The sequence below is a fragment of the Sorghum bicolor genome, chromosome 3 (genome assembly GCF_000003195.3).
Source record: "Sorghum bicolor cultivar BTx623 chromosome 3, Sorghum_bicolor_NCBIv3, whole genome shotgun sequence".
Taxonomy (NCBI): Eukaryota; Viridiplantae; Streptophyta; class Magnoliopsida; order Poales; family Poaceae; genus Sorghum; species Sorghum bicolor.
The window spans coordinates 12,557,902-12,699,327 of record NC_012872.2 but is presented as its reverse complement, the minus strand read 5'-3'; the positions used below and the strand labels follow the sequence as shown (position 1 = coordinate 12,699,327).

The 141,426-nt window shown below is 44.3% G+C and overlaps 11 protein-coding genes across 15 annotated transcripts; 7 read left to right on the top strand and 4 right to left on the bottom strand.

The window, feature by feature from the left end:
• Window positions 2,358–6,070, top strand: LOC8078120 (cyclin-B1-3). Its single transcript, XM_002457628.2, has 7 exons — window positions 2,358–2,564; window positions 3,656–4,122; window positions 4,210–4,338; window positions 4,471–4,722; window positions 4,823–4,981; window positions 5,075–5,253; window positions 5,647–6,070. The coding sequence occupies exons 1-7, from the start codon at window positions 2,498–2,500 to the stop codon at window positions 5,783–5,785; spliced, it is 1,392 nt and encodes a 463-aa protein (XP_002457673.1). The 5' UTR covers window positions 2,358–2,497; the 3' UTR covers window positions 5,786–6,070.
• LOC8054678 (protein LNK3) lies at window positions 23,195–25,453 on the top strand. Of its 4 annotated transcripts, XM_021456036.1 has the most exons (7): window positions 23,202–23,353; window positions 23,441–23,507; window positions 23,706–23,983; window positions 24,094–24,367; window positions 24,504–24,611; window positions 24,737–24,900; window positions 24,978–25,453. In XM_021456036.1, the coding sequence occupies exons 3-7, from the start codon at window positions 23,706–23,708 to the stop codon at window positions 25,168–25,170; spliced, it is 1,017 nt and encodes a 338-aa protein (XP_021311711.1). In that variant the 5' UTR covers window positions 23,202–23,353; window positions 23,441–23,507; the 3' UTR covers window positions 25,171–25,453. The 4 variants fall into 4 exon arrangements, with proteins under 4 accessions (XP_021311712.1, XP_002457672.1, XP_021311711.1 ...); XM_021456037.1 differs by lacking the exon at window positions 23,441–23,507 and having other exon boundaries at window positions 23,195–23,353; XM_002457627.2 differs by lacking the exon at window positions 23,441–23,507 and having other exon boundaries at window positions 23,198–23,353; window positions 24,737–24,891.
• LOC8078119 (F-box protein At2g32560) lies at window positions 28,408–32,068 on the bottom strand. Its single transcript, XM_002455425.2, has 5 exons — window positions 30,520–32,068; window positions 30,126–30,205; window positions 29,813–29,991; window positions 29,584–29,658; window positions 28,408–28,938 (listed from the first exon to the last, which is right to left on the bottom strand). Exons 1-5 carry the CDS (start codon window positions 31,222–31,224, stop codon window positions 28,751–28,753), a joined length of 1,227 nt encoding a protein of 408 aa, XP_002455470.2. The 5' UTR covers window positions 31,225–32,068; the 3' UTR covers window positions 28,408–28,750.
• Window positions 69,804–70,511, bottom strand: LOC110433626 (formin-like protein 5). Its single transcript, XM_021456122.1, has one exon. It carries the CDS (start codon window positions 70,509–70,511, stop codon window positions 69,804–69,806), a length of 708 nt encoding a protein of 235 aa, XP_021311797.1.
• LOC8078117 (eukaryotic translation initiation factor 6-2) lies at window positions 73,293–75,208 on the top strand. The gene is made up of 6 exons (XM_002457625.2): window positions 73,293–73,454; window positions 73,543–73,642; window positions 73,771–73,901; window positions 74,208–74,338; window positions 74,545–74,655; window positions 74,760–75,208. Exons 1-6 carry the CDS (start codon window positions 73,445–73,447, stop codon window positions 75,048–75,050), a joined length of 774 nt encoding a protein of 257 aa, XP_002457670.1. The 5' UTR covers window positions 73,293–73,444; the 3' UTR covers window positions 75,051–75,208.
• On the bottom strand, window positions 75,601–79,733 carry LOC110433902 (pentatricopeptide repeat-containing protein At1g80270, mitochondrial-like). The gene is made up of 3 exons (XM_021456952.1): window positions 79,444–79,733; window positions 78,216–78,771; window positions 75,601–77,103 (listed from the first exon to the last, which is right to left on the bottom strand). The coding sequence occupies exons 1-3, from the start codon at window positions 79,476–79,478 to the stop codon at window positions 75,853–75,855; spliced, it is 1,842 nt and encodes a 613-aa protein (XP_021312627.1). The 5' UTR covers window positions 79,479–79,733; the 3' UTR covers window positions 75,601–75,852.
• On the top strand, window positions 83,094–95,446 carry LOC8078116. The gene is made up of 5 exons (XM_002457624.2): window positions 83,094–83,339; window positions 83,493–83,576; window positions 86,860–87,452; window positions 89,901–90,076; window positions 94,546–95,446. The coding sequence occupies exons 2-5, from the start codon at window positions 83,555–83,557 to the stop codon at window positions 95,027–95,029; spliced, it is 1,275 nt and encodes a 424-aa protein (XP_002457669.1). The 5' UTR covers window positions 83,094–83,339; window positions 83,493–83,554; the 3' UTR covers window positions 95,030–95,446.
• On the top strand, window positions 100,578–104,974 carry LOC8054677 (leucine-rich repeat protein 1). The gene is made up of 6 exons (XM_021456731.1): window positions 100,578–100,930; window positions 102,087–102,158; window positions 103,408–103,551; window positions 103,672–103,743; window positions 103,835–103,906; window positions 104,507–104,974. The coding sequence occupies exons 1-6, from the start codon at window positions 100,710–100,712 to the stop codon at window positions 104,574–104,576; spliced, it is 651 nt and encodes a 216-aa protein (XP_021312406.1). The 5' UTR covers window positions 100,578–100,709; the 3' UTR covers window positions 104,577–104,974.
• On the bottom strand, window positions 105,040–109,096 carry LOC8078115 (probable anion transporter 1, chloroplastic). Its single transcript, XM_002455424.2, has 10 exons — window positions 108,469–109,096; window positions 107,830–107,937; window positions 107,597–107,752; window positions 107,012–107,227; window positions 106,688–106,897; window positions 106,470–106,607; window positions 106,135–106,236; window positions 105,942–106,007; window positions 105,680–105,764; window positions 105,040–105,599 (listed from the first exon to the last, which is right to left on the bottom strand). Exons 1-10 carry the CDS (start codon window positions 108,826–108,828, stop codon window positions 105,502–105,504), a joined length of 1,539 nt encoding a protein of 512 aa, XP_002455469.1. The 5' UTR covers window positions 108,829–109,096; the 3' UTR covers window positions 105,040–105,501.
• Window positions 118,950–125,778, top strand: LOC8078114 (protein ZINC INDUCED FACILITATOR-LIKE 1). Of its 2 annotated transcripts, none has more exons than XM_002457622.2 (17): window positions 118,950–119,246; window positions 121,480–121,520; window positions 121,644–121,704; window positions 121,910–122,012; window positions 122,100–122,202; window positions 122,284–122,337; window positions 122,444–122,506; window positions 123,110–123,159; window positions 123,250–123,325; window positions 123,489–123,653; window positions 123,811–123,898; window positions 124,194–124,279; window positions 124,556–124,663; window positions 124,799–124,843; window positions 124,932–125,020; window positions 125,128–125,171; window positions 125,287–125,778. In XM_002457622.2, exons 1-17 carry the CDS (start codon window positions 119,060–119,062, stop codon window positions 125,388–125,390), a joined length of 1,467 nt encoding a protein of 488 aa, XP_002457667.1. In that variant the 5' UTR covers window positions 118,950–119,059; the 3' UTR covers window positions 125,391–125,778. The 2 variants fall into 2 exon arrangements, with proteins under 2 accessions (XP_002457667.1, XP_021313232.1); XM_021457557.1 differs by lacking the exon at window positions 118,950–119,246 and adding an exon at window positions 120,698–120,874.
• LOC110433625 lies at window positions 131,766–132,215 on the top strand. Its single transcript, XM_021456121.1, has one exon. The coding sequence runs from the start codon at window positions 131,766–131,768 to the stop codon at window positions 132,213–132,215; it is 450 nt and encodes a 149-aa protein (XP_021311796.1).

Here is a 141,426-nt window from a genome sequence, read left to right as displayed (position 1 = left end):
CTGCTCTACGACGCCGCCAGCATCGCCAACGCCAGCCACGGGCTAGTGGGGCCGCCGCTGCCGCTCCTCGGCGACGACGACGACGACGATGGCTTCGAGTTCGCCACGAAGACGGCCCACAGCGTCGGCGGCGCGGCGCTGCGCGCGTGCGCCAGCGACGTGTCGGCGGCGGCGTTCGCGGACGAGCTGTTCCGCGCGGGCGCGCTGCTCCCGCTCAGCCTGCCCCCGCGGCTGCAGCGGCCGGCCTACTCCGCGGGGGCCTCGGCCGCGACGTCGCCCACGGCCACGTCGTCCGCGGCCAGCGCCAGCTTCAGGAGCAGCAGGAAGCACAGGGGGTTCGACCCGTTCGCGGCGGCGCTCGAGAAGGTGCGCAGGGACGGCGCGGGCGCGCCAGTGGCAGTGAGGCGCGCGAGGTCGCTCTCTCCGCTGCGCGGCGCCACCGCCGGTGCCGCGGTCACCGGCACCGCACACGCGAAGAACAGCGGCGGCGGCGGCGACTCGCGCGCCGCGGCGAGGCGGGCGAGGAAAGGGAAGGGCCGCGGCGTCAGGCACCTGCTGTGCAGGTTCTTGATGGCGAGCGCCGCCGCGGCGCCCAAGGCCCTGTGGCCGCGTAGGAAAGACGGCGGCGTGGCTTACCGTCCAGGTCTGCTCGTCTGCCTCGGATATGGCGTGTGACTCTGAGTGAGATGGGAGCCCGCGTTCGTCTCCGCCATGCTTGTGCTCCACATGCCAATGGTCTGATGGTATGGAGGCTGGAAATCTCTCCGCCCACCTTATTACAGTTACTAGGGCTGTGAAAATTGTTCCTGCAGATCATAAAAATATACTGTATTTGGATGCTTTGAATTCGATGTCATACTCTAAATTTCGTAGCTGTAGTTGACAGCAACTTTGGGCCAGTACAAGGTGTCAACCAGTATGCATGCTGTAAAATTATATACTCCATCAAAAAGGTTAAGTCTTCATAATATTTGCAAATTAAAGCCAACATTTGGAACGTGAGTGACTAACCAATAACACAGTTCATTGCTGGATTGAGAGTAGCTCGATTGGTCAAGTTTTTATGTGGCTAAAATGTCGATCAGGATCGAATCTCCAACTCTCCATATGTGTACATATTGTGGCCAAATATTCTTCTGATAATGGACGTAAGCGACGTAACTGTCAAGAACAAAGCATGTGGTCAGTATCAAAATCCAATGCCCTATGTTGCATCTGGCTCTCTGGAACAAAATGGGAGACGACTCTGTCTTGATTTTCTGAGATGGGATGATCCCGTATTTTCATTTGCTTGAAACAACAGTCATTCTTGTCCTATGTTTGATTTGAGGGATGACAAAAGGAGATGATGGATGTCGATTTTTTTTTATCCATCAGCCACATGTGGGTCTGTTAATCGCCTTGTTCTTCAGCACTACTTTAGGTGTACTTTTCAGCAAAGTAAATCAGTATCAGCATAAGCCAAAATTCAGCGAAAATATATTGTTCACATGGTTTTTTTAAGGTAGTCAACACACACATATTAAGCAAATAATTACAAGATTTCTATAAGATTTTCTTGCAAATAACTATTTGTCCCTTCTCATCCCTAGTCTAAACATCATTGAAAACAGGATTGACGTGGTTGGTCTCATGAAGATTTCAGATGATCTCTAACATTTGTTATTTGCGCATTCTCTCTTTGGGTTCTTGTGTTCAATCCAAAATGTTTTCAAATGTTCTAATTTTTGCGTCTGTTTTTGTACCAACACATTATTTATTTTTATTTATCATGTTTAGAGCAACTCGAACAGATATGCTATCCATGATATCTAGACTATTTTTATATTTTCAAAGCAAAAAACTAAAGTCCAACAGGTGTGATAACTGGTTTGCTAAAATAGCAAGTTTGCTATTCCTAAACTTTCGCTTGTCATATATAACATGTCGTCCTCACTAACTATCATATACAAAGGCTGTTGTAGAACTCTATGCTTTAAATGAGTTTTTTATTATATATAATGGCTAAATCTTGTAGTTTAGAATATAATTTTACCTAATCTCTTGGAGATGCTCTTACATTGGTTCTACATTCCAAAAAGTTCCATAACAATTGGTTAGGAGAGATCGAAGGGGCGGGGGAGAGTTGGAGAGAGAGGATGATTTTGCTGGCACAGATAGCACAAATATCACAGCACTTGCATATCCGGGTCACCCACCGTTTTAACCGTGTTCGACTTTTCCTCTTCTCCACCCAAACGGCTAAAAAAATTCGGAGCAGCAAATCCAGGCCGTCGATCATGGATCCGAGCGCCATCCCGGCACCAGTTTCCATTAATAAAATTCCGACCGTTGGAGAAATCCCTCCAAGCCCAACACCTACAAAGCCACCGCCGCCTCCCGCTTCCTTCTCCGCCATACCTCGTGCCCGACGAGCCCTAGGGACCGCGAGAGAAGGATTCGAAGGGAGATTCAAGGGGGTTTGCGGATTCGCTCCTCGTGAACGGCGGCGGCGGCCATGGCGTCCAAGAAGCAGGCGGGGCCGGGATTCGCGGTTCCCGCTCAGGAACCGAAGAACGGCGGCGGTGAGTTTCCTCCCTGGCGCATTCTCCATCTCGTTTGATTGATTCTTGTTCTGGTTCCGGTGATTCGGGGGGATTAGAGTAGAAGGATGTGGATTCGGATGCTGCCGCGCTCGTAGTGTTCTCGGATGTCCTCGTGCGCGCTCGTTGATTGGCTGGCGCGTCGCAGTAATGGTCGGTTTCTTTCTTGGTCGGGCTTTGCATAGTAGATCGATCGACGATTCATGAATTCCCGGTCGATCATGTCTTCGCATAATGGCATCGCGGCGCTGGTGTCTAGTTCTTCGTGTATGGGTTCAGTTGGGGATCATGTTCTTCTGTCGCCGTAAAGGGAGCGCCTTTCTGGAAACGAAAAAGTTCGTTGGCTTTTGGTCTGATGGATTCGGCTTCTTGATCTGCAATTAGAAGTCCTGTTTTGGTCTCTGCGTTGGACGGTCTCTTGGGATTTTCCGTGTGGATTGTTCGTGAATTGACAGTTTGACAGTGGGTATGGCCAATGTTCTTTCTTGGCTGCCGTAAGGCCGTGACGGGTCATCGATCGGTTTGATTACACCTTTGTGCTGTTCTTACTTGCGGGTCTCTGATTCCATATCACGTAGAGCAGGCTGGGTATCGTTGCGATTCTTGTCCTGTTTGCTGAATAACGATTGCAGATTTTTATTTTTTTTCAACAATTCGGTTTATGTGCGCGTCTATACCAAATCGTCCCTTGTGAGCTTATTAATTTTGGTCTGTATATGCATGATTATACCAAATTTCCCCTTGTGATTGCGATTCTTGTTCTTATTGAATTTCTCTGTCATTAGTGTAATGAAGAAATCCATGATCTTGATGTGAACATGCATAATGACTGCAGGATCTTAACTGCTGGTGTCCATAAAGCTGTGGTGAATCGTTAATAAATGGGAATATGTTTCTTTCTCTCTTTATTCTGCAAGATTTTATATGGTGTACCTTCAGATTGCCGTTCCTATGTAGCACTCATAGAGTCATAGTAATGGTTAAACCTTGCTTTGTCCTTCACGTGATTTTGGTACTAAGATTCTCTCTGCTAATGCACTTATGTTCGTCTTCTAAAAATTCAATTTGATCAGATGCGGCCAGACTCGTCAGGAAGCCAATGGCTACATTTCCACAGCAAGCGGCGGCAAGAGGCCGTAGGGCACTTGTCGACGTTGGCAATCTTATGAATGGCCGGCCTTCTCTTGTGAACCGACAGAAGCAAGCGGTTGCAGCAACAGCAAACAGCCATAAAGCAGTCGACGTTGGCAGCAAGAAGCCACTGGTTCCTCAGGCAGCAGCAAGAAGCCGGCGATCACTTGCCGATATTAAGAATCCTAGGATCAATGACCGTGCTGCTCCTGCAAATCGTCAGAGGCCACTGGCTGCTGTGTCTAAAAGGAATGGGAAAGCAGTAATGCTGAAGGAATGCAAGGTGAAGCCTGAAGTCATTGTGATTAGTCCAGATACCGAGAAGGAGAAGAAAGCCAAAACCTCAGGGGGCCCGAGAGTCTGTAGGAGGGTACCAACACTTTTTGGTAATTTGACAAAATGCAGCAGGGTATGAACACAAGCAAAATTCTAAGGTTAAGACTGTCTCTTTCTTTTCAGTCTAAGAATGCTTGTGTACCCTTTTGTCTGTACACAGGCTTCTGATGGGGTTGTCAGCAGCCCGAAGAAGACAGATCCATATGACATTGATACACCTGATTCTTGCAATGAGCTGGCAGTGGTTGAATATGTTGAGGACATCTACAGATTCTACAAGAGCACTGAGGTGAGATCAATTCTTTTATGATAAAAATGTGAAGCCACAGTTTTTTTTTATCTTGATGCATTGCTGATTCAAAGGATTGTTGAATTGACCATTTCTGACCATTGTTGATATGTGGCGTTGTTGCTTGTCCAGGGCACCTGCCTGCCCCTCAGCAGCTACATGAGCTCGCAGACTGAAATCAGCGAGAGAATGAGAGCTATCCTTATCGACTGGATTATCGAGGTACAGTACAGGCTTATTCTAATGCCAGAGACACTTTACTTGACCGTCTACATCATCGATCAGTACTTGTCCATGGAGAGTGTTCCAAGAAAGGAGCTACAGCTCGTCGGCATAAGTGCCGTGCTGATAGCAAGCAAGTATGAAGAGACATGGGCTCCACTGGTAGGCTTCCCCAGAATATTGCTGATGTTGTTTCTATGTGGTTCTAACCATGCTAGTCCATTCTTCGATTAGCTTACCCAAAACAACAATGTTATTGCAGGTCAAGGATTTGCTGTGCATTTGTGACAATGCCTTTACCAGAGACCAGGTTCTGACCAAGGAAAAAGCCATCCTGGACAGGCTCCATTGGAACTTGACGGTTCCAACAATGTACATGTTCATTGTTCGGTATCTGAAAGCCGCAATGGGCGACAAAAAGGTATAGCTATCCACTCATAGTAGTGTATTTTACCACCACATATTTTAGATATTGACATGAAATCTGCCATTTTCTTCCATACTTTTGGTGCAGCTTGAGAACATGGCATTCTTCTACTCTGAGCTGGCATTGGTCCAGTACACGATGCTGGTTTACCCTCCATCAGTGACCGCAGCTGCTGCCGTCTATGCTGCCAGGTGTACCCTTGGAATGAATCCACTGTGGACTGATATTCTGGAGCATCACACTGGCTTAAGTGAGCCACAGTTACTGTACGTCCTTGATCACTATATCTTGCCTTTGAAATCCGATTCTAATCCGAAACATTGATAATGTTTACTAAGTTAGTTTCATGCATATTATCTGGAGTCTTTAAAATAAAATGTGATTTTGACATGCTATTGCAACCAATTCCATTTCTGTGAAGTATTAAGTATTTAACTGAATGATCATGCTAAAAAAACATCCTGATTATGTGGACCGCCATCCGTCATTTCATATTCTGTGAACACTGAAACTCTATGAAGTGCATCTTTACTGTAGTAGGCCAGCAAAGTCTATGTATAGCATTAGCATTAGCAGAACACAACAATGTAAATTACTTTTCGCTTCTTTGGCTCATGACTAGTAGTAACTTAACTTGTTGGGGGATGATGTAACTGCAGGGATTGCGCTAGGCGGCTGATCAACTTCCATGCCCTGGCTCCGGAAAGCAAGCAGAAGGCGGTGTACAAGAAATACTCCAGCCCCAAGCTCGGGGCCGTCGCGCTTCAATACCCTGACAAGAAGCTGTTGCCAGTTTGAGCTGGGGTGCAGAGGCTCGCTCGCTGCTGCTCTTTTGTTTTTTCTTTTCCCTTGTCGTCGTCTCTTGGGAAAACGACTATGGATGCCTGCTGTATCATCGCTTCGATGGTACCATTTGTTTGGGTCGTGTGCTCTTTGCTTTGCTACTGAAGCGGAGCGTGTGTTTGGTCAGTGTGGTACTTGAATCGTCGGCAAATATTAAATGATTATCAGTCGGTTTGGTTAATCATGTGATGTTTGTTGAAAGGTTCTTGTGGAAATGTGATGTGAAGCAGCTTTGCACTTTGACCTTGTGGCCTGTGAGCAATGTACCCCCGGTTGTTTACGTGACCAACGTTGTGAGTTGTGACAGGCCGGCTGCCGTGGCATGGTCGTCAGCGGCCTACTTGCCTCACCGGCGCCTGAGCTCCGACACCAACATCGGCTGCGCTTGTGACAGCACTGTTTGTGATGCAGCAGCAGCAGCAAAGTCTTCAGGTCTACACTACCAGTTGGAATTTTGGAAAGAAGGAAGTAGGCAGCTAGCAGCGGCAGGTGCCGCCCGGCCGAGCATCCGGCCCACCCATTTTTCCCACGGGGTAGAATTTCAGAAAGAAGTATAACATGTTCATAGATGTTTTTCATCCATCTCCATATTAATTGTTTTTTGCACCTTTTTCTGCACTAACAAAGCATTAGAGTTATAGTGGATATTATTTTCAGTAATTTATTATATAAATGGTTAAGAAAATATTTTTCATGATTTTTTAAGATAAATATTTATCGCTACATGTATACTTGATTATGATTATGGCACAGCATGCGTGTTTACATGTGTACTCAACTTTTGATATAAGTGGGTAATTTAGAAACGTACATTCGTGTAATTTGTTATTATTTTTCTTTCGTAATATCATGTATTGCTAAATTAGATGTAGATTTGAGGGAATGCTCTAGTTTCCCAGATTGGCATAGATGTAAATTTAAGAGGTTACTTAGATTAATTAGATGCAAAGAGGGAGTTATTTTAGATTGTGTTTTATAATGGCATAAATGTGTAATTTAGATTGAAGAGTACTTTATGTTGTTTTCATCATGGTGGATGTGACTAATTATAATCGATGCTTATTATCAATTATGATAATTTCTTAAATTTATATTTTCTCTAGCGTGTGGAGGCTCCATTGAGAACCTCCGACTAGTAATATTTTATCATAATGTGTGCATGTTTACTAGATAAATATTGTTGCACACATAGCATTATGATTTAAATTTATCAGTGGTAGAAATGCATGAGCTAGAAACATCTATAACATACTTAATGGTTATTGAATTACTTTATGTAATAGCTTATATTAGTAGTTATGTTTAGATTTGAGAGATATTCTAGTTAATTTTTATGACAAAATATGTTGATAATTCACAAATTAAATTGATCACTTTATATTATCTTTTATATTGGCAGACATATTGTTGGGTACCATAAAAAGGGATACCCAAATCAGAGCAATAAAAATCACAAAAGACGAAGCAAACCATACACGATTCCCAGGGCTCAGGCGCGAGCACCGGCTCGCCCGACCCCCCTTGGCCTCGGGCGCAATTTCCGCCTCGCCCGACCCCCCTTTGGCCTCGGGCGCAAGTTCCGCCTCGCCCGACCCCTCTAGGGGTCGGGCGCCAACGCCGCTTCACCCGAGCCCCCGGAACAAGGCTTCCAGCGCACGACGTCCGTACCCACGAAGTGACAGGCGCAGTGACCCCTGTACCACAGCAGGGCATGGAGGCGACTATTCCAACCACCCCGGCCACTGTAGCCTTACCTCTTTCACTATGCAACCTTACCTCTTTTACTGTGATGTACCGCCTCACAGTAAAAAGAGGAATGGGAGACATTAACCAGCGTCACTATTAGCTGTCTTTTCCTACTATTACAGGACAGGCTGCAGTGTCACCGATCCGACCCCCACGACTCCAACAGGGCTCGGTAACCCCTCACAGGAGCAGCCATGCTGTCAGCCATGCCTCAAGGACGGGATGGGCAAGCTTCTACAGGGTCGGACTGTGGCTTCACCACTCAGCAGAGGAGATCACCAATCGCGCATGTAAAACCCTGTGTCCCCCTTGAGACTATAAAAGAGGAGCGAGGGCTCACAACAAAGACATGGCCATACACACAACGCACAATCAAGGCAATCATCACATTCCACTCCCAGCGAGTTTTCACACAGAGTAGTTAGCAGCGCTCTGTCCACCACACAAAGCCGAGACATGGGACATAGCCCTCTCTCGCAACCCACTTGTACACCCCTACCACAAGCACCTTTGGGTTCAAGGCAATACAGACCCCCGATCTCACACTGGATGTAGGGCATCCTTAGCCCGAACCAGTATAAATCCTCTGTGTTTCACTTGCATCACCATCCGGGCTAGGGAGACACGCATACTTATACTCGTTTGTGTCTAGACAACGAGTCTAGACGCCGATAGTTGGCGCGCCAGGTAGGGGCCTTTTGCGTGGTACTCGTCTTTCCCTACTGGGGAAAGCCCGGATGGCAGATGGATTCCACCCACTTTGCCTCGGCACGATCATGACGTTTGGGAGTTTGGAGTTCATGTCGTCTAGCTCCGGCTATGACATGGTCCTCCTCCCACCACGTGGTGATGTCGAGCCTCGCCCTGAGCCGATCCCGCCGCAGCCAATGCATGGGAGGCGCTCGGGGCACCATGCGGGGGTGCCCGGCAGGGGCGTCAGAGGTCTAGGATCTCTGACCCTACCACCGAGGCAAGGGTCCGTCCGGCCCTCCCCCCGCATATTCCTCACCAGATCGCCCATTCTTCTGGCCCGACAGGTGCTAGAGGAAGGGCCCGTGGAGCATCAAGCTCCACTCCACGGACCAACAGGGGATCGTTGCGACCTTCTGTTTCGTCCCGGTCAAAGAGCAAAGCACGGCTCCCGCCCCCTCCTCAGAAGAGGGACCAGGGGGCCTCGATTTCTCATCACCCTCCACCCACAGATGGAGGAAAGACAGCGATGCCTCCCGAGCTCCCTTTTGGGCTCAAGAGCACAGCCGCCACTTACGCCTCTTCCGCGAGCACTTCACTGAGTGCATACGCGGATCTCCCAGGACACCACCTGAGGTCTACCCTGGATCTTATCGCGACACCTCCCGTTTCGTCGTACCCTGAGGATTCCACCTCAGGCGACGATGAATGGGCTGGCGCTGACTTTTCCGGTTGTGGCGACCCGGAAACTTTCATGCGCTTTCTGGAGGCCAGTAACTAGTGCCTCGGCTACTCCGACTCCGACGGCGGCGGCTACGATCCATCACGAGAGTGTTTCAACCTCGAGGTCGGAGGAGCGCCCCCAACGCTCAAGGGGGTGTAGGACCCTCTAGGTAGGGGAACGCCACTCCACCTCCCAACACAACTCCCGGGACCCATCCTGGATCACGCGGGGCAGCATCGGCCCCCGCAAGAGGATAGCGCCCTGACCTCGAGCAGCTCAACGAGCTGGAAGCCAAGCTCGAAGAAGAGCGCGTACGCCTCCGCCAACTCTACGAGACCCTGGTCCAAGACCAGTCCACCCGCGGGGACGGGGGCGAGGCTAGACGCCGCGCTCGGGACGTCAACCGCCGCATCATCGAAGACGAAGGGGATGACAACCTCCCAGTCTTCAGCACAGCCAGCCAGAACGTGATGGCTACCGCGCTCCTCCTCAGAGCGATGCTCGAGCCATCGACTCCCGAGGGGAGAAGGGTGCGCCAGGGGCTACGTGGCCTCCTGGAGCAAGCTGTGGTGCAGAACGCAGAAAGTTCTGCGTCGCAGTCCCGCGGAACGAGACGCCAGGGGGACCGACCCCCTCCTAACAAGGCACCAACGGTGCAGGGTCCGCCGCCCCCTAACCCGCAAGGGGGCAACAAGGCCCCATCTGTCCATGAGCGTGTAGGGACCAACGTGGACGCACGGGCCACCCTGGAGGCTAGATGACATGATAGGGGCGAGGCCGAGTCTCGACGCTATCGACCGCGCCGAGGCGGGAGGTATGACCCCGACCACGACTGCAGCACGTCGCCGGAGCCTCCGGGCCCCCGCGTCTTCAGCGAGGCCATCCGTAGGGCCAAATTCCCGGCACGATTCCGACAGCCCGCCAACCTCACCAAGTACTCAGGGGAAACCAACCCTGAGCTCTGGCTGGCGGATTACCGCCTAGCATGCCAGCTAGGCGAAGCGGACAATGACCTGCTCATCATCCGCAACCTGCCACTCCACCTGGCCGATATGGCCAGAGCGTGGCTTGAGCACCTCCCTGAGCGCATGATCCATGATTGGGCCGACCTAGTCAAGATCTTCGTCGGGAACTTCCAGGGCACATATGTGCGTCCTGGAAACTTCTGGGACCTCAAGAGTTGCCGACAGAAGCCTGATGAGTCCCTCCGAGACTTCATCAGGCGATTCTCCAAGCAGTGCACCGAGCTCCCCAACATCACAGACTCCGACGTCATCGGGGCCTTCATCGCCGGTAGCACCTGCAAGGAGCTGGTACACGAGCTCGGTCGCAAGACCCCCACGAGCACCAGCCAGTTGCTCGACATCGCTACCAACTTTGCCTCAGGCGAAGAGGCGGTTGGTGCCATTTTCTCCGACGGCACGGCCAAGGGGAAACAGAAGGCCAAGGCCACCGAGGCCTCAGGCTCTCGCGACCCAAAAAAGAAGAAGAAGGGTCGCAAGGGGAAGCAGGGTCAGTCGGACGACAACGTGGTCGCCGCGGCAGATCGCAAGAACCCCAAGCGGGCTCCTGCTGGCCCCGCTCTCTTCGATGAAATGTTGAAGAAGCCATGCCACTATCATAGGGGCCCAACCAAGCACACCCTCGTGGAGCGCACCGTCCTACGCCGGTACTACACCGACATCATAATCAAGGAGGGCGCTGAGGAACCCCCAAGGACGACGAGCCTCAGGGAGAAGGCTTCCCCAAGGTCAAGAATTGCCTCTTGATCTTTGGGGGAGGTGCGGCTCGCCTCACCGCGAGTCAGAGGAAGTGCGAACTCTGAGAAGTTTGCGCAGTCAGCACAGCCGCGCCCTCGTACCTCAAGTGGTCTGAGAGCGCGATCACGTTCGACCGACAGGATCACCCGGAATGGATCCCCAATCCCAGGAGTTATCCTTTGATCGTCGACCCCATCATCGCCGAGACACGTCTCACCAAGGTGTTGATGGACGGAGGCAGCGGCCTCAACATTCTTTACGTCGAGACTTTGGCCCTCATGGGGATCAACAAGTCTCGGTTGAGGAATGATACATCGCCATTCCACGGAGTGGTGCCGGGACATCGCGCCCATCCCCTCGGGCAGATCGATCTGCCCGTCTGCTTCGGGACCCCCACAACTTCAGACGGGAGGTCCTCACATTCGACGTGGTCGGGTTCCCAAGAACCTACCACGCAATCCTAGGACGACCATGCTAAGCCAAGTTCATGGCCGTCCCCAACTACACCTACCTCAAGCTCAAGATGCTAGGACCGAACGACATCATCACCGTCAGCACGACAAGCCAGCACGCCTACCAGTGCGACGTCGAGTGCATCGAGCAGGCCGAGGCTTTGGCTGAGTCTCTGTCTATCCTCACCGGCCTTGGCGATGATGACCAGGACATCCCCGACCCCAAACGCCACGCAGGGAGTTTTGAGCCAGCGGAGGAGACCAAGCTCGTCTTCCTCGACCCCGGGACCTCTGATGGCAGGGCGTTGAGGATCAGCTCAAGCCTCGACCCCAAATAGGAAGCAGTGCTCGTCGGTTTTCTCCACGCAAATGCTGACATATTTGCATGGAGTCCCTCAGACATGCCAGGCATACCGAGGGAAGTCGCCGAGCACTCCTTGGACATCTGAGCCGGCTCCAAGCCTGTGAAGTAGCGCCTACGCCAATTCGACGAGGAGAAGCGCCGGGCCATCGGGGAGGAGATCCACAAGTTGCTGGCGGTCGGATTCATCAAGGAGGTATTCCATCCTGAGTGGTTAGCTAACCCTGTACTAGTCAAAAAGAAAAATGGGAAGTGGAGGATGTGTGTAGACTATACTAGTTTAAATAAAGCATGTCCTAAGAATCCCTTTCCACTACCTCGTATCGACCAGATAGTTGACTCCACCGCGGGATGTGAAATTTTATCCTTTCTTGATGCTTATTCCGGTTACCACCAAATCAAGATGAAAGAGTCCGACCAGCTCACGACTTCTTTCATCACCCCTTTCAGGATGTTTTGCTACGTAACCATGCCTTTCGGCCTTAAGAACGCGGGGGCTACATACCAGCGATGTATGCTCCAGGTCTTCGGGGACCTCATATGCAAAACGGTAGAGGCTTACGTAGACGACATCGTCGTCAAATCCAGGAAGGCAAGCGGCCTTGTGGCCGACCTGGATGAAACATTCCGATGCCTCAGGGCTAAAGGGATCAGACTGAACCCCAAAAAATGCGTTTTCGAGGTCCCCCGAGGCATGCTCCTCGGGTTCATTGTGTCTGAACGAGGGATCGAGGCCAACCCTGAAAAGGTCTCGGCCATCGCAAACATGGACCCAATACGTAACCTAAAGGGAGTACAGAGAGTCATGGGGTGCTTGGCTTCCCTCAGTCGTTTCATCTCCCGTCTCGGGGAGAAAGGACTACCTCTGTATAGGTTCCTTCGAAAATCAGATCACTTTTCCTAGACCCCCGAGGCCCAGGAAGCCCTTGACAAGCTCAAGGCTCTGCTCACTAAGCCTCCCATTTTGGTACCCCCTGTCGAGGGGGAACCATTGCTCCTCTACGTTGCAGCCACCGATCAGGTGGCCAGCGCAGCAATCGTGGTCGAAAGGAAGGAAGAAGGGCACGCCCAACCGGTCCAAAGACCGGTGTACTTCGTCAGTGAGGTACTATCCGACACAAAGACCTGATACCCCCAAATCCAAAAACTACTCTACGCGGTAGTCCTGGCCCGACGCAAGCTCCGCCATTACTTTGAGTCTCATCGGGTCTCGGTAGTGTCATCTTTCCCTCTGGGGGAAGTGATTCAGAACCGAGAGGCTAATGGTAGAATTGCTAAGTGGGCTATAGAGCTTATGGGTGACGGGATCACCTATGAGCCTCGGAAAGCTATAAAATCCCAAGTTCTAGCGAATTTTGTGGCTGAGTGGACGGGAACCCAACTCCCTCCACCCCAGATCCAGCACGAGTGCTGGACCTTGTACTTCGACGGGTCCTTGATGAAAACTAGGGCCGGCGCTGGCCTCGTCTTCATCTCCCCCTCGGGATAAGGATGCGATATGCAATCCGACTCCACTTCCCCGCCTCAAACAATGCGACGAAGTATGAGGCCCTTGTCAATGGTCTCCATATCGCGATCGAGCTTGGGATCAAGCGGCTTGACATCCGAGATGACTCTAGACTCATCATTGACCAAGTCATGAAAGAGTCCAGCTGCCACGACCCCAAGATGGACGCATACTGTAAAACAGTCTGGCGCCTCGAGGAAAAATTCGACGGCCTCGAGCTTAACCACGTGTTAAGGAAATACAATGAGGCCGCCGATGCGCTCGCCAAAATGGTATCCGAGCGGACCACAGTCCCCCCGGATGTCTTCGTCAGCGACCTCTACAAGCCTTCCGTCGACTACAAAGACGACGGGGGCCCGGATCAACCCCCAGGCGACTCAAGCCCCGACACCAAGGTCTCCACGGCTCAGGAGCAGGAGGCCATGGACATCGAGTCCGAACCCCCTGCACCGGACGACTCGCCAGACTGGCGCTACCCCTTGCTGCAACGCCTCGTCGACGGCACTCTACCCTCAGACCAGGCTGAGGCACGGCGTGTGGCACGTCGCGCCAAGACTTTCCTCCTTCTTGACAGGGAGATGTACAAGCGCAGCCCCTCGGGCATTCTTATGCGCTGCATCCCCCGCCAGGAGGGAATCAAGCTTCTGGAGAACATACACTCGAGGCCTGGTGGCCATCACGCCGCGCCTCGGACGCTGGTAGGAAACGCCTTCTGACAAGGCTTCTACTGGCCCACCGCCATGGCCGATGCCACGGAGATCGTGCGGACCTGTGAAGGATGCTAGTTCTACGCTCGGCAGATTCATCTCCCCGCTCAGGCTCTGCAGACGATCCCCATCACCTGGCCCTTTGCTGTCTGGGGCCTCGACCTCGTCGGGCCTCTGCAAAAGGCGCCTGAGGGCTTCACCCACTTGATTGTCGCAATCGACAAGTTTTCCAAGTGGATTGAGGTCCGACCCGTCACCAGGATCAAGGCCGAACAAGCAGTGCTGTTCTTCACGGATATCATCCATCGATTTAGAGTCCCCAATACCATAATCACTGACAACGGCACACAGTTCACCGGGCGGAAGTTTCTAGAATTCTGCGACAGGCACCACATATGTGTGGACTGGGCAGCAGTCGCTCACCCAAAGACCAATGGTCAGGTGGAACGTGCCAATGGCATGATCCTCCAGGGTCTGAAGCCCAGAATCTTCAACCGGTTGAACAAGTTCGGAAAAAGGTGGCTCAAAGTGTTGCCGGCCGTGATCTGGAGTCTGAGGACTTTCCGAAGCCGAGCCACAGGCTTCACCCCGTTCTTCATGGTCTATGGGTCGGAAGCCGTCCTCCCAACAGATCTAGAGTACGGGTCTCCAAGGGTACAAGCCTACGATGAAAATAGCTGCAAGATGTTCCAAGAGGATACGCTGGACGAGCTGGACGAAGCCAGAGATGTAGCCCTTCTACACTCCGCCAAGTACCAGCAGACCCTCCGCCGATACCACGCGCGACGAGTCCGAGGCCGAGCCTTTCAAATCGGTGGCTTGGTGCTAAGGCTCAGGCAAAACAACAAGGGTCGTCACAAGCTCACGCCCCTGGGAAGGACCCTTTGTCATCACCAAAGTTCTCCGACCCGGCACTTATAAGCTCGCCAACGAGGAAGGGGAGGTCTTCAAGAACGCGTGGAACATAGAACAACTACGTCGCTTTTACCCCTAGAATTTTGTAAAGATATCCATTTGTTCATCACCTCACAAGAATAAATGAAAATTTAAATGGTTGTTTTCTTTTTTGCAAGTAAGCCTTGGATCTGCCCTGCAGAATCCGAGCCTCCCTCGGGGGCTACACGGGGGGAACCCCCTGTGGCAACTCTAAAATTTTCTTCCCTTCTTTTTTCGTGCAAGTCAAAGCACCCTGACCCAAGGTCTTTCTCTCATTTCCTAAAGGGATTTAAGAGGCTGCAAAATCCATCCCCTAAACCTTAGCAAGGTGTGAGCTCGAGGAAAATTCCACGCCCATGGGCAAGCACGACCTCTGCTCACTCCCTAGGATCGAGGGACGGATCCGGACTTCTAAAAATTACTAAGGAAGAGGATTGGACTTAGGCTCGGACGCTCTGACTAGCGCAGACCCTAAGTAGCTCACCAGACCCCGCGCTGCCGAGGTCCGGTCGGCATAGGGAAAAAGAAACAACAAGAAATATAAAGGAAATCTTAAAGGGAACAATCATAAAAACATTCATATTCAACAATCAACGTTTTATACAGAAAACAAGGCCCACTAGCCTTTGATGTTTACAAAAAGCAAAAAGAGAAAAATCTAACTAAAGGGCTTTATTGCCCTGCTTGCCTAGGTCCCTGCGCGCCGAGGGGGGAAGCTCCACCTCAGCGTCGAAGAAGGTGGCCAGGGCATCTCCCGAGGCGTCCACAATGTCTTCAAGCCTCTGCAACTCCTCCTAGGCCTCCACCTCATCATCAGGGAGGACATAGCCCTCACTAACCACCGGCAAATCAATACCGACGTAGTGAGAGCTCACCACCGCTAGGACCTTCTTCACCCCGGCGTGGAGTGCCTCCCTCATCCTCTCCCCGGCCCGGGAGTAGAGAGCTTCAATTCGACTCCGCAGCGACGACCCTGACACGCTCGCCGACACCCTGAGCCCCTCGCACGCCGAGGTGACCACAGCTTCCAGATCCGAGCGGTCCATGACCTCAGTGTCAAGGGACTTCTGCAAGGCGACGGCGGCAGAGGCTACGTCAGCCACCTTCTTCTCTAACTCTGTCGAAAAACAGAACGAAAAGAACATAAAGGTCAGGAAAGCCAATCCAAATATAAAAAGAACTAAGGTAAAAGATTCATTCCTTACCCTCAGCTCGCTTCTCATTCTCCGCCGAGCTCCGGTGCCAACGGACCACCTCGTTCTGAGCCGCGGAGAGATCGGCCTGGGCTTGGTTCAGGGCAAGGTCCTTCTCGGCGACCAGAGCTTCTAGCCGAGCAACCTCGCCCCTATACCCCTCAGCGGCCGCCCTTTGCTCTTGGGACTCCTGCGTAAGGTTGCTAACCCTATTCTCTAGGGGAGCAACATTTTCTCGGGCCTCCCGAGCCTCAGTCTCGAGGGCCGTGCACTTCTGCGGAAGCTTGGCAAAGATCTCGCATTCTTTCGCGAGTTCCCCCTCGGCCGCCTCCCGCGCAGCCTTCTCGTCATCACAGGCCACCCAGGCGTCCCGCTCCTCACGGAGGAACGTCGACTTCTCCAGGGAAGCGGCTTGGAGCGCTTGCGAATTCAAATATTAAACAAAGAATTAGCCCAAAAACGCAAAACACCTCACCGACAAAGGGACAGAGATCATACCTAGGCGAGCTTGAACATATCGCGGCTCACGAGCTCGGACGCTCGGTTGAGCGCCTCGACGCTCGCGCGCCCACATTCCTCAAGACCCCGCCAGAGATAGGCCTCTAACGGGTCGTCCAACATGAACCTGGCCCTCCCCTCTGGGTCGTCAGGGTTGGGCCAGATCACGGGATTCTGGCCCCAGGCCATTCTCCCTCCCCCCTCCCTTCTAGGAGCCTCGAGTCGGGCCGGCCCCTTCCCGTGGGGCCTCCTAGGGGCCACCACAAGTGTCGCCTCGGCTCGGCCCTCCTCGACCTGGTGGTCATGCCCCCCTTGGCTAGCATCCCCCGCAGGGGGAATAGCCCCGAGGGCCAGGACCGTCCCTTCTGACTATTGGGGCCTCGGCGCCCCCACCTCTTTCACCGGGGGATCCGGTGTCTTCCGCCTAGTCTCCTGCCCCCCTTTATTGTGGGGGAGCTCCCCCTCTTTGCGACTCAGGGGGGTGGCGACTTGGGCCTCGCCGATCTAGGGGTCGACTGTGCCCCCCTCTTCACGGCCTTCAGGGGAGCCAACTCCACTGAAGCCGCCTTGTGCTTTCGGCTGAAGACGAGATAGCGCAAGTCAGAAGAAAGAGAAAAACAAAAAATCAAAAGAAATACCAAAATACTAAAACACACCTTGCTCGGGGGGCAGCCTTCTTCTGGGAGCTTGGAACTCCCTAGGGGCCTCCCGAAGCGCCAGGGGTCGTTGGCTGGACCCCAGTCTCCCCAGCGGTTGGCGCAGGGACTTCGATGGTGGTCTCGGCCCGCGGCGTCTCAACCGAGCCGCCTGCCTCCGCCCCGGACACTGGACGGGGCTCAGTTGGGCCCTCCGACGCCACCGGTTGTGGGGGCACCTCGGATCTGCCCCCTGACGCCCTTTCCCCCTCCTGGGGCCTCGGGAGGACAGAGCCTTCCCGAGGAGCGCCGTCCTCTTCGTCATCCACAATTATATTGGGGCGGTCCGCCCACCCCCCGGTGCTTGGGACCCCTCGGGAGCCTCCGACCCCCCTTGGGCCTTCGACCCATCCGGGATCTCGATCCCCCCGCCGACAGGGGGGATCACGTTGCCCTCTTCCACCTCGAGCTCGTCGAGCCAATGCGCGTTGTCTCCCCGCCCTCTATCTCCGAGACCGAAGTCTCAGGAGAGTCGGGAGGAGGGAGCCCCGCCTTCTCGGCCTCGCGGCGGTTCTTGGCGGAGAGCTCGCGGCGCTGAGCCTTCCTCGCGCTCTTCGCCTTCTGTGCCTCCTTGTCCTTGTTTTGTTCCTCGTTCCGGGCCCGATTCTTGGCCCGGAGCTCCTTGTCCTCTGGGACTGGGGGAAGGGAGTCCTTGACAATCCCCATCCTCTACAAACGAGCAACAATCAGGGCTAAGATGGGAAGGAAAAGCAACAACCGCTAAATCAAAAACAAAAAACGGCATCTTACCAGAGAAATGTAGCCCTTTTCAGGGCGCATTGGCACCACCCGGGAGTTCTTCAGGTCCGGGTGCGTGGTCTTGGAGACCCGGGCGATTATGTCCGACGCCGACACCGGTTCCTCCAGCATCCTCGTCCCGACCCAGGGGACATCCTAGGTCATCTCGAACATGAATGCCCGCCGCTGCGCCAAGAGGAGCAAGCTCCTCTTGTGGAACGCCGTCGCTACCATGGCCACGGTGACCCTGGTGTCATGCCGCTTCTCGAGCCCCGCAAGAAGAGGGGCGAGCCTCTTCTGCTCTTCCACAGGGGCACCCCACGCCCAATTCTGGGGGCACTCAGTCACCATCTTCCCGGTGTACTCCGAGAGCAGCCCGCCGTCGTTTCGGAGGTAGAACCATCTGCTCTACCATCCCCGGTTCGACGAGGGCATGGCGCTCCAGATGTACTGGTGGGATCGCGCCTGGCGGAGCTACAGCGTGCAACCGCCGACCCGCAGGGGAATCTTCTCCCCTCCCTCGTAGCGGGCGGACATATCTGCCTTGAAAAGGTGAAGCCAGAGGTTCCAGTGGGGAGGAACCCCCAGGAACCCCTCGCACACCGTGGCAAAGACGGCCGCCTGCATCACCGAGTTGGGGTTGAGGTTGTGCAGCTCCACCTCATAATAATGCAGGATCGCCCGGATAAGACGGCTGACCGGAGTTCCGAACCCCCGGTCCAAGAACAACAAGAAGCAAACCACATAGCCTGGAGGCGGGTTTGGCTCCCTGTCGTTCACCGGGGGAGCGATCCACTCTGGCAACCCGACATCCGTGATGGGGCGGAGGATCCCAGCCTTCACGCGCGCGTCCAGCGCGGTCCTGGTCACGTTGCTAGGGGGCCACGCGTCGTCTCCGGCCATGGCTACGAGCGGAGTAGAGTGCTTGCGGGGCGGAGTGGAGAAGACGGCGGCAAGGAGAAGAGGAGGCAAGGGCTTTTTTGCGCGAGAGCAGGAGGAAAGAAACCAATGCCCCCGCGGCTGCTTTTATAGAAGGAGCAGGCCGCGGCCACACCTCTCGCACAGAAGATCCGTGGGGAAAAGAGCAACCGTTGCCTGCTCTCTCACCAGGTGAAAAATTCAAAACGCCCACTTCCCCCCGATTCTCACGCCCGCCGCACGCACGCGCATTAATTTCGCAGGCGAAACGTCGCGTCCGGTCAGGGCACAACGGCACGTCCGTTTCAACTCCCCACACGCGGTGCCTCAAAAGGAGCGCCCTGAAAAGATATGTTAGGGCGGTTCCTTCTAGGGCAAGCGGCGCTCGACCCCCTGCTGACCAAAGTCGCAGGGCGGTCTCCGTCAGGCGCAGATTCCGTCTCGCCCGACCACTTGCTGACTCCGAGCAAAAATTGCAAGGCGGTCTCCGTCGGGCGCAAATTCCTTCTCGCCCGACCCCCTGTTAACCCCGAGCAAAAATTGCAAGGCAGTTTCCGTCGGGCGCAGATTCCGTCTCGCCCGACCCCGATACTATAATCAAATCTAAAAACCTTTCGAGATAAAAATCCCCAGGCCACGGCCACCTACGTTCCATAGGTTGCGAGACTGACCTGCAAAGCGGATTCAAACAGTCGCCTCAGGATGACCGAGCGAGGGAAGACTGAAGATGAGCACAATAGAGGCCGTGGTCCGAGCCCCTCAGGGGATCGGCGCATCTTTGCGAGTCGTATTCGAGACCCATGCGGGTGTCACACGAGTGGGATCCCATCGAGGGAGGCACCGAGCCCTCGGAACCTAGCGAACGGTTCCGACATCCACCGTGACTGCCCTCGGGTATTTTGAGATGTGCCCATAAGGCCACTAGCCGACCCCTAGCGAATGGGACTCGAACATCCACTTGGATTTACCCGCTTGCAGCTCCCGGGGAACGCCGATACTTGCCCATCGAGGGTAGTACGGCGCTACCCACCCCTCCTCCAAGCGAAAGGATGAATGAGGGATGTAACTACAAGACGAAGAACAACCTGATCGACCCTTGTGGGGAAAGGGCTCGGGGGCTTCCTCGCACGATGGAAACAGGCACTACATGTAAAGAACACGCAACCTATCCCTCAAATACTCCCGACTACAACACTCAGGGGTAAAAGCCTTTGAAGGAATAACACCATTCCTCCAAAAGGCTCGGGGGCTACACCCGGCGGGTGCGCTCGCGCGCACCCTCCGGAGAAAATAAAAAGACACCAAGTTAAACAAAACGGTCCCTTGAAAGAGAACCTTCGAAAGGGTGCCTTCACCCCTTCAAAGGCTCGGGGGCTACTGTTGGGTACCATAAAAAGGGATACCCAACTCAGAGCAATAAAAATCGCAAAAGACAAAGCAAACCATACACGATTGCCAGGGCTCAGGCGTGAGCACCGGCTCGCCCGACCCCCCTTGGCCTCGGGCGCAAGTTCCGCCTCGCCCGACCCCTTGGCCTCAGGCGCAAGCCATGGCTCGCTCGACCCCCCTTTGGCCTCGGGCGCAAGTTTCGCCTCGCCCGACCCCTCTAGGGGTCGGGCGCCAACGCCGCTTCGCCCGAGCCCCCGGAACAAGGCTTCCAGCGCACGACGTCCGTACCCACGAAGTGACAGGCGCAGTGACCCCTGTACCACAGCAGGGCATGGAGGCGACTATTCCAACCACCCCGGCCACTGTAGCCTTACCTCTTTCACTATGCAACCTTACCTCTTTTACTGTGATGTACCGCCTCACAGTAAAAGAGGAATGGGAGAGATTAACCAGCGTCACTATTAGCTGTCTTTTCCTACTATTACATGACAGGCTGCAGTGTCACCGATCCGACCCCCACGACTCCAACAGGGCTCGGTAACCCCTCACAGGAGCAGCCATGCTGTCAGCCATGCCTCAAGGACGGGATGGGCAAGCTTCTACAGGGTCGGACTGTGGCTTCACCACTCAGCAGAGGAGATCACCAATCACGCATGTAAAACCCTGTGTCCCCCTTGAGCCTATAAAAGGGGAGTCAGGGCTCACAACCAAGACATGGCCATACACACAGCACACAATCAAGGCAATCATCACATTCCACTCCCAGCGAGTTTTCACGTAGAGTAGTTAGCAGCGCTCTGTCCACCACACAAAGCCGAGACTTGGGACTTAGCCCTCTCTCGCAACCCGCTTGTACACCCCTACCACAAGCACCTTTGGGTGCAAGGCAATACAGACCCGCGATCTCACACTGGACGTAGGACATCCTTTAGCCCGAACCAGTATAAATCCTCTGTGTTTCACTTGCATCACCATCCGGGCTAGGGAGACACGCATAATTATACTCGTTTGTGTCTAGACGACGAGTCTAGACGCCGACACATATGTTATTTAAATGCAAACTTAGGTTGCATTATCTTGCATAATAACATAAGTGGAAAAGATAGGTGAAAATTGAGGGATTATTCCAAATTATGTTTCACAATGATAAAAGTGGGTAGTTTCCATGCAAATTTAGTAGTTGTTTAAATTATCTTCTATAAAGCAGAGGTGGGCAAATATATATTTATGGGTTTATTTTCATAATGGCTAAATTTTTATAAAACTAAATACATTGAATGGCTATTATTGATGATGAAGATCATAGAGATTAAAGGCTAGAAGTTCTGATTATTATGAGAATTTCTATAATTTATCTTTTACTTGTACTGGTCCAGTGGTGTAGGCTTCTCTTGAAGAACTCCTGGTACACAAGAAACTTCACTATAGTGTCATTATTCACTTTTAATGGACGATGATGTAATGGCCATTGGTTTCCTAACACTATCATGCACGAGGCACTTCTTTGCATGCGATTTAGGGTCGTATTCTATATATATTGTTTTAAGCTTTATTCAACCTTGTAGCATTTCTCATATGTTTGGAGTCGGCTTTGAGGGTTTAGATGAGATTTAAAACATCTAGTGGCGGCATCTAACTCTTGGTCACTTTGGTGTTTGAAAAGAAACTGTCTTTTTCTCATTTTATACGTGGTACATTCGATTAACCACTAGGTCTACACATGGGTTATCCTCTCAAAGCTTAGTTTGTTGGTTTCTGTTGCAGAAACATTGTCTCTTCTAGGCACATGAGTAGAGATCTAGTCTTTGAATTGATAGTCATTAGAATGACATACTGTTTGTTTTTGTTTTTGTTTTGTTCTGTTTAGGCCGTGTGCATTTATTTATAGCATGATTGAAAGCTTGTACGGGTTTGGGCCTAACTTGTTTGGTTGACTGCTCTAATCTTCTCAGCTAGGCCAACAAGAACATCAAAGCACCTTCAACGAGGCTCTAGAGAAACATAAGTTGAGGGCGTTTCTCATAAGCAAGTATGACAACCAGCGTTATCTTAAATTTTAAATAGTTGTTCATTTATTATTTTGCCATTATTTGATCTAAATGGACAAAATAATTGTTTAAACATGATAAATGATCAAATATATAAAGGGGCTAAACCACCATATCAAAGCATTGCTTATGCTTGGTTGTTCATTCTAGGACATAAATCATCTTGTCTTATAATTGTGTGATTGTGTGCGAGGAGGCCTGGCTTATTTAATACAAGAAACAAATATATTTACTTTTTTATACTTTTGTTCTAGGTATGCTAACTCCATAAGGGCTTTCACAACTGCACCGTCGATTTTGCTACTGAGCTAGCGTGGGAGAGAATAAGGGGAAAAAAAAGCAAAAAGACTCTACATAGTACGAGCGAGGATGGACCTATGGGTGCAAACACATGGTTTTTGGAGCTATGCGACAACTAGCGAGAAAGTATTTTGTGCCCATCTCTCCTTCGCTTATGACTTACGTACATGTTACCGATCACTATGTCAACTCTGATATATAATATCAACTCCGATGTAATAATTTTGCGTCATCAAAAATCCATTAAAAAAAAACTGGACTGCTCTTTCTTAACGACACAGACACCGTCGCCATCCGGCAAAAAAAAAAAAAAAAAAAAAACCGTCTGGTTACTTCCGTCCGACCAGCAAGAGAACGTGGGACAGCTGCCGGTTGCGGGGCCCGGCACGGCCCCGCTGGGCCATGCGTTTTCCCGGGGGAAAAGATAAAGATATGGGCCATGTCGACGTGGCGACGCAGCAGCCGAGATTTAGATAACGCTGGAAACCCCGGGCTGGGGCCCGGGGCCGCCGCAGCCACACGAATCCCTTCCTCAGCGCCACACCACACAACTCCGGCTGTTGGCTGCTGGCTCAAAGTCACGCGCAGCTCGCCCCCGGCGACCTCGTGGGGCCCGCGGAGGGTCGATGGCAGGTGGGCCCGCGGCGCTTCCTGGGCCCACGTATTGGCGATGTGGGGTAGAGTGGTTAATAAGTACTCCAGTCCAGGCAGCAGAGGAGGGACGCATCGCACCTTCGTCTCCATTGCCACTCCCTGCTTCTCTCTCTCTTTTCCTCCTCTTGCTCCACCGGGTGGCCACCCACAGCAGTTTACAAGCAGCAGCAGAGGAAGAAGAGGAACAAGAAGGTTTCGGCTGCCTGTGTACGTTTTAACCAAGAAGATCCAGTTCCTCTTTCGTATGTTTGCGGCTCCATGAATTTCGATTTATTTTTTTTTTCTGTCTACTAGTCTGTTCTTGCCGTGATTGGAATTCTCTCTTCTTCTTCATGCCTTGTTGATCCTGCAAAGACGGCAGGTTATCTCGCTTGCTGTAAAGATTACCTATTGTTTGGTTTGGTTTGGTTTGGTTGTTCTGAATTTCTGATGATCTGATCCCCAATCAAGATTCAGGAGCCAAATAATAACTTGAGTTTTAGCTTATGATGCAAAGTTTTCTGTGGACATGTATGTAGTCTGATTGATCCTAACATGCGCACCTCTCTACCTGGTTCAGATGAGCATCATGGCGTGGTACCCGTTGCCGCAGAGCGGAGGCACACCGTCGGCGCCTGGCGACGAGTTCTTCGACGACCAGCTCAGCGCCGCCGGCTGGCCGCTCTGGAGCTTCGGCTCATCAGCTGACGACGATCATCATGACAGTCACGGCGCTGGCGGCGCGGCGCGTGCAGAGAAGCACGGCAACGACGACGCGGCGGGGAGTTCTGTCGAACACACCGAGGGCCTCCCGGTGCCGCGCCAGCAGCGCACGCAACCAACAGACGACATCTTCATGTATGGTCGACGCCATGCTACTTTCCGAGTGGAAAATTCTGCCATTGCTGTTTCTGTGCTTGCCGTTAGAAACTTCCCCTGATCCCTCGCGTGCTCTGACGGCTTTGCAGGAGCCAGTTCTCGGACGAGGAGATGAGGAGGATGGACGCGCCGTTCGAGGCGCTGGACATGTTCCCGGGCTCCATGCACCAGCTGCTGTCCTACGAGAACATGCTCAGCGGGGTGCTCACCGGCGGCTCATCGGAGGACGGCCAGCAGGCGGACGCCACGCTCGGGGTGGACACCATGGACACCTGCGGCTTCCCTCTCTTCAGCCACGACCTGACGCAGAACGCGCCGCCGGAGCTAGTCCCCGATCTTGTCACGCCTAAGGATCATCATCAGGTAGACAATACAGGCCGGCGACGTGTGATCGATGCTCACTGTCACGACACCACCTTGTTTTGCACTGACGACCAGTCTAGCACAGGCAGGTAATACTGATGATCTGATGAGCTCTGAATGTTTGTTTCCATTCCAGGATGGGGCGAGCTTTGTGACCAAAAGGAGCAGAGCCGTCGTCGCCGATGAAGGGAGCGTGTTCTTGGAAGCGATGGTGCTCCAGGAGCTCGAGGACGTGGTGTTCCAGGTACCTTAATTCACCTCACCAGATCCAACTGCAGTAGTTCAGAAAAAAAAAATGTGGCTGTTTGTGTTTGTGTTTGTTACGGTGAATAACGTGTATGTTTGTTTGATCTCTGACTGAAACTGAAGCTGACGAAGAGGACGCGGGTGTGCTTCCGGGACGCCTTCTTCAGGCTGGCTGAGAGTTCGAGAGCCAAGTGCAGCGCCGCAACCGCAAACGGGACGACGCCTTCTTCTCAAACTGGTGCCCAGCAAGCAGCAGATCAGGGCAATGCGTCGTCCAGGTACGTGACGTACGTTTCTGCCGTCCATGTCCATGCGTGCTTCTTCTTCTTTCTTTTTCCCCCTCTGAAACTCTGTTTGTCTTCAGGATGTCAACGCCATGCTGCCCGGAACGGGAGACGAACGCCATCGACAGGACGGTGGCGGACCTCACCATGAAGCTGCCGCGTTCCGTTCCTCTTGATGAGGTCCGCCGCTGCCCCGACGACGACGACTCAGCGGCGGAGGCGCAGTCCGCAACCACCTCCACCTGGACGACGACGACGACGGCGGCGGCGTAGAAGTAGAAGGGGACTGATGTGAGGATGATCCATCTTTTTGCCACCTATAGCGTGATTTAAGATTCGGCCATGGATTTGCTTGGCGCAGAGATGTACATACTTGCGTACTGCTATTGCATCTTCTTCCTCTTTTTTTTTTTTAACGAGCTTGCGAGCAGATGATGCAGAGAACTGGCTGTTTGTTGTTTATGCGTTTGTACTTCGTATACTGAAGTCACTATCTGATGCAACTGAACTAGTGGCACCATTTACGTTTATATAGTGGTATTTGGAACACTGGCAATTCGTGCGTTTGGAATGCTCTGTTGTGTTACTTTCATCTTGGTTTTCTGCTCCTGGAGGAATTGTCTGACTGAACTGTATGAAGCAGCCTGAAATCAGGCAGAAACAGAGGAACACCGAAGGCAAAAGAAGACTTTTGATGGTATCATAATCTACTTCTGGTGGCACATTTGGAAGGAACAGAATACAAGAACTTTTCAACAGAAGTCCAAACGACATATCCCAGACCTTGGCAATGCATTCGAACCTCTCTACAGAGTTTCAAAAAAAAAAAAAAAAAAAAAAAAAAAACTCTCTACAGTGGAGTAGTTTTTTTTTCCTCTGTCGCCTTTTGTGCTCAGTTGTTCCTTTGTCAAAGCCAATGGTGTTCTTGGTTGTCGTTTTTTCTTTCATCTAGGAGTTGTTAGGGGTTTGCTGTCATGTTTTGGTATTTCTTTTGACCCCGGTTGAGGCTGGAGTTGTTTTTTTTTCTTGTTCTGTGCTTTTTTGCTTTCCTCGTCTAATAAAAGTTGTGACAAATCTTTTGCTGTCCTTTAAAAAAATCAAGAACAGGAAATAACTTCATCTTCTCTTATATATAACAAAATAAAGGGGACTGAATTTATATATATAACACATGCTAATCTGAATTCTTGATCACATTAGGGTGATCATAGGAAATATCACACAATAGGCGAAGTAATATAGTAAAAGTCAGCAAGCTATGCTCGCTCGCTTAGGCCCTGTTTAGATTGGAGATGAAAATTTTTTAGGTGTCACATCGGATGTGTCGGAAGAATGTCGGGAGGGGTTTTTAGAAACTAATAAAAAACAAATTACATAGTTCATCAGGAAATTACAAGACAAATCTATTAAGCATAATTAATCTATCATTAGCACATGTGAGTTACTGTAGCACTTAAGGCTAATCATGGAGTAACTAGGCTTAAAAGATTCGTCTTGTACTCCCTCCGTACCTAGATTAGATGACGCTTTGGGCTCCTTCCGTGCTTTCGCAAAGAATGACGTCGTAGCGTCGGAACCTTAGCAGCCAAGTTCCCGGAACATAGGGTACGTGGTACGGGAACGTGGTACGCGGTACGACATTCTCATAAACTATGGAACGTAGGGGGTATATAGCTTCGTCTCGTTCCTTTAAGTTGCGGAACGCGTTCCACTTTCTAAAGGAACGTGTTTGGGACGTAGTGGTTGGCTCAGATAGTTTTACGTGTTGTTTTGAATCAAATGAGTTCGATTCCTAGCGTGATATAGTTTACTATTGTATTTTTGTTTCTTTTAGGGCTGTCCAACTCTAACCTTAAGGCTCATTGCAGGTCTAGGCCAATGAGTCAATCACCATCTAGATTTTTCGCCGACCGCTCACGGACGGGCATGGATTTTTTGCCGACCGCTGACGGACGGACACGTCGCAGTATACACACACCACGAAGTTCCATAGTCGCTTGGGACTGACGTTCCTATGATTGCTCCTATATATGATTCGTGTTCCACCGTATTTAGGAACGATGTTCCATGATGTTCCCGTTCCACGTTTCGGGACAAAGTTTCCGGAACGGAGAACGTGCCCATGTTCCCGTACCCCGGCTGCTAAGGTCGGAACGCGTCCGATGGACTGGACTGTCCTTCCCTTCCCATCGCGGCCGGGCGTCTCCCAGTCTTCCACCCGCAAGAATCAAGCTAAACCCCCATCCTCGCCCACTAATACCTCAAAACTAGCCCCGGTAACAAGTAGAGCAGAGAACGTTTCATGTCTAGAATACACCCGCGTCGCTATTTAATAAGGGCAAAACCAGAAGATTAGCCCCTAATTAATGACTCATTGGTAAGCACAATTATGTCGTAAACGTCATGTATTTCTAGTATGGAGGGAGTAATTAGTTTATTTTTTTATGTACATTTAATGTTTCATGCATGTGTCCAAAGATTTGATGGGATGGACGAAAAAATTTTGGGTGGGGAAGACCTTATTTCACCGACAGTGTATAACAAAAAAAAAATAGCATCGATTTTGAACACACTGAAAGAAAACTAAGAAAGAATAAATAGGTTTAGAGAAAGACATACTGTATGGTGCTAGTGCAGTGACCTATTTGGCTATTTGTTTACTGCTTTCTTGATTGCATGCTGCTTGTGGGCACTGAATCGGCCATAAAAGTCATTGTCGGGAGACACCTTGGGATTGGGATTCCTGCCGATGCTTTCACAAAAGTGAAGCCATGCAACTTGAATCCTGTTTAAGAGATAAGATTATTACTTTTCTGACATTGATGCACATCCCCTCAAGAGACAGAAGGAATTCCTTTTTATCCCTTTCAATGGACAGCGTTCCTTGTCTAGGGTGTTCCCAACGGCTAGCTGATTGGACATGAGCATATGGGTGTAGTATATATTAAAAAATAAAATATATAAAATAATCTTTATATTTATCTCTCATCTTTACAAAAAAAATAGCAAATCTCACCTCCACACTTAAGCTGACAGTTTTTTTAGTGGACTTAAGCTGACAGCTAGTCCACTGCAGACGCTCTTATGGGCTAGATGTGTCTACCAGCCCAGCGGGTTAGTCGTGGGCCCATAAGGCACTCTGGCATTCTGCCATTTCAATTTTTGTTTTTCTGTTTGCAATCAGGCCTGTTATGGCTGCACTCCACATGCTAATCAAGTCCATAAGGCAATTATAAATGGAGCTCCACGGAAATTAAACCTATCCTACAACCAGCTTCGGGTATTTCTGAATACCGCTGCCCCTTGCTGCTACCCATGCTCAAAACAGAAGCAGAAATTAGAGCACAATTCCCTCAAAATTGCTCCCATTCAAACTACTCTGTATCACACACGATTGCCGCCGCTGCAAAATAAATAAAACCCTGTGCTGCTTGAAGATTGAAGAAGAGAAATGGTCCAAGCTGTTCCACGAAATTCAAGCGTTGTTACGCCGAAACGACAACTGAGAGAGACACTGCACCAATTTGTCGTGAATTTGAGCTAGAAAAAAAATGTAATTTACATTTGATCTTTCTGCCCTACAGCTACAACAGCAGGCACAAGACGCAGACTGCTTAGTAGTTACAGGCTTACAGTTACAGTCCCATGAAACAGTCTGCGCCCGGTAATGCCTGACAATAAGTTTACACCCTTGTCCAGCTACAGGATTTGTTGCCACCTTGTGTTCTAATCCGTGTACAACAGCGCAGCAGAGGAATTGGCCGTGGACAGAGCACAAAGCAATGGTCAATGGAAGGCATGTCAATTGAGCAATCGATCAATCCCAATGTGAGAAGTAATATATGTGTTCTTGCTACTCCAGGATGTCTGTTGGCCACAGCTGCCTCCACTTGGAGATGTCATCCTTGCTGCGGAGCTTCCTGACACCGCCGTAGAACCCGTCGCCCTCATTGCCCTCTTCCCTGTGTTCCTTCCGATTTACCAACGCTTGCCTCCATCTTGAGCCTGGCGTGTACTGATTGAACTCCAGCACGACGGTATCTGAAGCATAAACAACAGCTGGGGTTAATTTGAGGCATCAGATAAATTTACTAAGGGTCATCTCAAGTGATATTCCATTCATGACAAATGCACCGTAACTGGACATTTGAGTTCAACTGCATTTAAAATGACACAAATATTTTGGATTCATTTAAAAGGGATGGACTGACGAAAGATTTAATATCTCATCAAAGATTGTGATTCCTTAACTAAAATATTCTACATGAGTCTAACACCAGATATTCTTCAGACTTCAGAACTAGTGATGCTGACCTCTGGATAGATAAATTATAAATAAATAAATGAAAGTTTAGTGCCTAAATAGATGGTTCCATCACAGAACTGAATATGTCCATACATGGTAAGAGCCAGCTGCTTCCATAACCATAGTTAAAAATGGCAGTTTAGTTTATTAATAGGATACACATTAGTGTGCAACACCCTTATAGCACAATTAAGGTCAAACATATGCTACATATCTTAATGCTTAGAAAAATGAGTCTGAGGCAATTATGTTGCCTTATAATAATGCTCTTTAGACTCTGCGGGCATGTTCATGACTATTAAAAGCAGATGTGCATACAACAACTTCTGTGATTATTAGTCAATTCAATAAGTAGCTATTTTGCTTAAAGATATTCTCACCACTAAGATGACACCGACAAAAGTGTTCATTTCCATCACATGACTCCAAGTGCCCAACAACCCCATACCACCAGCCTGCCAAACATAGAAGTGCATGAATGAACACACTATCCACTGATAAAATACTCCTCGCCGCTATCAGATAAGATTAGCATATGCCATACGGCAGTGTTTAATGATTCCACTGGCACAGCCTAAAGCTAGCATTGTTGGGTGCTCGGGAACATACCATATGGGAATTCTTTGTTCCTTCTCCACTGAATCTCAATATGATCACCAGGCCGGAGTTCATGTAGGCAGTCAGAGGTGTGGAGATCATGCGCAAGAGTGTCAACAGGTGGTGCCCTGATCCTGTCCCAATGGACACCATCCTCCAAGACCACAGTTCGTCGACCGTGTGGCGGATACCTGGCACATAAACAATTTTTAGAATAAGCAAAGCAATTTGAAGAAACAGGTTTTTAGCTTGTAAAGATCACAATCAGAACATGCCCACATCTTTTCTTGTCCACCAAAGGAAAAACCAGAAAAGTTATTCTTACCTTGCACGGAATGTGTCAGTGTGAAAATCATAACTGAGCTCTGCATCATAGCAAGACATCATGAACCCAACATGCCCATGCTGCAAAACAGATAGGAAACCTCAGGATTGCTTCAATAAAAATAACCCTAAATGTTTGAAACTAACAGAGAACACAAATGTAAGCAAGCTGCAATCCTAGTATTTGACCAAAATAAGGTGTATTGCAAGCCTGTCCAGGAATGAGCACAGCTGGAGCAGAGAAGCAAATATACTACTAAACCAAATTGGGATGTAAAATATTTCCGGTAATCCAACACTAAAAGGTCAGTAATTAGCACTAGTGAGGACGAACAAAGAGTGCTGATTAGCAAGCTTTGCAATGATGGAACTGACAAGACATGAGATGGTGGTACCTCGCGGTTGTAGACCTGAGCCGGGAACCAGAACTTGCCGCTCTCCATGGACAGGTACCACGACATGATGGAATCATCCAGCACGGGGGCGGACGACTTGCCACCGTCGGGCCTGGGCCGCATCCAGGACACCACCGGGCAAACGCAGGAGAGCGCCGCGAGCCACCTCCGGCGCTTGCCGCCGCCGCCGCCGCCCGAGACCGCGCCGGACTCGCTGGCGGACGCCACGTGCGTCCTCCATTCGTCCCTGGCGGCGCGGCCCAGGACACGGCCCCACTTGCTGGTCATGTGGCGCTCCCAGAGGTGGTCGCTGCGGCAGCGCTCGCGCATGGAGCGGCAGACGGCGGCCATGCTCCGCAGCTCCGCCGGCTGCAGCCTCTCGAGAATGCAATCGATGGCCAGCTCCGGCAGGTCGAGCACCGACGGCTCGCCGCCAGCGGCGGCGCCGGCCGCCTCCTCCGCATTCTCCACCGTGACCGCGGCCCGCTTCCTCTTGAAGGACGGCATGAGCGGCATGGTCTCTGTGTTGGCCGCGTGGGACGCGGCCGCGACGCCGCCCAGCAGGCGGAGGCCTGCCAGGAGTCCGAGGAGGGAGAGCAGGAGCTGCTGGCACAGGGAGGCGAGGAACAGTCTCATGTCACGCGCGCATGGCCTGGACACGAAGAGCAGGCAGGCGACGGCGAAGGCGGCGAGCAGGGCAAGCATCAGCACCCGCTGGCGGAGGGTGGACCGCGCGGTGCCGCCGCTGCCGGAGCGCCCGCTGGCCGCTGCTCCGTCCGTATATGGATAAAGAACAGCAAGCGAGGCGAGGCCAGGCAGGAGCAGTGGAGCTGCTGTATGTTGCTACGACCAAGACCGCATCAAGAGCTCGCTCGCCTTTTTATGCGCCTTCTTTCTCCGGCCGATCGGAGAGGAGCCGTGCGGGTGACGCGATGGAACCCACTTTGCGACGGAAAAGCGCAGCGAGAGGAGGTTAAAAAAACACAGACACACACACAGGCACAAGCACAATAAAATTAGGTCGGATTCGATCGAATCGAAGCCCGGGGATCGGGGGGGACGAAGGACACTTGTTGCCGAGCCAGTTGTTCGTGGATTGATTCGAGCTCAGCGGGGCAAATTGAGCTCAAATTTGAGCTGGAATGAATCTTGCCTCTTGGAGCTTGGAAACCGCAGGAGGTGGCGGCCGAGATGGGATCTCCCGGAGCTGGAAAACAAAAACGGGCGTACTGGAGCGAGCGAGCGAAAGATCAAGGAATGATCCTAGCAAGAATGGTGGGGACGACCAAAAAAAAAAGGAAGAATGGGGGGGTGGGATCTTGGAAGGAGATAAGAGAGAGGGAAAGAGTTGGTGAGAAGAGGGAGAGCGTGGTGAGTGAGCTGGGGAAAGGGTAGGGCCGCGCGGCGTGCAAGCAGCCCCACGCAGCTTCCCCGCGAGCTCACCGGTGCCTCGCTCCTCCTCCCTCTCTCCCTGTCCCTCCCCTCTCCTCTCTCGCTTCCAAGAAGGACTGGTGCAGGGAGGAGGAAGAAGATGGAATGGAATAGGAAAATTTGCAAGTGGCGGAGAAGGATATTTATGGGGGGCGGAAATTGAAGCCCGTGTGGTGGTTCTTCGTCTTGCCGCTGTCCTTGTTTGTAGCAGCTTTGGATCCATGCCGCTAGTTTTAGCTCTCTTTTTTTTTTGAATTTTTTTTTTTGGGGGGGTAGTGGATTTAGGAGCCGTCGAGCGCCAATAATTGGGAACCATGCGTCCGCTCGCGCGCGTTTTGGACCAATCATGCAGGGTTGGGCTGGGTGGCGCGTCCAACGGATTCGTGGCCAAATTTAGGAGAGAAATATATATATATATAGTCCTACTCCTATATGTGTGTGTGTGTGAGAAACAATTTTAGAAACAGGTAATAATAACTCTAGAAAGCTTGCTTTTCCACTCGCTTTGCTCCCATGTGCAGTAGACCACCGGAAACCAGTATGGTAGGAATGCGGCATGGTGGCATGATCCGTGACGGATGGTGGCATGTTTGTCACGGCATACCGCTCCAGCTCCTTGCTATATTGTGCGGAGGAGATAGAATCTATATGAAGATAAAAATTAGTTTTGTTAGAACTTATTTCATTTTAAGAGAAGAGATAAAAACAACATTTTATTATTATGTATAGCGCATAAAAGAGTTATTGCTGAAATCACTCGGGCCCATGGGTAAGAGAAGAAACCGACAGCTTTCTAAATTTCACTTTCTAAATTATTATTTGAAGAGTCATTCGTTTAAAAATCGTTTGTTATATATTTTTACTCTCTAGCAGTTCTTCTATATCTCGAGTGTACTCTAGAGAATCATTCACGTCTTCTATATTTGGCTAGCGAAAAACCTGAAATAGAAGATGACTATATTTGGATAACCATTTAGAAAAAGATGTTGGAGTGTAGTTTTTTTTATCAAAATCTCTATTTCTAGTATTTATGAAGAATATAGAGTCTTTTGGAGTTGCTCTCATCTTATGTTCTAAAACGTGGATGAATCGCATACCCTATTTAAATGGACTTTTTTCTGAAAGTGTAATACTTATCTATGATAAGAAGCATAGCTTGTCTTTTATTGCTTTTATTTAAAGAACAAAAGGAGGGCAAACCTCCTACTCATATAGGAGTATTTAATAAAATATAGTTAGTCCTCCTATTCTAAAAAACCAATGCAATAATTGTTTCATTGAGTCAAATGATATCAAGTTTGACCAAATACTCCCTCTGTATAGGATTTAGAAGTCATTTAGGACAACGATATGGTCTCTAAAACACAATTTTGACCTTTTATTTTTATAAAAATATTTAAGAAAAAATGATATATGTATACTTTTTATGAAAGTGTTTTTCAAGACAAATCTATTCATGTAATTTTCACATTTGCAAACTCGACAATTTAAAAGTTATTAATAATTTTATATTTCTAATGTTTGATCCAAACTTGTCCAAAACGACTTCTAAATCTTATACGGAGGGAGTATATACATAAATATATTAATATTTATAATGAATATTAAATATATAACTACATAAATCATGGATTATCTTTATAATATACATATTTGAAGATACTATTTTGTTTAAATATAGGCAAATTTGAATTTTCTTAACTCTTTAGGAAGCGATATTTTCATTCTATTTAGGATAGAGGGAGTTTTTATAAAGGGACAAGAAAAAAAATATGGAAAAAGAACAGGCTAATGTCTGAAATGCGAGGGCTCTGGGTAGCCAATAATAAGAGGAAAAATAATTGACGAACAACTTGGTATTACGCCATGAATGCTCAACTTTTTACAATTTGGCTTTTTTTTTTGAAGAAAGTTCACAATTGGACCTCTGAAAAACTTAAATGCAGAAATGGACCCAGAGGGTCGACGCCATGCATCATGGCGTCGAGGTATCACGTCTCGACGCCATGGATCACGGCGCCGAGGTCCTGGCTGCGCCCAACGTAGATTCTGACGTGGCAGTGGCAAAAAAACATCGGCGCCACAGATCATGGCGCCGAGCTCGGCGCCACGGATCTCGGCGCCGAGCTAAGGTAAAAACGCTCCCGGCTGCCTCCTCCGCGTTGCTCACGCAGCGCCCGCGCCGCCACCGCGCCCCGCCGCTGCCCCGGCGGCCACCGCGCGCCCCGCCGCTGCTCCGGCCGCCACCGCGCGCCATGCCGCTGCCCCGGCCCGGCGCGCCCGGCCGCGGCTGCCCCCGTCCGCCACCGCCGGTGCCCCGGCCCTCCCAGCGGCTGCCCCCGGCCCTCCCGGCGGCTGCCCCCGGCCGGCCCGCCGCTGTCTTCGGTCGGTCAGGTATTTTTTTTTTCTTTTCCTAGTACGATAATTGTTTAGATGATGTAGTTAGTTTTCTAAGTTGTATAATTTTGGAAATAATTCATGTAGCAAGTTTCTATATTGGTATTATTTATATGAATATTGTTATGTAATTTAGAGTTGTTTATTTAATTTAGAGTAGTTTATGTAATATTTCTAGAATTTAGTTATGTAATTTAGTTAGATAAATCTAGTTTGTAATTTTAGTTATATAGTTAGTTACATACGTATTTACTTAGATAAATATTTAGGTGTTTTATTTGTATTAGTTATATGTCTAGTAACATGGTTGTTTTGTATATCAATTAGATGGACAATTTAGTAACCTTATATCATGGAGGAAGTGTGGAGAAAGATCAGTTTGGCAATGTTGATTTTGTTGGAATGCAAACGGTCCCTTTGATGTTTGATGAGCGGCCCTTGTGTTCTGAATTGATGGGTAGTGCTCGTGATGAGCTTAAATGTAATTCGAATGAAGAAGAAATCTTAGTTGAGAGGGGTCATTCACCATGGCGGGTCAGGGACAATTTTTAGGCGGTTGGTCCCAATTGTATCCGAGGTTCAATGGGACAAATATGTCAAAACTGTCATGAAGAGTGAGTTTAAATGTTTGGATTTGGTTGTGCGCAACTTGTCCAAGGAGCCAGGCCCTCTAGTGGATTCTCCTCTTAATTGGCAACCACCCATTGGTGGGTTCTCGCCGGAACCGGACAATCCGGCACCCTCAGCTTCTCTGATACCCATTCAGGAGGTGGGTGTGGAAGATGTGGTTGTCGTTCCTGATGCTCAATCCGGTCCTAATGAGGCTGGAAGATTTGTCGGTGGTGTTGGTGTTGGCTGCCTAGAGACCCCTATGACCCAGACTATTCAATGTAAGTGGTGTAGTTGCATTATTCATTTTGTTAGCCTTCCTTCGTTCTATTTAGTTGTCTCAATTGTATCCATATTTATGGTTTTGTTGTAGGTGACAATCCAAGTAATGATTGTTGTCATCCTGTGCCTCCATCATTTAATGTTGACGCAGCTTTTATAGCATCTAATAGTTTGGATGTTAATATTGAGGATGATGAGGAGCCCTATGGCATCTAATAGCCAAGCATCTAATTGCTTGGCTTAGGCAGAGCTTTGGTAATTGTCCGGCACATGCGGACCAGGAGACAGTTGCCTACTACTGTAGAGCTTGGATCTTGCACCTATTTGGGTGTGTTCTTTTCCCTGACGCGACAGGGGACACTGCATCGTGGATATACCTCCCGTGCCTCACTGACTGGGACACCACATGTACTTTTTCCTTACACAGTTATTATTAATTTGCTTACTTATGTTTACTTATGCATTGATTAAATTGATTGCAACGGTTACAGGTACTTACAGCTGGGCTTTGGGAGTGCTGGCTTACCTATACCGTAGCCTTTGTGAGGCGTGTCGTCGGACCGCAAGTAGTTCTTCCGTTGGTGGTTGTGTTTACCTACTGCAACTTTGGATGTGGGCTCGTCTCCCAGTTGGACGGCCCATAGTTGACGCTCCTCGGGAGTGGTTTGCAGTGGGCAACCCTCGTCACCGTCCGAAGTTTGCCTATCTTTGGGACCAGGCGAAAGTCCCCTTCAGCAGGACTTCACGTGCGTACGTACAGTATGCCAATGAGCTCGACACGCTTAGGCCCTCCATGGTGAGTAAAATGCAGTAGTTCTTGTTTAATGTATGCTCGATAGTTTCTCTAACTTGCCATATACATGTCTCATGTTTGCAGGTGAATTGGGAGCCGTACACGGCGAATGATGCGCTGCATCTTGGAGTAAGCAGCATGTGTAGCGAGGATGAAGACTTGTACTTGATGATGTGCCCTCTGATTTGCTTCTATGCTGTTGAGTGGCACCTTCCAAATCGAGTAGCCCGCCAATTTGGCTTGTGCCAGCAATGGCCTGTCCCTCCATTTGATACTTCCGTGGAGCTGCACAAGTAAGTCATTTTGGTAATTTTCCATGCTTGCTCAAAGTTCAATATTTATTCAATGTTCAATACCATAAATGTTGCTGAAATTTACATGCTTGATGAAAATTACATGCTTGCTGAAATTTACATGCTTGCTGAAATTTATTTGGTACTTTTTCATTCAATGTTTGCTGAAATTTATTCAAAGATGCATATTTATTCTAAGTTCAATACCACAAATGTGCTAGTGCCTATCCATGCTTGCTGAAATTTATATCCTTAGTCATGAAGGAAGTATTTGATGCATTCAATTCCAACCTACTTGCTGAAATTTACATGCTTGTTGAAATTTATTTCATACTTGGTCCTATATCCATGTTGCTAGTTCAATATTTATAACCCCCTACTGAGTTTTTGAATCAATGTTGTTAAATCTGTTTTATTATTTTCATCCTTAATATTTAATTTCAGGATTGATCGTCAGAAGCAGAAGAAGACAGTTGAGTTTCAAATGTTGCATCATCACCACATAGAGGTGTGGGACCAGTTTCATGACAACCTCTACGAAAATGAGCAGCCACATACCAACTACAATTTTCGTGCATACCTTACTTAGTACCTAGGTGTTACACGAACAAGGTTGAAAATTCAGTAGACCCAAACAGATTATGCGTACCTTGAATCATCTGAGGATGAGGACACTTCCTATGACCTTGCAGCACGGCAAGGGACACTTATCGAGGCAGCACCTGTCTTGGACCGAGTGGTACATGTCCTTTCCACTTTTCAATTGTACGGTTGTTGTCCTTTCCACTTAATAAATTGCACCTATATAAACTAATACAAGTCTTATCTTATAGGGCAACGCAATCAAGCAATCTGTACTTGATATCGAACGGTTTCCAAGAACAGGTGTGGACGAGCACACACTAAACAACTTTCTTGGAGTAAGTACTTGACATCGAATTTATCTAAGAACAAGTGTTACGACCCTCATTTATTATATATCTAACAATATGAATTTTAATCTTTGCATAATAGAGACTAGCACGTAGGCTTAGGCGTGCTGTAGCTCGTTGCGGTTGCGGTACTAGTGCTGCGATGAATGTGCATGTGCCACAGGAACAACATTGCAACACACCTGTTGTGCATGGTACATCTTCTTTGGGAGGTATAATTTCATTAAATTTGTTGTTTACTTGAACTGAGCAATTTTCATGGTATGATATAATGAATTATGTGCACACATCATTTGAACAATGTTGATAGGATCTGGAGGACAGAGCTCGTCTCGGCCAACCATGGACACTTTTCAAAGCGATGATGATGAGGACGAAGAGGGGGTGGGCGAGGAGCGTGACTATGACGAGCTTGGGTTATCTCAGCTTTCTGATGCTCCTTCTACTCAGCCTACGCAGGTTGCAAGAAGGCGACGTCGTTCGCCTTCTAGGTACACTCGAGGCACCGATGCTCTTGGCCACAAGGGTAAGGGTAAGACTAGGAGGCAGTGATGAGGACTTCTGTGCTAACACCATGGTTGCAGCTTAGAATTGATGGCTTAACTTTTGTTAATTTGCATGTATCGACACTGTGAACTTTGTGGACTATTTGTACTATATGAGACTTTATGGTCTCTGTGGACTATTTGAACTATCATTTCTGATGGCGTATGTGATTGTGTTGTGATATTTGGATGAATCAATGTTTGTATTGTACTGTGATGTCTATTTATAATTGTGGATGTACCAAAAATAGAGGAAACTCTGGCAAATTTTTTCCATGAATTATTCAATGTAGTGCATATTTTCTGTGGTCCATTCCTATTGGTTTTCGCAGTGTAGGCTTTTCAGAAACAGTGAACCAATATGGGCTTTTCATTGAATCATCACATCCGAAACAGTGAACGAATCTAGCCTTTTCAGATGACAATCCAAATAGACTTTTCAGTTTTCAACTAGCCTTTTCAGTAATCATTGAATTATCACATCCGAAACAGTGAACGAATCTAGCCCTTTCAGATGACAATCCAAATAGACTTTTCAGTTTTCAACTAGCCTTTTCAGTAATCGAATCTAGGCTTTTCAGATGACAATCCAAATAGACTTTTCAGTTTTCAACTAGACTTTTCAGTAATCGAATCTAGGCTTTTCAGGTGCATTTATTTTATACTACAACGGCTACCAACTATTGGGTTCCTATATATATACGCAGTGGTGAGAGTGTTGCTACTCACTTGAGATTGTTCAGTTGAAGTAAAAATATCTGGAGGGTCGTCTAGAGGGAAGGGAAAGGGAAAGGCGGCGATGAAGGGTAATCCCTTTGTTTGGGAGGGTCCTCTTGGTCCTAAAGACTTTGAGGAAGCAATTTATGATAGGTTCTCCCTTGAGAGCAAACATGATTTTACTAAAGAGGCACCACTGAGGGTATATGATGACCGAAAAGAAGAGTGGCCAAAATGCATGCATGGTGAGGATTGTTTGGTGCAGATGTACACAGAGGGGATAGATGGAGGGCGTCGTTTCTTCAAATGTCCACGAGCATGGGTAAGTCATATTAGTAATTCAACCTTCAATAAGATACTCTTTTGTGCTAAAGCTACATACTTATTGCAGTCATCCTTGTCAAAAGAGAACTGTGGCTTCACTAGATGGGTCGATCCTAGACCTATTCATCCCCATGCAGAGTACATCTACTACCTGCAGGACCGTATCTTTGATTTAGAAACGGAAGTTAGCAGTGGTTACAAGGACGACGAAGAGGACGACAACAACAATGCTACTGGCTCCCAAAACACAATATGCAATGATCCATACTGCACATGCCCTAATCACAAGAACAAGGGCCCTCCTTCACCACCACCAACAACAACGGGAGGATACTATGGAGAAGGGGCAACACAGTTTGCTATGTGGCCACACTACTAGGTCGAACTGAACTAAGGCATATATTTGTTGTTTGGTTTAATCACCTAAGGCATGTTAGGGTTAGTCGAAAGAACTATGTACCTTTGTATGGTATATGTTCTCACATGTCATTTCCTGTGCTTGTTAATTGCTTGAATTACCTAAGGCATGTTGGGTTTAGTCTCGGACCTCTGCACCCTTGTTTGGTGCATGTTTTGACATGCCATTCAATGTGATGCGTGCTACTAGTTATGCAATATACTAGTTCGTTAACTTCCATTTCAACTAATTATCCTCATTTCATTGCCTATGCAATACTCAAATAAAAATATGTCTACTAATAATGAAACCAAATTAAAAAAATCAAAGTGCATTATATGACAATAAATTGAAAAGTCCAACACAAAACAATATTGTCCATGAACCAAACAAAGAACAAGAAGGTAATGTAACTACTGAGTGCAACGAGGCCACTTTCCCTTCCTCTGGGCATCTGGATTCTCATCCATCGCTGCCTTCGCTCGGCGCACACGCTCAAGCTTCTTTTCCCTCTCCTCCCGAGCCGCAGCAACACGTCTTCTTTCCTCCTCTTCCTTGTGCTCTCTCTTTTGAGCCTCGTCTCTACGTCTCTTCTCTAATATCTCTGCACGCTCTGCATCCCACTCCTTTAGGTCTTGTAGAAGCCGCTTGTCGGACTCCTTAATCTCAGTGTCGATCCACTGCTCAAAATCACACAATGGTGGAGGGGTCTGCAACAAATATATTTGTTCAAAAAATTAAATCATGCTTCATAGGACACAAAATACTAAGTGCACAATAGAAAAATTAACTTACAACAAAGTTACTGCGGCGTTGTTTTGGCGTAGGCTCCAGGCAAAATTGGAACACATCCAATACCTCTGCCGATAGGTTTCCTCGTCTTCCAAAATTTCTACCTTGCAAGGATCACCACAAAAGCACATAGGTACTGGAACACCGCTAGGAAGCGGCTTGTGGATGTACGGACTCCCGGTCGTCCGGCCATAGCTACAGTTCAAAGAATTCAATTCTAAGAAATCATAGCAAATAACGATTCAACCGAAAACTAGAATTTACCAAATGATAAATAATAATGAATGAAATTTATCGAAACATGTCGAAAGGTTACCTTAGTTTGCTACTTTTTCCACGACGTGGCATTCTACGATTCTATAATATAAATATTAATCATCCATTCAAAATCTAGAAATGGTATATCTAAGTTTACAACATACGTGTAATATAGGTCAAATCAATGTGTCAAAAACTAATATGTGAAAGAGTATACCTGGCTCTTCAAGATCTATGGAACAAATCAAACTTTTGATGGTCAAAATATTGAATCCAAATTCGTGCTCGGTTTTTGGAGAGAAAGAGCCGAGAGGGGAGATGAAAATATGAACTGCGTCCACGGGTAGCGAAGGGCGTCGGCCGGTATGTAGTAGGGAGCTCGGCGCCGTGATCTGTGGCGCCGAGCTCGGCGCCGTGATCTATGGCGCCGAGCTCCCTGCCACGTCAGATCCACGTCAGAAGCCCCGCTGGGCACAGCCAGGACCTCGACGCCATGATCCATGGCGTCGAGACGTGATACCTCGACGCCATGATGCATGGCGTCGACCCCCTGAGTCCATTTCTGCATTTAAGTTTTCCAGGGGTCCAATTGTGAACTTTCTTCAAAAAAAGAGCCAAATTATAAAAAAATTGGACCATGAATGAGTGCCCTAGATAAGTGGGTCATGTGGGGTGCTGACCGTCCTCATCAGGATTTGATTGATGTTGATGATGAGAGGCACTCCTCTCCTCTAGTGGGGGGAGTAGTAGAATTGTATAATTGACGTGTCGGCTAAAGGACTACTATTAACGAAAAGTGGAACAGTGGCAGTGTAGTTTATTACTCCGTACTCCTACTCCAACTAAGGAACAACAAACAGTAATGCCCTACAAAACGGGGCCTGGCCCATGGCTAGGAGGAGAAACCGCTAGGTTCCTACTCTCACATGTTCTAAAATCAGAATGGATGGAACACCCAAACATACCCTATTTAAATGGATTGTTTTCTGAAACTATTTTACTTATCTATGATAAGAAACAGAGCTTGTCTTTTTTAAAAAAAAAAAGGACAAAAGGAGGGCAAACATTCTAACCATATAGGAGTATTTAACAAAATAAAGTGAGTCCTCCTGTTCTAAAAAAACAATGCAAATTTTGCTTCATTGAGTCAAATAATATCGAATTTGACCGAATATATAGAATATACATAGTTGAAGATACAAATTCTGATACTATTTTATTTAAATATAGTCAAATTTTAAATTGTTTAACTCTTCATGAAACAATATTCATTCTCTTTACAATAGAGGAAGTACTCCCTTTGTCCCTGAAAGCTTCAACTTCTAGAGTTGTCCTAAGTCAAACTTTTAAAACTCTGACTGAATTTCTAAAAAAAAAACTAAGATTTATAATACCAAATTAATATCATTAGATTTATTATAGAATATATTTTATAAGATTCATTTTATGTCATAGACTAGGTTAATGCCCGTACGTTGTTACGGGTTTTAAAATCCACATACTCTATGTTTCTTCATTGTTATTTTATTTTTTCTGTCTATATTCTTTCTTTTTCATTTCTTTTTAGTTTTTGTTTTTCGATTTTATTTTATTTTCTGTCCTTTCCTTATTCTTTTCTTGTTTTAATTTTACCTTTTATTTTCTTTTGGTTTTATTTTTATTGTTCTTCCTTGCTTCTATTTGTTTTTCTTTTTTCTTTTCAGATTTTCTATGTTTCTTCATTATTATTTTATATTTTATTTCCTTTTAATCTTATTTTTATCCTTATTTAAATTATTCATTAATTTTATTTGCTCTATGCACTTTTTATCATTTGTTAATTATGTTTGTTTTTATATTTTTTTTCTTAGTAATTTTATTTTTTTATTTTTATTTTCTATATATATGTGATACTTATGTAGTATATATTTAGTGTTCTATATTGTGTTATGTCATGTTTACGTAATATATATGTGATGTTTTATGATGTTTCTTACGGTGTTCACTTAGTATACATGTAATCTATAATTGATGTGATGTTCTATAATATATTTAATGATGTTCTATGATGTATTTAGTGATGCTAATGTTCTATAAATATATTTATGATATTTAAAAAGTAACCCTTTGACATTATTTGAATTTTTTCTCCATTTTGTGTTTTTATTTTTTTTCTTATGCTTTTTACTCTAGATTTTTTTATTATTTTTATCTATATCATGTATTTATGTATTTTTATGTATATTGTAATATCAGTTTCATAAACCTAAAACCAAAATACTATTCTTCTAAATCGATAACATTTTTTTACAAAGACAGAACATTGTGTGTTGAACCTAGAATATTGTTTCTACTTAATAAAAGAAAATATTTTATCTTTATAAGATAAATATTCATTAATAAAATTTTATCTAAATATATCCATGTGTGATCTTGTTTTGAAGGATTTGTTATAAGAAATTTAATGGTGCAATCAGAATTTAATTTATATCTCTAGTTTAGGAGTTATGACTTTTTAATTCGTTCAAATAATTTTGTATGCATAGGTGAGTGGGGCCTAGGTTGATGGGATAGCGTGTCATCGCGCAGTAAAAAAGATCACCAAAGGGATGAAAGTTGTGGATGAGTCCTCTCCATATTTTTTAGTTGTAGAGATAAATATTAATTAATAAAATTTTATCTAAATATATATTTAATTTATATCTTTGGCTTAAAAGTTATGACTTTTTTAAATTTGCTAAAACAATTTTGCATGCATGTGTGAGTGGGGTCTAGGTTGATGGGATAGCCTATCATGGCTAAAAGGGATGGGAGTTGTGGCTTCACTATGGGTGTGGTAGATGGGTCCTTTCCATAATTTTTAGTTGTAGAGATATTGATGTTCTTTTCTATAAAGTTGGTCAAACTTAACAAAGTTTGACTGACACGGATTCTAGGAGTTGAAGTTTTTAGAGAAACCACGAGAGAAAACAGACTAATAATGAATGAAATGCGAGGGCTCTAGGTAGTCAACAATAAGAGAAAAATTGACCATCACTAAAGAACAACTTGGTATTACGTCATGAATGAGTGCCCTAGATAAGTGGGTCATCTGTGGGGTGCTGACCGCCCTCATCAGGACTTGATGCTGATGATGAGAGGCACTCCCTCTAGTGGGAGGGGGGAGTAGAATTGTATAATTGACGTGTCGGCTAAAGGACTATTGTATTATCTGAAAGTTGAACAGTGGTTGTATAGTTTATCATTCCGTAATCCACTAAGGAACAACATACATCATGATGCATGTGTCTTGGTTTGGCGATGCCGGATGCCCACCGGTGTCTATACTACGTAGATCATAGAATATTTTATTAAGAAAAAGAGAAACAATAATCAATTATATATCTATCATAATAAAAGAAACTAATATCACACACTTTTCATTCAAGGAGGTTTGGCACGACTCCTCACGAGAGGCTCCTCTAGAGGAGTCGGAGCCGTTTTGGCGGAGCCACAAATTGTGGCTTCACCAAAATAGTTCCGGCTCCTCTGCTTTTTACTTAAAAACGACTTCTTCAGAGAAAAAAACGTTTGGTATGGCTCATCTGGAAGAGCCGGAGCCAGAGCCGAAGAAGACCGCCAAATAAGCCCTCAATGTGTCTATACTTACACATTTTTCTATATCAACATATTAGGGTTACTCTATTTAAAAAAAAAGATTATGTGAACTAGTGAGTTATTAACTCAAATGTTAATTATGGTGCTCTAGGCATGCATGCGCGGTGTCCATGTCCGAAACAACGGCCGGGAAGGATTCAGCTAACAACAAATGCATCAGACAGCACACAGCAGTAGCTTTAGCGTATCTTCCCCCTAATCTCATTCCCTGACTTAAACTAATAACCTTTGTATATATATAATATTGACTCGTCTCTGAACTTTAGTCTGAAGAAAAAGGAGGGTGCATGCGTCTTCCACCTATAGTTGGCGTTAAATAAGCGATAGCGCTAGATATGGTAGGAGATACGTGACAAATATAGAATCGTCTGCTAGTGGGTACGGGGTATATAGTGGGGCAACAAATTAATTAAAATCCTGTTCCGTTCCGTCCGGGACGTGTGTCGACGGGTGCGGACACAAAACCGCCGGGAAACGCCTCTCCGCTCGACAACGAGGGATCCGGCGGCCCTCGTTGGAGAAATTCGGACGTGGAAAAAGGCGTCCAGCGCGCGCCCTTTATTTTCCTTCTCTTTTCTTCTTCTATCTAATCTAATATTCTAATAATCTATCTAGTAGTTGTTAAGATGCAACCTTACGTGTCTAATAATGTTTATTATTATTATTATTATGCTGTTATAGGCAGATTCATTGGAGGATGGATGCTAGGTGTTTACGAGGATTAGTTTAAGTACTAGTTTAGACTTGGACAGCGTGTGAACTTAACCTAACATCTCCCAACACTACTGAGGCCTTGTTTAGTTCATAAAAAACCAAAAACTTTTAGATTTCTCGTCACATCGAATCTTGCGGCACATGCATGGAGCATTAAATATAGTTAAAAACTAAATCTAATTACATAGTTTGACTGTAAATCGCGAGATGAATCTTTTGAGTCTAATTAGTCCATGATTAGACAATAACTGACAAATACAAATGAAAGTGATATAATACCCAAAACAAAAAAAGAACTAAACAAGGCCTGACTCGCGAGGGGTCCTTTTGCGAGAGCAGAGGTGTGAAAAGTTGTCGCTCGGCCGCTGGTGACGGTATAATACTCCCCCTCCGTCTTAGAAAGAAAGTCGTTATGGGTTATATGCAGATCAAATTTTCTTTCGATTTTGACTAGGTCTTTAAAAAATACGTACAACATTTATATCTCTTAATGAGTTTATTATGAAAAATATTCGACGATCTATCTAATAATACTAAATATATAATATAGAATTAACATTCTTTTAAGTATAATTGGTTAAAGTTAAAAAAAAGACTTTATAGGAAATATGAACACTTCTATTTTAGGATAAAGGGAGCATGTTATGGATGATGCCAGATGCATGGTAGTAAACCAAACATTGCTTCTAGCCGGCTAGAGAAAAAAAATAGTTCATGTCTTTAGGGTGATTCTTACTTTTTTAAGGTGATTCTTTACTTGACATTTGGATTGTGGAGAACAGAAACAAAAGTAAAAAAATGTCAACGTCGCGGAGGAAAAAGAGTGTCGAGCGAAACGGAGCTGACCTGACACCGAGTTGATTTGATATATAAAATTCGGAATATATAGCAGGCGACATGTGTTATATATGTAATTTATTTAGCTGGGTTGGGTACACTGCTTCACTTATTCGGATTTGCTCGAGGAAGAAAATTATTAATACTTTTTTTCAGTAGGGTTATCAACATGGTGGTCCAAACAAACATTTGTGGTGAATCATCAATATCAAATATATTGGTCAAATCTTGTTTAGGTGTTCATAGATATCACGCGATCTATTTTCTCCCAAAATAATTAAGGATTTACTTGTTGTTTGGTCAGTAGCTTCCGCACCAAAAAGTTGTCCACGTTCTCAAATAAGATGTGTTATTAAAAGAAATAATAGAATGCTACAAGGAAAATTACATATATAATATAAAGTCCCCTAAAAACTAGGGTTTTATGTCCTCTGGCGACGGCGCCAGAGTCCCGGTTTTCTCACGTCGAACTCGACGTGATCCCCCGAACCCTATACTCCACGGCGAGTTCCCGCTGGGAGGGCAGCGAGATATAGGGCAAGTATGGCGGATAGCGAGGAGAAGGCAAAGGGGAAGGTGATGGCAGGCGATGAGGAGGATGAGATCGTAAATCTGGAAAAGCATCTGGATGATATGCATCTACAAGGAGAAGAGGGAGAGGGTCTGGACCTCTCAGGTGAATTAGAAGAACTTGTCAAGGAGACGAGGTGGCTAGCCCTTTTTAGGGTTTTTACGACGAAGCCGTTCAGTCTTGCCGCGTTGTTTAGCGCGATGAGGAACGCGTGGGCTCTAGCCAAAGGTGTCACGTTCAAAGCAAGAAACCCAAACCTGTTTGTCGCCCAGTTCCACTGTTTGGGCGATTGGACGAAGGTAATGGAGGGAAGACCATGGCTATTCAGAACTGCAGCTGTGGTTATGGAAGAATATGATGGTTTTCGGATGTTACGTCCATAAAACTGGAGAGGATACCGGTTTGGGCTCGCATCCAAGGTATGCCCGAAGGTTTGATGAAGAAGAAAGATCTAGGAGAGAAGATCGCTAAGAAGGTGGGTGATATAATCCACGTAGTGGTGACGGATGGAAAGATTAATTCCACCTCTTACCTACGTGCCAGGGTGTGGTTAGATCTAAATAAACCACTAGTGAGGATGGTTCCAATTTTGTTAAAAGAGAGAATGAAGTATCTTGTGCAATATGAGAAGCTGCCAAACTTTTGCTATTTTTGTGGATGCATGGGACATGAAGTTTCAGAGTGTGGAGATGGTATTCATCCAAAAGAAAGCTGGGGGTGGGGTGAATGGATCTGTGTACCATTTGCTGCCCTTGGAATTAGAAGAGTTGTTAGAGGTGGAAGAGGAAGAGGAAGAGGTAGAGGACGAGGTGTAGTAGGTGGTCGCAGTGGAGGAACATATGATGACTATGGGGAGGATCCAATGTCAGAGGAGGAGGAAGAGGCAGATAAAGATGGTGATCAAAGAATGACAGGGGCATTAATTCCAATTGGAAGTACTAATATTCCACCAGCTACGAATGTAAGTCCATTGGCTCTGCAAGAAAAGAAGAGGCTTAGGACCTCAGACCAATCCGTGGAAGGCAATGACCACACAAATGCAAGATCGGCGCTCTCCTTCGAGGAGAGTGGCCGGGCACAATGAAACTCATTGCTTGGAACTACCGGGGACTGTCAAGTTCCTGTGCAGTTCGTGCGCTCTTGGATGTTCAGGGGCGCTTGAAGCCGGATGTGTTTTTCCTGTCTGAAACACATCTGGACAATGCTAAGGCAGATAAGGTGCGAAGGAGAGCAGGGTTTGATCACAAAGTAGTTTTTGAGAGTGAGGGAAGGAGTGGTGGTTTGCTGCTGATGTGGAAGGAGAAAGTAAAAATTCAAGTGAACTCAGTGTCAAAAAATTATATTGATGTAACTGTTAATGAGGAGGGAGGGTGGAGGTTCACGGGTTTATATGGTGAACCGGAATGGAATCACAAGGTGTTGATGTGGGAAGCCATTCGATCACTAAAAGGGGAACCAACCACCCCTTGGCTGATCATGGGAGACTTTAATGAAATATTGTATAATTCAGAAAAGAAAGGTGGAAGATCGAGGAGCCAGAGACAATTACAATCATTTCATGATATATTGTCTAAATGTGAGCTTAATGATATGGGTTTCAGGGGGATATGTTTACATGGAGAAGAGGCCAAATACGAGAGCGATTGGACAGGGCAGTTGCAAACATTCAGTGGGCGCAGATGTTTAACCAATCGGCTCTTATAAATTGTGAGAGCTACCGGTCGGATCATCGACCAATTATGATGGATACTCAATACTTTAATCCTCCTGATAGATGTGCAATGAAAAGATTCAAGGCAAGATGGCTTCAGGAGGATACGGTGAAAGAAATGATTAAAGCTGCGTGGGCAAGAGCGAAAGCGAGAGGGCAAGGCCCATCGCTTTCAGAAAAGGTGAATGAGGTGCATGAAGAACTTCATAAATGGGACAGGGATGTCCTTAAGGCGCCTGGGAAAAGGATCTATGATCTCAAGAAAGAGTTAGAAAGACTAAAGAGGGGACCTATGACAGAAGCTAATACAGAATCCCAGAAGGAGATCATGGTTCGGCTTGAGCTGATGCTGGAGCAGGAGGAGATCCACTGGTTTCAGAGATCAAGGGCAAACTGGCTCAGACAAGGGGATAGAAATACTAGTTTCTTCCATAATTTTGCTACAAAAAGGAGGAAGAAAAATACAATAAAAGGTTTGATGGATGAGAATGGACAAAGACAGGAGAATGAAATAGCTATGCGAAATATTATACAAAACTACTTTGAAAATATCTTTACATCAGAAGTGGGAGATCCAGACCCTAGTGTTTTGGCAGATGTTAGTCGATCAGTCACCCCGGATATGAATTCGGTACTGATGGATACATTCACAGCAGAGGAGGTGAAGAAGGCGCTGTTCCAAATTGGGGACTTTAAAGCCCTAGGGCCGGACGGTATGCATGCAGTGTTTTATAAAAGATTTTGGGAGATAGTGGGAGATGATCTGGTGAATAAGGTACTTGTAGCTGTGAATTCTGCTCAAATCCCAGAAGGATGGAATGACACGATGGTAGTACTGATCCCAAAGGTAAATGATCCAACCTTAGTCTCCCAATTTTGACCAATAAGTCTCTGTAATGTGGTGTACAAAGTTATATCAAAATTGCTGGCAAACCGTCTGCGGGGTATCTTGCCGGATGTGATTAGTGACCACCAAAGTGCTTTTGTACTAGGAAGACTTATTACAGATAATATCTTGCTAGCCTATGAATGTATTCATAGGATTAAAAAGAAGCAGGGGAAGAAAGGTTTATGTGCTGTAAAACTGGATATGCATAAGGCTTATGATAGAGTCGAGTGGGGCTTTCTGTAGAAAATTATGCTGAAGATGGGTTTTGATAGAAGATGGGTTTCTTTAATCATGGCTTGTGTGAAATCTGTAAGATATAAGGTGAGAGTAAATGCTAGTGAGACAGGCATGTTCACACCCACTAGAGGGTTAAGACAGGGTGATCCTCTATCACCCTACCTGTTCCTTTTTGTTGCACAAGGCCTATCAAGTATGTTGAAAGGTGCTGAAAATAGAGGTGAGCTGCAGGGAGTAAAAGTCTGTAGAGATGCTCCTGCCGTATCTCATTTATTGTTTGTTGATGACTCATTGATATTGATGCAAGCTGATAACAATAATGCTGAAGTACTAAAGATTCTGAAGTACTAAAGATTCTGCTCGTTAGATATTGTGCAAACTCGGGGCAAAAGATCAGTGATGCAAAATCAAGTATCTTTTTTAGCTCGAATACTGATGTAGATACAAAAGCTGAAGTCTGTGAAACACTGAATATTTTGACTGAGTCCTTAACTGATAACTATCTGGGGCTACCAGCTTTGGTTGGTGTAGACTGAAGTGATTGTTTCCAGTACTTGGTGGATAGGGTGAGAGGAAAAACAAAAGGTTGGAGGGAGAAGCTACTAAGCATGGCAGGAAAAGAAGTCCTTATAGAATCAGTGGCTCAAGTCGTGCCAGTGTTTGCGATGATGGTGTTCAAAATCCCGAAAAACATATGCAAGGGGATAACTGACGCCATATCCCAATTCTGGTGGGGTGATGACGGTGATCACAAAAGGATACACTGGAAAGCTTGGTGGAAGTTATGTATTCAAAAGAGTAAAGGAGGTATGGGTTTTAGAGATTTAGAAGCTTTTAACAAAGCACTGTTGGCTAAACAAATTTGGAGGTTGCTGGTGGAACCAGACTCACTCTGTGCCAGAGTATTAAGATCGAAGTTTACCCAGATGGAAGATTACTGGATGCAAAGCTGAAAAAGGGACGTTCATTTACTTGGCAAAGTATTATTGCTGGTTTGGAGTGTTTCAAGAAGGGGTGTATCTGGAGAGTTGGAGATGGATCCCAAATTAAGATCTGGGAGGACAATTGGATCCCCTCAAGTCATAATTTGAAGATTGTAACACCTAGAGGAAATAGTCTGATTACAAGAGTAGAGGAACTCATTAACCCAATCACGGGTGTATGGGACATTCAACTAATCAGGTCTATGTTCTGGGAAATTGATGTTAACAGAATATTACAGATTCCTCTAAGAGATGGAAGAGAAGATATTGTGGCGTGGCACTACACAAAGAATAACTTCTTCACAGTTGGATCGCCCTATCGTTTACAATGGCTACATAAGTTTGGAGAAAATAGAATTAATGAACAAGCGAGTGGAATGGGTGATGATAAGGTGTGGTCTCAACTATGGAAATTGGAGGTGCCAGCAAAAATAAAAATTTTTGGTTGGAGGGTGTTACATGGTCTCATTCCATGTAAAGGTATTCTGGCAAATCGACATATAGAAAATTCAAGCAGTTGTCCTGCCTGTCAATCTCACTGTGAGGACATTAAACATGTTCTGTTCAAGTGCAACCAAGCTAAAGAGATTTGGAGAATTCTGGGAGTAGCTGACAATATCAACTCGGCGCTATCTCTTCACCCTTCGGGGTCAGTTGTTGTTGCTGAGATGATTACGAGGCCAAAGCATATTGATGAACTGAATCACATTGGGCTTGTTGAGTTAATACTCACGGTGAAAGCCCAAGTTTGGTTTTGGTAATTAATGACACCAAGTTGTTAATGCCTTGTGTTTAAGTGATGTGAGTTAGGCATAGCAACACATGTGATGAAGGTACATGGTGGCATGGAAAGGTGACCACGTGACTATAAAGAGATGAAGCTTGATGTGGAGATCATGATGATAGACGAGGAGCAAAGTTATCAAGGCAAAGGTATAAACATAGGGTTTTACTTTTGCCGATCTAAGATGAGTAGAGAAGTGATTGACCGGGTTTAGGATAGATAGCCGACTATCAAGAGGGGAAATCACGGTCATCTCTCGAATCAAGTGCTACTAGGTCTACATCTTGAGCATATGCATTAGGATCTAGTAAAGTGCTAACTTAACTCCTTTGGAAAATGTTTGTGAAAAGCTAACACACATACACTTTGGTGATGGACACTTGTTGGTGTTAGCATTTTTGCAAAGGAGGTGGAGTTCCTAGGGTTGAGAGGGGCGTTTTTGAGAAAATTAAGTGTATATTTTCTATTGCGCCGGTGGGAAATTTGGAGAAGTCGCGGAAGTGTTTCTCAGTTGGAAACACTCACCGGACGCTCAGTGCTGAGGCACCGGACGCTGGCCCGAGCGTCCGGTGTGCTGTCAGAGCTTGACTCTGCTAGGGTTAAGCACCGGACGCACTCTGGTAGCGTCCGATGGTTAGCGTCCGGTGTGAGGGGTTTTTGTAACCCTCTCTGCGCACGAGTCCGGTGAGCACCGGACCGTCCGATGCCCAGCGTCCGGTGAGGTCGCGAGTTTGACAAACTCTCTGCGCATGAGTCCGGTGTGCACCGGACGCATCCGGTGTGGACTTGCAGAGCGTCCGGTGTGTTGCAGGTAGCCGTTAGGATCTGACACGCGAGATTCAAAGAGGACACGTGGCCAACTCCAGTGCACCGGACGCAGGGAGTCGAGCGTCCGGTGCTCACTTAGTAGCGTCCGGTGCCCCGTTTTCAGCCCAGTGAAAGTGACCAACGGCTAGTTTCTTTGAGGGGCTTATAAATAGAAGGTGGCCGGCTTTGGGAGGTCGGCTCTTGGACTTTTGAATACTTGAGGCATACTTTGAGCTAGAGAATACTCCCTCCACTCATCTCCTTGCTTGATTGCTAATCCTAGTGAGATTGAGTGAGATTCAAGTGCATTGCTTTGAGAGTTGCATTTAGTGGCACTTGATTCTTGAGTTTCCTGCGGATTTCTTGTTACTCTTGGGTGTTTCCCGACGCCCTAGACGGCTTGGAGCAGCGGTGGTGTTGAGCTCGTGCTTGGAGATTGTTTCGAGCCTCACCAAGTGATTTGTGAGGGGTTCTTGAGCCTTCCCCGCGGGAGATCGCAATTGGCTACTCTAGTGGATTGATCGTGGCTTGGAGGATCCCCATCTTGTGAGTGGATGTGCGGCACCCACTGAGGGTTTGGCTTTGGATTGCCAATTAGCTCGTGATCCATCAAGTGGGTGTATCGCCACAACGAGGAGTAGCTTGCCGGGAAGCAAGTGAACCTCGGTAAAAAATATTGTGTCATCTCTTGCCGAGGATTCTCTTGTGATTGTGAGTGATTGGTTGGTTATATCTCTACTCTACAACGTTGGTAAAACAATCACTCTCCACTCCTTTACTTACTTGTATACCTTGTTAGTTGTTTAGCTTGTTTAGTTTAGTCTTCTTGTTTAGGAGTGTAACTAGCCTTCTCTTGTTGTTGTGCTTTAGTGTTTAGCCTTGTACTAGTTTGTATAGGTGGCTTGCATAGCTTAGTTGAGCTAGTGCTAGATTTGCTTCGCCATTTGTTTTACTAACTCGCTTGCTTAGTGAAGTTTGCAGAAATTTTAATTAGGCTATTCACCCCCCCCCTCTAGCCATTTGGACCTTTCACACGGGAGGTTGGTATATTTGGTGGCAACGTCGGCAGTTAACTCATGGGGAAACTGTTCAAAATCCGACAAGAGCAGCACTATCCATTGCAACTTTAACAACGAACTATCAGAGATCATTGAAGAAGGTGGGGAGAACTGGCAAGAAAGAAGAAGGTTGGAGAAGACCACCTGAAGGTGAATTACTACTGAATGTAGATGCAAGTTATACACCCGAACTCGGATCGGGAGGAACAAGTGCGATTATAAGGGACTCAACGGGTTCCTTCCTGGGGGCTAGGGTAAGCTACCTTGAATTCATGTCTGATGCTATTACTGCTGAAGTGACTGCACTTAGAGAAGGACTGGCTTTAGCTCAGACAATGGGATGCAATAGAATAAGAATTCAATCGGACTGCTTGGAGGTAGTGGAAACAATGTGACAAGGGGGTTTCACAGCTACAATTAGTGGTCCAATTTATGAGCAGTGTGAACTGATGTGGCTTGATTTTGTTTCTATTTCATTAGAACATTGTAATCGTGAAGCAAATGGTGTAGCCCATGAATTAGCTAGAGTAGCGCTTCAGGAGAAGCTTACATGTAATTGGGTCGATGAACCCTCTAGGTTTCTGCTAGGAGCTTTGGTGAACGATGTAACTGTCTTGCAAAATCAATAAAGTGCACCAAATGGCTTCCTCAAAAAAAAATAACTCAAAGTGTTTTGTAATACCCGATTTTAAGGACAAAACCAGATATGCACCATATGTGAGTCATAGAAGCCAAATCTCACATATAGCTACAAATAAGGGGTAATATCAAAAGACAATGCATAAATATATAACGTACTTAATATAAAAGAGATAACCTTGATAGCAAACAGCGGATAGACAACTCCGAACTTCGGGTATTAACTTCTCTCTACAGGATCCAACTGACTGGTTGATCACAAGCCTAAACTTCTCCTGAGGTTTGGGGGAAATAGCAAGAGTGAGTCCATGTCGAACTCCACAAGTATAGCAACTAGATTGTATAGCTCCCACAATCCCATGATCAATGTGACATAAATAATGTAGAGCATTAAATAATAAATAATGAGCATATTTAACACACAAGAATCATCACCGTTGATGCAAGAATCCCCAAGGCCGCTCGTGACCGTGAGCACGGCTAGTATACCAGTTTTACACTCTGCAGAGGTTGTACATCTTTACCCATGAGTCATGATTTACCCTTTCGCCCGAGGTGATCAGCCTCTTAACCCACTTCCAAGGAAGGTCGGCAGGGATCACTATGAAGCCTTTCAAAGGTTTCGTCTAACAAGTTAGGGCCATTAGATTCACTCGGCAGGCAGATATAGAGCCCCCCTTCCATGGCACATAACCCGCAGCCTATACACACAGACAGAGGCCACACTATACCCAACGTGTCTAGCCATTCTTACGTCATTTAAGGTAACCGCTAACAAGCTAGAAAAAGGTCCTCATACTGAGCTAAAGCCAGAGCCATTATAGCCCTCATGGTTGCACTGTTGTCCCGGTTATCACTTACAGATAAATCATCAAGTGGCTAAAAAGTCATTTTTATCATTTATTACTTAACATTAATCTAGTCACAGGATCATGGTCACAGAAATAAAATCCAAATGCTATACTTGCCTTAATCCAAATGCTCTTGCTTATCCTTTTGGTCCTGCTGGTCTCACTTGTTGCCCAAAGCTTTGATCTTGATCACCGAAACTGCTCTCCTTCTAAACTTGATCATCGATCACACAAACAATCGGAGAAAGCATACATGAAACAAACAAGGCTACAATTAAAACAGTACACCAATCATATGAAAACAGTATGAAAAGTTTGTAAAACAATTCTACGCATCGCTACGATTTTACAGACGTAAAGATCACGAAAATCGGAATTAAAACGGAGGAGATATGAATTTTCTAAGATTTCCTATAGATAAATAATTAATTAAATAGGATCATGAAATTAGAAAGTTTCAAACTGAGTAAATAATTTTACTAACATGTAGAGATCATGATTATGAACCTAACGCAATTTGAATGGGTCAAATCGGAGTTAAAATGAGCATGTTATAAGCAATTGAAATCTGGTGGCAAAACTGTAAATAGTGAAAGCGTATTTTGGACCTATTTTGGACCTAAGCCGATCGGTTTACGCTTTAGAAATTGAAAAGCGTATTCCTGGAAGACGTTTTCGGACTGCGGGTTCTATATTGAAAAAGGCCAGGGGTTCTTTAACAAAACCTACCCCGAAGGGGTATCTTCTAACTGCAGCCGTTGGATCTTCTCTGGATGGACCAGATTAGAGCTGGGAGAGAGGAGAGGCAGCTGCCGGCCGGAACAGTGGCAGCCGCGGTGGTGCCATGGCCGGAGTTGGGCACACCTCGCCGGAGTTCGTGGTTAAAGCGATTCTGGGCACGATTTGAAAAACCGATTGCACGGGAAGCAAGAGGAGAGTACCGCGAACTCACCCGGAGCACCAATCGAAGACGGGAAGGGCTAGGAGATGGTCGGCCACGTGCAACGGCGGGCGGCGGACTTCCTGCAACATCGGCGAGGCGGTGTGAGTCACAGAGACCGAGAGAAAGGATAGAGAGGGGCTCGGTAGCGTCTTCATCTCGATGCAGTACTCGGCAAGGGCTCGAATTTCGACGGCACGACGCGGTTAGGGCGCTCCACGGCGGCGGCTTGCTCCTGTGCTTTTCGGCGAGATCCAAAATCGGCTCCAGAGGCGGCTTTCGGTGATGGATAGATGAGAAAAGGACGCTGGGTGGTTAAAAGCTTCTATATGATTCGGTAGAGCGCGTTAGGCAGGAAAAATCCCAGAGAAAACGGGATTGGGGCGCTGATTTGGCCTGGACAGGAGTCCGGCTCGCTCACGCCCAAGGAAGAAGAAGAGGGAGGTGACTGACGGGTGGGGCCCAGCTGGCAGTGGAAAGAAGGGAAGGGGGAGGCGCGGCTTGGGCTGGCCTGCTGCGTATCGGGCCGAGGGTGGAAGGTGGAGTGGGCCTTCGGGCCAGACTAGAGGGTGAAGGGGTTTTGTCTTTTTTTTTTCTATTTTATTTTCTTTCATTCCAAAGTCATTTTCAAATCCATTTTAAAATCACTTTGAAATACTTTTGAACTTTAGTAAAACCACTCAGCACAATAAATGAAATGCAGGAGCATGAGTGCACAAAAGTGTTGCTATATCCTATGATAAATTTTAATTAAATGAAAAATATTATTTTTCCTATGTTCCATGAGCACAACCATACAAAAATTGAATTAATTTAGCTTTATTTCGAAAAGACAAATTTTAGGGTGTTACAAATCTACCCCCCTTAAAATGAATCTCGTCCTCGAGATTCGGAAGAGGCATGGATTCCAAAAGAGAAACAAGAATAAGATATTGATCATTATTTCAACTTGACAACTTGTATTCCAAATGCAAGCACTTATGTTTTGGGATTACAACTTGTGAACAAAACTTCCATAAGATGTCCATTATTCGTAATTGCTCACTGTCCATCTTGACTACCAACTTTTCAACTTATACAACTCGAAGACATGATATCTCGGCATGGATATGCCTCCTCAGGTAGGAGTGGACCACCTTGATACTCAATTCTTTTCCCTGATGGTGCAGTTAAGAATATTTTCCACTGGGTAGCATAGATCACTGCCTTGTGTGCGCATAACCATCCATTTCCAAGAACCAAAGGAATATTGAGTGACTCTAGCACAATGAGGTTTACAGTGAAGTTTTCCTTCTTTATGACAAGGTTGATATTTCAGCAAACCTGATCTGCCTGTATTTCTCCCATTGGGGTTTGAACTAACAAAGGCTTTCTCGTCGGACACTTCACCCGTTCGATTGTCTTTACCAAGTCGGCGGATATGAAAGAATGCGAAGCACTTCGGTCAAACAGAGCAAAAACTAGTACTGAGTCCACTTGAATATAGCCTCCCACCACTTTGGTGGCTCCTTGAATGTTATGCCTATCCACATTGTTCAGTCTTCCATTGATATAATTTTGCTATACTTTATTTCCAAGAGCGGGCTTCTTACGAGCTTTCCTTTTACGCTTCCGCCGTTGTGGATTTTGATTTGATTCATTGTCAACTTGCTCTTCAATATTATTATTTTGATAACACTCAACTTTGTCATACTCATAGCATCTTTCTTCAAAGGCAAGATGATCATAATCTTCCCACCTATCCATGAGAGGTGTCATATTGTGCTCCGGATTCATGGGACACTACACTCCCTGTCATCAAGTGACCAACGTCAGTAACACGGCAAGGATAGATGATCACAACCATAGAATATCTTAGAAGACAATTATCACTCCAAGCTAGTCTTAAAATGCATCACTCGTGATATCAAGGTACTACCCCCCTTAAAATTAGATTGATTGGGGAGACATTAGGGACTAGTCCTCATAACCTTTTTAAATGCTACACATCATATAGTCTTTAAAATTCGATGTACCGAGTCTCTTGATCCATCCAATATTATCCAATTCTTCTCCATGTAACCCCTTCATTTAGGCTACCCCCCTTAATAAAAGTCATCTAGGGGGCACAGGAAAGATAGCTTGCATGTTTTCCAGGCAGGTTAACTAACATTGAGAACCTCTGACGTCCCAAAGAACTTAGGTGTAAGGGGAGAACAAACAGGTATCCTGAATTTTTCTCATGATATGAAAACACCAGCGTAGTAAAATACATATAACTCTTATTCTGTTAATCCAACAGAGTTATAGCTTATACCGTTACAAAATTTATGAAATTCTCTACCACTTTCATGTAGAAGACCTCCTTAGATTCTGTCTTTAAGCTTAGGTAAAACAACCAATCATAATATCCTTCCTGATAATGTCTCAGCAAAGGTGCAGTAACTCCCAGAAATTATATCTCGAGCTACTTAACTCATCTGGAGATGATCCTTATATTGTTGGAAAGCTTATGAAATCCTCTACATCTTTCGTATACAACGCTTTCCCAGATTCTGTCTTTAACTTGGATGAAAATAGTAAATGCCAGATCTGTCCAGATCTTGAAACAGAACAGAAACACCTAACTGTAAATATCATATCTCGGGTTCTACTTATCCAAATAAGTTCTAGTTTATACTGTTGGAAAGCTTAGCCAATTGTCTACAACTTTTCTATAGAATACTTTTCCAAATTCTATAGTTATACATGTCTAAAACAGTAAGCAACCGAAACTGGTCCAGGTTCTTGACAGCACATCTGTATCATCTTGTGATTTTTGTAACTTCTAAACCATAATAGCTATGAGGGTAATTCTTGCGGTCAGAGAAAGATCTTGAAGTCTATTTGTTTCCAGAAAAAATTGATAAGCCTTGCACGATCAGATCTTGAGATACACCGTGATTATTGCAGACTGCTCCAGAAATCAGCAAAAGATAGAAACAGGAGATAGTCAAACCCAACTACTTATTTCACTAATCCTTATGCCTTAGGTCTATAAACTAATGAAATTGTGAAGTAATTCCACAAGATCATTGCAATCATTACAAAGATCCAAATCAAACATAAGCATAATAACAAACCAACTAAGCACACTTCACTCAACTTGCGATATTATCGTTCTCTTCATTAAGGGCAAACATCCTAAAATTCTTTTTCTACTACGTAAGCAGGTGGTAAGAGAAGATTCTAAAAGCTATTCAAAACAAGGAGTGAAGATGAGAACAAGTATACTTTTAAAATAAGCAACAAGGTAGAGATGAATAGCAAGGGTAGAGATATAGTATAGAGGAAAATACCAAGGTTTATAGAGCAAGGATTTTACGAAAATTCCAAAACCTAAAGACGGCCAATTACTAACTAGGCTTGCGTCCTACAGTCAGCATTGCTTTGATACCACTTTGTAATACCCGATTTTAAGGACAAAACCAGATATGCACCATATGTGAGTCATAGAAGCCAAATCTCACATATAGCTACAAATAAGGGGTAATATCAAAAGACAATGCATAAATATATAACGTACTTAATATAAAAGAGATAACCTTGATAGCAAACAGCGGATAGACAACTCCGAACTTCGGGTATTAACTTCTCTCTACAGGATCCAACTGACTGGTTGATCACAAGCCTAAACTTCTCCTGAGGTTTGGGGGAAATAGCAAGAGTGAGTCCATGTCGAACTCCACAAGTATAGCAACTAGATTGTATAGCTCCCACAATCCCATGATCAATGTGACATAAATAATGTAGAGCATTAAATAATAAATAATGAGCATATTTAACACACAAGAATCATCACCGTTGATGCAAGAATCCCCAAGGCCGCTCGTGACCGTGAGCACGGCTAGTATACCAGTTTTACACTCTGCAGAGGTTGTACATCTTTACCCATGAGTCATGATTTACCCTTTCGCCCGAGGTGATCAGCCTCTTAACCCACTTCCAAGGAAGGTCGGCAGGGATCACTATGAAGCCTTTCAAAGGTTTCGTCTAACAAGTTAGGGCCATTAGATTCACTCGGCAGGCAGATATAGAGCCCCCCTTCCATGGCACATAACCCGCAGCCTATACACACGGACAGAGGCCACACTATACCCAACGTGTCTAGCCATTCTTACGTCATTTAAGGTAACCGCTAACAAGCTAGAAAAAGGTCCTCATACTGAGCTAAAGCCAGAGCCATTATAGCCCTCATGGTTGCACTGTTGTCCCGGTTATCACTTACAGATAAATCATCAAGTGGCTAAAAAGTCATTTTTATCATTTATTACTTAACATTAATCTAGTCACAGGATCATGGTCACAGAAATAAAATCCAAATGCTATACTTGCCTTAATCCAAATGCTCTTGCTTATCCTTTTGGTCCTGCTGGTCTCACTTGTTGCCCAAAGCTTTGATCTTGATCACCGAAACTGCTCTCCTTCTAAACTCGATCATCGATCACACAAACAATCGGAGAAAGCATACATGAAACAAACAAGGCTACAATTAAAACAGTACACCAATCATATGAAAACAGTATGAAAAGTTTGTAAAACAATTCTACGCATCGCTACGATTTTACAGACGTAAAGATCACGAAAATCGGAATTAAAACGGAGGAGATATGAATTTTCTAAGATTTCCTATAGATAAATAATTAATTAAATAGGATCATGAAATTAGAAAGTTTCAAACTGAGTAAATAATTTTACTAACATGTAGAGATCATGATTATGAACCTAACGCAATTTGAATGGGTCAAATCGGAGTTAAAATGAGCATGTTATAAGCAATTGAAATCTGGTGGCAAAACTGTAAATAGTGAAAGCGTATTTTGGACCTATTTTGGACCTAAGCCGATCGGTTTACGCTTTAGAAATTGAAAAGCGTATTCCTGGAAGACGTTTTCGGACTGCGGGTTCTATATTGAAAAAGGCCAGGGGTTCTTTAACAAAACCTACCCCGAAGGGGTATCTTCTAACTGCAGCCGTTGGATCTTCTCTGGATGGACCAGATTAGAGCTGGGAGAGAGGAGAGGCAGCTGCCGGCCGGAACAGTGGCAGCCGCGGTGGTGCCATGGCCGGAGTTGGGCACACCTCGCCGGAGTTCGTGGTTAAAGCGATTCTGGGCACGATTTGAAAAACCGATTGCACGGGAAGCAAGAGGAGAGTACCGCGAACTCACCCGGAGCACCAATCGAAGACGGGAAGGGCTAGGAGATGGTCGGCCACGTGCAACGGCGGGCGGCGGACTTCCTGCAACATCGGCGAGGCGGTGTGAGTCACAGAGACCGAGAGAAAGGATAGAGAGGGGCTCGGTAGCGTCTTCATCTCGATGCAGTACTCGGCAAGGGCTCGAATTTCGACGGCACGACGCGGTTAGGGCGCTCCACGGCGGCGGCTTGCTCCTGTGCTTTTCGGCGAGATCCAAAATCGGCTCCAGAGGCGGCTTTCGGTGATGGATAGATGAGAAAAGGACGCTGGGTGGTTAAAAGCTTCTATATGATTCGGTAGAGCGCGTTAGGCAGGAAAAATCCCAGAGAAAACGGGATTGGGGCGCTGATTTGGCCTGGACAGGAGTCCGGCTCGCTCACGCCCAAGGAAGAAGAAGAGGGAGGTGACTGACGGGTGGGGCCCAGCTGGCAGTGGAAAGAAGGGAAGGGGGAGGCGCGGCTTGGGCTGGCCTGCTGCGTATCGGGCCGAGGGTGGAAGGTGGAGTGGGCCTTCGGGCCAGACTAGAGGGTGAAGGGGTTTTGTCTTTTTTTTTCTATTTTCTTTTCTTTCATTCCAAAGTCATTTTCAAATCCATTTTAAAATCACTTTGAAATACTTTTGAACTTTAGTAAAACCACTCAGCACAATAAATGAAATGCAGGAGCATGAGTGCACAAAAGTGTTGCTATATCCTATGATAAATTTTAATTAAATGAAAAATATTATTTTTCCTATGTTCCATGAGCACAACCATACAAAAATTGAATTAATTTAGCTTTATTTCGAAAAGACAAATTTTAGGGTGTTACAAATCTACCCCCCTTAAAATGAATCTCGTCCTCGAGATTCGGAAGAGGCATGGATTCCAAAAGAGAAACAAGAATAAGATATTGATCATTATTTCAACTTGACAACTTGTATTCCAAATGCAAGCACTTATGTTTTGGGATTACAACTTGTGAACAAAACTTCCATAAGATGTCCATTATTCGTAATTGCTCACTGTCCATCTTGACTACCAACTTTTCAACTTATACAACTCGAAGACATGATATCTCGGCATGGATATGCCTCCTCAGGTAGGAGTGGACCACCTTGATACTCAATTCTTTTCCCTGATGGTGCAGTTAAGAATATTTTCCACTGGGTAGCATAGATCACTGCCTTGTGTGCGCATAACCATCCATTTCCAAGAACCAAAGGAATATTGAGTGACTCTAGCACAATGAGGTTTACAGTGAAGTTTTCCTTCTTTATGACAAGGTTGATATTTCAGCAAACCTGATCTGCCTGTATTTCTCCCATTGGGGTTTGAACTAACAAAGGCTTTCTCGTCGGACACTTCACCCGTTCGATTGTCTTTACCAAGTCGGCGGATATGAAAGAATGCGAAGCACTTCGGTCAAACAGAGCAAAAACTAGTACTGAGTCCACTTGAATATAGCCTCCCACCACTTTGGTGGCTCCTTGAATGTTATGCCTATCCACATTGTTCAGTCTTCCATTGATATAATTTTGCTATACTTTATTTCCAAGAGCGGGCTTCTTACGAGCTTTCCTTTTACGCTTCCGCCGTTGTGGATTTTGATTTGATTCATTGTCAACTTGCTCTTCAATATTATTATTTTGATAACACTCAACTTTGTCATACTCATAGCATCTTTCTTCAAAGGCAAGATGATCATAATCTTCCCACCTATCCATGAGAGGTGTCATATTGTGCTCCGGATTCATGGGACACTACACTCCCTGTCATCAAGTGACCAACGTCAGTAACACGGCAAGGATAGATGATCACAACCATAGAATATCTTAGAAGACAATTATCACTCCAAGCTAGTCTTAAAATGCATCACTCGTGATATCAAGGTACTACCCCCCTTAAAATTAGATTGATTGGGGAGACATTAGGGACTAGTCCTCATAACCTTTTTAAATGCTACACATCATATAGTCTTTAAAATTCGATGTACCGAGTCTCTTGATCCATCCAATATTATCCAATTCTTCTCCATGTAACCCCTTCATTTAGGCTACCCCCCTTAATAAAAGTCATCTAGGGGGCACAGGAAAGATAGCTTGCATGTTTTCCAGGCAGGTTAACTAACATTGAGAACCTCTGACGTCCCAAAGAACTTAGGTGTAAGGGGAGAACAAACAGGTATCCTGAATTTTTCTCATGATATGAAAACACCAGCGTAGTAAAATACATATAACTCTTATTCTGTTAATCCAACAGAGTTATAGCTTATACCGTTACAAAATTTATGAAATTCTCTACCACTTTCATGTAGAAGACCTCCTTAGATTCTGTCTTTAAGCTTAGGTAAAACAACCAATCATAATATCCTTCCTGATAATGTCTCAGCAAAGGTGCAGTAACTCCCAGAAATTATATCTCGAGCTACTTAACTCATCTGGAGATGATCCTTATATTGTTGGAAAGCTTATGAAATCCTCTACATCTTTCGTATACAACGCTTTCCCAGATTCTGTCTTTAACTTGGATGAAAATAGTAAATGCCAGATCTGTCCAGATCTTGAAACAGAACAGAAACACCTAACTGTAAATATCATATCTCGGGTTCTACTTATCCAAATAAGTTCTAGTTTATACTGTTGGAAAGCTTAGCCAATTGTCTACAACTTTTCTATAGAATACTTTTCCAAATTCTATAGTTATACATGTCTAAAACAGTAAGCAACCGAAACTGGTCCAGGTTCTTGACAGCACATCTGTATCATCTTGTGATTTTTGTAACTTCTAAACCATAATAGCTATGAGGGTAATTCTTGCGGTCAGAGAAAGATCTTGAAGTCTATTTGTTTCCAGAAAAAATTGATAAGCCTTGCACGATCAGATCTTGAGATACACCGTGATTATTGCAGACTGCTCCAGAAATCAGCAAAAGATAGAAACAGGAGATAGTCAAACCCAACTACTTATTTCACTAATCCTTATGCCTTAGGTCTATAAACTAATGAAATTGTGAAGTAATTCCACAAGATCATTGCAATCATTACAAAGATCCAAATCAAACATAAGCATAATAACAAACCAACTAAGCACACTTCACTCAACTTGCGATATTATCGTTCTCTTCATTAAGGGCAAACATCCTAAAATTCTTTTTCTACTACGTAAGCAGGTGGTAAGAGAAGATTCTAAAAGCTATTCAAAACAAGGAGTGAAGATGAGAACAAGTATACTTTTAAAATAAGCAACAAGGTAGAGATGAATAGCAAGGGTAGAGATATAGTATAGAGGAAAATACCAAGGTTTATAGAGCAAGGATTTTACGAAAATTCCAAAACCTAAAGACGGCCAATTACTAACTAGGCTTGCGTCCTACAGTCAGCATTGCTTTGATACCACTTTGTAATACCCGATTTTAAGGACAAAACCAGATATGCACCATATGTGAGTCATAGAAGCCAAATCTCACATATAGCTACAAATAAGGGGTAATATCAAAAGACAATGCATAAATATATAACGTACTTAATATAAAAGAGATAACCTTGATAGCAAACAGCGGATAGACAACTCCGAACTTCGGGTATTAACTTCTCTCTACAGGATCCAACTGACTGGTTGATCACAAGCCTAAACTTCTCCTGAGGTTTGGGGGAAATAGCAAGAGTGAGTCCATGTCGAACTCCACAAGTATAGCAACTAGATTGTATAGCTCCCACAATCCCATGATCAATGTGACATAAATAATGTAGAGCATTAAATAATAAATAATGAGCATATTTAACACACAAGAATCATCACCGTTGATGCAAGAATCCCCAAGGCCGCTCGTGACCGTGAGCACGGCTAGTATACCAGTTTTACACTCTGCAGAGGTTGTACATCTTTACCCATGAGTCATGATTTACCCTTTCGCCCGAGGTGATCAGCCTCTTAACCCACTTCCAAGGAAGGTCGGCAGGGATCACTATGAAGCCTTTCAAAGGTTTCGTCTAACAAGTTAGGGCCATTAGATTCACTCGGCAGGCAGATATAGAGCCCCCCTTCCATGGCACATAACCCGCAGCCTATACACACGGACAGAGGCCACACTATACCCAACGTGTCTAGCCATTCTTACGTCATTTAAGGTAACCGCTAACAAGCTAGAAAAAGGTCCTCATACTGAGCTAAAGCCAGAGCCATTATAGCCCTCATGGTTGCACTGTTGTCCCGGTTATCACTTACAGATAAATCATCAAGTGGCTAAAAAGTCATTTTTATCATTTATTACTTAACATTAATCTAGTCACAGGATCATGGTCACAGAAATAAAATCCAAATGCTATACTTGCCTTAATCCAAATGCTCTTGCTTATCCTTTTGGTCCTGCTGGTCTCACTTGTTGCCCAAAGCTTTGATCTTGATCACCGAAACTGCTCTCCTTCTAAACTCGATCATCGATCACACAAACAATCGGAGAAAGCATACATGAAACAAACAAGGCTACAATTAAAACAGTACACCAATCATATGAAAACAGTATGAAAAGTTTGTAAAACAATTCTACGCATCGCTACGATTTTACAGACGTAAAGATCACGAAAATCGGAATTAAAACGGAGGAGATATGAATTTTCTAAGATTTCCTATAGATAAATAATTAATTAAATAGGATCATGAAATTAGAAAGTTTCAAACTGAGTAAATAATTTTACTAACATGTAGAGATCATGATTATGAACCTAACGCAATTTGAATGGGTCAAATCGGAGTTAAAATGAGCATGTTATAAGCAATTGAAATCTGGTGGCAAAACTGTAAATAGTGAAAGCGTATTTTGGACCTATTTTGGACCTAAGCCGATCGGTTTACGCTTTAGAAATTGAAAAGCGTATTCCTGGAAGACGTTTTCGGACTGCGGGTTCTATATTGAAAAAGGCCAGGGGTTCTTTAACAAAACCTACCCCGAAGGGGTATCTTCTAACTGCAGCCGTTGGATCTTCTCTGGATGGACCAGATTAGAGCTGGGAGAGAGGAGAGGCAGCTGCCGGCCGGAACAGTGGCAGCCGCGGTGGTGCCATGGCCGGAGTTGGGCACACCTCGCCGGAGTTCGTGGTTAAAGCGATTCTGGGCACGATTTGAAAAACCGATTGCACGGGAAGCAAGAGGAGAGTACCGCGAACTCACCCGGAGCACCAATCGAAGACGGGAAGGGCTAGGAGATGGTCGGCCACGTGCAACGGCGGGCGGCGGACTTCCTGCAACATCGGCGAGGCGGTGTGAGTCACAGAGACCGAGAGAAAGGATAGAGAGGGGCTCGGTAGCGTCTTCATCTCGATGCAGTACTCGGCAAGGGCTCGAATTTCGACGGCACGACGCGGTTAGGGCGCTCCACGGCGGCGGCTTGCTCCTGTGCTTTTCGGCGAGATCCAAAATCGGCTCCAGAGGCGGCTTTCGGTGATGGATAGATGAGAAAAGGACGCTGGGTGGTTAAAAGCTTCTATATGATTCGGTAGAGCGCGTTAGGCAGGAAAAATCCCAGAGAAAACGGGATTGGGGCGCTGATTTGGCCTGGACAGGAGTCCGGCTCGCTCACGCCCAAGGAAGAAGAAGAGGGAGGTGACTGACGGGTGGGGCCCAGCTGGCAGTGGAAAGAAGGGAAGGGGGAGGCGCGGCTTGGGCTGGCCTGCTGCGTATCGGGCCGAGGGTGGAAGGTGGAGTGGGCCTTCGGGCCAGACTAGAGGGTGAAGGGGTTTTGTCTTTTTTTTTCTATTTTCTTTTCTTTCATTCCAAAGTCATTTTCAAATCCATTTTAAAATCACTTTGAAATACTTTTGAACTTTAGTAAAACCACTCAGCACAATAAATGAAATGCAGGAGCATGAGTGCACAAAAGTGTTGCTATATCCTATGATAAATTTTAATTAAATGAAAAATATTATTTTTCCTATGTTCCATGAGCACAACCATACAAAAATTGAATTAATTTAGCTTTATTTCGAAAAGACAAATTTTAGGGTGTTACATGTTTCTTCATGAAGAACGGAGACCAAACTAAATGCCATGCTGTTTTCTTCTAAAAATTATGAAATAAAATCCAAAAAGTAGCATGCATCCAAGGGGAAAAAATCTACATATAAAAAAAGCCTCAACAACGATCGTTCTTGAAGCAGCCTCGTTAAACTTTAGCTAGTCAAGACAAGATAGAATTGGCTGATCCATCAAACTTTGTTAATTGCCGCCATAGATCGAGCTCATCGTCACCTTGCAATTTCGCTCTACTAAATATATCAGCTAGTACTTTTAGCTATAACTTTTCATACAAATAAACGAGCTCTCTATATATATAAACCATACTACTAGTAAACAACAAGAGCAACTTGGTGACGTGCCTTTATGCGAGTCGAGATTACACGATCGGGATGACGTAGTGCCGAACAAAGATGCTCAAGAAGCAAGTAGTAGCCGGCAGGCCACCGGCCTATCGGAGGAGACGCCATGTTTACATCCAAAAAATTTTTAAATTTTGATATTGTAGCATTTTTATTTTTATTTAATAAATATTGTCTAATTATAAAGTAACTAGATTTAAAAAATTTATCTTGTAATTTATAACTAAACTGTATAATTAGTTTTTATTTATATATATATATATTAATGTTCTATATATATATATGGTAAATTCGATGTGATGTGAAATTTTTTTAAAAAAAATAGTTTTTGAATGAAGTAAAGGCCTGAAACGAACAGGCCCGCATGGGATCTGCTGTTGCTAATCAGCATCGCCGTTACATCTGTGGCCGTGCCATCCTGGGCATGGGCAGGTTCACTGAATCCATTTGCAGCCGGTATGGGCTGCAACTGCAAGCTCTGCTGCGGCTCTGCAATTTGCGGCCGGCCGGTTTCACGGTTTGGGTACAGTCGATGGCATGAACCTGGACAGGACAGGCTCGCTCCGACCGATCCACTTCTTTGCATATTCCTCCATATTCCAAAAAAAATTAATATTTTTCATCAACTTAAATTTTTAAATATACTCCCTCCGTCCCAAAAAGAGTGTCGTTTTAGATTTTTGTGCCACAAGTTTGTCTCAATTTGTAGAAAATACATGCAATATTTATATCTCAAAATAAATTTGTTAAAAAACTAGACTTAAAGATGTTTCCAATGACACTAATTATGTACTATAAATATATTTTTACTATATATTTAGTTAAAGTTATTTCTCGGGAAGCCAAAACGACACTTATTTTGGGACGGAGGGAGTATGTATGAAGCACTAAAAATATAAACGAAAATATAAATTAATTATTGTAATTTGCAAAACAATTCTTTTAAATCTAATTAGTCTTTAATTAAACAATAATTATTAAATACAAATAAAAGTGCTCTAGTAGCTAAACTCAAAATTTTTTGTGAATTAAACAAAATCTAAATTGTGTCTGAAAAAGCTTGTTTGGATCATGTGCTGCCTTGCTTGATCATCTGTTACTGGATAAGTGGATGGGAACATTTCACTTCGCCATGTCGTCCTGGCACGATAAAAACAAAGGAACAGATTTTATCTGGTTGTTTAGTAGATCCGAGGATTCGTTGCGGCGCTGCTACGCCAAAGATCTTTTATCAATTTAGCAGTACCTGTACGCCTCCTGAAAATATATCGCTGAATTTCGACACAACCCCACACTCTCATATCAGACAACATATAACTCTTAAAACCAGAGAAAATACTCCTTTTACTATTTGAAAGTGTTTTTTTTCTTAGGTGGTTTTGCTAACACAGCAGTGGACGTAGTCTCTCTTATAGTACTATATTATATAAAGGTATAACCTTTTTTATATAAAATTAGACGATAACAAAGTTTATATTAAAATTTTCGAGATTGACGCGGAAATAGAACTACTTTGCAGGAACCACATTTTTTTCTCGAATACGCAGGAGATCTGCGTATCATTGTATTAAGAAGAAAGAGTTTATAATACAACCAACGCGCAACAAGCGTGCTAGGTGGTCATTAGCTCAACCGACCTAGCAAAGAGTTCTGTGGTCCGATATTACATAAATGGGTCAACCAGAATACACTCAACGTCGCGTCCTACGAGTCCTCCTGGAAGAGGTCGCGCGCGCGCCCGTTAAACGCTGGGAACAGCGCGTCCAGGCCCTCCACCTCGCTCGACGACAAGGTCCCGTATGCAGGGCGTCAAGTATCCCTCTAGGCGCGGGTGAATCCGGTGCGGTCGGTGGAGCGATCCCTAGCTGCCTATTTAGGAGAACCTCGCCCCGCTTGAAGGCTGGAATGTGCTCCAACGGTTGGGCAGCAATCCGACTGCTCCTGGGCCGGACAGGCGGGGGTCTCCTGACAGGCGTCCTCTGTCGAGGTGGGGAGGCGATCAGGGGCGGCTCCTGCTCGACTCGTACCTCGTCAAGAAACCTTGCAAGGCACTGAGCGGCCTCGAGCGGCGTCGGGGTCTCGTCCCCACACACGACGTCGAGTTGACCCGCACGAGGAGGCGTCCGCAACGCTGACTCTGGCACCAAAGGCTGAGACGGGGCGGTAACCTCGCCCGACGTGGGCGCCGCGTTGCTGAGGCTAGACGTGGCTTGTTCGGCCATCAAAGCGTCCATCGACGGCGAAGGGCCCACCGCAAGCACCTTCGTGATCAGCACAATGGGTCCTCTCTGAGGAGGCACGGTCTGCACCGACGAAGACGGGTCTCCCGTGTGTGGAGCAACTGTCGCCGAGGAAGTAGCAACCTGAAGCAAGATAGAGAACTCCTTAAGCATTGGGTCAATCCACACAGCTGGCATCGAGCACCTGAGCGGCTCCATCGAGGTCTGGCATAGGGGAGCCGCCGGCTTCGACGGTAGTAGCAGCGTTGCTGTCGCCGCTAGGTCTGGTGGGCCTCGCCAGCTTTCCTCGTGGTCGTCGTCGATGTCGTCGTCTTCCCCCGACGCCCGCGCAGGCCACGGTGACCTGCACTGGCCCTCCCACACAAGTCGAGCGGGACACTCGGTGGGGTGCCACGGCATGCCTGGGGCGTCTACAGTCCCTGGCAAGGTGGTGGAGACCGCGGCATCGTAGGCAGCGACGAGGTAACCGACAAGTTGCTACTTGGTGAGTAGTGGACAGACAGTTGAAGCATCTCCCAAAAAACTGCTCGGGGACCTTCCGCGGCTGTTGGCGCTGCAACTAGCCGGTGCGAGACACAGCCGAGGTGGTAGCCGGCCCCGTCTCCTGACGGTGGAGTACCTCCCGCCACCCGTCGGCGTTAGAGGCGGAGATCCGACCACAGTGGCGCTGGCGATGGGTGCGACCCTCCACAGGCCGCACAGATAGGCCACACACCAACTGCGGACGCGGTCTATCGCAGCACCTCCGCCTACGACGTCTGAGGCGCTGGCGTGCCGGGATACAGCCCTCCAATGGCTGAATGGTCATGCCGTGCACCAGTTGTGGACGCGGTTGATGCCGCTTCCCACCTCTTTAGCCCCCACCCTGGTGCCCTGGCACCACGCTAGCCTGGCCCGAAGACGAATGCCTGGTGCGCGACAAGGGTGGCTTGGGCCGCGGCAAAGGTCTCGGTGGCGGCGTCGCACGACGAAGCGCATCCAGGTAGGAGATTGGCACCGTGTCTGAGACGGGGGCGTCAACGATGTCCTCGTCTGCCCAATGACGAGCCTTAGACCGACCCGCCCCCGGATGGAAAGGCGCAGCATTCGGGGACAAGGCGGATGCCTGGCTCGAAGAGGGGGCGGACGGACGGAGGGGGCTCACGGCCGTAAGCTCCTGGCTGCCTCCGGCGGATGCCGCGACCGCGGCCCTGGGCGCCAGATCCGGCAGCACCGACGGAGTTAGGGCCAGCGAAGCCCTCATGGCTAGTAGCTGCGCAGACGTAGGGGGCCTGCCATGGCCGGCGACGACGCCCGGCGAGCGGTCCGCGCCAGAGGGAGATGGGAGTTGGTCGGTGGGCGGCGGCGGGGGGGGGGGGTGGCGGAGGCGCCACGGTGGGCGCGGCTCCCGCGGCTGCCCTCAGCGAGCGCCCTGCTTCAACGACGCGAGGAGGGGCTGGCGGCCATGGGGCGCCGGATCCTGGCTCCACGAGCGGCGGCGGGCCGGCGTCGCCCAGCGGCGGTGGCAGCCCATCCGTGGACGTCGAGGGCGGCGGCGGCTCCCGAGCGTCCTGCAAGCGAGCCTCTGCACATGGGCGCGGAGAGGAGGGAGATGCGGCGAGAGGAGGTGAGAGGGAGCGAAGTGCGGGTGCGGGCGCGGGCGCCGGCGCCGAAACGGCAGCCAGCGCCGCTGGCGGCGGCGGCAGGGAGGGTTCAGGTGCTCGGGACTCCTCGCATCCCTCAGTTCCGCCCGCCAAGTTATCTTCTGATCCTTTCATGCTAAAGTGCATAACATGTAACCATACGAGTACAAGATATTTCAGTTCTTTTCAAATGATTGGGCCACGAAACATGCAGTTTTTTGTCCCAGTGCACCTAATATTAGGCTAATTTCCTTTTAATTTTTTGGCCAATCATAGCAGAGTGCCTGGTAGCTCGAAACAGTTTTCAACTATTACTTTAACTACATTTGTTTCCATTTCAATGGCTATTTTGTGAAACCTTACACAACAACTATAATGACAACGGTGACAACAGTTAAATCGTTTGTAATGTACAGGAACAATTCGTAGAGAACAAACACCAAAAACAGCTGAATTTGTTTGTTATTATTTTAAACCCAAAATGTTCCTTGAAAAGGTGTAATCCCATTGTAGGCCACTATATTCTCAAAGAAACAACCTTTTGTAGTAGTTGCGCTCACTAACTATAAACATTTGTACATTAGCAATAAATCCAAAACAACGCTACTACTACAAAAGATTGTTTCTTTGAGAATATAGTGGCAATAAATCCAAAACATAGACACAAAATTATGATTATTTTATATGGATAATAGAAATTTGTTTTATTTCTTTGAGAAAGGACGTGTGTTTAGCTTCCTCTAAGATCAGTCTTCAGAAGAGTTTTATTCTCATAAAATTCTCTCTGCTATAAAAAACTGGCGCACATGCACCTGTGCGGCTGTGCCACGCAAGGTGCGTGTAGTAGTATACCGGAGGCGGAGCAACTGCCCGATGGCACGAGCAAGGAGTAGGACAGCGACGACCGGACTAGTGCATCATCAGGATTCTAGGAGTGAAGCTGGCTGCTATGGCACTCCAATTACCTTCCACAAGGACACTATATCCGGCCCAAAAATATTTAATTTTATTTAGATATAATTTAAGTCAAAATTTTTAATTAAATTTATAGAAAATAATTTTAATAGTATAATTATAAATATGTACTCCCTCCATCTCAAATTATAAGTAATTCCAAAAATCTTGAAGAGTTGAAGTATCTTAAGTTTGACCAAATCTATATGATAAAATAATAATATTTATGATACCAACTAAGTATCGTTAGGTTCTTTATTGAATATATTTTTATAGTATATCCACTTAATCTCGTAAGTCTTTATAATTTGTTCTATAATTTTGGTCAAACTTGAAATACTTTGACTCTCCATGATTCTTGGAATGCCTTATAATTTGGGATGGAGGGAGTGTATAACAAAAATCTATTTTATTAGAAATATAATCATATTTATTTGATACCATAAATATATTACTTCTTTGTTACAATCAGATCAAACTGATAAGGTTGAAATAGAAAAAAAAAGTTTCAAAAGAAAATAACGTAATAAATAGTATTTCATAATTCATAGTAACAAGGTATGTCAATTTTGCTATTCCCTTCATTCAAAATTATTAATTATTCTAACTTTTTCTTGATATTCAAAGCATCTCAAGTTTAACTAAAATTATAGAGAAAATAACAAAGATTTCATGACATTGAATAGATATAATATAAAAATAATAATTAACGAAGCATCTAACAATACTTATTTGATATCATAAATATTATTATTTTATTATATAAATTTGATCAAACTTGAGATGCTTTGACTCTTAAAAAAGTTGAAATAACTTACAACTTGGGATAGAGAGTAGTTAACAAGCTACAATAAAACAAGATTTGACTATAAACAGCATGCCGATTGATTGAACCAGCTCTGTTAAAAAGATATAATTTTAGGTTTAACTATACTAAACTTTCTTAAACTAAACTAGTTTATAAAAAATATTAACAATACCTATATCTCTCAAATAATTTATTAGAAAAAAAGGCTTACAGTTGTTACGCAGTATTTACTTTATGTACATCATCATTAAAAAAAATTAATGAACCCTAAGACTTGGGCCTTGTTTAGTTTCAAAAATATTTTGCAAAATTTTTCACATTCCCCATCACATCGAATCTTGCGGCACATGCATGAAACATTAAATATAGATAAAAGAAATAACTAATTACACAGTTTATCTGTAATTTGCGAGATAAATCTTTTGAGCCTAGTTAGTACATGATTGGATAATATTTGTCAAATACAAACGAAAGTGCTACTATTTCTATTTTGTAAATAAAATTTTTTGGAAGTAAACAAGGCCCTGGCAAAAAAAGAGTTTTTTTTTAAAAAAAAAGTAGGGATGAAGGTCCCGTTTTGAGCAGCGGCATCTTGAAAATTCAAAGACGGCATCTCCAAACAGCACAGTGCCACGAGTGGCAGCAGGAAACTTGGGTCCAATTTTTTTTTTTTTTTGGAAACTTGAGTCCAACGGCACCGCAGCAGAGGCAGAGAGAGAGAGACAACGCAGACGAGCAGAAGCTGGGCCTTGTTTAGTTCATAAAAAATTTTGCAAAATTTTTCAGATTTCCCGTCACATCGAATCTTTAGACACATGCATGAACTATTAAATGTAGACAAAAATAAAAACTAATTGCACAGTTTGATCGAAATTGACGAGATGAATCTTTTGAGCCTAGCTAATCCATGATTGGACAATATTTGTCAAATACAAACGAAAAAGCTACAGTGTCGATTTTGCAAAATATTTTGGAACTAAACAGAGCCTCTCTCTGTCCAAGGAAGGAAGGAAGGAAGAAAGGCCGGACCGGACCAGAGCAGAACGTGGTGGAAACGGAGACTTGGGGGCGACGAAACCAACTCCAACTGCCGCAGCTCCACCCAGCAGAGCAGAGCCTCTCTCTGTCGCTGGCCCCGTATAAAGATTCCGCCGCCTCCGATTGCAATCCACAAACGCAACGCAACGCAACGTCACCCGAGGAGCCCACCCACCCCTCTCTCGCGCGTCCGTCCGTCTTCGCTACGTAAACCCTACTCGCCGGCGAGAGAGAAGAGGATCGGAAGGCCCATCCATCGCCGACGACAATGGCGTCCCGTAAGGAGCCCGTGTCCTTGTTGATGTGATATTGATACTACAATAGGCAGTAAGTAGTAATTGCTGATGTGCTGCGCGTGCGCTGCAGGCGTCAAGTTTGAGAACTCGTGCGAGGTGGGCGTCTTCGCGAGGCTCACCAACGCCTACTGCCTCGTCCCCGCCGGCGCCGCCTCCCAGGGCTTCTACAGGTTCGTCGACGACGATGGTCGCCTTCTAGCTAGTACGAATCTGTCGATCGCAAATGGATTATTGCGGCCTGCCCTATTGATATTTGATCCTCAACTCACGTACGTGTGCTCTGACCACCGACATGCAGTGTGCTCGAGGGCGAGCTCGCCGGCGCCGTCCCCGTGGTCAGGACCTCCGTCGCCGGCACCAGGATCGTCGGGAGGCTCTGCGTCGGCAACAAGAGAGGGCTGCTGCTTCCCCATACCGCCACCGACCAAGGTACTACTTCTACTACGATCATTTGCATATTGCAAATTGCATGGTGTGCCCAAAGTAGTTGCTCCAATCGCATTGTTGTGAATCGACCATGGGTTGATCGAGAGTGCAGTGGTGAATTCAGTAGATAGCTGCTGTTTTATATTTGGGGCTGATTGTTTACTTGTGAGTTGAGAAATAGTGGGAGCAGGGGATTGATGACTGTAAACACAGGGCAAGCATCGCATCGCGTTTAAGATTCCTCTTTCACTGACAGACTAATGGTGTGACCTGACCTGACCTGTCATGTTTTCTCGATCGTGTTCCCAGAGATCCAGCACCTGAGGAACAGCCTGCCCGATGAAGTGGTGGTCAAGTGCGTGGACGAGCGCCTTTCCGCCCTGGGAAACTGCATTGCCTGCAACGACCATGTCGCTCTCACACACCCTGACCTCGACAAGGCAAGCCCCTACTACTGCCCCTTGTTATTATACTCTCGATTCTCAATACAGTTGACATATTATGCAATATAAATTCGACAGATAAGCAAAGCAGCTGGTCCAATTCAGAATGAGACTGCCGTCCTGCTCTCATATGTCATGTCATTATCATATGACTGACAGGCTCTCACCTTACTAATAATTCTTTTTTTTCCTCTCTGGAACAGGAAACTGAAGAAGTCATCTCAGACGTTCTCGGTGTAGAGGTGTTCAGGCAAACGATTGCAGGGAACATCCTGGTTGGGAGCTACTGCACCTTCACCAACAAAGGAGGACTGGTAAGCTCATCCAACACAGCCATCTTTCTTGTCACCGCGAGCAGAGCAGAAATTCAGATACCAACCCCTGTGTGTTTGTTTTTCATGTGCGTGCGTGCGTGCAGGTTCACCCGCAGACGTCGGTAGAGGACCTGGACGAGCTGTCGACGCTGCTGCAGGTGCCCATGGTCGCCGGCACCGTCAACAGGGGCAGCGAGGTCGTCTCCGCCGGCATGGCCGTCAATGACTGGACGGCCTTCTGCGGCTCCGACACCACGGCGACCGAGGTGTCGGTGGTCGAGAGCGTCTTCAGGCTCAGGGACCCCCGCGCAGGGGCGCTGGGCTCGGTTCAGGATTTCTTTACGAGTGGAGCTGGGCTTTTGCCGGAGCCAAGACAAAAAACAAGGCTCTGCTGAGTTTTGCTACTGGAGAGAGTGGAGACCAATCGCTTCGCTTTGGCCAGTTTTGCCTGCAGCTGCATTGCCGTACCATTGAGTACTAGCATTTGTATCGTGAAAACTGAAAACTTACTATCAAAAGACACTATTTAGTAAAATGTTTTTTTTCTTTCCTACCACCATTGCCAACGCTAGCTGCTAGCATTCCCTTTCGATCGTTTTTTTTTTTATAATCCTTTCGATCGGTTGGCACGCCACAGCTGCGCTACCAAATTTTATCGTTGAGAGTTTCAAGTGAATTAGTACAAGATCAATTGAACTGACCATCCAATACAACTGATAATTTAGCACAACATGTTGACGCTTTAGCACAAAGAAGTACCCCCCACCCCCTGTATTGCTATACCAGCACAGTGCGTGTGTGCGACGGCAGCCGGCTGTCCACAAGGCGTTGAGCATGTCAAGAAACCTGCAAACTATTTCATCAGCTGCAGGTTTCAGGAGCCACCATCAAACTTCAGCTCACAGCTGCCAATTCAGATTTGGAACCGAAAAAAGGCTAATGACGTGCCAAAGGATCATCTTGATTCTATTGGATCAATGAAATGGATAACAAAAAAAAAGTTAACAGGATTTCTAGGGCACTTTTATCAAATTTCTATGACGCAGAAGTTCAGCAAAGCGCAGTCCAAATGCAAACAGACACTAGTAGTTCATTACAAGACTAGGGCGTTATTCTCTCACCATATTCTTTAGCAGAATGCCAAAAACAGCACATGCGTTGCATGGCAACATGATGGATCTCACACTACTCCAGTATCTAATCGAGCAAATCTGATATTGACTTCTTCTTGACAAACGGATCAGTAGCCGCAATCAAAGTTGCCACGGCACCGTTGGGGAAAATGTTGTCAGCCTTCATCCTCTCTTTGAACCCATAAGCAGGGGCCTTAGCATGTAGATAAGAATGGAGAAGCAACTGGTACATCCTGATCCTCCCAGTGTAGCCGATCTGCCGCAACTTGTTGAACACTTTCTCTGCGTTGTGGATGTCTCCTTTCTTTGAGTAGCTATCAAGCAGCTTCATGTACGAGCTGTAATTAGGCTTGATGTAGTTCTTCAGAGATAGCTTGTGCAATAGGGACTCAGCTTTCTCCACCTCTCCGGCGTCAACATATAGCTTCACAAGCGCATCCAAAGTTTGGGTGCCAAACCTGACATGGTTCTCATCCATCCGCTTTGCTAGTTCCTTACCTTTGTCTAAGAGGTTCTGATCAGCATACACCTTTAGCAAAGTGTTGTAGAATTTGGGAGAGAGTGTTTTCCATTTCACAAGCATATCCTCGAAAACCTTCTCTGCCTTTTCAACATTACCAAGCTTACCAAAGGCCTCTATAGCAGACTTGCACTCATCTAGGCGAGTATTATCCTCACACACCTTCCAAATTCTTTCCACATCATCACTATTGCCCAGAAAAGCATGTAAAGGTAATAGAATCTTGCAAGCAAAACGATTTTTCTGGATATCATCACCCTCCATTGACTCCAAAAGTGTCTCTGCTTTCTCACGCTGACCATTAAATATGTAGTGCCTGGCAATTGTAGCATTAAACATGAGATCTGGCTCAATGCCATCTTTCTCCATTGATTCAACCACTTTCTCCATGGCTTCTATATCTCCAACCAATCCCTTGGCATCTACAAGGAGCTTGTAAGTAAACAGAGATGGTTTCACATCCTCCTTTTCCATCATTGTGAGAACATCGGCAATCTTCTTCTTGTCCAACCTTTTGTAGAGTAGCAGAAGCTGATTGAAAGAAAATGTTGTAGGCGGAAATCCAAGATCCTTCATCCTATTAAAAACTTCCTCTGATTTTTTTACATTGTCTGTAGCAACACAATTGGCCAAAAGTGTTCTATACACAACCTCACCCCTATGAGATGCAGGAATTTTCTCAATATACTGTTCTGCTTTATGAAGACCATAGACCTTGGCTGTTAAATCAACGCGTGCAGCGAAATCACGCTCTTCAAGTTCGAACAGCTGTAATTTTTGAACCCATTCAACAAGCTGCAGAGAAATAGTGACAGCATTATTTCACCAGTCAGAATAGCACACATGATGATATGAAGATACACAATCACCTTGATTCAACATCAATTAATCTATTCATAGCATGTACAGTGCATAGTTGAATGTTTAATTGAGTGATTATTTCTGATTACAGATTATCAAATAGTGGGCATCCTATCTGGATTTTGTAAAGTGGTAGCATGAAGTTGAACACATGCATTTAGCATGAAGGTTGTTATCATTATTTTTGAAACCAACTATAACTGTGCACCTAAATCACTAAATGTGTTGCTTTCCTCATTGGTATTGGACGATAATGCTGACGAGTACATAGGATAAATGTACTGGCAATTGATAAAGGTAAATTTGAAGTGCAAAGAAAGACTCCAGAATTAAGTATATAAAGAAAAAAAATAGTAAGAAAAATGAGTGAGCAAAGTTATACTGAGCAGAAAGCAACAAATAGCCTTTTGCAATAAACAAAACAAAAGCACCAAGGCGTTACTTAGAACTATACAGAATCACAGATATACCAGCAAAGATGCAGTTTACATATCATTCATATGATCTGGGATTATCATGCTATGCTTTCATAAGGCAACACTTTAGCCAACCCCTTCTAAGCTATTACTTAAGTATCTTTGCACTTTTCATGTCTTTACCCTCTGTAAGATGTTTAAAAATAAGTACACGGAAAAAATCTACATGCTAAGAACCTATTTCCACCTTAAAAAAATCTACATTTCAGCATTAGGGGCCTGTTTGGATGCTGCCTGCCAAGCAGCTGAGCAGTAAGGCAGTAATCCAGAACCCAGGCTCAGCAAATCGTGCGCCTGGGAGCACATACTGTGCCTGGCAGGTTTTCCAGGATCACAAGCAAACATGCTTCTATGTTGCTGGTTAAATACTTATTTTCACATTGAACAGGTTATTGCAAGTTAAGGAGTAAATCATATCAGTTGTTTCACATATTATCCAGCATATTTAGTGTTCTTAAAAAAATTAAATATAGAGCCACCTCTGTGTTAAGTACCTCGAGTCCAGCATACTAAATGTTTGCACCCGATTTAAATGTAAAACCACCTCTCAGTAGGTTAAATGATAAATACCTCCAAGGCTTTGTTGTACCACTTCCGCTTTCGAAGTTGAATGAGGACAAAATAGAGTTCACTCCTATCCAATGCATTGCCATCCTTTCTCCATTTCTCAAGCACTGAAGTGAGTTGATGCCTCGGAGCTTCCAACACAGTCTTGAGGAGGATGGAACCAGAGGTCCTTTTAATGTACTCCTTCTCAGGCTTTGCATCAGCATCCACATCATCCAAGCCAAATTCATCAGCGGCGTCCTCATCAGAACTATCTTCAGATGTCAACCCAGCATCCGTTTTACCAGCTTCTGGTGGAACCTCGAGATCAGAAAATCCGTCCTCTAACTCATCATCCTTGTCACCAGAATTTTCACCTGGCTGAGAGGAGAAACCCCTACTCCAAGCAAACTGGCCAGATGAAAATGACAATTGGAAGGCTGGTGGCTTTGGCTTATGACAGCAGCACGCTTTCTGACAGTCTGCATCATGATGCTCTTCTACATTCTTTGCATCGGCAGTTAGCAGCACCTCAAGACTAGCGCAACCACGGGCACTCACAGCTTTTTGAGCGTGGAACCTGAATCAGAATCAAGCATCAAGCAGTTAGTAAAAGCTGCAAACCATTTATTAGAATAAATTGCAAGCACAACATGACATAGCAGGGCAATCCTGGTCATGCTTTCACATGCTGATAAAAAAATGAAAGATGATCCCTCAATTTGATGTGAAGTTGAACAAACAAGTATGAGAAGTTGCTCTTCATTAGAAGAGCATCATAGTGCACTCGTAGTAGCCAATCCCACAATATATAAACAAACTATAGACAAGAAAATATAAGAAAACATAACAGATGCGGATGATTTACTCTTAACCTTGGCAATTACATAGATACAGTTGTCCTTAAATCGGCACAGAAACACAATACACCCAACATAGTGTCAAGTGATGCCAACACTCTCAGCTTGGTAATGAACAACTCAACAAAGATTTAAACTTTATCCCCTCATAATGTTATACCCGTGTGTTCCAAGCAATCGCGACCTATTAACAGTGGATCAAACATTTCGGAGCGCAGAAGATAAAAAATGAACGGATCTACTTGGCGCTGCAAGTCTGCAACGCAATAAGTAAGCATAGCGAATAATAAGGAACCCTACGCGGATCAAATAGGCCGCCGCTAAACCGAAGAATACAGGGGGATGACAACAAGAGAACTAATCGGAGAACCAGCGGCCGGGAGGATCACTACCTGAGGGGGGTGCCAGCTCGGCGGAGAGCCCACATGGCGTCGCTGCGAGAAGGCTCCGGGTGGCAGCGGCTGTCGAGGAGGCGTGGAGGGGGGAAGCGTTGAGGGGACAGGGGAGGGAAGGAGGAGGCGGCTAAAACCCTAGCGGGCGGCTGCCTTTTGGATGGAGAATGGGGAGGACCGGAGGATGAGAGGGGTCTGAAACCCTAGCGCAGCAATGCGGAGCGGAGGCGCGGCGGGGCGGTTGCGGCCTGCGGGTGCGATATTTCTGTGGTTCTGCCAGCGCTACTGCCACACGCGAAGTGTACACGGGAATCGGTGTGTTGGGCCTTCCTTTTGTTTTCCCCTTACAAAATGGTCGAGCCTTGCTCCCACATGTTCGTCGAAGAAACCTTTGTTCGATTATTATGTGAGCATAAAATTAGGGTGCATTTGGTTCGAAGAAGAACGAGGCTATTCATTATCTTGTCACTTTTTCACTTTTTTATTTGATTTATAGAATGGAAGGAGTTAATCCATCACCACTCTATTCCTTTAGAGCATCCCAACCGTTTTGCATAATTGGTTTGGCAAATGAGAGAGTTTCCCAAGTCTCAAAAAAATATGGCAAAAGTGAAAAGAGGCAATCTCCAATGGTTTGGCATTAATCACTTCGCGCCAATTTCCCAATGCCAAGTGTGAACAGGTTTGGCATATATGCCAATCCTTCCTCTCTTTTTGCCAAGTTAACAAAATTGCAAAGTCTAAATGCCAAACCGTTGGATAAGTGTTTTTAAGACTTTTTTGCAAATACATGAATGCAAAGCTTATTTGCAAAACGGTTGGGGATGCTTGTTGAGCATCTCCAATAGTTTGGTAAAACATACTTGTCAAATCTTGTGATTTGGCAAGTTACTAAAATATATGACAAGTGAGATTTCTTTCTATCTCCAACAGTTTGCCAATTAGGCTTGATAAACTTAAAAAGAAGACCCACAACCACAACCACAACCAACAACCAAATCAACTAATCTGCTGGATAGCAGGTTAACAAATATGGGCGCGCAGTGCTGCTAGATGGCAAGTTGCCAAAAGATGACAACTCATTTACCAAACTGTTGGAGTAACTATTTTCTAGTTTTGCCAAATAAACAAGAAATAGCAAGTTTATTTGGGAACTGTTGGAGATGCTAGGATATGCATAAGGAATAGTTTGATTCCACCAAAACTTATAGGATGAACTATTCATACATCACCTCACAAAAGCATGAGTAATTCCACAAAACAAGCACACCATTAGTGTTTCTTCCTTCATATATGCAATTAAGGATCAATAACTATTGGATAAGATAATATTTTATGCTAAAAACATTTGTAATAACATATATGGATGACTATGGACATGTTTGGATCTATTAGCACTAAAAATTAGCGGCTAAACTGACTACTGGATTCAAATAGACTTGCTAGTAACCCTATTAACTATTAGTTGGAGAGCTGATGCTAACTAATAATTTTATTAGTTGGTTTCAAGTTGCTAATATGTGCTATGTACCTTCAATTAACTATTCAATCAACTATTAACAGGTGGATCTAAACAATCCTTGCTAAAAATAAAAACCAGCAGTTGTTAGCTATTGACTAACTAAGTGCAACTCCAATAGATTTGGTAAAATTGGATGCTAAATTGTGAGATTCGGCCATTATGTAAAATAGAAAGTCCATCTAAAAATGTAGAGTTTTATAATAACCTATTAAAATTGGAAAACACAGATAGCAAGGACTCACTATGAAAATATAACCAATGGGAATGATTGGATAGTCAGCTAGGAAAAATAGAAAACAATATAGATATAATGTTGAAATGTTTCTTTAGCACAATAGCTATAGATAGTCACCAATACAGAGCTGCTCTATTTTTTTAGTGCTAATGGATCTAAATAAGCCCTAAGTAAAGTGATATTCATAAATATTTTGTCCTACTTTTTTGAAGGATTATTTGAGCCTACCCTAACTTACGACCTTTGAGGGCTTTCAAGTTGAAGTTTTATATGTGTGATAATTTCATAACTTTTGAACTTAAACTTAGTGCATATGTGGTGTGTGAAAATATAGCAAGGCTTGACAAAAAAACATGTAATCGGTAAAAACATGGCAGGATCGATACACAACATTATGGCACGAGGAGGGTGAACGAAGGAGGAATATCAGAGATGGAAGTGAAGCTAGTAGTTGTTGGGATGGGCACATATTGGAGAATATAGGGAGCAGCAACATGGCGATATCATCGATGAATGATGTAAAGACTACCTTTAAAATAAGTACCAGCGTTAAAAGTTAAAACCAAAAAACCTAACACGTGAGAGCAACTCCAGCCCACCTCCTAAACAAGTCTCTATCCTAAATCTAGGGATTTGAACTAAAAAAATCAACTCCAACCCACCTCTTACTTAGGCTCCCATTTTTCATGCCCTCCCAAATTATAGTTTCAGCCCCTCGCATCCAAACCCTCCTATCTAGTGGGTCCCACTCACTTTTCTCTCCTCGTCCATAAATCAAGACAAGAATTACAAATGGTGGAGTTGATGTAGGATTTGTCAATGACAAATGGGTCCCATGTGAGATAAGGAATTGGTCTGTTTTTACATTTGAGTTGGGTCTTCATTTGAGTCACTACTTTTTTTATTATAGCCTGTAAATAAAAGTTTAAAGGCTTAATTTAAGGACTTAGGTTGGAGTTGCTCTGATGCGTGGAATTTTTACTTAATGCTCCTATGGGCCTTAAATCTACCTTAGAAAATATGAACTTATTTTTAAAAGTATATGGATTTTGTTTTCCCTATTTGTCACTGGACAACCATTAGTCATTACGATGTTGTGATATAACATTACATATATAACTTTTATAAAAATATTAACCCCAATATTCAATATATCACCATAGACCTATCTAATAACCGATCTTTTTTAGTTACTCGTCATGATTTAGAAAACCTTTTTTGTTATCACAAATCACAAACTTGAGACTCCTTGAAGACAAAGCATAGGAATTTGACCAAATCAATTTTTATAAAAAAATCAACGAAGACCTTTAAACAAAAGAATATTTTTACAATTATTCTTATGCATTAGATCATTCTAATTATTTTGGAGAAAATTAAGAGTTTGTTTGGCGTAGCTTTGCCAATCTTATAGCTTCTAATTATTTTGAAGCTTTCATTTGTTTTAAAATCTTGTAGGATTTAAAGTGTTGCTTTTCTTTTTTTTTTGAATTCAAGTGTTGCTTTTTATTTGTATATATATGTTTTTCTTACTCATGTGTTTTTGTAATTTCTTCGGCCTTGTTTAGTTGTGAAAAGTTTTTGAATTTTGACACTGTAGTATTTTTGTTTGTTTGTGGCAAATATTGTCCAATCATATATAGATTAATTAAGATCAAAATATTTGTCTCGTGATTTATAGACAAACTGTTCAATTAGTTTTTGTTTTCGTTTATATTTAATGCTTTATACATGTGTCGTAAGATTTGATGTTACGAAAAATCTTAAAAACTTTTTAATTTTTGGTGTGAACTAAACCAGGCCTTTGTTTCAAAGGGCTGATATTTCCTGGCTACGTTTTCGTGAAGATAATAACGCAGCGGCCCGTTGGTCGCCGTCTCTACCAAACACGGGTGGCTCGGCCCTCCCACCGCCGGTAACCGCCACAAGAAGTAAGAGAAAACCACGCGTGTCAGTCAGCCATTGGATCCCCACCACTGCGCGCTGTTCGGCGTGCGCACCCGATCCCCGTCTCCGTGCGGCTGTGTGAGGGGAGAAGGGAAGGGGAAGCAGGAGCAGGAGAGGTTCGTCATCGCGTGGTGACCGCGCCGCTCTGTTCCTCCGCCCCCCACCTCCTCCTTCCGGCTCTCGCCGTCACATGTACGTCCGCCGGCCCTATCCCTCCCTCGCTCGATCTCCCGCCGCCGAACCCCTCTACTGCTCGATCTACTCCTCCTCTGTGCTGATCCGTTGCTTTTGCCGTGCTCCCTTTTCTTGGGTTTTTCTTTTTCTTTCTCCCACCTCGGAGATCAGGTCGTGTGGCGCGGGGGGAGCTCTGATCCGGATGGTGCAGCGCAGCGGGATCGCCCACGGCCATGATTGATCGCGAACGAGCAGGTCAGACATCTCTCACCCTAGATCTTGCTCTGTAACGCCATTTCCAGTGTGTCGAAGGTCGCGTCCTGCGAGTCGTAGTGGCGAAAAGACGAGATTTTTCGTGGGGTTTCAGCGGAATTCTCTCTTTCTTTGTGTGGGGGCTCCGGTCTTTGCAGTCTCACTGAGTGTGTAGATATTTAAGTTGCAGCAACTGCTTGAAATGCTATACTGGAGATACCATTGTGCACGGAGATGTTTTATTTTGCTGCAGAGTTGGGACACAGTTTGGTGAGTTTGGTTGCGTGCTGGTCTGAGAGGTGGTGCTGCTGGGATTGATAGCTGATGGTAGTATAATCTGTGATGGAATTCACTTCATGTAGTGTTTCTTGCGTTTTGAGTGCAATTTTGGTAGGGATAATTTTACATTGCTGCTCACTGCTAATGGGGATACGTTGTGCCAGGAAAAGATTGCCCCCCCCCCACCCACCCCCCACCCCGCGCGCTCGCCTGGTTTATACCAGTGGTTTTGTTGTTTGTGGTGAAGCAAATTTGTACATACTAGATTTCAAACAACAACTGCCATTGGATTTTGTGGCAGCATTGAAGCTTTTTTTAGAATTCCAGCAGCTTAACCGTGGTCCATCAGCATTACATCCAGGACCATAATACCAACAGAACAATGGACACATCTGACACCCCTACCAAAAACACGCATCGGAGTTTCAAAGTTTGTATATAAAAGAAACGTAACACATGTCACACAGAACACCACATCCAAGGCTATGCAAAGTAAACCATGGTAGGAAAACCAAAGGTATCATCCATGCTCAGATCGGTTCCTCATCATTGGTCATGCCCCATTCTTTGTAATTCTTGCTGGTCTGATCACCAGAGTTGATGGCGACAGTTTTGAACTGCTGTAGGTGGTGAGTGGGGCACAGTTACTCCCAAGACTTGAGCAACAAGATGGGTCGCTACAACTTTTGCATACCACACCATCTCCCGTCCTGAAAACACATAGAATCTCTGAGCTTCCAAAGGCCCCACATCGATGCGGAGCTAAACACATTTAGCACCCCATGCCTTTTCTCACAGATCCAACATTTTTCAACTGATTTGAAGTCGCATACCATCTGGTCTTTAAACACTTCAGCTAGCTCCATCCACATTTGAGATGCTACTAAGCATCAAAAAAATAGGTGGCAACATTGAAGTCAGTTTGTACTAATGGTTATCTGAAAATACTGTTCTTCAATAATTTTTGTCTTGCTGGCTTGCTGCTACTATGCTATCACTGATTTCTTCAGAGTGTCCTTGTTTATTTGTTATGATGTTTAGCACTAGTAGTGTGGCTTATGCATCATGTTAAATGAAGCTTGCACTAAAACCTGTCCCGAGGATGATTTCTCATGCAACAAGTGTTCTTGAGTTTCCGTATGCAGAAAAATCTTTGTATTGATTTGGGGAAAATGTGCTGGCTTTAGTGTTTTTTAGTGTATGCTACAGAAAGATTAGTGCCATGCTTTAATTTCATAATTATGTGGTAACTTAACTGGGATTGGATGAATGTTTGAATTGGTTGTTTCAAATCATTTTGCTCGACCCTGTATGCAGCCGAACAAGCATTAGCAATATGAAGGCCCCTTCTTAACTTCTATGCCACTTAGCTTTTAATGCGTTAATTTAATATATGCGATTCTTGCAGTTTGTGAAAAGATATACTATGCTAAAAAAATTTATTGGGTATGCGTTGACACAAATTGATATGAAGTGTAGCTGCTTATAATACCTTCTTTTTCTTTGATAGATAAATTGGTTGTATAATGTCATATAGGCCTTGTTTAGTTCCAAAATATTTTGCAAAATGAACACTGTAGCTTTTTCGTTTGTATTTGACAAATATTGTCCAATCATGGACTAACTAGGCTCAAAAGATTTGTCTCGTCAATTCCGACCAAACTGTGCAATTAGTTTTTATTTTTGTCTATATTTAGTACTTCATGCATGTGTCTAAAGATTCGATGTGACGGGGAATCTGAAAAATTTTGCAAAATTTTTTGGGAACTAAACAAGGCCATAATAGGGATGTGGGTGGTCATTTCACAATTTTTTTTCTGCTTGAACTAATGTTCTCTTGGTTAGGGTGCATGGTGGGTTGTGGACAAACATAATGAAACAGAGGGAGTAGTCAGCAGTTTGTCAGCATTAGCAACTACATGTAGCCCCTTTCGGAATGCATTGCTAATTATTTTGAGGTCCAGATTTCCCCTGCTTCTACCTCTTGTTGTGTTTCCTACGAAAGGATCAGTAGCAGTTCTCTTTCAGTAAGTTTCTGTCCCAAATGTTATAGGTGGGAACCACAACATATCTATGCTACTCCTTCCAAAATACTTTGATACAAATGATCCTTTTTATTTGAGCGCTTAAAAACTGACCTGTGCTTCTAAACTTAACCTGATGTTTGTAACATTGAACAGAATTTTTTGGATGCCTCCAGGGAAAAAATGGAAAGCTCTTAATCAAAGCTTCACAAAACTCACATATTTTGCTGACAAAGTAGCTTTAGCTAATATACTAGTATACTAGAGTTCAATTACTTGAAACATCACCTAGGATCACGGCATAATAACTCATCAATTACCTTCTGCGACAGAAACTGCTGCTAGATATTAGCCACCAAACCTTGTGTTGTGGACCAGTCATTGTTACAGTTGACTTTGATTTTATGATTCTTTTGATGTTCCTTGCTTTGTCAGCCATATGTGCTTGGGCGTTGGTGTACCATGGGCAACTTTAGTGTTTAGAACAATCTCTTACAAACGTAGGACCCATATAAAGGGTGCTAGCTTGGCAAAATTTCTCTAGTGTTTAGAAATTTAGTTAGCTTTGGAATAGGATCCACCCAAAATGATATTGATTATTGAAAGCAAAAATTTGTATCCTCTCTCATCCCATAAAGTCTACCGACACTAAAAGGCGGGCCCTATGAAAATTTGATTCCCTTGCATTGGTGCCTATTCTAGCCTCAGGCGCTTTCTTAGAACATAATTCAAACTATGCTTTTTAAGTATAATAGAGATGCAATCATCTCTATTTTGCAGTCTTGCAACACTGTCGGAGCTGCCCTAACAACGCCTTTCTATTCTTGGTATAATTTTTTTTTTCTTTGGTTGAATCTTTAAATATCTGGTCACAACCTTAATTATATGCATATTAAATGTTCTGACTGCATGCATGGTTTTATTTTACAATCTTAATTGCATTATTTCATCATTTTCTTATGTATGTAGTTTATTTGATGCAGAGGAAATGCAAGTTAATAATGAGGCACCACTAGTGTGCCTCAAGCCAAATATTTCTCAGTATAACTCTCCAGAGCAGAGAGGTGGAGTTGAAGGGTTTCCTGAGAATAATGAAAAAAGGAATGATATTGTTGCTGCGGAAAAAATCTGGGAGGCGTCTCCTATTCCAAATCAAGGCCTCAGCAGGCCCTTCTACCGACAAGAATTTTATGCCTGGCCATATATTCATTCAGATTATCAAATGGTGCGTCAGCCACTACCTTATGGTTTTGACAACCAATTTTATCAGATAAATAGGGACCATGGTTTCCCTATTGAAAACAGAGTTCAGTATCTTCCATTCAAGATGCTCCCTCAAGGTCACCCCCATGATGCACAGCTTCAGGAATTTCAGTATTTCGTGGTTATTGACTTTGAAGCAACCTGTGACAAGGTGAACAATCCATTTCCACAAGAAATCATTGAGTTTCCATCTGTCTTGGTTAACAGTGCAACTGGAAAACTCGAAGAATGCTTCCAAACATATGTTCGGCCGACGTATCATCAATTTTTGACCGATTTTTGCAAGGAGCTTACTGGCATACAACAGATTCAGGTCAGTGCATAATCTGAATAATCATGAGGTCGTAGTTCTGAATAAGTGTCATCATGATAGCTTAAGCTAATAGAATTTTGTGTTTTTGACTGACTAGTCATATATGTACTCAAGTGTATAGAAAGCAAGGAACCAGTATTTTCAATGCAGTCTCAGTTGTACAAGTTGTATAAACACACAAATAGCTCCCTCTGAATTTCAAGCTACCTTTGGAAATGCAGATTATGTTCATCCTTTAGATGCTGGCGAAGTTAAATGCTTGTTCCCATAGTTTGTATGTGTGGTGTGGCAACAGGTGGGACCAGGAATTTGAGATGATAGGGGCTAAACAAATCGACAAAGAAACAACATTAGATGCATGGGGGACATATGGTGCATATACCAAATTAATTTCTTGATACCATAAGGACTAAAGTGCATAGAATAGGAGCATGAGTGGGACCACGGTCCATCCAGCAAGGCTAAGCAGCAGTTGTTTCCCTTGTGGCTGTGGCACCAGCGACCAGCTACAGAGAGGGCGTGGTGCATGGTATGGGAAGGGGCGGGAGAGGAAGGGTCATGGACTTGCTGGTGGAGTGGCAGGCTGGTCCTGTCTTGCTCTTCCCCTTCCCCCTTTCTCCTTTTTCTTTCCTCCCTACTTTAGCATCTCGTTTTCTCCATTTCCTCTTTATGTTAGTATGGCGTCACCTTGCCTCGCCTCACAAGAACAGTGTTGTGAAGAGGGTAGGTTGCCATGCGTTTCCTCATACCTCCTTAAGGGCACTGCTTGGCAGCTAGTGAATTTCTTCAGAGGATTTTGCTATTACTTTTAAAAAGACTTTTGAATCAAGACTAGGGCCTGACCTATATAGGCTCACATTTGGATTTGTTAAAGAAGATTTGCTAAGTCCTTTTATTTGCTCGAGAATAAAAATAAAATAATTAATATTCTGTTAACCAATTTGGGTATAACTCAGGCAGAATTTATAATCATGTGACTACATGGTGAGGTTCAAGTTCTTGTAGTTTTCCTACTAATATATGGGAACACGGGATGCCTTTTGACCTATATGATCTGGTTCTACGAAAATTTACTCCCATTCTTCTTTTCTGTTTGAAGCTGTACCTTTATTTGGTATTTGAGATGTAAATTTGGGCACTATAATTATTCTGTACTCTACGTCATTATATATACTGACTACTATAGTTTTATGAAAGCATTTCTAAAGACAAATCAATGAATCATAGTTTTTATGTACCCAACCTTGTGGAAAATATTAATGTTCATACTATAGAAAGCTTGCACCTAGGCTAAGACGGCAAAATAAAAGAAAGAGTTAAAGGTGATGGTGTGTGTCGCCACACACTACTAAGTCGACACGCCGTCGTCATTGCTCGTGCCACCATTAAAGTCGATGTCCCACATCAAGCAAGCCACCGCCATGCAGGACAAGGAAGCCACCGCCATGCAGGACAAGGGCAAGTCGCTGCCAGTAGCGGACACGTGATTTCAAGGTCGCGTGTACATAGATAACCAACACATTGTCATATATAAAAATTAAAAAGGTCTGAAAGCAAAGGGTGAAATGCAAATAGTTCTTTAATCCATACACCTAACCTAAAGTCTCAACTAAGTAAAATTACAAATGAAGGAGATGAGGGGCTTTTGAAAATGAGAGATGTTTTCATTCGTATCATGTAGGAAAAAATCCTTCTCTATAAATATAATCAAACAACCATTCAACGCCGAAAATGCTCTTTCAACACTTGCTGTTGGAACCTATAGCAGTAGGACTAAGGGTTAATTTGTACCTTTACTCCATAAGGATGTTAGAATAACATCATTTTTTTTGGTTGATGGAGTTCCTACAGTTAATCTACTAAACTGACCACAACAAGTCATTAAACATTAATCAACAGCATCAGGAGAACAAATATGAACTACAATTAATGAATTGCCAATTCATCCTTAACATGAATCTTTGGTGCCAACTTGCCAAGTTGTGGGCTCCCGTGCTGCCTACAAGAGCAACGCAGGGTCCATGGAATAAGGGTCAGCCAACTTGCTAAGTTGTGGACTCGTGATGCATAACTCCTTCAAAGCAGACCTAAGTCACTTAGTAGGGGCTTTTGGGCTTTTGATTTTTTTTTGTAGCGATGGTGACCAAAATTACTAGGGAAATCTTGAAAGACGCGACGGCCTGTGGTGTCTGTCCTAAGTGTGGAACAGTAGCCCTTTTTTTGAAGACAACATCCTTAGCTCCTTTTTTTAAGACATCTTCCTTAGTTCAATATTTGTTTAGTAAATCCATTTGACAAATAAAGAGATCACCTTTGTTTTGTGTACCTTCGTTTTTGTCTCACACTTTGAACACAATTGATACGCGAAACCACTGGTTCCGTGGCATTATTGTTGTACCAGTTTTGAATGTTACTGTTGCCATATGAACATGATCCATGTATGTGTAGGTGGACAGAGGTGTGCCTCTAGGTGAAGCCTTACTCATGCATGACAAGTGGCTAGAGGACAAGGGCATCAAGAACACAAACTTTGCTATTGTGACCTGGTCTAACTGGGACTGCCGTACAATGCTGGAGTCAGAATGCCGATTTAAGAGAATCAGGAAGCCCCCTTATTTTAACAGGTAACATATCTTGTATATACGTGGCCAATAACTTAGTTGAATTATCAATTTTTACTGATCGGTATTGAGGAAAATTGTGTCTTTCTAGTGATGGATTGTGTGCACTGCCTGATGCAGTGTGTATATCATAGATTTAGGGTTATGGGTCATGTAGGATATGCTAATGATTACTATCCTGCTTGCATGTGTACTTTATGAAAATTGAAGATTCAGTGTAAATTGGCATCCTGAACTTGAATTTTGGTGGGTTGCCACTCCAAATTTCAACCAACACTTTTGAAAGCATTTCATATTTTGAATTTTATTCAAAAAAATTTGCTTGCCACACAGTACATGTTACAGTATATCAATAAATGCATATGTTGATTCTCACCAACTGAACTGTACTGATGACAAATTGCAGAAACTGGAAAAAAATAGAGTTTTTCTAAATTGATGCAAATTCGGCATTTGCAATGCTTCAAAGGTTAATCTAGAGACCACACCTGTAGCACATACAAAGCTAAATAAACCTGCAAAAATTCAATTTCTGATTCATCCTTGATGCTCAGAAACAAAATGGACAAGCAGTCAATCCAGCATTGTTCCTCATGTAGTAACAATATCCCTTATGGTGTTTGATGAATCGTGAATCAAAGTTGAATGAACTTGAATTTTTGCAGGTTTACCTAACTTTATGTGTACTACATCCACAGGTTTGGTAGATTTTATTGAACATTGCAACATGTTGGATTGATCATGTTTGTTAAAGGCGATCATGATGCCCTGGTCACCAACCCCCTAATTCCCACATTATGTTTATTCACATGAGATATACATGGCATTTGGATACTATATTATCTAAATGAACTGTGTGAAATAGGGCCCTGGGTAGTGGGTAGTAATAGTGTGCAAATTTAATTTGTATCTTCTATCTCTTCATGCTGCGTAACATGAAAGTGAAGATGCAATGGGATTTTTATCTATATAATATAATTCAAAAGCTTCAATTTTCAATAAGCTAACATTCCCCAGCACCCACTATACTCACACCACAAATGTGGTACACATAAAGTGGGTGTGTGTGTTTGAGTCTCTGTATGACTCCTCTCTCTACTACAAATGTGTGCAAGCTCACTACTCGTGCAAGCTTCAATTTTATCTATATCAAAGTTCAGCTAGGCGCTAGGCGGATTCTAGGCGGTGACCCTCCGCCTAGCGCCTAGGCAGGAGTAATCGCGCCTAGGCGCTGGGAGGGACAGGGGAGGGGAGAGGAAGTGGAGCAGGGGAGGAGGAGCTGCTGGCAGCGGAGGGGAGATGAGCAGGGGAGGAGTTGCCGGCGGGGGGAGAGAAGATGAGCAGGGGAGGGGACTGACCTTGGGGCGGGGTAGCAGCCGGCGGTGGAGCGGGAGGAAGGAGGCGGCGGCGGGGATTTCACGTGATTTCCCATGGCTGAAGCCATCCGCGCGCGTGTGAAAGGCCGCGTCGTCCGCCTCCACGCCGTGCCATCAGCCTGCAGGGGCAAAATTTCGTGTCTCGCCCAGCTCTGCGACTGCCTCGGCGCCGCCCAGCGCCTAGATGCCGCCTACCACCCTAGGCGAGGCAGTTACCCCTCGCCCCGCGCCTAATCGCGCCTAGGCGCCGCCTAGCGGAACTATGATCTATATAATATAATGATACTCAGTTCTCCTGTGTATTCGAGAAAAAAAACACCACAAATCTGTGCAAGCTCACTACTCGTGCTAGAAATTTCGTGGAGACTTCAGGACCTCACATAGCACAGGGCCACAGGTACAGCTAGATGTCAACCACCAGACAGGCTCTTATGTTGGTGCACAGTTAGTGGTGTACTGGTATGTTATGAAACCTGTGCGCCTGTCTGTGGTGTGACTGGTGTAGTGGTGTTAATATAAAAGAGTAAATTTCACTGGCGGTCCTCAAACTTGTCCCGAGTTCTCATCCAGGCCCCGGTACTCTCAAATTGCACATTTAGCTCCTAAACTTGTCCTAAGTTCTCATCCAGGTCCCGGTACTTTTAAATTGCACATTTAGCTCCTTAAAGTTGTCTCAAGTTCTCATACAGGTCCCGATACTTTTAAATTGCATAATCAGGTCCCTAAATTGCACACTCACCTTCGCCAAACCGCACATGCATGCCCGCCCTACCCACGTAGCCACGCAACGCTGCACCATGCTCGACATCCTACCCCGCACCTGCCTACTATGTTGCATCGTCGGTTCGGTGCTGCACCCATGTTGCCATGCTAGGCCATCTTGTGCTCACCTCACCGCCATGACACTATGACGCGTGCTCCCCTCACCCTACTGCACTATAGTGACGTCCCCATCGTTGTCAAGGGAGGTGAGGAAGGCTAGGAGTATGAGGAACTAAGTGTGGAGAGATGGTGAGAATGATCATGAGCTCCGGCACGACGAGGGAGCGAAAGGAGTGTGGTGGTGGCGGTGGTGGTGTTGATTGCGATTGCCGTGAGACAAGGGCCGATGCCACGGTTCGGTGGAACATGAGCGAGTCAAGCATAATCGAGGAGGGCCATAGCGGCGAAGGCTTGGCTAGGATGTGGTAGGGCAAGCACGGCAAGGATGGCCAAGCAGCTAAGCAGGTCTTAGGAAGCTAGTATGCACGTGCAACACATTGTGTGGGGACTGGGGAGGGTACGGATCGGAATGGTACAGTAATACAATTTTAGGGAGTTAGACGTGTATTTTTAAAGTACTAGGATTGGGATGAGAACTTGGGACAAGTTTAGAGAGCTAAACGCATAATTTAGGACCTGGAGGAGAACTTGAGACAAGCTTAGGAAGCTAAATGCGCAATTTAAAAGTACCGGGACCTAGATGAGAACTCGGAACAAGTTAAGGGTGCTGAATATGCAATTTGAAAGTATCGGGACCTAGATGAGAACTTGGAACAAGTTTAGGGAGCTGGATATGCAATTTGAAAGTACCAGGACCTAGATGAAACTTGGGACAAGTTTGAGGACCGCCAGTGAAATTTACTCAATATAAAATTCCCAAATCACTTAAACTCTGGCTGCTTTGAGTCATTTGAAGTTGCGCATTTACACTAATATACATATCAGGTTCTGCATTTACTAATCTAAAGAAATAAATTACACTACTCAATCTCCATGAATTTTATAATAAATGTACAAATTCGTAATAATTTGCAAGGGAATTTCATTTAGCCCGTGAAAGGTAGCTTTGTTTCTAATATACGCTGCTAAGCTGAATAACTGTATTTAGTACCCTATATCTCTACTACCATTGCAAACCCATAGTTCTATTTTTGGCAGGACATGTAGCTTGCAAAGTTAAAATAAAAACCCAAGCCGTTTTATGCAATGTATAACTTGTTGAATTTAAACCCCTGCGACGAAAATTGCACTTAAATGAAAAATGTAGCATCAGTTATGTTGACTTGGAGCTCATCCTGCACCATACGTAAACCCTAACACTATTGCAACAACCCAATAAAACAACCTATCAGGGGAGCCATGTAAGGTTTTTCTGCTGTCCAATCTGCATGTCTTAGCCACCTTCGCCACTGTTCGAATCACCAAGGTGTTGTTTTGCAATGGGAGCAGATATGTGTGAACTATTTTAATTTACATAGGAGGGGTGTTGCAACTGGTACTGAAATATAGGCTGGCATGTTCAATTTTCTGTATTTTGTAAGGACATTTTCAGGCATATCCACACAACATTTTTTTATGTATTTTTATTTAAAAAATAGATAGTCAAATTTTAGAGACTGTTACTGCAATGGCAGGATGTACCTTGAGTTATAATAATACTTTGTAAAGCAGGTGATGAAATGCAAGGCACATTTTATTGGTCATCCTGAATTTAAGGACCAGGAGTGATCCTAAGATATATGTGCTTAGAATATGTGGTCCATACTAAGATTTCCAAATTAATCAATAAAGAAGAGTATTTGTATTAAGTGAGATAGGGGGTGAAGTGGTTTCTACTATACTAATTCTAGAAAGAAAAATTGGATCAGAAGCTATTATGCTGAACTTTCCAGGGCAGTCATTGGTATTTTTACAGGAAATGTTTGCTCACAATAATATGAGGATCCTTTTTCAGAAGAATGTCAGGATTGCTCACACATTTTTTTCTGCCATAACTAAATAACGAAATATGCAGATAATTTAACTTGGTGTAATATAAACCTAGTGCGGGACTCCATATTAGTAATTATCTAATATTTGATCTGGATTATCAATTGGATATTTTTTATTTTATGTCTATTTGTAGTATAGAATAAACATATCAGTTAGAGCTAAACAATCTGGAGTTTTCACGCTAAAGGTGATTATTAACTTGTTTACCGCCATTGTACTATCTCATGCTAATGAAACTTTTGAACTCATTATGAGTGAGGCACATGTGAGACCTTGATCTGAATCTGAAGGTATCTTGATTATCATTGTAATCTAAAAGTGTTTTGAACAAATTTTGATCAGGTGGATCAACTTGAAGGTACCTTTCCAGGAAGTGTATGGGGATGTCCGCTGCAACCTGAAGGAGGCAGTACAGTTGGCTGGCCTTACATGGGAGGGGCGTGCTCACTGTGGGCTCGATGATGCCCGAAATACTGCTCGCCTCCTGGCACTTATGATGCACCGGGGTTTCAAGTTTTCTATCACCAACTCACTTGTGTGGCAACCTGCTCCACAGTCAACCACTTGCCAATTATCCCCTGACCGCTCTCCAGATCCAGTTCAACAGCAGCAGAAACCAAAGGAGATGCTGGGATCTCCTGTGCAGGTTAACCCATATGCCACCTCCGCAGGGAAGGACAGAGCGATGTACTGTTACTGTGGTGTGCTGAGCAGGTGGAGCGTTGTGCGCAAGCCAGGACCTATGCAGGGACGGTACTTCTTTGGATGCGGAAACTGGACCGCCACGAGGCGGGCGATCTGCCCATACTTTGCATGGGCCTCGTGAAGGGGTAATATGCTGCTGCAGTGCAAAGCAGATCTCAAGGGGCAAAGGACCTGATGCTTTAACTAAGGGAGGCGCTGCTCTTCCGCTGCGCCTCCCAATCCGTATATATTATGATATAACTTTGCTCATAAGACAATGGAAGTTCTCTAGGTAGTGTCTAACCTGTCATACTGACTTCTGTCGATAGAAGAGAATGGGGGCCAGATGCTGCTTAGGTGTGATCTATCCATGAATAATCTAAGTTTGTGGATTGCTGTTTTTAACTTAATGGAATTCGTAGGTGTGGTTTGTGCAAACTTGAACTTGGAGGCTTGGTTTGCAGTTGTTCAGTGAGTGGTTAAAGTATTGATCAAATTGAAGGTGTGTTTGGTTTGCTGAAATGGTAATGGAAACGCCCAGGAAACAGGATTACGCGGAGATGACGATGAATCAGTATCTGATTGATCTGAGATTGGAGGCTTGGAGCCTTATTGGTTTTGCTTAGTGTGGTATCGGTTAACGGGGACTTGATTGTATGAGGGCGGAAACAAATACTCCGTTCAGAAATGGTAATCATATTTGACTAGAGAAGTCAAACTTTATAATTTTTAACCAACAATTAGTCAAATTGTATGAAAGTTTAGAGCATAAAAGTTGCATCAATAGATTTGTGTTAAAGAGCCCCTACAGTACGATTACCGCTATGGAATGTTCACATGCGAAGGAATTACTATACCAGAGCCAGGATGCTAGCGGCCCTGTTTCAAACAACCTTTTCATTCCTGGCATTGGTTTCAACGATTTTTTCGCCATCTGCCCGTAGAACGAATTCTCAAGAAGATCGCATGAACGCATTTCTGGCTAGGCTGCTGATCGAGCAGCTGCAAACGGATGATATTACGGTGCTGTTCCATAGATACGATTTTGCTAGTCTAATTTGGCAAAACAACATATTCTATTAACAAACGGTATGGTTCCACACCCTGACACATGGGGGGGGGGGGGGGGGGGAGAGAGAGAGAGAGAGAGAGAGAGAACTATAAAATGCCATTGGCGTCGGTGCTGAATGATCAATTATGCGCTCAGATTTTAATTCGGTGGATGAGCCATATGCCCTGGTTAGATGTTACTGGCAAAGCATTATGCTCATGTTAGGCATTGTTTAGTTTATCCCAAAATCTAAAAACTTTTTACGATTTCTGTCACATCGAATCTTGAGACACATACATGGAGCATTAGATATAGATTAAAAAATGACTATTTATATAATTTACCTGTAATTTACGAGACGAATCTTTTGAGCCTAGTTAGTCTATGATTAAACAATAATTAATAAATTCAAACAAAAGTGCTATAGTAGCCAAAACAAAAAAATTTCGTGAACTAAACAAGGCCTAGTGTTGTGAACAAAATTCACGATCAACATCAATGTGCAATCTAATGATTTGCTGCAAATCAGGGGCATACAGAGTGAGAATTTTAGAGCAGTTGGTAATAATACATCATGAACTGAACACTTAACTACATGGCTCAGCAGCCAAATTGTATACGGCCAAATCAAGTCTGTCGCGGCCCTGTCAAATCTCCTGATAAGATAACCATTGGAAACCAAATTGTGAAAGTATTGCAGTCAAATTGCATGTTCTTGCTATTCCTTCGGCCGAGGAAGCCAGAGGAGGTTAGAGCTTGGAGACGTGAAGAGTAAGGTCTTGTTTAGTTCGCAAAAATTTTCAAGATTTCCCGTCAAATCGAATCTTTGGTCGTATGTATGGAGCATTAAATATAAACGAAAATAAAAACTAACTGCACAGTTTACATGTAATTTGTGAGATGAATCTTTTGAGCCTAGTTACTCCGTGATTGGACAATGTTTGTCAAATAAAAACGTACAGTAGCAAAAAACAAATTTTTTTGCGAACTGAACAAGGCCTAATATAATCACGTACAAGTAGTGCCCGAACCGACTGTGTCTAGTGGTCAGGATCCTTTGCATCTGTTGTAGGGTCTGCAGCCACAGGTCGTCAGCCTTGATACATACAGCAAAGAAAAGTAGCAGGATTTAGGCACCGTATTCACATGCTCTCTACTTCTCTAGTTCATCCGTCCTCAAAAAATACATATCTCACTTGCTTATCGAGAAATCAAACCTTTTTAAGTTTGATTGGGTTTATAAAAGATATTACCAACATTAATAGGTCAAAATAAGTCTACTATAAAAATTACATGACTAATGTACTCAAATTTAATTTTTTTTGGCTCCATTCCTACAGGGTCCTGTTTCACTGGTCAAAATGCAATATAGTGCATGATCGGGTTTAGAATAGATAGCCGTATCATTAAGAGGTAAACTCTAAAGTAATTATGATTATCTAGTGCCACTAAGTGAGGACTAACCATGTATTTGCATTAGACCTAGTGATGTGGTGAGAAAAGCAAGTGAAAATCTTTTGAAAATGTTTCTTTTTCCGAAATGCTAACTCATTGTTAAAGGTGCATGATTCCTATATGGGAATCCATTTTGAGTTAGTTTGAAAAAAGTTTGAGAAATATTGTTGGTGCAATCTTTCTACATTTATAGGATCCCTTCGGTAGGGTGCCAAAGTGGTGCACTAGAGGTATTCTCTAGCAAGGGGCAGAGAGGGGTGAAGGGGTCATTAGAGTTCTCCGGTGAAGCCACCGGAAAAGTTACTAGAGCTTCATTTAACCTGTTGCTGACTATTAAGTGTTTGGACAACCACATTACTTTATGTTGCTTACGCACTAGAGAGGTAGCATTGGAGCTTACTAATCGTACCAGTTGACAACATGGCCTTTGCAAATGGGGGCACTAGAGTGCTCCGGAGGTTAACTCTAAAAAGGATTTCTCAACATAGCTCTAGGCCTCAATGTTCACCAAAATTCTTTGGTACTTGCACCGGAGAAGCCATTAGAGTGATATGCAATAATGACTAGATGAAGTAGCCATTGGAGATTGTCGGTGTGGGAACTCTGAAGCTCATCGGAGCTATCCGGTGAGTATATTTTGTACACAGTTAGATTGTAACGGCTAGTTCTTGAGAATGACTTATAAATAGAAGGTTTACTCGTGCTTGAGGGTTCTCTTGGCACTCCATTCAGATACTAGCACCTATTAGAGTTTAAGAACAATGCTCTAGTCACGTAAGTGCATTAGAGATTGCATTTGAGTGAGGTTAGGAATAATCTAGTTCATTGCTTTGAGAGTTAGCATCTTTGTGTTGGGGGCTCCAGACGGTGATTTGTAAGAGGTTGTGCTTATCCTCATGTAGATTGTAAAGAGCAAATTTATTAGAATCAAGGCCTGTTAGAGTGTCTTGTTGACTAGTTTATATGTGAGCACCCATATCGGAGTCAAAGGTTGAGGCTTTGCTAGGCGTACCCAAAACTATTCCTTAGATGCCCTTTTTAGTAGTATATATTAACTTTATAACTTTTAGCACGCTCGGGAGACCCTTCTTTTTAATACTCCTATATGGATATAATACTCTCTTTTCCAAAACCTCCCTCTCCCTCATCACTTTCTAAGGAGTCAAAAAATTAAGTTTAGATAGGTTTATAAAAATAGTATCAATATTTATACCTTTAAATAAGTTTATTATAAAAATATATTTTTTTAGACCAAAGGTTTTATCCTTACTTATATTAAAAGCATAGAAAGTATCTGCTAGGATTGCTAGAAAAACGTTCAGATAAATAACCGAAATAGAGTTTATAATTAGCTACAGGCACTGAAAATAGAGAGAAAAGCAGGGAGCAGTCGAGCTATGTCTGTGGTTGACAACACATCCAGAAAACCTCTATTGTTGTCCAGCTCCAGCATCGCCATCTTACATAAAGCTTCTATTCCGCCGCAGTCACCAAGTAATGCCTTGTTTAGTTTATGTTTTTTTTTAAATTTGGCTATCGTAGCATTTTTTGTTTATTTAGTAATTAATATCTAATTATGGATTAATTAAATTTAAAAGATTTGTTTTTTTAAATTACATATAAACTGTGTAATTAGATTTTTTATCTATATTTAATGTTTCATGTATGCGTTTAAAGATTCGATATAATGAGGTGAAAAGAATTTTTTTGAACTAAACAGGGCCTAAGAGCTTGTTCACTGGTCTGCAAAGCCATAGCTAAAAGTACTCTTTGTGGATTTATTATGAGAGAAAAACACTGTTGGCTGACAAAAGAAACTACGCTTATAAGATGAGTTAAGGGGAGTCCCAATGATAAAAACTACATATAGTTTCTATACTTATTAATTTCTATAGATATTATATATAGAAATCATGGTCATAATAGATAGTTTCTACAGAATAATTTTTTATCCAATCATATTTATTCTCTCTCCATTCTCAACCAATTATATCACTTCATGTCTTGGATCTCGTGTAGATATGGTTTCTAACTTAGACCCGGTTTCTATGATTTTTACTCTTTCTTTAGGAACTACGTTGCCAACATCAGTAAAATGCTTAGATGATACTATAATAAATGTCTATAGAAACTATGATGGTTTCTGCATTGAGAGTGCTCTAGTAGAGCCAACATAGATAGCCAACGCCGCAGAAGATCCAGCCATCCAAGGCAGCAAGAAGCAACAGCACCTCAAGAATCTTTACCCTTCCCACTTCCGAGCTCCTTGTCGCAATTCTCTCTCGAGAAATTTCAATATTTAGGACTCAATTCGCACGCCTATCAAGATTTAGGACTCAGTTCGTCTGCCTTTCAAAAAATAGGACTGAACATGCGAATTGCTTCAAGATTTAGGATTTCAGACATTTTCAGTTATTTCTATTTTTCTAAAATGTTTTCATCTCTACCTGGCACCTAAAATGACCAGAGTGTCCCTTGCATCTAATCGAGAAGGTTGCCCTGTACCCCGGACATCGCCATTCACATGAGCAAGCCACACGGGTTCAGCTACAAGAGTGGTTGGCGTTGCTGGTGATGCTGCAGGCGTTGCACCACGCAAGAGCCGCATCGACATGGTGTCCGGGACCCGTGTGCGCACGCACTTTGCCCGACCCAACTGCCGAGCCTCCTCTTAGGGTCCAGCCGAAACCCTAGCCTGCTGCAGCTTGAGCGCAGGGCAGGCCGGCGGATGGGGATGGCGGCGGACTGGAGGGCAAGGGAAGAGGGGGAGGGCGGCGGAGAGAGAGGGCGGTGGAGGGCCGGAGGCCGCTGGCCGGCGATGGAGCACCAGCGAAGGTCCGGCGGACGGCAAGCGTCGCGCTCACGCGACCGAGAGTCGCGGCTGCGACGGATCGAAGAGGAAAGTAGCGTATGAAGGAACAGGAAGATGTTTTAGATGCAAAGGGCACTTTGGTCATTTTAGGTGCCAGAGAGAGGTGAAAACGTTTCAGAAAAAATATAAATGACTGAAAATGCCTGAAATCCTAAATCTTGAAGCAATTCGCATGTTCAGTTCTATTTTTTGAAAAGGCAGACGAATTCAGTCCTAAATCTTGAGAGGCATGCAAATTGAGTCCTAAATATTAAAATTTGTCTCGAGAAATTTCAATATTTAGGACTCAATTCGCACGGCTATCAAGATTTAGGACTCAGTTCGTCTGCCCTCTCAAAAAAAAATAGGACTCACCAGTCACTGCCGCAGTGCCGCGCCACTTTCCCCACGCCCCTTCCTCTTCGCCGCCGCCTCCCGGGAGTCGAAACCCTAGCCAGCCAGCTCATGGCCGGGGCGGCGGCTGTGGCGCTGATGGTCGCGGCGGCGGCGGTGCTGTCGCCTGCCTACGTGGCGTTGGCGTCCAACTCGGAGGGCGATGCGCTCTACGCCCTGCGGCGCGCGCTCGCGGACCCCCGAGGCGTGCTCCAGAGCTGGGACCCCACGCTCGTCAACCCCTGCACCTGGTTCCACGTCACCTGCAACCGCGACAGCCGCGTCACCCGCGTGTGAGCTCCCTGCCCCCCCCCCCCCCCCCCCCCCCCTCCTCGGTTCCCTGACATCGCACGCGGCACGCCCGGTGTGCTCCTGTTAATCTTGGTTCCGTTGTTGAATGTGCTTGCAAATAGTAATGCTACTGAGTTTGTAGGCTCATACTATGTTTGCTTGACGCGGCGCTCATGTTCCTGCGAGTTCTGTGATAGAGCTAAGCATTAACCAACCCAATAAATTTTGGCTGAGTGACTGGCCACTTGTTTGTCAATATACTCCTTAGGGCCCTGGACCTCCTTGTCTTCTGACATTTTTGCCCCTTTGGAAAAAAAACACTAACTTTAATGGCTAGATGCTAGTCAAATGGTGATTTTACCCTCACTATAATTGTCAAAAGTATGCTCAGCTAGATAGTTTTTTCTTGTATGTTGGTTCAAGCTCTTCTGTAATCACACGCTCATGGCATGATTATAGAATGATGCTGATGCAAACTGTAGCTTTGGGTTTACTTGTTGCTTGATGCTGCCACTTTCATTGTGCACATAAATTGCCTACTGCTGCATTATCAGGTCCAAAGGCTGCTATCATATATTTTGGATTGCTGAAAGCAATTGCTTCATGGAAACAGTTTCATTTAATGCAGCTTTCATATGACATCATTTCTCTGTTGCAAACTAGGAACTAGCACCTTCTTTTTTGGTTTGTGTTCTAATGACTACTGGGATCAATGTATTAGTTAGTTTTCTCTTTAAGAAATGACCAGACACTGTGACACATCATTGTGCTGTCTATACAAGTTATATCATATATAGTACATCACCATGTTTATATGCCTGGGTCACTAAATTTGTCATACAAAAATTTGAACACCGTGCAGTAGAAATGTATAATTAAGCATCAGCTACTTGTATGCTTTCTATCTAACAGTATGGTACTAGGGTGTATGGAACAGCTGTGCTGCTGCTGACAGAATCTGTCTTAACGTACCAACAAATTGCCTCCATGCTCCTAATTGACATATTATGGATTTTCCCACTCAAATAATGCTGGGTCAACCAGCCACATGTATTTGTCTCTGTATTTATCTGTATGAAATGAGTATGACATGACCACTGGCTATATTCTATTTCTTTCATTAAGTACATTTCTTTCTGACACACATATATCTTGTAGGGATTTGGGTAACTCAAATTTGTCAGGCAATCTTGTTCCTGAGCTGGGCCACCTTGAGCACCTGCAATATCTGTAAGTCTGTCAAAACATTACTTTTTCTTTTACAGTCAAGGTGTGCATAAAGTTGATTTGCAAAATAAAATAAAATACAATAAAAAATGCTATGACAACAGATAAACAAGAAAATGTCATGGTCAATTTGCATTTGATGGCGAGTGACGAATATAGTTTCAGTTCCTTGACATGTCAGAAGTGTAACTAGCTTAATCCTTCTTCCATGGTTTCATTTGTATTTCCCATTTTCCCTCATGCAACTTTGCTCATAGATTTTTTTAGTCATGTAAGGAGAATTAACATATGCATATATGATTTATGTGTAAGCTGTGAAGGGTTCCTACTGAGATTTGTGCTAGAGATCAGTTATTAGTGAAGTTCATTTAAATAGATTTTGTAGTAGGCTCTGTTTTTTTTAAAAGAGCACTTCTCATGGTCTCACATCAACTAGATTATCATGATTGGATGTCGAAACCTTCTTAAATTCACTGTAGCTAGTGATTTGGAATTGGAACTTGTCATACTGTTGTTGCTATGCTAACACACTGCCTCCACCAGCAAAAGAACTGATTGAATATTTGAGAACTGTCCATCTATAACTTATATTTCAATTCATTGTGTAAAAATTGCACAATAAGTCTAATTAAGGGAAAATTATACTAACTGATACTTTATTGTTCCTTATCTGTGGTAGGTGTGGGGTTACATAGGATATTCTATTACAAGATATGTCTTATTACATCATATTCCACTATGATAATTCCTTTATGAAGGGCAGTAGAAAAGCACTGTAGCTCTTAATTTTGAACTTTAATGAGAAATGCTGCTGATATTTGATAGCAGAGAAAGTAAACCAATTTGAGAAGCTGGCAAAATGTCATGTATTTTGTAACATGAATGCAGTACTACCGGTAGTAGCACAAAAAACTTCCATTTGCCCCGTCATGTCTGCAGTTCTGGTACATGGGCATTGTTCAGTCCCATTTGTGGAAACCAGATGTGTAAAACAGACACTTCACTAGTTTTTCCATGAATTGTTTGTTTACAGCTATTGTCATCTGATATTTCATTACTCGCCTTTAGGTGGTGCATTGATACAGAAACAGTTTCATCATGTTTTATTGTATATATGCTAATCTTTTAGTTAATCCTCTCACACTGCACTGATCATCCATTAAATCCTGAATAGTGTTTCAAAATCCATTGTAGTTGAAATTTGCATTGGTATAAGTGCTCTGACATCATTCTTAAATCTTTGTTGTTGCAGAGAACTCTACAAAAATAATATTCAGGGCACTGTCCCAGCTGAGCTTGGGAATCTGAAGAGCCTTATCAGTTTGGACCTGTATAACAACAACATCACAGGGACCATACCAAAAGAACTTGGCAAGCTAAAATCCTTAGTGTTCCTGTGAGAACTGATACTTTATTCTACCGCAATGCAACCATACCTTCTATAATTACAGTCTGTGGCACCCTGTTTCATTTTAATCAATGTCTTATGTCATCTTTTCACGTTCTTACATTGTAGGCGACTTAATGATAACCGCTTGACTGGTCCAGTTCCACGGGAACTGACAAAAATCTCTAACCTCAAAGTGATGTAAGTCTTTCAGCTTCCTGTTATCTATTTGCTGAATTGCATGTTTTTCTTTACATGGTAATAACTTCATCCTGTGTGTGCATGCTTCCAGAGATGTCTCAAACAATGATCTTTGCGGCACAATCCCAACTAGTGGGCCTTTTGAACACATACCATTGAGCAAGTATGATCTACAGACTCCTTGTAAATTTACTATTAAATACTGATTTTCGTGCTTCCTGTCTTTCTGCATATTCTTCATTCTTCATATATTTTAGAGAACGAGGACCATTAGCATGTAGCCATGCTATTCCGACAACCTTAAACTAATGCCACTTGAATTTACAAAATCGTTTTATGAGGAACCTCAATTAAGTTTATGTCTGATATGAGGTTTGCAGATATCTTTTATGTTTCTGAATGTTAGATAGAAAATATACTCAGCTTCTACTGTTATCTTTCATGGATTATACCATCTGTGCTGCAGTATCAGACTTAGATATATAATGATTGTCCAATTTATTTATTTATATGCCAAATGAAGTTTAGGTAACACATAATATGGTTTATGGAGTGTTTATTTCTTTTGATTTCTTGAGGACACATATGGACTAGTTTCCACTTGCTCACTTGGCCGCTGTCAGATAGCTGTAATGTGATTATGTGAAACTTTACGAATCACTCCAATAATTGACTTATCTAGTTATCTATATGCAAAACAAGATAAGCAAAACAAAGGTGTCCTACCCGTCATCTTTTCTAAACCAGTCTTACCTCACTGCAGCTTCGACAATAATCCAAGGATGGAAGGCCCAGAGCTACAAGGGCTTGCAACATATGACACAAACTGTTGAAGGCGCCAAGCAGCTCATGGCACACGTGACATGGACATCAGCGGATCAAAACTTTATTGGAGCATCTGGTAGGAAAGCATGCCAGATTGCCAGGTAGCCTGGTATTGGTAGCCTGTAGCGTGCCTGCAAGTAAAAAAGCTGGATGGCAAGTGGCAACTCACGCCTTGTAAATAGTCTTATCAAAGTCTTGTATCTGAGTTGAGACCTCTTGGACTGATGTACCGTATGGTTTATCTATGAACTGGAACCGTGTAAAATGCCATGTGCCAGTTGATTTTTGCTTTGGTCTGTAATGCTTCCCTTCGGGATAGGATAGATACTGTACTTCATCTTTGAGGAACTCATATGTTGTTTGGCTGATAAGCCATGGCAGAAAGTATTGTTGGCTGATTTTTTTACAGAGAAAAACACTGCTAAATGACTGGCAGATTCGGCTTATAAGCTTAAGCGAACAGGCTTGCCATAGTAAAAACTGAGACTGCAAATAGATAAATATTCATCAAATGTTTGCATTAGTAGTAGCCCCTTCCCCAGATTTCCTTATTTTGATCTGCGTCGGGCTGTTACAGGAACAAAGCTATTCAAGAGGAAAAAATTGTACAAGTCAGAAAAGACTACTGTGTATGATGAAACTTTCTACTATGCTGTACATGATACCTATGCTAACACAATATACAGTGCATGTCCGGAAGGGGTGCATCGCTCAACTCATCTATGCTTCACCTGGTCTCGTGCTGGGATGTGAAGACTTGATACTTCTCGTGCTTGGCATTGCATGTATTGACATTAGAATCATGTTGCCTCATCCAAGAGCTGAGCTGGACGATGACACATTTGTTATCTTGAAGTGTATTGTGTCCAGGGGTTAAGTTGTTGCTCCGAAATGAATTTCACTTCTGAACTGTAAGCACACTATGTACACTCTTCAATCAAGAATCTTCTCGCCAGTTGAGAATACATTCCATACCAAAGTCCCTACCAGGTAAAGCACCACTGATAACTCGAATACGTTATCCCAAGAACCTGCAATGTTTTAGGAGGTGGAGTTCGTCAAGCGAACTGGGATTTAAAAATTGGTTGACGAGAGTGAGATTAGGCCATACCATGCTGCAAGATGTATCCTGTTGCTGCTGTGCCAAATACACCAGCTAAGACCCCAGCCGTGTTGGAAAGACCAAGCAATACACCCTGAAAGACAGAAGGAGACCAAAGATTAGTGCCTCATGGATTCAGTTACATTTAGGGTAAAGTCCAATTTTCAACCTTCAACTACCACGGCAAAGTCCAATTTTGCACACAACAATAGAGAGGTTATAAATTTTGCACGAAATAAGACGTTCTATAGAACATGGAGGAAGAGATTACTGCATATCGAGGGCCTATATCTTGATGGTTTGAGTACAGACCAGACTGCGAGAATGCATCAGTTCCCTGCCATGGAATAAACATAATGCAACCGACATGCTATGCTCAGAACACAATGGTAAATCTTAAAGAAAGGTTGTTATATGAAACTATGTGTTCTCTCACCCTAAAGATGGCCAATATGGATAATTACCTGGCTACAAGCCATGCATAAAACTGCCATGGCAGGCGAGTCGACATGGCTTAGTTGAGTTAGAAAAAATGCTGGCCCCAAGAATCCGATTGATTGCATGATCTGTCAAACGTGAAAATACATGACACAATGGAAAGAAAATTCTTCAGTATGCGTGAGAAAAGAAATTTCACCAGGCCACTGGATGAAATTTCATCACCCAGAATGCATAGTAATTACTAACTTTTTCCATCATACAGTTTCAGTTTGATGGTTCCATGTGGAGCATAAAATTCAGAATTTGTCTAAAATCTGGTGCCCAATTTTACGAAGTTGAAGACAAGGGAGCACTTTACCTTCCGAACAGTTGTCACAGATACTCCTCTACTGACAAGTGTGTCTGCAATCCAACCACCAACATTTGCAGAAACTGCCATCGTGAACCAGGGAAGAACACAGACAAGGCCCGATTCCATGAGGTTGAATTTCAGAACCTATTTTCAAAGCATCTTTTTAATGCACGAACGGTAAAAGTCCATGATCTAAAGGTGGAAAATTTGATGTTTGGTGTTACCTGGTTGTAGTATGTGGGCATCCATGTGAGCAAAATGAAAGTTCCCCAGTTATGGCAGAAATGAGAAACTATAAGTGCCCAAACAGGCGGTTTTGATAATATCAATCTCCATGGAATTGTTTTAACAGGCTCGCCTGCTGTGCTCTGACTAGCAATAAGCTTCTTTTCTGCAGCGCTGATTCCAGGATCTTCAAGTGGGGAACTATATGCCTTAAAAAGAAAAGTGCAATAAAATTCAAAGATGACACAATGAGATCAGAGGACAATATTTGCATTACCGGAAGAATTTCATATATATAATGCAACACCTGAAGATAAGAATACCTTGGTTGCCCATGTCGTGACCCAAACAGCCCCTAGGGACCCGAATGAATAGAAGACTGATGGCCATCCGAACTTATGTATCAGCAAGGGGGAAAATGCAAGTCCTGTAACTGACCCAAGGTACATTCCACTATACACAAGAGCCAATGATCTGCTCCTCTCTGATACAGGAACCCATTTCGAAAGAATATTGTTCATTGCAGGCATGGCAACCCCCTGAGGTAAGAATGTATATGTTTTATCAGACAAGTGTATCGATGATGTAAATAACAAAACATGCAGGTTTAAGCAACTGAAAGAAGTTCATCAATTGTCATAGCTGGGCAAGGGTAGGATGAGTTCTCAACAATGAGAGAACAGGACTGCAGGAGTGCATAGCTCCCTGTGAATCTAACTTTCAAAGGTCTACAACCACTAACTTAAGCATAACAATCATTTTAAGGAAGCAAAGGTAATTCCTTCAGGCAAAAGGAAGAAGCCTAGGGGAGAAGTCACTCTACATTGAACTGTACTATCATTCATACCCTCAATAAGTTTATAAACTTGGATGGTAGAGGAGTTGGTGAGTTGCTAATCAAGGCTCACCTCACCGATTCCCATGAAAGCCCGCACAACAAGAAGAAATGGCAAGCCAAGCTTTGCTGCAACAGGAGTAAGAGCCGTAGCTATGGACCACCAAACCACACCAAAACCAAGGACAGTCTTTCCTCCAACAGTATCTGCCCATATTCCTCCAGCTATCTGCAATGAAAACGGGGCTATGTGTTTTTACTCCTAATACAGACTTGTCGCACGAAGCAAGAGTTTCTGTTACCGACCTGAGTTAGGAGGTAGCCCCAGAAGAAAGATGACTGGATGAGACCAACAGTCTGTGGGTTCCAACCATACTCTGCGGACATAGGCAGAATAGCAATGCTCATATTTACCTGCAAATGATGGTAATATAAATGTCTCACAAACGAAGTGATACTACAGTTCATGCACTCCTTGGAAACAACTGCAAAACATTTTACCATTGGTTTGCAGTTGCTGTTAGTGACAACAGGTACAGGCATAAAACTAGAAGTATTCTATATATGGCAGCAAGGGCTGGAATGGGTTGGGGACTTGTACATGCCATGAACAGGACAACAAGTTGGCGCACACTAGTTACAATGGGTGGTTGATTTACCAAGGCACTTGGTTATCTGAAGATCATAGAATCACCTCTCAGCTTTGAATAAGTGAGGTAAATAAACAAAGGACACCGTCTTTGCAGAACACTATATATATACTCAAGGCAAGCACTCGAAACAGTGAAATTCAAGTTAGTGCCGGATTCTAGAACATGCATGATGCATCCTACTGGCTTGACCGCTTGATCAGTTGTGGGGCACTATCATGCGAAGCAGGCGATATACTTAGTAAGAAGTGCAGAGAGCAGGGGTAGGTAGCAGCACCCCAGCAGTGACACCTACGCGGTCCATGTTGCAGAGCAGGAATGCAGAGAAGCAGAGGAAGACGATGGCCCAACGCTTGGGGAACTGTCCCTGCTCCTCCTCCTCCTCCTCCGCCGCCGCCGCCGCCGTCGGCGCCTCGGAGAGCAGAAGCCTCCTGACCGACGCCAGCAGCGCCCCGGTGTCTCCACCGCTCCCGGCCGCGTGCGGATCGTGGTCGTCATCGCGGCCGCGGCGCCTTCGCGGAGGTGTCTCCGGCTCCACGTCCGCCCCCCGCAGCGCCCGCGTCCTGGCCCTGCCCCCGGCCCGGACCCGCGGCGAGCCGCCGCGCAGGCGGAACGGCGGCGCGGGGCAGGAGAGCGGAAGCAGGTGGAGGAGCATGGCTGCTGCAGAAGGAGGGGCAGGCGTGTTCGCGCGGGCGGGCGGTGAGCAAGCGGCGCACGCGAAGCTCCCGGTGGTGGCGGAGATTTTTTTTTTTGTGCCCCCTCCTCCTCCTCCTCCTCTTCCTCTCTCGAGCTGTAGCGGTGCCGCGTGGTGGTGGCGATAGGCAGGTCGAGCGCGCGCGCGGGCGGGCTGCGATTCTTCGGAGCGGAGCGGGGGCGGGGGTGTGGTGTGGCCGACTTGGCCGCCGCGGCCGCCTCGGGATACGAATGGCTATCGCGCGCCGGGCAAGGCTCGGGAATCTGGGTGCCTCGTTATATCTGCCTACCTGGCGGCTGACGCGTGTGTTTTTTGGCGTTGGGCCTCGTCTATCTGTCTGCTGGAGATGCCGGTGGGCCGTTACCGGGCTGTTGGACCAAGAAACCACTGGGCCGTGTCGGTGGGGAAGGTTCTTTCGCGACCGGGATTGTGTCCATTTGTTATTAAGAGGAAGAGAAAAAAAGGTATACAAACCTGTCACGAGAAAGGTAAAGGCGAGTAGCCTTGGCACCTGCAAGAGAGACCTACTGCTACTGGGATACAAGAAAGTCGATTACAAAATAACCAGATTTTGCGACTACAACGCTTGTAGAGCCGTCAGCGGCGCAAACCCCGCGGCCGCCCACTCTTCCCCCTCTGTGGTGATTGCGGCGACGACGTCGTGCGCAGATGATGACGTGCGCCCAAAAACCTTTGTGTTGCGCTCCTTCCACAACAGCCAAGAAATCAGTAGTAGCAAGCTGTCAAAGAGCGGTCGTGATGCCTTGTCGATCCGCTTCCGCTGGTCAATCCACCAAACACCTAGATCATGGTCACTAGACGACATTAGATCGACCAGTTGGAGGCAGGCCAGCACGCCGAGGCAAACCTGACGAGCAAAGACACAGGCTAGAAACAAATGGCTCGCCGTCTCCACATGTTGATCACATAGCGCACACGCATCATTGTTTTGCAATCCATGGCATTTGCGGTGTTCAGCGGTCCAAAGCCTCCGAGGAGCGCCAACCAGAAGAACATTTAAACCTCCGGCGGTGCCTTGGTCCGCCATAGTTCTCCCGCACCGAGCAGCTCAGTGGATTCAACAAAGAAGGCACGATATGTCGAGGATGCTGAGTATGCACCGTCCGCTAACCACTTCCAGACGAAGCGATCCGACTGTAGAGCCTGGAGCTCGACTGAGCGCAGGAGCTCCCATACTTTTAGGTAGTCCCACACCACCTGCACAGTTACAGCACCAGTGACATCACGTGCCCATTGGTTGTCGATCATGGCGTCTCTGAGCACATGCTTCCTCCCAACGCGCGATGTTGCCACAAATAGGGACGACACAAAATTGTTGAGTGGCCCGACCGACACCCAATTGTCGGTTAGGCCAGCTCTATAATTTGAAGGGCCCTTGGACAAGCATAAGATAAGAGCTCGTTGAATGAGAGCATGTCTGGTGTTCACCATCATTGCTGGTTGCATCGTCTCGTGGTCGCGGTGCCACAACGAGCTGGTGAGTCTGCGACTTGGCAACTAGCATCAACCGTTACCGACTTGGCATGTGTGCATTGATGCCTCGATCAATCGATGGAAGAGATTTAGGAGAGAATAGGAAGACCTTGTTTAGTTCACGATTTTTTTGGATTTGCCTATTGTAGCAGTTTTGTTTTATTTAACAATTAGTGTCCAATCATGGACTAATTAGGCTTAAAAGATTCCTCTAGTCTCTTGACTTTGCTACCTGTGCTCTAATACTTCCAAGTTACATACAATAGTAAGATTAGAAGAGGCCTACCGTGGGCTTTTAAAGATGATATGCGGTAGTTATGCTAAATAAAAAATTATATATACTAATTATCTATATGATCTTGGGCCCCCTAGCTCTATGGGCCCGCGGCAGTCGCACTGCCTGCCCACCCCCTAGAGCCGGGCCTGATTGTCGGTCCACATGCGCATAGATGTGCCATTACCAACCACCATTGAAATGCTCGCCGCGCACATTGAGGCGATGTTGGGTTCTGTACGCGACAGCAGTGACGCCCAGTAGCGCAGGTATATTAACCCAAGACCACCAAGCTCCGGCTCCGAACGTGAAAGCCATTCCCATCTTAGCCTTAGCGCATAGCCAAAAACCCGCAGGTATATTAACCCAAGACCACCAAGCTCCATTGGCTGACACACCAAAGGCCAAGCTAAATGACATTTCCCGCCACTGCAAGAGTCATTGCTAGTCCAGATGAACGCACGTCTTCTCTTATCAATATGAGAGATGGTCCATGGTGATAGACAACAGGCAATGCTCAGGTGGATGGGGATGGTTGATAAAGTGGCTCTGGTTAGGGTGACCCTCCCAACGTTTGTTAGTAGCCCTGCATTCCAAGTTAGAATTCTTGCTGCGACGGCGTCGATCAGAGGTTGTTCATCAGCACGGCTCATACGTTTTAGCGACAAAAAGACGCCAAGGTATCTGCACGGGAAGTTTGACACCGTGCATGGAAAAACCAACTAGTGCCTGTGATCATTTCATCGTCATAGCAGATAGGCATCGCGACACATTTCTCACTTGCAAGCCCTGAGGCACCCGCGAACAGCTGAAGGATCTGCATGAGGCACACATTTCTCGGTGGGGAAGGTTCATGTAGGCGGTGGTGATGTGGGCGAGGGAGAGCAGGAAGCACCGCCACGAGGGGTGGTGCCCCGGCTGCAGTCTCAACGACGCCAAGACCAGGACCAGCGTCTCCTACCTCTATTAGAAATCACCTTCTTGCTTGCACATGAACACAGGAGAGAACCGAACATAGAGTTAGGGAGGAATGAGGAGCTCTGAATTCATTCACTTTGTTACTGCCGTCTATACAAATGAAGAGGGTAAACCCCCCTATTAGCCGGTGAGCATGGATTCCCGGCACGTGAATCGAGACTCACCTAAGGCCTTGTTTAGTTCCCAAAAAAATTTGCAAAATTTTTCAGATTCTCCGTCGCATCGAATCTTTAGACGCATGCATGGAGTATTAAATATAGACGAAAATAAAAACTAATTGCACAGTTTGATCGGAATTGACGAGACGAATCTTTTAAGCCTAGTTAGTCTATGATTGGACAATATTTATCAAATACAAACGAAAATGTTACAGTACCTATTTTGCAAAATATTTTGTAACTGAACAAGGCCTAAATTTGATATACTCTCTATTAAATTTCACGCAGATCGAGATTCACTTGAGGTCATCATTGGGTTTCTTATTGGGTTCCTCATTGGATTTCACCACTATTCACTGTAGCAAAAACGCTTTTGAAATCGCTTAAGGGAGGTAAAATACACGGTTTGAAAAGTTGAGGGAGATAATTTGCCCAGTTTTAGAATTGAGGGAGGAAAAGTAAACTTTCATGAAAGTTAGGGGAGGAAAAGCAGACTTTTTTTCTTTCATTTAATAATACGATACGACATGTGTGGCCGCGAGATGTGTTCCATCATCATATATCTCTACTATAATTGACCTAACAAAATTATGTTTGGTCCACCAAAGAAAATATCTCATGCTGAGAGCCTTAATCATTGTGTATCTAGAAAATCATACGCAATATTTTGTCTCTATTAAAATCAAACATCTCAAAACCAATCAACATAGGAGTACATGCATTGAAGGTAAAGAAAAGTTCGCTCTTCTAGGCTCCTTCCCCCTCACGCCGAAACCTGCGCGCGGAATCAGGCTGCCGTCCCTCCTCTGGACACCTGCGAACGGCAGCAGGACAGTCCTGCGCGCAGCAGGTGGCCGACCCTCTGCGAGCGGCTGATCCTGCAGCAGGCTGGCGCCCTCTCATTTTGCGTGCAGCAACCATCGAGAAGCCTACAAGGTTTAGATCCCAAAATTTTACATCCTAAAAATTTTGACTGTAAACTTTATATCCAAATAGTTGTTTAGATGTTTCCAAAAATTTTTTGGTCTGCAATACATAAGACAAATTTGCCCTCATTTAATGCTTGATTTGGTTCGTTAATTGAAGTACATGCACATGATTGCTCGGGTATACTCCGTCCAACTTGGGTCCCTAGGCACTTTTTGAACAGTTTTGGGACTCAAGAGTCCCAAATTCAAAATCTTTATAGCCCATGGTTTACAGACCCTATTTAGATCCATTCTTCAGAAAAGTGTATATTTCTCCAAAACATTTTGGTTTTTGGCTGCATCTAAACAGGCCCTACGTACGGCTGATACAAAATATTTTCAGGAAAATAAGTCAAAGTGGACGATGATGCAAAAAATTTTAGGAAAACTACGGCCTATCGGCTGTTGACGGCTGGGACGGTTACGGCAAACATCAAGATAATTTCAGAAAAATACGGCTAATCCACCGCTGTTGACGGCTGATCCGCGGCGGCGGTGTCCTCGACTATGACAACATGCTCTAAGACGTTACAATATCTACGTTGGAAGATACACACGAGCTGTCACCAAAAAAAAGATACACACGAGGCGCTAAGCGATGTCACCAACATCCTTAGTAGAACTACTATGTTTGGTCTCCAGAATTATTAATTTTTATATATTATTTAATTTATATATATATTGTACACTATATATACAAATAATATCTTATTATTATATTATCCATATCATGCACAGTCTGCAATGCATGATTAAGGAGTTAGGCAGAATATAATTTAGATAGTTATAATATTAGAAATATCTTTATTATATATTCCTATATGCAAAACTATCTTTGAATTATGTATAGACTCAAATATAATTTTATACAAAATAGACTATGCCAAAACATTTTTATTATTTTTATGAGTATTTTCCTAAAATAAAATCGTAGCGTTATCACAGAAATTATACTAGTAGCACTAATAGGAGTATCAGGGAACGAGATCATCTAACTTTATGAAACGACATTTGTACCATTAGCTGAAGATCGGAGGTCTGCGTGGACTGGCCAATAATTTATGGGTTCACGGCTTGCTAATCTAAAATCTTTTCAAAAATTTCTATCACATTGAATCTTATGGCACATGCATAGAACAGTAAATATAGATAAAAATAATTAATTATATAGTTTATTGTAATTTGTGAGATGAATTTTTAAACTTAGTTAGTCTATGTTTAGATATATAATAATTGTTAAATACAAACAAAAATATTACAATAAACAGATCTAAAAACTTTTTAAATACAAACAAGGCCTGAGTTAATGAGTCGCTGAGTGCTGCCGGCATCTAGCCTTGCACCGCCGCTAGCTGCCGTGCGCCGTGCCGCTGCTAGCTGCCGTGCGCCGCGCCGCCGCTCGGCGCTGAGTGCTCGATAGCTTCTGTGCTCCCGTTCATTTGTTTTATCAGTTATATTTTTTCTACTAGTTAATAATATTTCTTCTTACAATAAATTTTAGTAAATAGTATTTTAAGTCATGACTTTTTCGCGTGTGTTATAAATTGCGATAGCAAATATTCAAGAAATTGAAACACAGTTAGAATACATCGCGTGTGTTATAAATTGTGTTCTGTTGTTATGATTATGACAGGGAATACAGAGTAAGCAGATGGTGAGCTGAGTGTCTATCATTCTAGTAGTATGGTTATTGGTGCTCTGGTGCAAATTTAAGTGCATTTTTCCACCTGAATGTTCAGTTGTATAAATCAAATTTATGACTCAAAATGCATCAGTTTGCAACATTCTATACATCAGAGAGTGCAGATTGTCTTTTCTCTGAACCTGAACAAGCACCAACACGGGTGCATATTGTAGAACCAATTCCTTCTTCAATCCTTGTCTTACTGTTCTTGAGATTAATTTAGAAGCACCAGATGCGCAAGAGCAAGAATCCTTGATGAACCTGTGGAGCAGCGAGCATCTGCCGTCGCTAATATATATACGGTGGCTTGCTGGAGCCTGGAACTCCTTCGTGATTGTGGATGGCAGTGCCCTGTGCCCAAGCGACGAAACAAGCAAACTGAGCTAGTCGTGACATCCAATACGGTGCTGAGCACGACGGCGACCAAGGCATGGTGGATGACAGCGAGCAACGGGCGGGAACAACGGCGATGCCCAGAGGTTTTCATCGAGCGAACTCGCAATAGGCTAGTATCAGTGCTAGTTGAAAGGGCGGGCGTGGGATTCGTAACGGACGGTGATCCATCTCCGACTGCACTTGGATGCACTGGCGGAGCTCGACCGTCCCGTCGGGAAGCAGCGCCGCTCCCTCTCCATCCGCCAGCCGCCGTGAAACAGGGCCGACCCTCTCCAAGTCGCTTGTAAAAAGACCTAGCCGGTGCCCCTCCCGAAGGACGAAGGTAGCCGATTGTTGTGGCTTGTGGGGTCTTAAGTGTGATTTATAGCAGTTTGTTATAAAATCAGGCTAAACTTTGCATGCAAGGGAAATATTCAAGTGCAATTTTTTTTTGTAAATTATCAATGATAATATATAACGGTTGGACATACTATTTCTAACTATTTTTGTACGATCCACAACAAGATTTTTCAATTTCTCTTAGTAATGTGGGGTTCTCCTAGTGCTTTAGCATTTAAAATTTAGTATAAATTTTCCCTAGTAAATGCCTCCTAGTGAGGATTTTCTAGTGTTTGACTAGTGGTAGTGTTTTATTACTAACTAAAACACTAGGAGAACTCCACCATTTTGGTAGTGATCAGCAGAAAATTTTGGCGACGATGCGGCAGTAGCTGCCAGTGGGAAGTCCATCGCCGGTGCTTGTGAAATAATTTGCAATGGCCACATCTATAAGCAATCAGAGCTTTTCTTGAACTGACCTATCTCACATGTGCCTATCTTGCAACAGATGGTGTTGTCTTTTTTTTGAAAGATCCGGTAACCCGGCTTTAGATTATCATAAAAAAGAGTCAACACAACAGCAAATTACATGCGCGAGGAGCGCGACCAACCACAACCTAGGCTGTGGAGGTTTAGGTAGTTTCAAATACACTGGATTATTACATAAATAGAATAGTTGCAACTGATAAGGGCTTAAGGGTGTGCCTGCCTGAAACCGACCCGAGGTAACACTCCTCCGTTATTTCGAAGTAAATGACCCGTTCATCCTTCCTGCTATTTCTAAAAATGATGGCATTTCGTTCCTTTCATAAGGTCCAAAGAGTTAGAATTGCCAAAGAGTGACCAATTTTGTTTCCACCCTCTACTAGCTGCGAAAAGCAAGCTTCCAGCTCATTATCATCTTGCCAATGTCGCGGGTGCAACTTTTGGCATCCACTCGACAAGGAAACCAGTACCCAAACCTTTCTTGCTACTGGACATTCGAAGAAACTTGATGGTTGTCTCAAGATTTCTCTCACAGAGCGCACAGAAATAGTTGTTCATCCATCCTCTTAGTTGTAAACGTTGTGATGTCCAAAGTCTATCTTGCAGAAGTAACCAAATGGAAAACTTACAGTTTGGGGTTGCCTAGACCTTCCAAATCAGCTCTGGAAAGTTTGATCTGATTTACCCTTCAAACTGGATCAAGTAGGCTGACCGGACCGTGTATTTACCTAACCTTTCTAAAGTCCAGATAATCTGATATTCTTCTTCTGCTAAGCATGCAAGATTAATATCATCTGTTTCAATTGATCTCCAAAGCTTGAAATATTCATGTAGCAGTTCCGGGGTTAGATCATAGGCTATATTAGAAATCCAAACATCACCGACCAATGCTTCCCTTACTGATCGATTTTTTCGCTTGTTGTGACTATAAAGCAGAGGACACATGATAGCAGGAGCCTGTCCATCCACCCAACTAGATAGCCAGAAGGAGGCCTTTCTCCCATTACAGACCTTGACTCTTGTTGCCGCTGCGAAAAGTGTTGCATCCACTTCATCGATTGGAAGCTTCGTGCCATTCCAGGGTCGTTATGGGTTGGTCCAGGAAAACCACAACCACCTTAAGGGTCGTTCCGGGTTGGAAGCTTCATGCCATTATAGATGATTTCATCGAATGGAGCTTGCCTTTCTTGGACATTTTAGAAGCAGTGAGTTCATATCTTTTTTCTGGGTTGTTCTCAGTTAATTAAAGTTATCTACTTGTCACCAGGCCACTGAGAAATTGATTGTGAATGGAATGTTTGCCCAATGAAACTACGTCCTTCTTCACCTGAACTACTTATATGCCATTCTTATCATGGCGGTGTCAGGTAGTTCAGGTGAAGAAGGACCCAGGAAGAGGAGGCCTACCGAACCGGGACAAGTCCCTTCCCATCTATGGCACCTGCATGTTCTAGGAGCACTGGCGGAGCCTCGTAGAGGCGATACTGGGCGGCTGCCCCCCCTTAGTATGAAAGAACATGAATACATGTCTATGAATGTCTAGAGCTAACTCATTTCGAATAACCTTGTGTCTCTCTTGTCAGATCAATCATTTGCTCAAAGCATGCATTCACTCAACTTTACCTTGTTAGTACCTTGGATAGCATGCTAGCTTTTTTTAACCTTCTATCTGGACGTGTGTCGTTGCCTAGTTTCTAGAAAGAACAACAAAAACTTCTTGTATACCTGTGTGATTTAGAGCTAATCTTTTTTGTGACACACAAGTAATCTACAATGTTGCCCCCTTGATTATACCTCACGCTTTGCCATTGTCTAGGAGAGGGAGCTCAAGATGTAGGTAGGATTTTTTTTCCTCTTGTTCCTTTTGTGTTCTTCCTTCAGTTATATGAGTCATCGCTCTGTGCAACTGTTGATCCCATTTAGGCATTACATATCATGAATATCAACTTATCCTTTTGTGACTTGTATCAATACATCTAGTCTTCAGTTAAATACCACTCATTTAGTTCAATTCCTTTGTATGACATGTGGGAGGTGAGGGGGCGCACGACATGAGGCGGGTCCGGTGCGACCATGCGAGGCGTGAGGCACAAGGCGTGAGACAGGAGGCACAGGGGCACACGGCGTGAGGTGGGAAGCACAGGGGTCAGCGGCGTGAGGGGGTGGGTCTGGTGTGACCGTGCGAGGCACAACGCGCGTGCAATCACGCATTGTGCGAGGCGGGTATGTCTCGTCCTAATGGACAAATGTCCTGATAGGAGCATTAGAGTCTGTTTAGATTGGAGATAAAAAATTTTTGGGTGTCATATCGTATGTGTCAGAAGGATGTCGGGAAGGGTTTTTAGATACTAATAAAAAAACAAATTACATAGCTCGTCAGAAAACTGAAAAACAAATCTATTAAGTATAATTAATCTGTCATTAGCACATGTGGGTTACTGTAGCACCTAAGGCTAATCATAGAGTAACTAGGCTTAAAAGATTCGTCTCGCAATTTTCAACCAAACTGTATAATTAGTTTATTTTTTTATCTATATTTAATGTTCCATGCATGTGTCCAAAGATTCGATGGGATGGATGAAAAATTTTTGAACAGGGAACTAAACAGGGCCTTAGCGTTTTGGAAAGTATAGAAACCATCTCATACTCTCTCAGTCCCATAAATAATTGCATTTTTTGACTTCTATAATTCATGTTTGACCGTTCGTTTTATTCAACAAATTTTAATGAATATTATTTATTTATTCATGACTTATTTTATTGTTAAATATATTTTTTATAATAATTAATTTATTTTATTATTTGTACAAAAAATATAAATAAGATGAATAGTCAAATATGAATTGTAGCAGTCAAAGAAATGCACATATTTGTGGGACGGAGGGAGTAGTTTTTTTTATTTAAGTTCAGGCTGCCTTGTAGCTTGGGCTTAGGAGCATTATTACCGTTTTGGAAAGTACAGAAAACCATCTCATAGTTTTTTTTTTATTTATAATTTCAGGCTGCATTATAGCCTGGGCTTACTCATATACTATGTTTATTTTGTTGTCACCAAGAATTGGCGGTGGTGCACGCATGCCGCCGCTGCACGTACGTACTGTGTCCATGCATCTTTCCTACGGTCCGTGGAAAGCTGCATTGCAGGCCTTGATGCATTAATTGTACTATATTTATTTATTTAAGGCCTCGCTCACGTTAGACGCGTTACGTACTGCTTCATCAGACATCACTTAGCCTAGCCATAAGGCGCTTTGCATCTTCGTTCGTTTATCGTTGCCGCTCTAGCTAGTCGTGTCTCTTCAAGGGCAAGGGGGAGACCAGGCGACACACGAGATAGTAGAGACGACGACCGGCTTTATTTGTTGTACCCTGTAGGGGGTCATCGTAGCTACCTTCTTCCTTTGCTCCGGCTACGCTCGATCGCGACGAGAGAGGAATGGACGGCGGCGGCGAGAGTGGTTTGGCGGCGGCGGCGTCGTCCGCCGCCCCGTTGCTGGCGCCGGAGGCGAGGAGGAGGTTTAGGCAGGGGTGCCCCGGGTGCCGGCTGGACGAGGTGAACAAGACCAACACCGGCGTCCCCTACCTCAATTTCTTCTACATCTGGGTCGTCTGCCTCACCGCCGGTATGTACGATTACCAAGATGAGCCCTCCGCCGATCATCCCTCTCCTTGGTTAATTTCTTGGTTGCTTCGTTTCATAATAAGCGCGTGCTGCACTGCGGCTATGCGTTACTAGCTCTCCCTGCATGCAGCTTTAATTTTTGTTTGCGTAGTATATTATATTAATACTTGAAGATATTCATTTCCTTTATCTAATAAAAAAAGGGACTGGAAGATATTGATATTCGCCGGTGATGATGCCTGCACGTACCACGTACTCTCGCGCTTTGGGCGGGGCCGGTCTTTTTTTTTTTTTTGAGATGTTTATATTCATTTCCTTTTCTGATTATGAAATTCAACATATATAATTGAGATTTTTTTAAGCAATAATTGAGATGTTTTTGTGTAATACTTGAGAGACATTATTTGAGAGATCTGAAGAAACGGCAGCTACTTGCTAGCGGAGCGCCCAAATTAAAAGTAGTAATAACGTACTACATTCATTCATAATATTACCATAACACAATTACAGTACTAACACATACAGTATTATACCTACGATAATTTTTATACTGTATCGATTTGTAGTATGGACAGGGCTGGGCCCTACAAAGATCCATGTAGTTTCTTATGTAAAACTACTCCCTCCTATTTTCCTAAAAATGATATAATTAATTTATCTTTAACCTAAGTCAAAGATAATTAAGTTAAGTTAAGTTTATTTTATAAATATAAATATCTACTGTACCTAATAAATATACTTAGATTCATCATCGTTTAGTGCATCAATTTATTTATATAATAATAGTAGTAGCAGCGCAACAACATATAAATATTTATGTTGATATTCTTCTCTTAAAAATACTCCCTCCATATTAAATATTTATGTTGATCTAAGTTAAAATATTTTAAGTGTTTCTTTAAGGATGGATTTAGTAAGATCATGAGAGTTTTATGTTTTGTTTCTACGGCTCGGGGTCGGAACAACGTAAACAAGTTTTTACCCCCATAAAACTTATTTCATCCAATGAAAATTTTATTATTTCTCTTCTTTTAAACTATGTCATGTCAGCTTATTTAATCACTATAAAATTCTCATAAAAATCTCATTGAAACTGGTCGAATAAATACACGTTGAATGCACCGGAGAGAGATTTTTTTTTTCCGAATCCAATGCATCGGACATGCTCGTGTAGGCCGTTTCAAACGGGACAGACTCAGCCAACCCCTTGTTCTTCCCGCCACCTAAATTTAGCCAAACAAACGACCAAAACCCGAGAACTAAGGAAGAAAAAACGAGAGCTCCAGAGGTCAGAATTCAATTCCTACGACTAGCGCATCACACCTCCGATTTGAGACCAGCAGCTCTCTGTTTGCCAGCATGCGGATCCGGACAGCCACACGACGTGCACCACCACCGCGCGGTCCTCACCAAGTCGCTATTCAGTTCCTGACGTTTGGTCAGGTGCTCAGACCACCATGGCCAGCGTCGGCGGGGCGCCGCTGCTCGTCGTCGTCGGCGGCGGCGGCGGGAAGGTGGCCCTATGGCGCGAGCGCTGCCCTGGGTGCAGGCAGGAGAGGAAGGTGCAGGCCAGTGACGGGATCCCATACGCGGACTTCCTCTACATTTGGATCGCCTGCCTCTGTGCCTGTATGAATAATATATAGTATCCATCTGTTCTTCTGAATGTCGGATAAATTAAAACATCCTGTGATCGTTCAGAAGAACTGCTTATATGCTCTATAGCAAGACAACGATGAGTGATTTTTAGCAAAGTGATTCCTGCTGCTAAGCGCCAACATGAAGCCGCGTATCAATAAGTGTGCTGGTGCTTATATTCATAGTATATAGGACTATATGTTATGTTTTCAAAAAATATATGACTATATGTTGAGGTTGTTTCGTCAGGGTCGTGTTCTAGTACTCAATTTTAGTTGATATGTTCATTCTGCGTACTTGTTTTCATCCATCTCACTTGTGAAAGCTAGTAAGTACACCTATGATTGACCTGCTGAACTTATAGTGATATATATAATATAATAAGTACACATATGTGGTTGACCTGCTGAACTTATAGTGATAGTGCAAAAAAAATCATTTGAAAACAATGTGCACGTGTTACTTGGCTCGTGTATATTTTCGATTCAATGACTTATATGTCCAAAGTATATTTCTATTTTCTTATCAGTTATTTTACTGAATGGACTTGTCTTTTTTTTTGTCAGTGACTAATACCTCACCTTTTTTCTTTCCAGCTCTGCCGATCCAGTCGTTGTTCCCTTATCTATACTTCATGGTACACATGCTTGTTTTAGATCAGAATCTTTACTTTCATTAACGTGCAGAATATACTTGCTCTGTTCCCTAATTTGTTCTAAAAAAATGGCTATCAAACATTCACCTCTATTGCAATCAACAGATCAGGGACTTGAAAGTGGCAAAAGAAGAGCAAGACATTGGATTTTATGCTGGTTTTGTTGGTGAGCAGCGCCTTCTTTCCCGATTGGGATTTCAAGGCTCAGTTCCATAGAAATGTTTATATATACTCTTCAAAAATTGCCTGTGTATATATTTTCGTCCAATAGTCTAGTACACCTGCTGTTGCAATCATCATTATATTTGACTATGGTTTATTATCAGTGCTTTGTTTACTTTCTCAGTGGCTGTATTTAATTTCTCTGTTAGGGGCTACCTATTTCCTTGGAAGAACCATCAGTGCCGTGCCATGGGGCATGTTTGCTGACAAGTATGGAAGGAAGCCATGCATTGTGATCAGCATTCTCTCAGTGTACGGATCATGAAGTCAGATTGGGAGGTCAGGCTTAGCATTCAATTTAACAAGACCTAGTAAATATTGTTTTGGTTCCCTTTTCAGGATTGTGTTCAACACACTTTTTGGACTTAGCACAACTTACTGGATGGCAATTGTAACTAGGGGATTACTTGGGTTGCTATGTGGTATACTAGGACCCATCAAGGTAACTAACTATATGGATTGCTAGACCAATATTTGTAAATGATATGTTTTAGGTGCTCATGGTTTCATCTGCATTTTCTAGGCTTATGCTTCAGAAGTCTGCAGGAAAGAGCATCAAGCTCTCGGAATCTCTCTTGTAGGAGCAATATAATCCTTTTTTTAACTGTTTTCAACTTTCTTTAATAATTCTTAAGTTTTTGTGTTTTTTTACTTGTAACTAACATGTGTGTAATATGTCGTAGGTTACATCTTCACGAGCGATAGCTCTTGTTATTGGGCCAGCTATTGGAGGATTTCTTGCACAGGTGAAGATTATGGAATGTCGATAGCAATTTAAGTTAAATTTGAAATGCTAATGAGTGCCTTCATCATGTATCATTTAATCATAACTGATCTCTATTGTGTAAAAAAGAGGATAATTAGTTAACAAAATATAAAAATTGAAGCCAAGAGTTTCATCCAACACAATATTGTATAGAAATAGCTCATATATATTTGTCCTAAATTGTAAGGTATTGAATTATTCAAATTTCCAACATTTCAAGATGTTCTAGGTGAAATAAGTCGCTTTATTAACACCCATAAATCACATACATACATTCCATTAATGTTTATTCTCAACCCAATCACTAGGTTCGAAATATGGTAATCACAATACATGCTACGACCAAGTGAATGTTACATGCGCCATTTCCTTTACTCAATAATATATCCAAAAGTTCCTAGGATACTTTATATTTTACGATGGTGGGAGTATTATTTGGTTAATTTTGCACTTTTGCTAGGTTGTTAATTACTATGATTATGACTGTTAATAAGTGGGTGGATATTTGCATCTTATGGTTGAATAAAGAAACTATTGCAAAGATGCACATGACTAACATTGTCTATACTCTATCATGTTTTAGCCTGCACAAAAGTACCCAAATCTTTTCTCCGAAGACTCTATATTTGGGAGGTAAATTATCTCTCGTACCATTTCTATTATATAACTATTTCATTGTTTTTGGACTTCTATAAGCCTATGGATTTTGTATCTAATTTTCAGGTTTCCATACTTCCTCCCTTGCTTTGTAATATCATTGCTAGCAGCAGGATCATGTATTGCATGCATTTGGCTTCCGGTATGCCACATCATCTTTATTACTATTTTCTATCTTGAATCCAAATAGTTAGGCTCGCTCTCCTCCATTCAATACATCTTTTTGTAGTTTAGATAACATCATTCTTTTGAAGTTTTCTTAAGATATTGAGAAAATTCCTTAGAAATTCATCCTATTTTCTTAGGAAACACTACACTTTCATGATGATGACAAAGCAGAATCTATTGAAGAACTGGAGGCACAAGTTCGTGGCTCCGAATCTACAAAAAATCTGCTAAAGAATTGGCAATTGATGTCAGCAATAATCCTCTATTGTGTCTTTTCTCTACATGACACAGCTTATCTCGAGGTAATCTATATGATATATTTCTCAACCTCAAGATACCTTTAGAGTAACTTCTTTACTAAAACATCTACCAAGAGGTTGTTTTCACTCTAGCCCTTGAAATGACTACTAACTAATTGTATATGCTAATGCTAATATTGTTTGTAAAAACCATTTCCAGATATTTTCACTTTGGGCTGTAAGCAGTAGAAAATTTCAGGGCCTTAGTTTGACATCCCAGGATGTTGGCACTGTGCTAGCCTTCTCAGGTATGTTGTTTATTTTCCAAGTTTGAAGTTAATAATATTTAACATGAGAAGCAAAATACCATGTAAAAGGAGTAAAATTAGCACATAACCACTTCTATATAATGAAATTCTTTTGAGTATTACTTAACTATGGTATAAATCATCTAATGCATTTAAAATATTTCCATCCTTGTGATATTAGCCTTGGCATGTTGAATTATAGTTGCAATGAAATTAATGGTTGCATATTAACAATGCTATAATGTATTGCTGTTGAAATTATTTACATCGTAACAATTCATTTGATCTTTGGTAGGTTTTGGTGTACTCGTATACCAACTTGCTATTTATCCTTTCCTTGCGAAGTATGTTGGACCAATCAAGACATTTCGGCCTGCCGCGGTATGTTAGAAATACATCTTTGATGGTTTCCTTATAAACTCATAAAGAATAAAGAATCTTAATAAAATAGTGTATAGTATTGGGGGAGACAAATATCTATAACTGGAAGGGAAAAATATTTATTAATTATTTTTATGAAAACCGTAGGTGGGTTTCCCAAATTATAATTTTTCTAAAAGAGATGTATGAAGCAGCTATTTGTCTTTGTTAATCATAACTTCTTTAATGTGATTGATCTTTTCTAGTACTAAATTCAACTGCATGTTTGGTTTACAGATCTTGTCAATCATTCTCCTCAGTATGTATCCCTTCATGGCCAATCTACATGGCATGGAGCTCAAAATACTTATCACCATGGCATCTGTTTTGAAGAACATGTTTGCTGTGAGTCAAATTTCTGCCATCTCTTTTATTTCCAATAGCAACTAGCAAAGAAAAAAGACGTTTGTGATGTAAATAAGCATTTCTATAAATTCTAGTTTGGTGAATCTTCTGAAATGTATTATTTGAATGAAACAGGCTACTATTACTATCGCGTGCAACATTCTACAAAACACTGCGGTGGTACATATCAATCCATTTGGCAAGTTTATTTGTGTCAATAGCTTATATAATTTTTTCTCGCTTATTGCTTGTTTGATAACATGTGCAGACACAAGAGCAGAGAGGTGTTGCTAATGGCATCTCTGTTACTCTGATGTCAATGTTCAAAGCTGTAGCTCCAGCCGCAGCAGGAATTCTGTAAATATTCTTGTTTTTAATATTTTATATGGCTAGAATGTTACTGTTTTTATCTAGAACATTAAGATAATGGATTCACTTTGCTTAACTTATTTCTTTTTTTATAGGTTTTCATGGGCTCAGAAGCACATAAGCGGACTGTTCTTACCAGGTAACAAGTCATACATGGCTCCGCCGATTTTGCCATTTTTTCCTTTACTTAGGATTTTAGAAAGCTAAATATAATAACTAAGTGCATATATTGGTTTCGTTTATAAAAATTGCAGGAAATCAGATCTTGTTTCTAATGCTAAACATGGTGTCAGTAATTGGTCTAGTGCTGACGTTCAAGCCATTTTTCTCCCTACCAAATTCAACGAGGCATTCATAACTCTGCATATATGGAGTTTGTTCCTGTGAATTATATGGGGGCACTGTCTGATTACAGTTGGGTTTTGAACTGCAAGAGTTCATGTATTGTATTGTTCCATACTTTTAGTCTTATGATGAATTAAGTAATCACATGTAAAGGGTTCTCTGAGTTTTCGCATAGACACCAAAGGGTCAGATGTTGTTCATTTCATAAACTGGAAATGTGGTCTTGCTTGCCATGATCCTGAGTAGAGGTGTATGGGTTAAACAATCTAGATTCTATGGATTGGGGGCAAATGGTTTCGTACTGATCACAAGCTGGGTTGATTTGGGGTTAAGGGGTCAATGGATTGGTTTGGTTTTATAGGAGTTACAACATTTCAAGTTCCAAATGGTTTCAGTTTCAACCCATGGTTGCAAATGGGACGTAGTGGATGGTTTGTCCTTCTGATTTGCTCAGGTATTAAGGCCTCTATGCCTCACACATGATTGCCATCTTCGATTCACACACATGCACTCGCCGCCACTTCGTAGACACCCCAAGTACCCAACTCTCATGTGTCGCTAAGTTCATCATTGGTGGCTCCATCATAAAACTTTAGCAGGTAAGAAGGACTGTGAGAGGCAACCCACGCTATGTTTCACCAAGCACCATGCCTTTGTATGTTGCCTTCACCAACTTCGAGCCTCATTGAAGATGCGGCCAATAACCAAGTCACCTTGACCACACCTATATCATTCCACCAAAAACCCTAAATAAAAAATCCCAGCTTTCTTTTTTCTAAAAACATGCTTGATGAAGTGCTCATGTAGGGGTAGTAGGGTTAGATTTGGTTTGAGTCCTAACTAAATCTAATTTAATGCTAGGTTGATCTCGTAGATCATGCAATATATTAACTGAGTTGCCTCTTCTGAATTTAACATGATTGATTCTCATATATATAGTGTGTTCTGCCATAAATAAAATAAAACCTTATGCCTCTATGTATGTGTATTATAAGGAGAAATAGAAAGGAATTAGGAAGAGGGAAAAGAGAGAAAGAGCATATTGGGCCTAGCCTAGCGCTACCCTTTCCCTCCCATCATCGATAGACAGCACGCGATGGAAGACGGACGGCGGTCAGTCCGCCCTCACAACAGCAATCGGTCGTCCATGCATTTGATAATTGAAGACCAAGAGGTCGTGTGTTGTGGTGGCTGTGTTTCCGTGATTTCGCGTTGGCACACGGTGTGGTGGAGTGGAGGACCAAGCGTCAGCCCAGTTGGTTCAGTCTCCAGTGGTGGAGTAACACTGTTGGTGGGTTCTATCCCTGAGACCAATTCACGTGCCTCACTGGGATTTGCCCTCAAAAAATAATCAGTGCACCAGTACAAAAAAAGCTTTATGCTGACGTTGGATTTTTTTGATAGGTAATTTTCAATTAAAAAATGCCTCGACTCAAGAACCGTTAGTAGAAAACCATTTTCACTTGCCGTGCAATTTCACTGGCGGTTCTCTTAAGAAAACCGCTAGTGAAAATCCATTTCCAATGGTGGTTTTCGTAACAAAACCGCTTATAGAAATCATATATTTCTATAGACGATTTTCTTAAGGAACCGCTAATAAAAATAGGATTTCTAGTGGCGGTTTACCTATAAAAATAATTTGAAAATATTTTTGAGTTTTTCAAATGACCTCGTACGAAAAAAAACTACCAAAACAGAAGTTGTAGATCTTGAAAAGTCATGAAACTCTATAGTTGATAATTTTTCATTTGAAATCGTCTTGTCATCGAAAACTACGTTTGAATTTGTCAAATTTGAAATTCAAATTTTGTAAATTACCTCGCATGGAGAAAGTAGCAATATAAAAGTTGTAGATTTTAAAAAATTATATAACTTTCTAGTTGACAACCTTTTCATTTGAATCTGTTTAGGGTTTAAAACAATCAATGTTTGCTCGGTTTAGGATAATATGTGGGAAACCAAACTCTAGTATAGACTTAAGTTAGTAATGGGTGGAGTGGTGACGAGGCTACACGAGAGAGAGATTGCGGGTTCGAATCCTACTGGCCATGTAGCGCGCGATTTTATTCGAAAAATCTTTTTCTAGACGGGCAGGAAGCTGGCTAGTAGTGGGTCTTCCCATGATTTAATCCTACCGACCGTGTAGCGCACGATTTTACGCGAAAATCTTTTTTTTTTGGACGGGCTGGCTGGTGGGTCTTCTCACGATTTACCTATTTTTAAAACCCAATTTATATTTTCTACATAAGCCTTTCCATAGACGGTTGATATAACACAAGCACTTGTGGAAATCGATTTCTACATGCGGTTCTCAATTAATCCCCAGTGAAAAGTTTCATTCCAATGGCCCCTAGCGTTGGCGGGGGCGGGAAGCTGGTTAGTGGGTCTTCCCATGATTTAATCCTACCGGCCGTGTAGCGCGCGATTTTACGTGAAAATCTTTTTCTGGACGGGCTGGCTAGTTGGTCTTCTCACGATTTACCTATTTTTTAAACCCAATTTATATTTTCTGCACAAGCCTTTCCACAGGCGGTTGACATAACACACCCGTCTGTGGAAATCGATTTCCACATGTGGTTCTTAATTAATCCCCGTGATAAGTTTCATTTCCACTGGCTCCTAGCGTTGGCGGGTCTGAGAAACGCCTGTAAAAATAGCTTTGAAACTGCTTATATAGAGTTTCATTGTACTAGTGGCAGTGGTCGATCCTGAAACGTCTATGTGCTATAATGGAAAACAACGTGCCCGTCGCCAGTAAAGATGAAACTCGATCTTGTAGACGTATGGATGTATAAGGTTTGGGTCTAGCGTACGCCTTAGTGGTGTGTGTGGTATGCAAGAGTTGTGTGCTATAACCTTGTACTCTAGATCCGAGGAATAATTAGAAAACAAAAAACAGGAAAGGTTTGGAGATGGGAGAGGTTGCGCGGCCACGCCACAACCACAAAGAGACGAAGCTGCGAAGGAGAGGTATTTGGGCCAATGCAAACGGGGTGTTTCGAACTGCTCTACTCTATGTTTTTTCAGCTTCGCTCTATGTTTTTTAGCCAAACGGTTTCAGCTCCACGTACTCAGTTCGAGAAAAAAGGGTGGAGTTGTGAGAGCACCTAAAGAGGTACTCCACAGACTCCAGTTTTTTATAGAGCTGCACCATAATGGAGTTTGTGGAGCAGAGTTTATGAAGCAGTCCCAAACACCCCGTAACTACTGCTACTTAGAGAAAGAAAAGGGGTGGCCCTAGTAGGATTCAGAAGCCCGGAAGAGGCTTTGCCCCGCTCAACCCACTCCAGGGCCGGGCCTGATTCAGATCTCAGAAGCGCTTCATTGCAGGCCCACCTGAGTGTACTTATATATAACTACTCCTCCAATCTAGGGCACCACCATTCCTACCGATCCATTACCGATCCCCTCCCAGTCTCCCACCTTCCCCATACGGCGGCAGGCGTCCATCGAGGGAGCAGATCGGAGGCATGGATCAGGAACAACCAGCAGCTGGCGACGCGGCCAACCGAGGCCACCGCAACGAGGCCGTGGAGGCCGCCAACGACTTCGTCATGGAGGCGGCCGCAGGCACCACGGCGGTCTCCATCTCGCGTTCTGAGGATCGCACCGGAGCCACCACGGCGTCGGTGGCTGCCGCGACAAGGGGGGTCTGCGGCTCCAGCGACGACGAGGATGGGCCGGCGAGGGATATGCGCGAGTTCGACCACTATATCAAAATGCAGCTGCAGCAGCTGGGCGGCGGCAGCGAGGTGGCCCCGGCGCGGGCGTCTCGGGATCAGCGTCTTACTCGTGTCTCCAGCAGCATCCCTCTCCTTCCTCGGCGGAGGGCGGCGGCGGCGGCAGGCAGCGCGATGGCGCCGGCGCGGGCATCTCTGGATCGGCGTCTTATTACTCGTCTCCAGCAGCAGCATCCCTCTCCCTCCTCGACGGAGGGCGGTGGCAGCGAGGTGGCGCCGGCGCGGGAATCTCTCGATCTTGAGCTCAGACTGTGAGCTCACTTGACCAAGTACATGGACGTCGTCCTTGCATTGCATGGCGAGGCTGAAGATCCACAACCGGTGATATATACAATACAACTCTTGTCGACCTTGATATGCAGTATGAATCTTTTTGCAACAATACCGAATTAAGTCCATCTTAGCTAATAAGTTGTTCATATATCCAGGCTCTGGAACTCGCAGTGTGTCTTATTACCTGTTACGTTACGTACTCAAATCCTTATCCCGTGGCATGTTCTTATACTTAGATTCATTTGCCGGATTAACGCTTGACTACGAAATCCAAAATATATATAGCTGCTTCAGAACGGGCGTGCTTGAAAGTTGAGACTCAAGAGTTAGCCCAACCGCAACTCCATGTTAAATATAGCTGGTATCTCATCTTGCCTCCTGCGTGTGCCACCGCATTGTGGAATTCAGATATATCAGTACTCTATAATTTTCCATTTGACATTAACACGATAGGATGGTCCAAGCACAACACCGAAAAGCACAACTTGGGCCCGGCTCGGCTCACATAGTGCTAGTGCTAGGCACAACCTAATCGTAGTGCCGTGCCTATAGGCCACCAAGTTAGCCTACAGTGCCGGCCTAGACACGGCATGGTTAATGGGGGCTGGCACGATTTGGCCCAATGCTTTCTAGTCATTGGATGACTCCAGATGATTCTTAGTTATTGCATGGTAATATATAAGCACCCACAATGCACTCCTGAACCCTAATCCCCAATTTCCTCTCCATGGCCTTCACCAAGACTTTGTCTTCGACCGTCGGAGTCCGACGCTCGGCCATCTCCGTACGGCTCTAGACTATCCCACGTCCTCCTCGTCTAACCCTCCTGTGTTGCACCTTGTTCCTCCTCCAGCGATGGCCTAGCGCCGGCGACCATGGCTGTTGTTGCTCCATGATGGTGGCGCGTTGCTGCCGTTCCACACAGTGCCACGATGGTGCTCCACTGTGTGTTGTGGCGACACGCGTTGCTGCTCCATCGCGCGCGCCGGTGGGGTGCGACTGCTGCTTGACGGTGTGGCGCGCGATGAGTGAGCACGGGATGGCACTGTGGACTGCCATGCTCATCAACACGGCTCACCGCCCATAGGGTCGTGCCTCGGCTGAGGTCTTGGCACGATGGCACTAACAGGCATGGCACGGCATTGTCGCCATGCCCAACCGTGGCGTGTCTGGCCGTGCTCATGCCACTGCCGTACCGTGCGGGCGGGCTGGCCATCTATAGTACTCAAGTCGCCCTTGCCATAGGCATCCGCATTGTGTACTTCGACCTAAGCAAATTGACCTGAGTATTTTTTTCGCGTAAAGGAGCTTCTTTGTCGAGTGTCAAAAAAACACTCGGCTGACACTTGGCAAAAAAAACACTCAAAAAATTTCAAATCAAAATTTGAAAGCCTAAATGAATTCAAATCAAAAAGATTTTAACTACAAAGTTGTATAACTTCTCAAGATCTACAACCTTTATTTTGCTTCTTTCTTCATTTGACAAAGTGAAAATAAATTTGTTCACAAATTTTACATCTCTCTTATAGTTTTTGAAACTACAAGAGAGATATATAAGTTTTGTGAAAAATATTAGAATCACCCTGTCAAATGAATAAATGACCAAACAACCAAAATAAACATTGTAGATCTTGAGATGTTATAAAATTTTGTAGTTGGCAACCTTTTCATTTGAGTTCATCTTGTCATGCAAAACTATGTATTTATTTGAAGATTTTAAAATTTGAATTTTTCAAACAACCTCAGATGGAAAACTTTCTAAATGTATAAACATTGTATATCTCAAAAAGTTATGAAACTTTATAGTTGGCAACTTTTTTATTTGAGTTCATCTTATCATGCAAAACTACGTCTTTATTTGAAAATTTTAAATTTTGAATTTTTCAAATGACCTTGGATAGAAAAACTTTCTAAATAAACTTTGTAGATCTTAAAAAGTTATGAAACTTTGTAGTTGAAACGCTTGGTTGCAGGCCCACCTGAGTCTACTTAGGCCTTGTTTACTTTCACCCAAAAACTTAAAATTTTTCAAGATTTCTCATCACAATCTTTAGACGCATGCATGGAGTATTAAATATAGACAAAAATAAAAATTAATTACACAATTTGGTCGAAATTTACGAGACGAATCTTTTGAGCCCAGTTAATCCATGGTTGGACAATATTTACCACAAACAAACGAAAGTACTACAGCTGTCGCGAAATTTTTTGGTTCTGGAACTAAAGACGGCCTTATACTACACTAGGGTACCAGTTCCACTTCCACCACTCCGACGATCAAGTATCGATCCCCTCCCCAGTCCCCACCTACCCCACGAGGGCACGGCGTCGGGCGTCCACCGACGATCCATCGAGGGAGCGGATCGGAGGCGTCCATGGATCACGAACAACCAGCAGCTGGCGACGCGGCGAACGGAGGCCGCCGCAACGACGCAGTGGAGGCCGCCTTGGTCGCCTGCCGCCGAGACGATGACGGTTTACGCGACTTCGTCACGGAGGCGGCCGCAGGCACGACGGCGGTCTCCGGCGCGCGTTCTGAGGATCCGCGGCCGCGACAAGCCTCCGGCTACTCCGGGGCCGGCAGCGGCACCGGAGCCGCCGCGGCGTCGGCGGCTGCCGCGCGCGTCCGCCAACTTGAGGATGTGAAGGCCAGGGACTTTCGCGAGTTCGACCACTTCGTCAGGACGCATCTGCAGCAGCAGCAGACGCAGCAGCTTCTTACTCGTCTCCAGCGGTCTCCCTCACCCTCCTCCGCAGAGGGCGGCGGCGAGGTGGCGGCGGCGCCAGGGCCGGCATCTCATCTGGATCTTGAGCTCAGACTGTGAACTTACCTGGCCAAGTACATGGACGCGTCCTTGCATGGCGAGACTCAAGATCCACAACTGTACCGGTGATACAACTCTTGTCGACGATCGATCTTATGCAATATGCAATCTTGCAGTATATCGTATATCGAATTAAGTGTTAACTTGCAGTGTGTTACGACGTAATCAAACCCTGTTAAATGTTCTTACTTACTGTTCATCTGCCGGATCAAAATCCTATATATATACTGCAGAAAGGGTTTGCTTGAGGCTCGAGAGTTAGCCCAAGAGCAACTCCTCTAATTATAATTTGTTTCGTTTGGAGGCCACGGTTCATCTGGTGGACTTTGAGACTTTAAGTTTATTTATATTAGCAAATATGCCTGATCGCTTTGTCTTCTTCCTTGCCTCACCTTTATAACTCAAATATTTATCCTCTTCTCTGTAAATATGGTCAAATCTAAAATAGTTTGACTTAAGATAATTATAAAAGTTAATTTTATTTTGGGCGAATGAGCATAATAGTAGTAATAATAACCATAATAATAATAATAATAATAATTAGTATTATTATTATTTTTAATACAAACACTTAATTTTTCACTACATTGTCGTTCTCTAGCTATGATAGAAAAAATGGAAAACTCGTGCGTTGCTGTAAAAAAGATATAACAAACTTAATATATTAATCTATTAACTAAAAAGTGGGATCATAATTTTGACCACCGCCACCAAAAGTCTAGAATGTTCACGCCCATCGGTTACCAATCAGGCAATCACTACCGTGCCTCGACCGATACAAATCCCCACACGCTCCCAAACTGGCTGGCTCCACGCTCGCAGCCCTACGAGGCCCTCAGCAAGCGAGCGCAACCCAACCTTGACGGAGGATCTATCCCTTACCCGATTGGGAGGTTGTCGACGTAGCTGATGAGCATCTTGAGCGCCCTCCTCCTCTGCGCCGCCGTGGTGGTGGAGTCCAAGCCGCCCCTCGACACCCTGGGCATACCCCTACAAGGTTCAATCGGATCTGTCCACGCTTGCTCTTCTATCCTCTTCCCATCTTTCTTTGTTGCCTTCCGTTGATGTGCGTGGTCCCTGATTCGATGTTTCTGAGGGTTGCAGATGAGGCGTACTACAGAGGCAGCGGGATCAATTGCAGGGACCGGATTGGGCAGGTTCTCCTGAGACCAGCTCAACGACGACTTCTACGACTGCCCTGACGGCACCGACGAGCCCTGTACTGCCTCATCCTCCTTGCAGATTTTGGATTTGACGTGAACGAGTCGGTCTAGCGAAGAGGCCAGACCAAAAATTTTACCGGACCAAAATTTTGGCTAAATTCGACCAAACTGTGCAATTAGTTTTTATTTTCGTCTATATTTAATGCTTCATGCATGCGTCTAAAGATTTGATGTGACGGGGAATCTGAAAAATTTTGCAAAATATTTTGGGAACTAAACAAGGCCCATGTGTCTGTGTTTGCAGTTTTGGCACAAGTTAGTTAATTTGTTCCTTTGTGTTTAATGACTTTTTATATACATAAAAGGTGTTTTATAACTCTTAAGATTTTAAGTTTTTCGCATAAGTTATATTTTATAACTTTCATGGCATAAGTTATATGATATAAAGTTAATATACATAAATTGGTAGCAGAAAAAATAAATCTTCGAAACATGTGCAAATGGGGTCTAGTTTTGTTCGTCTCGTCGTGTAGAACACATAAGTGCAGACGAAATTAAAAAAAGATACGCCATTCAGAAGTTATAGTATTTTGAAATAAATATTTTCTTTTTTCTATGACGTCAGTCATTCTTACAAAGCGCGCTTGAATGTGGAAGTGCGGAGCGCTGTGCATGTGTGGCTAGTTGCCAAAAAGAGAAAGAGGTGGGATTTTTTTTTCAAATGTCTGAAATTGATCGTTTAATTTGATATGGGTGAACGTCCCTCGCTGGCTTGGCAAGTCTAAGTTGTTTGTCCTCAAAATTTGGTCTTGATTTTATCCTTGTTTGCCTCGTTTTGATGTTTATTTGGTCTGACTTTCTAGCCCTTGAATCCCTTTGTTTTCTATAACAATCCCTTGCCGTCGCCGAATCCCTTCCTATCTGCACGACGACCTCGCCGACATGGCCATAGTATGCTCAAACGTCTCGACGGTCGTGAGCGGTGAGCCCAGGTGCACCAACGACCACGTGGCCCACATCCTTGGTGGCCTTACGCCTCCATGAATCTATGTCTTGCCTTCATCGTGCTCAGGTAGCTGCCGAGCCTAGCTAGTGCCCGGTGGTTCTCCGCATGGCTAGCAATTGGCGTGGGACGACGAGATCTGCTCCTTCCTCCTTTCAAAGTGGACAAATCGATTTTTATGATCTCTTCTTGAGTTCTTGTTTTGGCGTAGCATTTTAGAGTTCTTTTTCATCTTGATTTTCTTTTATCTTTCCTTTCTCTCCTTGTCTTTGCTGCTTAGTGTTGATTTGGACTCCGTCTGCTATTGCTATGATTTCGTAACCGAAGAGGAAATATATGTCTGCTATTGCTGTGATTTCGTAACCGAAGAGGAAATATAATATTTGATTTGACCCGTGACGTGTAATCTATTTGGATTCCGTTTGCTATATAGAGGCCAGACGAGAATTACGACAGACAAAAAAATTGGCTGAAATTTTGATTCTTTAGTATTAGGTATAAATAGATATATATATATATATATATAGGTATAGATATAGATACTAGCAAATATGCTCGTGCGTTACAACAGGAGAAAAAAAACTAAACATTCCTAGAAAATGATAACACAAATGGTACATATCATGTTTTATCGCCCTATGCCACTTTGGTCCATGAACTTGCAAACGCGAAAAAAGGCCCCTAAACTTGTCAGCATGTGCCACTTCGGTCCATGAACTTACAAACGCGAAAAAGTGCCCCCTGAACTTGTCGACGTGTGCCACTTTGGTCCATGAACATGCAACTACAAAAATAACACCGGCTGCATGGCACTGTTCTGCTACGTGGCCGCCTCTGGTAGGCCATGTATGGCACCGTTTATGGTGCTGTCGTCAGCGATCATGTCAGCACTTCTTTTTTAATTTACAAAATTGATATATTTTAATTCGTAGCGTCAAATATATCAAATAATATATCAATTCGTTGCATTTATTAATTAAAAGAGATCATTTTAAAACAAGCAAAAATTATTCATTTTCTAGGTTTCATATTTTTCCTAGGCAGAGTACACATGAAGAGGCTACACAAAACATTTTATGAATTTAGCATTTTATTAATAATTAGTTATGAAATAAATAAATATTTGTTGACGCGTTGAAAGAGCCTTTTACACGTTTATGGACCAAAGTGGCACAGGCCGACAAGTTCAGGGGCCACTGTTTTGCGTTTGCAAGTTCATGGACCAAAGTGGCACAGGCGAACAAGTTCAGGGGTTACTTTTTCGGGTTTGCAAGTTCATGGACCAAAATAGCACAGGGCTGACAAATTAAAGGGCCGCCAGTGTATTTTACTCTTTTTATAATTTACTAGGTAGCGTGCCCTCGCGTTGTTACGGGATAACTAACATTTTGTACTAAAACACATGGATCGCACGATAAGATAACAAAATATAAAATTAAATATCAACATTAAAATGATATTTAATTCAAAAAATTTAAAGCATGAAATTAAAATAGTCATGGAGAGAGCATCGTAGGCTTACAAACTCTACCCTATGCTATTGCTCTGCGTCTTTTGCCCACAAACTATGCTTCCATTTTAGGCCCATTCAACAGTGTACAACTGACGAAACAATTATTAGCTCTATGCCTCTATCGATTTCATATTTCAAATCAACTGTCCAAATATCAGATGCTGCTGTTGGTCTCATATTTCAATTTACCTATTCCATTATCAGACGCGATACTGCTAAATGTGCAATGTCATGCATAATTTCTCAGCATAATTTATCAGTCACGGATTCAGTTCAAACATATATGTTCTACATACATATGGAGCGATGTCATTCAATGGATAGCCATCATATGGATCAAACTTGACACCAGGCATAATTTTCTGCCACGTTAAGCGTTCAAATTTCTTTACCACTGATCAGTGACCACAAACGTAACTGAACACGTCATGCCCGTTTGCCATCTCCTTTATTGCCACTGAAAGAAACAATGGCAAATCATTACTAAAACAAGATCATGTCATGGTACAGCCTAACAACACTACAAATTGTTCGTGGACTCTACATGCTACACATAGGATCGTTATGATTATGCACATTCAATCATACTATTGGTCATTTGCAGAATCCCAAAACATCTTGAACAAAAGGGAGTGAGGGCAAACCTAGATCTTTTGCTGCTGCCTCTACAATGTCCCAGCGAGGAGGGAGTATAGGAGAAGCGTAGCATCACTGTCCCGTCGAGGACACGTAGATGAGGACAGGGGCACGTTCTTTCGTTGAGGACTCTGTCAGCAGACCTTCTCCTTCTCAGCACGATCTTGCGGTGCGCGACGTGTCTTCACAGCATGGAGGGAGAGGAAGTAGCGGCATGGGCAAGCGCAGGGCGAGGACGACGACATGGGCGTGAACCTCGGCGGTCCTTCTCCTCTTTGGCGATCTGTTGGCCATGGATCGGGGTGGATCACAGGCTTAAGTTAGGGTTCGGTGCTCGGTTTCACATAGCGGGCAGGGATTGGCACACTTAGGCCTACTTTGGCAACAGGTGGTTATTAACCCGGGGACAGGAAACACCCGACGGGATTTTTTTTGGATTTCTTCTTCCCGCCTCTTCCCAGGGCAGATAATCACGAGTGTGGGAAGTTTCCACGTTGTTCTTTGGCAACAAGCTGCCAGCGCAGGGAAATAAAGAGGTTGTCCTTGGGCAACAGGCTGCCAGCGCAGGGAAAAGGACAACATATGTAAACGGAACTCCTTTCATAAGCACAACATTTTGAAAACATTGTCCTAGAAAAACAAGAAAAATCATAATTTTTTGAATAATATAAGAAAATCATCACAAATTGATTCCAACCACAATATTTTCATGCACACAATGCATGAAAAATCATGAGATCAGAATTATTTGACATAGTCCAATACATAGAAATTTAATTCAAGTGGCAAATTCAATCTAACTAATCCATTTGTCACACCTAATCATAGACCATCTCCATCCAGATATCCAAGACATAAAAAAATAAATTATGGTTTAATTCTTTTTCATAAGCTTTTGACGCACTGCATCTGCATTTTTCTTCTCAAATCATACATCACCCAAAGCTCTGCAAGTAAACACAACTAATAACATTAGCAGCTACGACATATATAGCTAAAGTAAACTAATCAAAGTTTCAAAAACTGAATAAAAAATACTCTTGAATTCATGTGTAATCATACTTAAGACAAGAGGCTAACAAGAAGTTCAATAAATTGAAGAGTGAGGAGGTTAAGCAAAGGATAAATAAATTGATCTTGAGACCAAGCTGCTGCAATGAACTGCAGTGTTCAGTTTTCTGAAAAAACAGGCAACGGGTAATTGATGTGCTTGCAAGCTGCCACCTTGTTCCTCAGGCGCCAAGCGCGGGCGTCCCTCTTCGGCAGTGTCGGCCCTGAGGTTTTTAGGCCAGGGGCGAAAGAAAAATCCGGGGCCTTATGTAGGTCTTGTTTAGTTCACCTTAAAAGTCAAAAACTTTTTAAGTTTCCTGGTCACATCAAATCTTACAGCACATGCATGAAACACTAAATGTAATCAAAACCAAAATTAATTACACAGTTGGCCTGTATAATCGCGAGATGAATCTTTTGAGCCTAGTTAATTCATGATTGGACAATAATTGCCAACTAAAAACAAAAGTGCTTCATTACCTAAAACTAAAGATTTTTGGGAACCAAACAAGACCTAAGGAAAATTTTTTAGTTTTAGCTATTGTAGCACTTTCCTTTGTATTTGACAATTATTATCTAATTATAGACTAACTAGGCTCAAAAGATTCGTCTCATAAATGACAGGTAAACTGTGTAATTAGTTATTTTTTATCTATATTTAATGCTCCATGCATGCGTCTAAAAATTTGATGTGACGAGAAATCTTAAAAAAAATTAGGAACTACAAGGTTGTAGTTGTTGTTATTCTAGAATAAGGGTCTGATTGGTTCCTCTTGCTAAATTTTAGTCACTTTTGTAGCTAAACTTCCAAACACACTGACTAAAAGAGAGCTAAAATAGTTTAGTTACACTAGTCACCCAAGAGTAGCTAAAATAGTTTTAGCTGACTAAAATTTAGCAGGAGAAATCAAATAGGGTCTAAATATTCTACATCGTAAGCCAAAACTAAGCAGAAAAAAATGCTAAATAGTACTTAACAACGTGGAATATAATACACCCAGAAAAAACTAAAACAACACTAAAACGCAAAAACTGAACGATACTAAATTCTGTTCAGTATAATAGTTCGGAAATGTAGAATAATACTTGTATATATATACTCATAAATACTTAACTCTATGTACAAAAACAATATTCATATAGAACAATTCATGTAAATGTATAAATATCTTAAAAATCATTGCATGGTTTACATATTTGGGGGTGTGGCCCTGATTGGGGGCCCAGGGCGGCCGCCCCACTTGCCCGCCTCCAGGGCCGGTCGCCTGGTGTGGAGTCCCAGCGGCGGTGCTCCTCTGGCGGAGACACTGCTTCGACGCGCTTGGCCTCTACAGGACGTTCTGCTTCGGTCCCTAGGTGCTGTAGGCCTCCGTCTCCTTCCCCGCAATCCCTGCCACGTCCTGCCGGAGTGACAAGGGTTGTTGCGTCCCCCGGCCGTGCCGTGGGTGGGCTTCGTGGTGGTTCCGCGTTCGACGGAGGTGCAGGCGGCTGAAGCTACAATGGACCTCGCTCTCCTGGTGCTGGTTGGTGGTACGCGTCCCGCGGTCTCCACTGCCATGGTCTCTGCGTACCTGCTTGAGCGCTTTGACATCGCGTGTGACAATGCGGAGGTTTGCCGTCACGAGCCGGAGGACTTCATTGTGCGCTTCCGGCTGCGTGTCGATCGTGATCGTGTGTTGGCGGCGCCACCTACTGCTATGCCTCTGCCGCTCCTCTGGAGGCTGTGGCGGAGGACTGCTTGGGCAAGTGCGGGCTCTTTCCGCTTTCGGGTGCTGGTGGGCATGCGCCGGATTCCTCCACACGTTCGGAGTGCGGAGACGGCGCAAATCATCCTTGGACCTTCTTGTGCTGAGGTCGACGTCGTTCACCCTAGTGACGTCCCTGGAGATGACGGGCGTGAATTCTTTGTCACCGCCTGGTGCGCGAACCCGCAGTTCATTCCTGATGAGGAGGTGCTGTTCGTCCCAGAGCCGAGGTTGATGACGCCGGAGGTGGCGGCGTCCACGGTGCTGACAGGCCTCCGCTACTTGGTCCGCATCCGTCTAGTCGCGTTCCAAGATTGGAGCTCCCCCCCTGCGTCGCCGGTTGGACATGGGGGGAATGCTGAGGATGGCGACGATGGCGGCAATGATGGTGATGGCCACGGTGGTGCCAACGGTGGGGATGGAGACCATGCCCCTGCGGGGGGGGGTTGGTTCGGATGAGGGGCCACCGCAAGGTTCACCGGAGGACGACCGTTCCGCAAGACGGGACAGCGCGGACGACGGCTCGCTCGACAGTAACTGCAACAACTTTCACCCAGGATTCGACGCCCCATGTGACCAGACCTCTGCTCTGCCTCTGCGACTTGAGGGCCCCGGGCTACTTGGCACGCCAAGGTCAACTCAAGAGAGTCGGTTGGATTCACCGAGTCCTATGCTGCTCCGAGAAACGGCTGCTGAAAGGGGCTTCGTGGGATGGCTTCTGGACTCTGATCCGGTACTTCTTCATGCGGGCCGCTACCTGCAAAACAAAAGAGCTGAGGCCCATGTCAATTGGTGGGCGCAGTGTGTCCAGGCTGAAGGGGCCGGCCTACCGTCGCGCTTGGCGAGCCCTGTTGCTCCTTCATTGTCGTCGGGTAAGCCCAACCCGGCCTCGGGCGGTCGCGCTCCATCCTCCGGGCAGCCAAGATCTTCAAGTCTCTCCCCGCTCTCGCCTGGATCGCTGCGGAGGGACGCGTCAGCTTCGGCGTCGTCGGCCTGGACACACCCATCGACTAAATATACTTATAGTCGGAGGCGGGCTCCCGAGGTCTCAAGCCCCGTGGCCATGCAGCCCTGCGACATCAATGGCGAGACGGTCAGCGGCATTCTGGCCGACGGAAGCTCTGTGGCCGACCGTGTGCTGCTGCGGCCGGGGCATCAACGCCGATGTTGGGAGGCATAGGCATCCGTCAGAGGTTGTGCGTCCCCATCAGCACTCCACTGCTCCCAGCGCCCAAGTTGCGCAGGTCTCGTACACCGGCGCCAGTGTCCTTGCGTCGCAGCGTGCACATCGCGGCAGCACCCAGGGAAGTTGACTCAACTAGGCAGGCACAACGAGTTCTCATGAACAAGCTTGGGATCGCTTCGCCGTCAGCAGTCATTGGGTCCGACACGGTCCGCAAATACAAGGCCGCCTTCAGGGAACCCATTTCCGCTGCCAGCCATGATGCTCTACAGCTGCTACTGGGTGACCATTTCGACCCCATCGCAATGAACCTCAATATGCTTGGGGTGGAAGGCTCAGACTGCTAGGAACTGCAGCCTCACTCAAGTTGTCGCCAATTTTTTGCATCATGTCGTACACCCTCTGTTGCTTTGTTAGGAACGTGTGTGGCCTCAATGGTCGCGCGCGCCGTAATGCTGTCAGAGAGTTTATTGTGCAGCAACGCCCCGCAATCGTCTGCCTGCAGGAGACGAAACTCAAATGTTGTAACTGATGTGTTAGCCAATGAGATCCTCGGTACAATGTTTGATTATGTCTTTCTCCCTGCTGTGGGTGTCTCTGGCGGTATCCTGCTGGGTTGGAACAAGGAATATGGATCAGCTGCTGACGTGACCAGGGGGGATTTCTCGCTGACGGCGCGTCTCATCCCGGTGGAGTCCTCAACCCACTGGTGGATCACGGTGGTGTACGGGCCTCTGCGCGACGTCGAGCGTGTCCAGTTTCTGGAGGAGCTCAGCAGATGCAGTGACACGTGTCTGGGTTCATGGCTGATCTGTGGGGACTTCAACATGATTTACCAAGCGCAGGACAAAAACAATGACAGGCTAGACTTCAGGGCAATGAGAAGGTTCCGTGCGTTCATCAATACGGCCCATCTGC

What these genes read in the sequence shown, in the direction of transcription:
- LOC8078120 (XM_002457628.2), top strand. Translation starts at nt 2,498, where the DNA reads ATGGCGTCCAAGAAGCAGGCGGGGCCGGGATTCGCGGTTCCCGCTCAG. An exon ending in GGAACCGAAGAACGGCGGCG is followed by an intron (nt 2,565 to 3,655) that starts GTGAGTTTCCTC and finishes CAATTTGATCAG; the next exon opens with ATGCGGCCAGACTCGTCAGG. An exon ending in ATTTGACAAAATGCAGCAGG is followed by an intron (nt 4,123 to 4,209) that starts GTATGAACACAA and finishes GTCTGTACACAG; the next exon opens with GCTTCTGATGGGGTTGTCAG.
- LOC8054678 (XM_021456037.1), top strand. Translation starts at nt 23,706, where the DNA reads ATGAGCATCATGGCGTGGTACCCGTTGCCGCAGAGCGGAGGCACACCG. An exon ending in CGCCTAAGGATCATCATCAG is followed by an intron (nt 24,368 to 24,503) that starts GTAGACAATACA and finishes TTTCCATTCCAG; the next exon opens with GATGGGGCGAGCTTTGTGAC. An exon ending in GCGTCGTCCAGGTACGTGAC is followed by an intron (nt 24,901 to 24,977) that starts GTACGTTTCTGC and finishes GTTTGTCTTCAG; the next exon opens with GATGTCAACGCCATGCTGCC.
- LOC8078119 (XM_002455425.2), bottom strand. Translation starts at nt 31,224, where the DNA reads ATGCTTGCCCTGCTCGCCGCCTTCGCCGTCGCCTGCCTGCTCTTCGTG. An exon ending in CTCAGGTCTACAACCGCGAG is followed by an intron (nt 30,206 to 30,519) that starts GTACCACCATCT and finishes TCTGTTTTGCAG; the next exon opens with CATGGGCATGTTGGGTTCAT. An exon ending in TTGTCGGTGTCATCTTAGTG is followed by an intron (nt 28,939 to 29,583) that starts GTGAGAATATCT and finishes TTTATGCTTCAG; the next exon opens with ATACCGTCGTGCTGGAGTTC.
- LOC110433626 (XM_021456122.1), bottom strand. Translation starts at nt 70,511, where the DNA reads ATGAAAGGATCAGAAGATAACTTGGCGGGCGGAACTGAGGGATGCGAG.
- LOC8078117 (XM_002457625.2), top strand. An exon ending in CCATACCGCCACCGACCAAG is followed by an intron (nt 73,902 to 74,207) that starts GTACTACTTCTA and finishes TCGTGTTCCCAG; the next exon opens with AGATCCAGCACCTGAGGAAC. An exon ending in CACACCCTGACCTCGACAAG is followed by an intron (nt 74,339 to 74,544) that starts GCAAGCCCCTAC and finishes TCTCTGGAACAG; the next exon opens with GAAACTGAAGAAGTCATCTC.
- LOC110433902 (XM_021456952.1), bottom strand. Translation starts at nt 79,478, where the DNA reads ATGTGGGCTCTCCGCCGAGCTGGCACCCCCCTCAG. An exon ending in CGAGCTGGCACCCCCCTCAG is followed by an intron (nt 78,772 to 79,443) that starts GTAGTGATCCTC and finishes ATTCTGATTCAG; the next exon opens with GTTCCACGCTCAAAAAGCTG. An exon ending in GGTACAACAAAGCCTTGGAG is followed by an intron (nt 77,104 to 78,215) that starts GTATTTATCATT and finishes ATTTCTCTGCAG; the next exon opens with CTTGTTGAATGGGTTCAAAA.
- LOC8078116 (XM_002457624.2), top strand. Translation starts at nt 83,555, where the DNA reads ATGATTGATCGCGAACGAGCAG. An exon ending in GATTGATCGCGAACGAGCAG is followed by an intron (nt 83,577 to 86,859) that starts GTCAGACATCTC and finishes TATTTGATGCAG; the next exon opens with AGGAAATGCAAGTTAATAAT. An exon ending in AAGCCCCCTTATTTTAACAG is followed by an intron (nt 90,077 to 94,545) that starts GTAACATATCTT and finishes AATTTTGATCAG; the next exon opens with GTGGATCAACTTGAAGGTAC.
- LOC8054677 (XM_021456731.1), top strand. Translation starts at nt 100,710, where the DNA reads ATGGCCGGGGCGGCGGCTGTGGCGCTGATGGTCGCGGCGGCGGCGGTG. An exon ending in GACAGCCGCGTCACCCGCGT is followed by an intron (nt 100,931 to 102,086) that starts GTGAGCTCCCTG and finishes TATATCTTGTAG; the next exon opens with GGATTTGGGTAACTCAAATT. An exon ending in CTAAAATCCTTAGTGTTCCT is followed by an intron (nt 103,552 to 103,671) that starts GTGAGAACTGAT and finishes CTTACATTGTAG; the next exon opens with GCGACTTAATGATAACCGCT.
- LOC8078115 (XM_002455424.2), bottom strand. Translation starts at nt 108,828, where the DNA reads ATGCTCCTCCACCTGCTTCCGCTCTCCTGCCCCGCGCCGCCGTTCCGC. An exon ending in CTTTCATGGGAATCGGTGAG is followed by an intron (nt 107,228 to 107,596) that starts GTGAGCCTTGAT and finishes TTCTTACCTCAG; the next exon opens with GGGGTTGCCATGCCTGCAAT. An exon ending in AGGATACATCTTGCAGCATG is followed by an intron (nt 105,600 to 105,679) that starts GTATGGCCTAAT and finishes AAAACATTGCAG; the next exon opens with GTTCTTGGGATAACGTATTC.
- LOC8078114 (XM_002457622.2), top strand. Translation starts at nt 119,060, where the DNA reads ATGGACGGCGGCGGCGAGAGTGGTTTGGCGGCGGCGGCGTCGTCCGCC. An exon ending in GTATACTAGGACCCATCAAG is followed by an intron (nt 122,203 to 122,283) that starts GTAACTAACTAT and finishes TGCATTTTCTAG; the next exon opens with GCTTATGCTTCAGAAGTCTG. An exon ending in AGACATTTCGGCCTGCCGCG is followed by an intron (nt 124,280 to 124,555) that starts GTATGTTAGAAA and finishes TTTGGTTTACAG; the next exon opens with ATCTTGTCAATCATTCTCCT.
- LOC110433625 (XM_021456121.1), top strand. Translation starts at nt 131,766, where the DNA reads ATGGATCACGAACAACCAGCAGCTGGCGACGCGGCGAACGGAGGCCGC.